Source organism: Ciconia boyciana, chromosome 4 (assembly GCF_034638445.1).
Source record: "Ciconia boyciana chromosome 4, ASM3463844v1, whole genome shotgun sequence".
NCBI lineage: Eukaryota > Metazoa > Chordata > Aves > Ciconiiformes > Ciconiidae > Ciconia > Ciconia boyciana.
The window spans coordinates 6,539,588-6,683,766 of NC_132937.1; the positions used below are offsets into that span (position 1 = coordinate 6,539,588).

Consider the following 144,179-nt stretch of genomic DNA (forward strand, 5'->3'; position numbering starts at 1 on the left):
TCATAAGAACTTCTTGCTGCACTTTTAGATAAAGGCAAGGCCACGCAGGTAGCGTAATCACCGTTACCAAGTGGGAGCTGCCTGCAGGCTCCTCTGTTACAATGAGCTGGCTGAGTTTATCCTGTGGCCAAGGGACTTGTGCAGCACAACACACACCTGAAGGCCAAGCTGTATGTGTAGCACAGCACAGCATAGCATAGGCCTGCACCTACTCAGGTTAATTGTTATGTGGATCACTAACTCCTCGATGTACAGTGGTCTTCCCGTCAGGATCATTACATGTCACAACTGATATCTAGTATTTTGCATATTAGTAACATAGAATAATCCAATTATGCTATTATTCCTGTCCAATGTGACTAATTATATACGTAAAAATAGCTTCTCTTATCTCTAGAATACATTTTGATTCTTACAATACCTCCTTTATTTAAGATTTTTTAATTTTGATTACTGAATATGTAAGGCAGAGTTTGGCAGCTAAGAGGATCACTTGTCAGTAAAGACTGGATAATTTTTGCAGCGCTGTAGGTATGAGACATAAGATATTTTGCAACTTGTGTGTCTGTGTATGGTGCCTTGGGGAATGGGCCTTCCTGGTGTAAAGTTTGTTACTGCTACCAAAATACAAATATGAAGTCATTAAGCTGCATGTACCCTTCAGGACAAATAACTTTAGGGTCCCCAGTGCACAAGAACATTGTACAAACAGGCAGATACACACTGTCATTCAAAAAAAATATGAATTTGGTGGTTAATAGTTAACAATTGGAGCAATCTCTTTTGTGTGTCTCTGCTTCAGAGTCTCACATGCAGGCCAGAAAAACCCGATCTGCTTTAATTTGCAGAATGCGCCAATAGGGTTTTTGGATGTGTTAAATGAGAGGGTCAGTTTTAAAAGAAAGACTCAGCAAGCGTAAATTAAAATAGCTCCACTGATTTCAACAGAACTGTGTCAGTTTGTATCAGTAGATTGACTCTCTTATTGTCTCATCTAATTGAGCCTTGCATGGCTGATGTTGTTAAAAGTCTTTTTGAAATGTCTGATAACAGACAGAAAAATAGTGTGCATATTTTTAATATGTGTATATTTCAGTGTCTAGAAAGTGATGTCAGGAAAAAAAAAGAAAAAGAAAAAGAAAAACAAACCTAACAAAAACTCTCAGGCTTCAAATTCCCTTGCCTTTTTCACTGCCTTTTACTGACAGTCATTTTCTGATGTCTTTTTTTTTTTTAAGTGACAGTAAATTTATTATGGCTGTCACCACAAGTAATTGGTATGCTGTATGCTCTAGGGAATGGGAAAGTAATGAGTGACAAAATTACACTACTATGAATAGCTGTGGACTGGAACAGAGAACATTCCCAGAGAGCTGCTCTGCAGTAGGTCTGAAAAGGCCCTGCGCCTTGCCCTCTTATTCAGCTTTCTTTCAGTCCTCCTGTTATTTTGTCCTGGTTTTGGCTGGGATAGAGTTAATTTTCTTCCTAGTAGCTGGTATAGTGCTGTGTTTTGGATTTTAGTATGAGAATAATATTGATAACATGCTGATGTTTTGGCTGTTGCTAAGTGGTGTTTACACTGGTCAAGGACTTTTCAGCTTCCCCTGCTCTGCCAAGTGCACAAGAAGCTGGGAGGGGGCACAGCCAGGATAGTTGATCCAAACTGGCCAAAGGGCTATTCCATACCATATGACATCATGCTCAGTATATAAACTGTGGGGAGTTGACCAGGGGGGCAGCGATCGCTGCTCGGGGACTGGCTGGGCGTCGGATGGCGGGTGGTGAGCAGTTGTATCAGTGTGGGGGGGTTTCCCCTGGGTTTTGTTCCTCTCTTGCCCAAAGGTGAAGGGTGTCTGCTTGGGCTGGGGTCTCTAGCTCAAGGGGTGTGACTTTTAGTATTATAATGAGGATAGTTCGCATGAGGGTGCTTCTTATCACACTTCTGCTAGCAGCTTCAGATTGTTCCCAAAACATTTTAATTAGCTTACATATTTCTCCAGGATATGTTTCACTCCCAAGGACAATAATTTTAATTAGAGGTTCCACATTCCAGTCTGAATCCCCCTTATCAATTTTACGTAAGTCCTGGCCTTCCACCAGCTCCTGATTGACTACAATTCCCCATTTGAGACTCTCTAAGAATAGTCCTTAGATAAGTCTCACTTTATCCTCAGATTGCTTAGCTAATGCTAAGCAACACTTGCAGGTGCATTGTAGTAACATATATAGACATACAAAGATGCTTTTACAAAGATATGTTAACAATATTATTGTTCCAAATAATACTCGGAAATACAGAAGTAATTCCCTTTGAACACAATCTATATGGGCTATGCATTCTATCTGAGTCCAAGTACAGTTCATTTATTTCCAAGTCAGCTTCAATTTCAACAGTGCTGTTTCCCTCAATGTCCACTCTTCCGGAAGGGAGGTTTTCACTTGCGTGTAGTGAATCCAAGAAGCTATTCCTTTTACTTTAATTGCTGTGGGGGTGATTAGTAACACCAAATACGGTCCCTTCCAGCGTTCCCTCAAAGGTTCGTCTTTCCAGGTTCGGACGTAGACTTGGTCTCCTGGTTGAAAGGTATGTACTGGAACGTCTAGTGGAACAGGTGTTCTCTCATGCAGGTACCTGTGAAGGGAAGACAAAGTACGCCCCAACGACAGCAGATATTCAGTCAGTATTTGGTCTCCACTGACATGCATTTGATCACTCCTTCCTGTTAATTTATTCACAGGATACGGTTTACCATACAGAATCTCAAAAGGACTAACCCCTTCCCTAACTCTAGGAGTGATCCTGATTCTTAGCAATGCTATAGGTAGAACTTCTATCCATTTCATTTGAGTTTCCTGGCATAATTTTGAAATTTGTCTCTTTAAAGTTTGGTTCATCCGCTCTACTTTCCCGCTGGATTGCGGTCTCCAAGGGGTATGTAGATTCCAATCAAATTGTAGAAACTTGGCAACCTCTTGTACGATTGTAGCAATAAAATTGGGCCCATTATCTGAGGCTATTCCTTCAGGGATACCGAATCTAGGGATTATTTCTTTTAACAGTACTCTAACTACCTCTCTAGCTTTGTTGGTTCGGCATGGGAAAGCTTCTGGCCATCCAGAAAAGGTATCTACCAATACCAATAAGTATTTAAAGTGATTACACCTCTGTAACTCAGAGAAATCTATTTGCCAGTACTCCCCTGGAGTTTGTCCCCTTTTAACCTGTCCCGGAGGAGGTCTTTTCTGTATCTTTGGATTGCTCTTGGAGCATATCGAGCACTGCTTTACAATAGCATTAGCCAGTTTTTGCATTCTTGGTGCTATGGCATATCATCTGATGTCTGCTAGTCCTGCATCTGCTCCCATAGGGGTTTCTTGATGAGTCCTTTTTATTAATTCCCTCATTAGTGGGGCAGTGACTATTATTTGTCCAGTATCAGTCGTCCACCATCCATCCTGGGTTTTGGCACAGTTTAAAAGTTTTGCTAATTGATTGTCTTTTCCGGATATATTGGAGTATCCAGTAAAATTCTTCCAGTCGGAATTAAAGCCCCCACCTTAGAGTCTGTCAAAGCTGCCCTTTATGCTGTCTTGTCAGCTTTTTGATTTCCACTAATGATATCTGTTTGTCCCTTCTGATGGGCTTTACAGTGTATTACTGACACCTCCTTTGGCTTGAGAACAGCCTACAGTAATTTTAGGATTGCCTCTCCATGTTTGATTGGAATTCCTTGGGAGGATAGCAGTCCTCTTTCCTTCCATACAGCTCCATGGGCGTGTATCACTCCAAAGGTGTATTTTGAGTCCGTATATATGTTTACTCTCATGTTTTCAGACAATTCCAGCGCTCTGGTTAGTGCAACGATCTCAGCCTTCTGTGCTGATGTATTGGCAGGTAGCGGTTTTGCTTCTATTTCCCTATGCAACGTTACCACAGCATATCCAGCTTTTCATTTCCCATCATCCACAAAGCTGCTGCCATCAGTGAATAACTCCCAATCCGGGTCTTCCAGGGGTACGTCCTTCAAATCTGGTTGGCTGGAATACACTTGTTCTATGACTTGTAGACAGTCGTGCTCTAGTTCATGATTTTCATTGACAGGGAGTAAAGTAGCAGGATTCAAGGTTGAAGTCACCTTTAAAGTGACATCACCTTGTTCAACCAAAGATGCTTGGTATTGGATTAATCTGCTCGGAGACAACCAACGATGGCCGTGTTGTTCTAACACTGTTTGAACGGCATGAGGTACAAAGACGGTAACAGGTTGTCCCAAGGTTAGTTTTCGGGCTTCGGCAATCAATAGGACCGTTGCCGCCACTGCTCTAAGGCACGCTGGCCATCCTTACTTCATCTAATTGTTTAGAGAAGTAAGCTACAGGTCTTTTCCAGTCTCCCAGTGTCTGGGTCAACACTCCCAGAGCTACATGCTGTCTCTCATGGACATATAAGATGAAAGGTTTGCTTAGATTCGGCAGCCTTAACGCTGGGGCTCGCATCAGTTCAGTTTTTATGGTATCAAAGCTTTTCTGGCATTCGGGGGTCCATTCTAATATTTCTTCAGGACCCCTGATAGCAGCATACAGTGGTTTAGCAATTAAACTAAAATTTGGTATCCAAAGGCAACACCACCCAGCCATTCCTAGGAATCCTTTCTTTGATCGAGGAGGAGCTATTTGGCATATAGCTTCCTTCCGCTCCAGTCCCAATTTTCTTTCGCCCTGTGAAACTTCAGAACCCAGGTATTCCACAGTTGTTTGTACAATTTGGGCTTTCTTTCGTGATACCCTGTATCCAGCCAGTCCCAGGAAATTTAGCAGATCAATAGTGGCCCCTTTGCATTCTTGTTCTGAGGGGGTCCCTATTAATATATCATCTACATACTGTAGCAAAGTAACAGAAGGATGCTCACCTTGCCATTCTTCCAGTTCTTTAGCTAGTACATTACCGAGCAGGGTAGGGCTGTTCTTAAATCCCTGGGGTAGCACGGTTCAGCAGAGTTGGGCTTTCCTTCCGGTGGTTGGACTTTCCCATTCAAACGCAAACAATATCTGGCTTTCTTCTTCCAGAGGTATACAAAAGAAAGCATCCTTCAAATCCAGTACTGTAAAATAAACATTATTCTCAGGTATTGATGATAACAGAGTGTACGGATTTGGAACTACCAGATGCACATCCACTGTAATCCAGTTAATTTCTCTTAGATCCTGTACCCACCGATACTCCTGTGTTCGGGGCTTCCTAACCGGCAAAATTGGAGTATTATATTCAGATTGGCATCCTCTTAATAATCCATACTGAATAAAGTCGTTTATCAATGGTTCCAAACCTGTTCTGGATTCTAACTTAATAGGATATTGTCTTTTTCTTACCGGTCGTGCTCTGGACTTCAATTCGATTTTTACCAGTACAGCATTTTTTGCCCTTCCCGGTTTCTTGGTTGCCCATACTGTAGGTAGCATGGCATCTAGGATTTCCTCTGGGATGTCGACATTTTCCTGTTGCTTTGCAGTCAATAAACAAAACTGTGCTTTCCAGGCGGTTTCTTTTGGTAACTGTATTGATTTATCGAAAAGGTTATTTGTGCTCTTAATTTGCAAAGTAAATCTCGCCCTAGGAGAGGAATGGGGCACTCTGGCATATAAAATAATGAGATACCACTTTACTTCCAATCTTACATTCCATTGGTTTCAGAAATGGTTTCAAAGTTTGCTTTCCCGTTACCCCAACAATAGGCATATATACATTACTTAACGGTCCCTTACAACTAGTCACTACAGAATGGGTGGCCCCCGTATCTATCAAAAAATCTATAACTTCATTCCCCAGCTTAACTGGAACCAGGGCATTGGCTGGGGAAACTTCAATGTTCTCCCCCGGTCCCTGTCAATCTGAGTCTGAAGTTCCCAACATAATTAGATCAGCCCCCCATGTAGATCCCCCCCCTTGGATAATCGGTTTCCTCTTCGGGCAGTCATTTGTCCAATGTCCATCTTCCCTACAGTATGCACACTGATTTGGTCCTAACTGATGACTTGCAACAGGGATAGACCCAGGGTTTCTACCCTGGCTCCTACCTCTGCCTCTATCACTTTTTTGATAGTATCCTCGACCCCTTCCTCTGCCTTTTGTCGAATTCCCTGCAATTGCTGCAGCTAGTAATGTAGCCTGCAGCTTCCTGTCCTTTAGTTTTTCTTTTTGTCTCTCCCTTTTCTCTGCTTCATCTCGATTATTATACACCTTATAAGCTATTTCTGTCAGTTGGGATATAGACATTCCTCCTGCCCCATCCACCTTTTGTAGCTTTTTCCTTATGTCCAGGGCAGATTGTCCAATAAACAGCATATTAAACATTTTCTGATTACTCTCTTCCTCTGGATTCAAGTCAGTCCACTTCCTGGCTGTTTCACATAATCTTTCATAAAATGGTGAGGGGGTCTCATTGTATCATACAATTTTGCTAAGTTTTTAGCTTTCGGGACCCCATTTCGTATCCCATATAAAATTAATTGTTGATATTGTTTAATCATAGCCCTTCCGACACTGGTATTGGGATCCCATTCAGGATCACTTTTAGGCATGAACCTAGCAGGATCATCATTGGCATTCCACCTCTGATTTTTCTGTTTGGCTTTTTCCATTACCAATCGCCTTTCTTCTGGAGTAAAAAGAGTGCTTAACAGTGTCTGCATGTCTCCTCACGTAGGGTTATGATTGCTTATAATTGCATCCCCTAATTGATACATTTTGTCCGGGTTTTCCCGATAGGATCCAACTGATTGCTTCCAATTCAAAAGGTCTAAAGTAGTGAATGGTACATGCACAAACACCGGTAAGCCTTCCACTCCAATTGCTTGTCGGAGTGGTGCTTGTATTACAGGTGCACGAGCCCGAGTCCTTCTGGAGATTGGTGAAGAGTCCCTCTGAGTGGACTGTTCCCCTATTCCATCAGACTCAATTTCATTATTTAACTCCTCCTGCTTAGTTCTTGGCACTAATAATTGAACATCCTCTGGCTCCTCATTACCCTGGATACATCCTTTTCCGATATCACATGCAGAACAACATCTCTGTCTCTTTTCTAACCCGTTTTCCGCCAAAACATATATACCATCAGGATCACTATTCAACAGTTTACATTTCTTTCTGATTTCATGATTATTCCGTAATGCAAAGAACAAATCAACATACGGTACTTCATCCCATTTATCCATCCTTCTACAGAAAAGCATCAATTGCAACACAGTATTATAGTTTAGAGTTCCATTTTCAGGCCATTTTCCATCATCACCTAATTTGTACATTGGCCACCACTGCTTACAATATTTACAGAATTTTTCTTTAGTTAGGGATCCCCTCCAAATTTCTGCCAATTCTTCAGGATGCATCCTAAAGGAGTGCAGGAAGGTATCTCGGTAGAGGGATTTAAACCCATATTATTTCCTAGGAAAAACTTTGTTAACCAGGACTTCATGTACTCAGCAACCGAAGGATATTCCGATATTCCTTTCAAGCGTCTACATACAGAAGTCTAAATAAGCTCCTGCTGCGGTCCTTTATGGGCGTCTTACGCAGAGCAATTTCAAAACAGAAACTGATACTGAAACAGAAACCAGAACGAGGGACGTCTCCCTTCGTTAAACAGATCAGTACCAAAAAAACATAAACCAGATGCTACTGCCGCGTATCTTTCCTGATGCGTCTTATGCAGAGCCCAGAACAAAAACAGAACCAGATTTCCCACTCACCGAGATTTCCTTCTCTGCAGTCCCCTGAAGATATCTCGTTAAATTCGTGTTGCACCGTTGTGTCGCTTACGGCCTGACCGCAGAAGGGAGGCCGAAAGGAGTCCCCGAACAACAGGTCGGTGCACGCCGGAATCCGTTCGGACCGCCACTTCCCATCAGGACAGCAAGACGATCCAGGCAAGGCCTTATGGCAGTCCCATCTGGGTCGCCAAAATGTTGCCTCACAAATGGAGTTTGTTACCCGGTGTGCAACACCCAATACGCACACAGAGCCAAGATATCAGTTTATTTCAAGTTTTGCGCAAGACCGGGTGCTAGGTGGTAGCTCCACAAAGCTAGCACACCGCTCATTCATACAGGTGCAGTATTTATACGGTCTATTTATACATATGCATAAGTAATTATGCAAAGCAGTTTTCTATTGGTCTACATTTTCTTGTCTTACTCTTAAAGCTACAGTGCTACTTTAATATTCTGCGCACGCTCAAAGGTGAGGGGTCTCTGCTTGGGCCGGGGTCTCCAGCTCGAGGGGTGTGACTTTAAGTATTATAATGAGGATAGTTCACGTGAGGGTGCTTCTTATCACACTTCTGCTAGTTGTTTCAGATTGTTCCCAAAACATCTTACTTGGCTTGCATACTTCTTCAGGATGTGTTTCACTCCCAAGGACAATAATGTTGATTAGACGTTTCACATTCCAGTCTGAATCCCCCTTATTAATTTTACATAAGTCCTGGCCTTCCACCAGCTCCTGATTGACTACAGGTGGGCCCATGAAACATCGGGACATCTAGGGAGAGATGCAACATGCAGATGGTGTCGTGGTCGAAGGGTGGACCTGACCATGGAGGCCATCACACAGGTCACTCATGAATGTGAAACGTGCCACAATCAAGTGAGCCACACAAGTAAAGTCTCCATGGAGTAGAGTGCGGTGGCTGGGTTTTCAGTATGGTGAGGTCTGGCAAATTGACTATATTGGACCACCGCCATGAACACGCCAAGGCAAGTGCTACATACTCACCTGCCGGTGAGTTGGAAGCAACTACCGGTTGGCTAGAAGCATACCGTATAAACCATGCCACTGCCCAAAACACCATCTTGGGACTTGAAAGGCAAGTTTTATGGTGACATGGTACCCCAGAAAGAATTGAATCAGACAATAGGACTCATTTCTGAAATAACATCATAAACTCCTCGGCCAAGAAGCATGGCATTGATTGAATGTATCACATCCCCTATCACCCACAAGCCTCTGGAAAGATTGAGAGATATAATGGACTGTTAAAGACTATGTTGAGAGCATTGGGCAATGGGGCATGGAAGCACTGGGATAAATTCAGCAGAAGCCACTTGGCTGGTTAACACCAGAGGATCTGCTAACCGTCTTGGTCCTGCTCAAACAAAACCCCTACATACTGTGGGAGGAGATAAGGTCCCTGTCGTGCACATAGGGAAGTGGCTGGGGAAGGCATTGTGGATTGCTCCTCCCTTGGGAAAAGGCAAACCCATTCGTGGGACTGTCTTCGCTCAAGGATGTGGGTGTACTTGGTGGGTAATGTGGAAGGATGGGGAGATCCAGTGTGTGCCTCAAGGAGATTTAACCTTGGGGGAAAAATAATCTGTGATGAGAGTTGTATGTTGTAGGAAGTAACGTAGCAGGAACTACCTGAACTGACAAAGCGTGAGCTTCGCAAAGAACCAGGCGAGTGCAGCAATGACCCAAACCAAGCTGGTGTTGGTGCCCAGCAATCAAACATGCTGCTTCTCCTGTCCTGAGCGATCACCTTGAAAGATGGCGCTCAAGTCATAGCCTGTTCTTATGGACATTTTGGGGAGTGGCAGAGGCCCACAGAATGGGGAAATAAGATCTACCTATTTGTTAAGGGACAGGGGATAGTAGTTAATGAGAATGTATAAATGTATATGTTGGGTATAAAGATGGTTTAAGTATGTAGTATAAGTTGTAAGTATTGGTAAGAGGGGATTTCAGGAATGACAAATAGATACAATGGGATGGTTAGAAGATATATAAATGTATCACATTATGTGGGACCTGAGCATGACACAAATGGTATGGAATAAGGGGTGGAGATTGTATTGGGTCTGGCTGGGATGGAGTTAACTTTCCCCATAGGAGCCCTCACAGTGCTATGCTTTGTATTGGTAGCTAGAATGGTGTTGATATCACACCAGTGTTTTGGCTATTGCTGAGCAGTGCTCCCACAGCATCAAGGCTGTCTCTCCAATACCACACACACACACCCCACCCCCAAAGGCAAGTAGGATGGGGGCGGGCAAGAGGTTGGGAGGGGACATAGCCGGGACAGCTGACCCGAACTGACCAAAGGGATATTCCATACCATATGATGTTGTGCTCAGCAATAAAAGCTAAGAGAAAGGAGGAGGAGGGGAGGCATTCGTGGTTAAGGCATTTGTGTTCCAAAGCAGCTGCTACACATACTGAGGCCCTACTTCCCAGGAACATTTTCAGAACATTGCCTGCTGATGGCAAGTAGAGAATAAATCTCCTTTTTCTTGCTTTGCTTCTGTGTGTGGCCTTTGCTTCTTTTTCATTAAACTGCCTTTATCTCGACCACAAGTTTTTCATCTTATTTTCTCCCCCATCCTGCTGAGGAGGGGGAGTGAGAGAGCGGCTTGGTGGGCACCTGGTGGTCAGCCAAGGTCAACCCACCACAGCAGCATTTCAAGCACACAAAGTAAGGCACTACTACTAAATTACTAAATAAGCAGAGAATGTTCATCATCTCTCTCTGAGTAAACCACTACCAACTTATCTTAAAGCCCAATGTTTCATTCTTTACACAGAAGCATTAAGAAACTCAGAATTATTTCACACTAAAAGAGAAAAACATCCAAAAAAATCAAAGTACAGTTGTATAATTTTAATGTATTGCAAAGGGTTGACTTCAGAAACAGGTTCTAATGCTTCTTTCACACACAGCTATTCTGTGCTGAATATCTCTTAATGCTATACATCAATACACTGCACCCTCATTAATATCCCATGAAGAGAATATTTCAGTCCAAAACACTGTGTCTGGCTAATGATTCACTGCATCTGTGTAGAAGCTACTCAGTAGAATTATGAAATCCATTTAGTAAGGCCACACAACTTTAAAAGTCTAGTATATTGAATAAAATAATTTTATTTGTATCCACTTTAAAAAAACAAACAAAGTTTATGGAATCTGAAAGTAGATGATAAAAGGTAACTTTTAACTGAGACTTCATATGGAAGATTCTTTACCCAAAAATATGCCAAACATTAAGGTCATAAAGAACTTCAAGGTTCTGTGCTATACTGTATGATATGTAAACAGATTTTGAAAATACTTTCCCATCATATATTTTGACATGGTATGCACAAATTTTAAAAATAAAAAATAAAAAATAAATTAAATTGCCTTAAGGTATTTCTTAGAAGTAAAGCCATTTGAAGATCTATTTACCATCTGTGGTGACAAACTTCTATATATCCAAAATATTTCCTTTTCCCCCAGTGCAGAATAACTGTCTGGAGGCAATTACCTATCAAAATGATGCCAGCAACACAGATCTGATTGTATGACTTCAACACTTAAAAGAGCACACTGGTTATACATGGCTTTTAACCTTGAGCTACAATTATGCTATCAGAACTAAAATCAAGTCTAAATCATTCATGTAGAGATGTGTGTGTCATCTGAACACTGTTTAGAGTCCTTGTTTTCCAGATCTGATGGAGGTGGTGAAGGTGCTCCGAGGTTCTTGTGCTTATATTCAGGGCAGGATGAACTTTGCAAATACCAGTTTCTCCAATTAACGACAAGCCACAAATCCCAAAGTAGGCATGTAAAGCATCTGAAAGCAGGATGGAAAATGAAAAAGAAAATTATGTTTCTGTCAGGCTGTAACAGCCAACTGTTCCTGGATTCCAAAACCCCCGAATAATTACAACCAAGGAAAACAAACAGATGTTACATTTTAGACTTAGTATTTGAAACAAGAAAAGAATTTCTGCCCAAACCCTCCAGCATGAAATGATGGTGTGCAATCTCTAAGACTAGAGTCTTCTTTATTTTATAACAGTTCCTGCCCACTACTTAATATCTTCTGAATTCTCATGCTGAACAGCAAAATCATTTGAGGAGCTGTAAATACATTTCCCTCAGCAGAGTAAATCTTCCCCCCAGCAATGTGAAGGAATTTTTTTTGCAAATGAAAGGTCAGGTGGATAGCTGGCTACTTAGTGGACAGCTGACTATTGAAACACCAAAATTAGCACCAGTAGCCAAACAGCAAGATTTAGAAGTATGAAAAAAATCATTACTTTCCCTAATCTCCCCCCTTCCAGAGAAAATACCCTAAGGATATGAATTCATGAAGTAGCTTGATCAGCAGAGATGAGATGCTCTTATTTCCCCATCCCACAGCTCTCCTGCTGCCTATCTTATACCAGCACTAGAGCTTGCTCAACACCCTCCATGACTTAAAGTAATTCAGAAAACATGGAAGAAAACTAATCCAAGCAGGAAAAATTGGACAGCTTTCTGACATTTTAGCGAATTAAACTGGTTTGCAGAAATGTTCAATATACACCAATTCTAGTGCAAAAAGGGGAAAGGACATGCAGCTGTACTTAAGGAAGCTGGGAGGAAGAGGAGTGAGCCTGCCCCCTCTGGGCAACAATAATCCATTAGGTTGGATTATCCGCCCAAGAAATCACAGTCTAAAGATGGAAAGAGGATGTGACCTTAATGTGTCCCTTCCAAATTCTCAACAATTGGTAATCTTTTGGAGGTATCACTAATTTCATGTCTGACTAAAATGATATTATAAGAAGTTATATGGCTAGAGTCTCGCTAGCCAGATACTTTCTCTGAAAGATGGCTTCTGCTTATCAGCATTAACATGCAGACAAAAGCACATTCAGTAGATATAGTCCCTATTGATCTTGCAGAAAGTATGTCAGGCAAGGAAAGCTCAACTTCAGGAAATACAGTATATTAACTCCTGTGGAAAGCTTCATTGATACTCACTAAAATCCATATACAAACCTAATTACCTATATAGGGATATTTGGTGAGTTTAACCACGAAGTTCTACACTTGTGCAAATCCATATCAACTTAATATACAACTCCATTGTAGGCATAACATACCTATGCAGCCTGTGTACTCCTCTCTTTAAAGCTATAAAAAATACAAAGCTTTTCAAGGCTGAAAAACATAGGTCCAAATGTTTTGTTTCACGAGCAACTCACAAATACATGGCAGTACACAATCTCACAACTACTGAGCAGCTGTCTTAAAAACAAACAAAAATACAAGGTGGATTTATACTTCTACTAGTACAAATCTCACTTCAGTGTTTTACATTTAGTAAATGTGCACACTCATTTTCATCCTCTCCTTCTCTTTTTATCATGTTAGATCTTTTAATCTTTCTTTTGCATCACCTGTAATTCACACATTTCAAATTCTTTTGTATTGTATATCATTTAAAGATATCAAGTGAGATGCATCAGCACTACATCTAGTAGTTTAAAATAAATTTATTTAAATTTATTTAAATCTTATAATGATTTATGCTCAAATCTAGAAAAAAATGAATGACTTAGGTATGTGTTCTAACAAAATCCCCAGCTCTGTAGAACCCTAATGTTTGGGGTTTTAATATTTGTAATAAGTAGCATTAACATAAGATAGCAGATCTAACTGCTTTTTTTCAGGAAACTTCTGATAGCCTTTCCTGCATTTGAGAACCCTATGTAGATACTTACCTGTAGAGACTACTAAAAACTAAAGAATAGTCTTTTCGTGATTCACTTTGGTACGCTCATGATTTCAGAGGATTACTAGCATTTAAAAGACTTCTGACTTTTCAGATTGATTTTCAAAAGCAAGAAATAGTTTTGTAAGATCACTGCTCAACAAGCACACTGGTCCAAACACTTACTATTTTAAATCAATAAACACTGCTACCTCTAAAACCAACAAAGTATTAACATCTGTTAGCATGGGAACATCAGGACTACAAAATAATATTTTCCTGAATAATCAGCTGTGAAAAGTTACTTGCAATTTTGGTAGTCCATGTAATATTTAAACAGAGCTTTTTGCATAAAGTAGGAGATACAGAAGTTCAAATTCTGAATCTATTTTAGAAAGCACCTATGAAAAAATTGCATATGCTTATTTTGCAACCTTTCCCTGGCATATTCTGTCACATCTGAGTTTTGCAACAAAACCAAACTGAGACCACTATTCTCAGCTTTACAAAAGCTAAATGCTTCAAGGAGAACGAATCACTTCTGTCCTTATTCGACCTCAACAGAACTATTAACTCATTTGTGAGATGACCCATACCAGTCTCATCTTGACATTTTGACATGGAAGTCAAGAGGACTGTGTACATTTAGCCATCAGTAGGCTTCTGAAAACAATGGAGCTGCAGACACTTCACATTAATAAAGTGGGAAATCTTTACTGTGTTCAAAAAGACAGCTTGGCTTTCAGATAGTAGACTGATCTTGTAGGAAGCTCAGCTGTGTATATATGGCATTGAAACTACAGATCCATTAAAAAAAATGATGCTGCATTTACAGTCATTCTTCAGATTAGAACTGCATTAACTTTTTTACTATTTTTCTTCAAAACATGAACACAGACTTATGTCACCATCTGCCTGAGGAAAGAATGCTGCAATAAACCCACCTATCACAAAAGTATAAACTGATTTGTTTTTTCTGTAAAAATCCTACACCATTAAAATTCAACAGTACCAAAGGAAACATGAAACAAGTTTTTCCCAGAAGATATGCAATCTTATAAGACGTATTCTATAAATTGTCAGAGCTAGAAAAAATCTGGCATACCAGCAAAACTTCTGTACGTTCATAAAGCAACAATCTAGTTAATCCTTAGTACTCTAGTTCAATCTTCTTGTTCCATTTCTGTGGCCAGCTAGAGCATTCACGTTAAAAAGTAGCTTCCTCTCAAAAGAAAGTTTAAGAGACAGGAAAAGCTTGCTTTATAGGAAACAGTAGTGTACGGGCAGGAACACGATACAAATCAAAGCAAACAGCTTTATTAGTAGTCTTGCCTTCCTCAAATCTTATCTCAAACTATCTTAAAAGACAGGTTGAGGAACTTTTTACATGATTGGGGTTTTAAACATACTGTTTTTCTTCCTAACCTCCTAAGTAAACAGTTCATCAAGATAAACAGAGAAGTGATACTGATTGGTCTACATAATGTACACCAAATATAGCTAGTTGTCAGGAATCCTAAACTGTTTTTTTGGGGGGAAGCATGTCATGAGCACTATATTATCAGTGTGGGTCCACTCTGACAAACTGTCAACTGCTCTTCAAAATTAAATGATGCCATGCTGAAATATCTCTGTGCAGATTCTGAACAGTCTCCTCCTTTATTATAACTATGTTTTTATCTTGTTTGGTCAGTTTATGGACTGTTTATCTTCTCTGTACAAAATGTCACTGAACATTACTACTGACACAAAGTTTGTTTTCATATCTTTACAGTATCTCCTTTGAATTCTAGCGTCTTTTCAAATTATCAGTTTCCACTTCCAAAATGCAACTAATAATTATTTCAGATATACTATGTATAATTTCTATGTGTAATTACAATCTGTAAATCATAATATGTAACTATCTAAACTTTGAGTTGAGTATTTTTAAATACATCAAAGATTTCTGAATAAGCTCAAAGGATTCATTTCTTAAGGAAATAAACATTCTTAAATATTTTACTCAGACCCTTTACAAAGATACCCACTGCACAGTATGATTTTTAATTAGAATGGTTAAACACATATGGAAAAGCTTGTCCAGCTCTAAATAGACAGTGATACTGTTTTGGTGATAGTCTAAATGACAGCAGCTCACTTGCTCTGATGCTGAACAAGGAAAAACTATATACCTTTCCCTCTAAATCATGAAAATCTCATATTTTAAGGTTTATTTTTTTCCATTATTTGAAGGAGACTGGGGAAAAAAAACCTTTCTTACACCTCTCAAATGTTTGACTGCTGGAATATATTTGTAGCTTAAAAGACACCATAATTTTGAGAAGTAAATTTACCTGGATGGCTATCTGGCCACTTGGCAAATCCACCAACAAGACGATCTTGAGTTGACAGGATGTAATTTCGGTTTCTCTCAAAATTTGTATATTGGAATATGTTCAAGAGCTGAAAAGAAGTTAGAATGTTACAGTAATATACTAAACTTGAGTATATTTTAAATATTTACATAGTTAAGTAGTACAATATAGCACTAATCTGTTAAACCTTCTTATCCTGCATTTTTTCAAGATTAAAAACTTTTATAGTGATCTTTGCATATTCTTGTACTTGCACCAAATATGTAATTCTTCCAAGTAAAACAAGATGGTTAAAGAAATCAAGTCAATAACTATCCTGTAGGTTTTCTGTACACTACCTTCAAAGTTGCTCCCACCCAAAAGGAATAGCAGGTGTCTACAGGTTTGTTGGGTCGTCCATGGTAGCCATTCTGTTGTCTCATTATACACCACCTTCTTATCCTGTTCAGTTCTTTTTCTGAAAAAACTTCCTCCAGTTTACCCATCAAACACAGCGATGCAATACCACAAAATGTAGAGCCACCTATGAGGAAACAGTTGTTTATGCAATGTTTTAAGATACTCAGATTTTCACTGAAGCCTGTATGGTCTCGATTGGAATTTTAACTAGGGTAATATCAATTAAATCAATGGATTTCTAAAAAGAGTACAGCAGGAATGAGTAAATGGTAATGCAACAGAAGACATTTCTTGATATGTTACTTGCACAAGAAAGCTAATGGGAAACCAGCAATCAGACTATCAGACTGAAGCAGAGATGCCAAACAAGTCACAGACACGACTCCCCAGAGAAGAAAAATAAACTGAAGGCTAAGTGTCTGACAAGCAGTAAGCAAAAAAAAACCCAACAAAAACCCACAAAACACAAAAGACATGGTTAATGCTATTAAAAAACTGGAGGATTCCCATGGTTGTAGCAAACACACAAATTACGCTTCTAAGGATTTTTTTATTGTCAAGGAAACTGCAAGGTAAAATTTGAAATTAGAGGAGAAACTCATATTCTCTGTCTGTGTAACATTGCTATCACTTTTAAAAAACCATCAAAGCTCATTCTGAGTCTATTACCTGTAATTTATATAACTACAGCCTGGAAGTAAGCTGTTGATAGAAGACATGGGGACCAAGATCCATTGTTACACTATTATGGCACTAGACAACCCCATGAAATCTAGGACTATTTTTCATTCTGATGTGGAAATGCAGGAAGGATACTTAAGTAATGACATTTGTCATTGCTAGAATTCTACAGCAACTTATTTAACTACATTTTAAAATATGTAGGGGTATAATTTAAGTTTTTCAACTTTGCCAGGGGTCTAGGGGCCAGCTGCTGGATGGACTTGTCATCTTGAATGGTGTATATATGTGTATATATTGTAGAAAAAAATAGAAATAGTATAGGAGTTAGTAGTAGTTAAGAAGGGATCACAGTTAGAAATAGAAACTAGCATTCGAGACTGTGAGAATTGTAGAATATTCAAGGTAATAGATAATGCCTAAGCTAGATAAGAGGGTACGGGCACTGCATATTTTACTAACAAGACTATGTTTGTCCTAAAAGAATGCGAAGCTGTAACCCTTCAAAGACCAATAACGGGAACATCCTCTTACCGGGAGAGCCGTAAAGATAAAAGGACACCACAACAACCATGAAAACAACAGGAATAACAGTAACTAGGGGAAAGGTAAAGGCGGCAGGGGGAGATCGCGACCACCGACCCAATTGGGGGACGAAAGGACTACCCCCCCACTCCTTGTGAGCATGCGCAGTGAATTAAAATCATACTGTGACTTTAAATCGAAGCGGAGAAAATACGGACCAATGGAAGAAGAGGATGATTAGTTAGTCTGATGATTATGTATTAGATAGGCACGGTGTGTTAATTTTTATGCATAAACACTGAAAAATAATTGCAACAGGTGTGCTCGATTTGTGGAAATATTCCACCTTGCACCCTGCGCAGAATAAAGCAATGTCTCCTCTCTAAACATGCTCTGTGTGTTTCGGGAGTTATTTTACAGCGAGGCAACAGTTTTGGTGACCCAGATGGGACTCTGAAATTCGAGACCGGACTTCGATCGACACTTGCTACTGCCGGAGGATCGCGAACCAGACTCCAGCACGCACCAGAGGACTTTGTCCGGGGGCTCCTCTCGCGATTCCCTGGTGGGTGGTGAGTGGCCGATTGATACCGGGATAGAGACATTGTTACTTTGAAATTTTGCTGGTTACTGATACTGGTCTGAATTGGTTTTGGTTAATTGCAGCTGCTGCATTGGTATATTGGTCTCTCCTGCGCTACTACAGTGACGACCGGAGCAGGTAGAATTTTAGCTTGGTCTGGTTCATTTGTATTGGTAATCATTTATTGTTGGTGATTTTAAAGAATATTGTTGTACAATATTACAAATGGGAAACGTGACATCTTCCACAGAAGGGGAAATACTTAAAGCTTCCCCATTGGGTTGTATTTTAAAACATTGGAATAAGTTTGGAGGTCACCCGTTATCACGAAAAAGTTAATAGAATATTGTAATTAATGGAACTTTGAAATATAATACTATGTTACAGTTAATGCTGTTTTGTAGAAGAGAAGAAATATATGGGGAGGTAATGACCAGGGTGGAAATGGGGAAGCCAGAGAAGGTGATGCTAACAGTGATGCTGAAATTGAAGGGGAGAATTTCAGTCTGATAGCAGGAAGAGCTAGGAGAGGGGGGGCGGCAGTGCTGCAAGCACCCTTAAGGCAGGCAGTAGGTCCAGCAGGAGAGCCGGTGTGGGTTAAAACTCCTTTCTCGGTAGCGGACTTAAGGGCTTGGAAAGAGATATACAGGTGGTGTTAAAGACATTGTTGTCATATGAGGAACGGAGGACTGTTGTGGTTAAGGCTAGGGAAGAAGCAGAGAGGGTTCATGCCCAGGATGCACAGGCAGGGAGACTGGAGGATCATTTTCCCTCCAACAATCCGAACTGGGATCCAAACAATCAGGCACAAAGATTATTGTTAACTGAATATCAGAGGTTAATACTGTTTGGTGTAAGGAATGCGATTCCGAAACTGAAAAATTTGTCTAAATTATATCAGGTGGTACAAGGGAAAGATGAAACTCCATCAGCCTTCTTTGAATGATTATGTGAAGTGGCTAAGAAATGGACTGATTTGGATCCGGAGAGAGAGGCCGATGCACTAATATTTGTGACTTTGTTTGTGGGGCAGTCAAATCCTGATATTAGGAGAAAATTGCAAAAGACAGAAGGAGAGGATGCAAGATCTATGAATAGGTTATTAGAGGTGGCGTGGAAAGTGTATAATAACAGGGATGAGGAAGAAAAGAAGCGACAGAAAAAGGAGCAAGTTAAAAGAGAGAGTTGCAAGGCTCAACTGCTGGCTGCAGCAATAGCGGAAGGCAATCGAAATAGTAGAAGGCAAAATGATGGGTATAGGTTAAATCAAGGAAGTATGACCCCCTTCTTTAGACCTGGGGAGGGTAAACCCTTGAGTAAGGATCAGTGTGCTTTGTGCAGACAAAAAGGGCATTGGAAGAGGGATTGCCCTCAGAATCGATTTCAGAGGAATTTTCCAAGAAAACAAGAAGATCCCAGGGTGGAAGAGCTGCTTACCCTGTATTCAGATTGACAGGGACCAGGGGATGAATCGGAAGTTTCCCCAACAGAACCCCTAGTTACTTTGAAGTTGGGGAATGATAAGATAGATTTTCTAATAGATACAGGAGTGACATGTTCAGTGTTAAATACTTGTAAAGGTAAATTGAGTAAACAAAATTTAGCTGTCATTGGAGCCACAGGGAAAAGGGAGGTAAGGCCCTTCTTCCAACCAATTAAGTGTGGAATTGGAAATCGAGTTATCACTCACAAATTTTTATACATTCCCGATTGCCCGATGCCTTTGTTAGGAAGAGGTTTACTCAGTAAACTAAATGCACAAATTATTTTTGAAAACAGCAATATACAGGTACAGATATCGGAAGAAAAAAGCCCTAGAAGTGCAAGTGTTTATTTTGCAGGAAGAAGCACAAGAGACTCCAGACTCTGAGACAATCCCAGAAGAAATATTGAATGCAGTGACCCCACTGGTATGGGCCTCCGGGATCCCAGGACGATCGCGCGCTGCTGAACCGGTAAACATCCCATTGAAACCTGGAGCACAACCGGTAAGACGAAAACAATATCCTATTAAACTAGAAGAGAGAAAGGGTTTAGAACCCATAATAGAAAAGTTTATGGCTCATGGACTGCTACGAGAATGCCAATCGGAGTATAATACTCCAATTTTACCAGTAAAGAAACCTCATTCAAACGAATATAGGCTGGTTCAAGATTTGAGAGCAGTAAATCAAATTGTGCAGGATGTTCACCCAGTGGTAGCAAATCCATATACTTTATTGACTGCAATTAAAGAAACAGATCAGTGGTTCACAGTATTAGATTTGAAGGGTGCTTTCTTTTGCATCCCTTTGGAATTTGAAAGTCAAAAGATATTTGCCTTTGAGTGGGAAAATCCAAAAACTGGCCGAAAGGCTCAACTGTGCTGGACCATTCTTCCGCAAGGATTTAAGAATAGTCCAACAATCTTTGGAAATCAATTAGCAAAGGAATTGGGAGGATTGGCAAAAAGAAAACCCAGAAATAACTTTACTACAGTATGTGGATGATATCCTTTTGGGAACAAAAACATTAGAAGACTGTACAGTATACCATTGATCTCTTGAACTTTTTAGGAGCAGCGGGGTATAAAGTGTCAAAGAAAAAGGCACAAATTACACAACAGACAGTGACTTATTTGGGATTCACCATCACCAAAGGGCAGAGAAGCCTTGGCCCAGAGAGAAAAGAGGCAATTTGTCAAATACCAGAGCCTGGGTCTAAACAAGAGCTAAGAGCATTCCTAGGGATGGCCGGATGGTGTCGTCTTTGGATTATTAATTTTGGATTGATTGCAAAACCTCTTTATGAGGCTGTGAAAGGTACAGAGGAACTTCTAGAATGGACTCCAGAATGCCAAATAGCTTTTTTTAAATTGAAAGAAGCCTTGATGTCAGCACCCGCACTAGGGCTTCCTAATTTGGAAAAACCTTTCGAGTTTTTTGTGAATGAAAGACAGCATGTTGCGCTAGGGGTTCTGGTCCAAAAGACTGGATCCTGGAAAAGACCAGTCGGATATTTTTCTAAGCAACTAGATCAAGTAAGCAAAGGATGGCCCTCTTGTTTAAGAGCCGTCGCTGCGACTGTGCTGCTCATTCAGGAAGCTAGGAAATTAACTCTGGGACAAAGAATGATGGTACAGGTGCCACATGCTGTGACAACCATTCTAGAGCAAAAGGGGGGACATTGATTATCCCCTAGTCGAATGATGAAATATCAGGCTGTGTTACTAGAACAAGATGATGTGGAGCTGAAAGTAACAACCACCTTGAATCCAGCCACCCTGTTACCGTTGCCTGGGGAAACTGACTTGGAACATGACTGTTTGAAAACAATCGAACAGGTATATGCGAGTAGGACTGATCTGAAAGATATACCCCCTGGACTCAGCAGAGTTAAATTTATTTATAGATGGGAGCAGCCAAGTGATTAATGGCGTCCGAAGAGCCGGATATGCAGTTATTATTGGAGGAGAAGAATTAGATGAACTGGAAGCAAAAGCCCTCCCTGCCAATACATCTGCCCAGAAGGCGGAGTTGATAGCATTAATAAGAGCTTTAGAGCTAGCAGAAGGAAAGACTGTGAACATATGGACAGATTCTAAATATGTCTTTGGAGTAGTTCATGCACATGGAGCAATTTGGAAAGAAAGGGGTCTCCTTTCATCACAAGGAACACCAGTTAAGTATGGAGAACTAATAAGAAAATTAGTGCAGGTTATTAAACTGCCTGAACAAGTGGCAATCATGCACTGTAAGGCTCATCAATTTGGAAATACCCTTGAAGTGATTGGGAATCGACAGGCAGATTTAGCAGTTAAAAGAGCAGCAGAGCAACAAGTTTTGGGGATATGGCCTGAAAAGTATGAAGACTTAAAGGGACTGCTGATTTATAACAGAGAAGATGATCAATTAGCCAAATTGATCAATGCAAAGAAGAACAAAGATGGATGGTGGATCACAGAAGATAATCAAGTAGTAGTACCTCCAAACATTATGAGAGAATTTATGGAAAAAGAACATAGAGGAACACATTGGGGGGTAGAAGCTCTTATGGACAATGCCAAACTCCACATTTTAAGTGTAGGGATGGGAAATATAGCCAAGAGTATTAACAAGAAGTGTGAAATCTGCCAGCGAAACAATCCTCAAACTCAACCCAGACCTCCACATGGGAAAACTAAGAAAGGAAATACTCCTGGCGACTATTGGCAAATAGATTTCTCAGAACTTCCCAGGCAAAATGGGTATCGGTATTTGTTAGTATTAGTGGATACTTTCTCTGGACGGCCAGAAGCCTTTCCCTGTTGCACCAATCAGGCTAAAGAAGTAGTTAAAATATTACTGAAATAAATAATCCCTCATTTCAGGATTCCAATTGGAATGTCCTCGGATCGAGGACCCCATTTTGTGGCCAAAGCACTCCAGTCATTAGCAAGAATATTAGAAATAAAGTGGGATTTACGCACACCGTGGAGGCCGCAGTCTAGTGGAAAAGTAGAAAGAATGAATCAAACAATAGAGAGGCAATTGAATAAAATTTTTCAGGAAGCGCAGTTAAAATGGCCAGATGCTCTCCCGTTAGCATTGTTAAGAGCAAGGATTACACCAAGGTCCAGAGAAAAGGTTATCCCTTTTTAAATATTATATGGGAGACCTTATCAAAGTATTAATCATGAGCCAGGATCTATAGAATTAATAGGGAAACAATATCTTGAGGAATATGTAATTTCTCTAGGGAAGGTTTTGTCTTCTCTTAACAGGTATCTACAATTGAGAACCCCTTTGGGTCTGGATACTGCAGTTCACGAATTTCAGCCGCGAGACTGGGTCTATCTAAGAACTTGGAGCGACGAACCTCTGAAAGAACATTGGAAAGGACCCTTTCAAGTCCTCCTGACTACGTACACTGCAGTCAAGCCGGATGGAGTAGAGCCGTGGATCCATTACACCCGGATTAAGAAAGGACTTCCACCGGAAAAGTGGACCATGAAGAACCAGGACGAAAGCCCTTTACAACTTAGATTTAAAAGGGACAATCCATGAATTGTACTTGGGATCAGGGCATTGCTTATGTGGATTTAGATCGTACACAAGGCATAAATTTGATAAGGAGCATTGTTGTGTTCACATTCCTAATGTGACTGAAGACCTAAATAAACAGATTGACCAAATTAGACGAGTAGCAAAGGGAACCCAAGAGTTACAGGAGAGTGCGGAGAACAATCGGATAAACAAAATTCTGCAAAGTGTGAGTGGATAGTCTCTTACAGGATGGTTAGCCAATTTAGCCCAGGGTTTGATTCTTACAGTGATGGCAATAATAATCATCATAATAATCATTAACTGTATGAAACAGGCAATACTGAAGACTGTCTTTGTCGGAAACATGATGCTAACCAGAGATGTTGGAAGTCTCAAATGAAATATTTGAAACTTCCAAAGGGGGGAATTGTCATCTTGAACCGTGTATATATGTGTATATATTGTAGAATAAATAGAAATAGTATAAGAGTTATTAGTAGCTAAGAAGGGATCACAGTTAGAAATAGAAACTAGCATTCGAGACTGTGAGAATTGTAGAATATTCAAGGTAATAGATAATGCCTAAGCTAGATAAGAGGGTACGGGCACTGCATATTTTACTAACAAGACTATGTTTGTCCTAAAAGAATGCGAAGCTGTAACCCTTCAAAGACCAATAACGGGAACATCCTCTTACCGGGAGAGCCGTAAAGATAAAAGGACACCACAACAACCATGAAAACAACAGGAATAACAGTAACTAGGGGAAAGGTAAAGGCGGCAGGGGGAGATCGCGACCACCGACCCAATTGGGGGACGAAAGGACTACCCCCCCACTCCTTGTGAGCATGCGCAGTGAATTAAAATCATACTGTGACTTTAAATCGAAGCGGAGAAAATACGGACCAATGGAAGAAGAGGATGATTAGTTAGTCTGATGATTATGTATTAGATAGGCATGGTGTGTTAATTTTTATGCATAAACACTGAAAAATAATTGCAACAGGTGTGCTCAATTTGTGGAAATATTCCACCTTGCACCCTGCGCAGAATAAAGCAATGTCTCCTCTCTAAACATGCTCTGTGTGTTTCGGGAGTTATTTTACAGCGAGGCAACAGTCTGAGTATCTTGATCAACTGGAGATGAGGAACAGCATCAGGTTGTCTGTGCTGCTCATATCTGTGTGAGTGCTGGTATTGTAACAGTATATGGAAGGAAAGAGAGTCTGTTCCTTTAAGGGTATCTGGTCAAAGGCCTTTTCAATGCAAAAGGGGATATTTCAAAGAAAAAGGGGGAAGCCGTAAACAAGAAAATATAGAGAGACACAAACCTGACCAACAAACAATAAGGGAGGCAGTGACGAGAACCAAACCAGGTCAATCACACTAATTGGTAAGGATATATGGAGTGTGGGAATATTTATTTCATTAAGATTAACTGATCAAGGACCTTGTCAAATGAGGAAAAGGGGGAAGCCATAAATAAAACATAGAAGCACAAACCTGACAGGCAAACATAATGGAGACAAAGACAGGAAACAAACCTGGTCAGTCACACTAATGGATGGGCTATCAAGAAACCACAGGCAAACTTGGACTTTGCAACTGATAAGGATGCAAACCTGAGGGTCCAGAATGTTGGAGGGGAGGTCGGTGGAACTATGCAAACAGATGAGGGAATGTGCAGGAGAAGGGGGAGCAGGGAGGAACAAAATGGGAGTAGCCAGAAAAGGGTATAAAAAGGACTGGTCAAGTCTAAAAGGGCACCGGTCAATATACTTGTCTGACTGAGCCCTGTGCCTGATCACTGCAGTCTGTCCTATCTTCTTATTAAATCCTTTCTTAACTATCTCTCTGCATAAACTCTCTCTGTATCCCATGTGTATGTGTGCTGCAAGGACTAAGTGGACCACTGGAGAGACCTGTGTGATTGGATTTGGTGCCAGCTACTGGAGGAGTCAAACCAGGGCTGTAGGTGCCCCTGGGCTATGGTGTCAGCTACTGGAGTGGGTGGGGGTCTTGGCTACCAGCCACTGGGGCAGGAATGAGGTGTATCCCAAAAAAGCAGCTACTGGGAGGGACCAGACTTAGTGAGGCGAGTGAGGGGCTCAGCGCCAGTGGCTGGAGCAGGACTGCAGGTCGCAGTCCACGTGTCTGATGCTGGCTGCTTGGGGGGGCTGAGTGTCTGTATTTCTCCAAATCTGGTGGTGCATGGGGTGTGCATGTGTATTTGCTAGCAAACTTCAAGCTGAACTAGCCAGCAAGTAGGAAGCCCTGGGTCTGGGCAGGGGTATCAGGCAGAGGGACTGTGCTGGTATTCAAGGGGAACGTGAGAATGTGGAGTGCCTGTGGGACAAGTGTGTGAGTGCGTGCATGTTTGCTAGCAAGCATCAAGTTGGACGAGCCGGTGAGTAGGGGACCCATGAAGCAAGTAAGAGGGCCTGGGGTCTGGGCAGTGCTACCAGGGTGTGACCAGTACCCCCTGCTCCTGACACCTGGTACAGCATTGTTGCCAGGATATGGTGACACCCATTATGGAACAGGGAAGCGTAACAGCACATGAGATATTCTGGATGGCAAAACCCAGTGGGCAGGGATGCTTCTTGCGACTGTTCACTCAACTCTTGCTCAGATTTTGGCTAAAACACAGCTCATGCTAAGGCCTGATGTATGCTGGGAGAAGCACCATTAGGTTAAAGGGAGAGCAACAGGTAGGCAGGACACAATGGACAGGAAGAGATAAAGATCATTATGCAGCCATTGCCACCTGCAGCTTTCTATCTCCTGCAGACAAAATTCTTGCATAGTGATTGTCTGGCAGCCTCTTCAGAATCCACTAACTTATGGAAATGGTAAAGACTAAACTCCCAGACTTAGAGGTATAAATGTATCGGCTTATCCAAAAGGCTTTTGAAGGAGATCCAACAGCAGCCAGTCTACTAAGGCCTTCATGCTTCCTGGTGTGATACAGGGGATGCCTGCACCGTGACAGAAGGGGAAAGGGGAGCACCCTCACTGTCGGCTAGAGTACCATGACACCGTCTCCATTGTTCTTCTTTCTCCGAGGAGTGAATGACTCGTGTACTTTTTAAAAGTCAGAGTCTAGATTATGATTATTGTATTGTGTGCTGATTATTAAGAATTTGACCTGATCTGCAGAGGGTCCAGGTGACTGAAAAGTCTAGGTAAATGAAATTTTAGGTAATAGGAAAGCTATGCTAATTGCTAGAAATTCTGAGTAATGATAAGCTATGCTGATTACTAAAACCATTATATAATAATAAAGCTCTAAATATAACTATAACCCTGTGGCCAATTCTCATTCTACCAAGGATCCTTAAGAAAAGAACCTGCCTGTCCCCATAGCATCGGGTGACACAGACGGACAGAGGGGCCGTGCTGGTGTAACCAAATGTACCCAAAGTGATTAGTTTGTTCTTTTGTAACTAAGCAACATAGAGATAGGAGCAGGGTAGACAATACTTTAATGTTGTGTTTGTACATCTATGGCTATGGATATGCTACTATGCCCAAAGACAATTGGACGAGGAGTAGTACGGACATGCTGCTATGTTCCCAGTACAGCCCCAGCCCATCTTGACAAAGAGTCGAGGGTGGTTAGAATAATTGGTTTGTGTTAGAATAGGAATAAGGGTGCCAAATCATTGTTAAGGACCATGCACCATGAAGAAGGGGAGCAAGTTACATAAGCAAGGTGATATTGCGCATGCCCAGAAGAAGGGGTCAACTAAAGGACACACCTGTACGACCACCAAGGACCACCAGAGACCCCCACGGAAGCCCCTCGGAGTTCAAGGACGCATGAGTAATGACCATGCAAATATGACAATTAGTTCCAGGAAATATAATGAATATGCATGATCATTCCGGGAAATTTGATGCATATGTATGTAATCGGACAATATAAGTTTTGGTTGATGTAACCTGCGGTATGCACGCTAGGTGGAACGATCCCCCGTGCATCCGGCGCCGTAATAAAGAATGCCTGCTTCTTAATGCTACATTGGTGTTAAGGAGTTTGATTCCCGATTTCGGTGACACTGGTACTTGGGGAATCTGCAAATGTGCATGTGCTTGTGAATTTATAGAACGCCGTGTGTGTGCCTTCACTACTGAACTATCTCTACCAGGTATACTGGTTGTATGTGGCAAGGTCTCGGTAGCAGGGGGGCTGCAGGGGTGGCCTCTGTGAGAAGACACCAGGGACTGCCCCTGTGCTGGACAGAATCGGTTCCAGCCAGTTCTGTAATGGACCCACCACTGGCCAAAGCTGAGCCAATCAGTGAAGCTGGTGGCACCTCTGTGATAACATATTTAAGAAAGGGTAAAAAAACACTGCACAGCAGTTTTGAGAGAGGAGAAAGGAAGGAGAAAAAAAGCATGAGAAACAACCCTGCAGACACTAAGGTCAGTGAAGAAGGAGGGGGAGGAGGTGCTCCAGGTGCTGGAGCAGAGATTCCCCTGCAGCCCATGGAAAAGACCATGGTGAAGCAGGTTGTCCCCCTGCAGCCAGTGGAAAGGACCATGCCAGAGCAGATGTGGATATGCTCTGAAGGAAGCTGCATCCTGTGGAGAGCCCATGCTGGAGCATGCTCCTGGCAGGAACTGCAGCCCGTGGAGGACCCACACTGGAGCAGTCTTATCCTCAAGGACTGCAGCCCATGGGAAGGACCAATGCTGGATCAGGGAAAAGGATTGAGGAGGAAGGAGCGGCAGAGACGAAGTGGTATGAACTGTCTGTAACCCTCCACTCCCCATTCCCCCGAGCCACTGTGGCAGGATGGAGGGGGGGGTGCAGTGAAGAGGAGTCTGGAATGAAGGAGGGAAGTTGTGCCTCAGAAGAAGGCGGGGGGGGTGAGGGAAAGCTGTTTTAGTTTTTCTTTGTTTCTCACCATCCAGATCTATTTTAATTGGTGCACTGGTTTTGGCTGGTATGGAGTTAATTTTCTTCATAGCAGCTTGTATGGTGCTGTGTTTTGGATTTGTGACCAAAACAGTATTGATAACACACCCATGTTTTAGCTATTGCTGAACAGTGCTTGGACAGCATCGAGGCCTTCTGTTTCTCACACTGCCCCCTCGAGTGAGGAGGCTGGAGGTGTACAAGAAGTTGGGAGGGGACACAGCTGGGACAGCTGACCCCAACTGACCAAAGGGATATTCCATACCATATGATGTCATGCTCAGCATATAAAGCTGGGGAAGAAGAAGGAAGGGGGGACATTCGGAGTGATGGCGTTTGTCTTCCCAAGTAACCGTTACACATGATGGAGCCCTGCTTTCCTGGAGATGGCTGAACACCTGCCTGCCCATGGGAAGTAGTGAATGAATTCCTTGCTTTGCTTTGCTTGCACACACAGCTTTTGCTTTCCCTATTAAACTGTCTTTATCTCAATCCACACGTTTTCTCACTTTTACCCTTCCGATTCTCTTCCCCATCCCACTGCTGAGGGGCAGCTGTGTGGGGCTTAGCTGCCTACTGGGGTTAAACCACAACAATTGGCAAGAAATTAAATGAATCTTCCCTAAGTCAACTCTGTTTTGCCCATGACAGTAACTGGTAAGTGGGGTGGGTTGACCTTGGCTGGCCGCCAGATGTCCACCAAGCTGCTCTATCATACCCCCCTCCATCAACAGGACAGGGGGAGAAAATAAGACGAAAAGCTCGAGGGTCGAGATAAGGACAGGGAGATCACTCACCAATTACCATCATGGGCAAAACAGACTTGACTTGGGGAAATTAATTTAATTTACTGCCAGTTAAACAGAGTAGGATAGTGAGAAACAAGAACAAATGTAAAAACACCTTCCCCCACCCCTCCCTTCTTCCCAGGCTCAACTTCACTCACAACTCTTTTACCTCCTCCCCCACCCTGAGCAGCGCAGGGGAATAGGGAATGGGGGTTACAGTCAGTTCATAATGCTTCGTCTCTCCCGCTCCATCCTCCTCACGCTCTTCCCCTGCTCCAGCGTGGGGTCCCTCCCACGGGAGACAGTCCTTCACAAACTTCTCCAACGTGGGTCCTTCCCATGGGCTGCAGTTCTTCATGAACTGCTCCAGCTTGGGTCCTTTCCATGGGGTGCAGTCCTTCAGGAATGGACTGCTCCAGCATGGGTCCCCCGCGGGGTCACAGGTCCTGCCAGAAAACCTGCTTTGGCGTGGGCTCCGCCCCACAGGTTGCAGTTCCTGCCAGGAGCATGCTCCTGCATGGGCACTCCACAGGATGCAGCTTCCTTCCTTGAGGGCACATCCACCTGCTCCGGCATGGTGTCCTCCATGGGCTGCAGGGGTACAACCTGCTTCACCATGGTCTTCTCCATGGGCTGCAGGGGAATCTCTGTTCCAGCACCTGGAGCACCTCCTCCCCCTCCTTCTCCACTGACCTTGGTGTCTGCAGGGTTGTCTTTCTCACATTTTCTCACTCCTCCTGTGGGATAATTGCTGGAGGTGACTTAGAAATTAAACTTATATTCACACTTTTAGGTAAGGCACAGCATTGAAGAAGCTTCCCGGGTGGAATGCAGCTGACATGCAAGGCCATTCCGTGGAAGTTCCCTAGGCCTGTAACCTTAGATGTCGGTGACGCCAGGGGAACTTGGTGTACTGACTCTAAGAGGTACTGCCCGGAGGGTGGAGCGGTGTGGAGATACCGCGGCCAGGCTCCACAATTAAATGGGAACTCAAAGGTATTGTGTGTGACCAGTAAGCTGCACATTTGCTATCCTGGGCCAACAGCCTGTCATGTTTCTGACAAAATGCTGTCCTTTGATGAACTTTGCTCATTATAACATCATTATAATACCAAAACACACCTCCATCCCAAAAGCTACCCACCTCCAAGGTGCGACCACCCCTCACTGAGCTTGCGCTTTGAATTTTCCTAGCTTATACCTTTAAAAGCGAAGTGAGAAAAATTTACACCAATCCTAAACAAAGATGTATGACTAGAGTCACTCAAGCTCCACCTGAAAGGTGAAAGATAGTATAAAATGGCTTAAGAGAAAGAGAACGTTAGGGAAGACACCATCGTGTACCACTCTGACCTCTGGGATCAGTCAACAGGCTGAGCCTCTCCTCCCCCACATTGGGACGCCTTTGGGTAAGAGTCAAACACTTGGTTATTCCAAGTGCCTCCCTGGGAAACTTAGAAATCTCTCTAGAGTTGCTTTATCATCTTTAACGCGTTTATAGCCAGCAGTGTCACTCATAGTCTTGGTATTTGCACGTGCTTTGCAGACAGTAAATTTATCACCGGTAATCCAAAGAACCTGTGTATCTGTTGCTCTAATAAACTGCACTCTTTATTAATCTAGCCGTGGTAGTTATTGAACACAACCAGACTCTTTAAGTGTGCCCGTGATAGTTCATGCAACACGACTAGACTGGGGGTGCAGCGTGTTTAAATTAACGCTGTCGCCTTTACTCTGATGAATGGCTGCATATACAGTCCTTAGAAAATAACCGTTGACCAAGTCTGAGACTAAGACTGGACTTAGCCGCACCTAGACTCTTCTCTGAGAAAGAGTTTAGAAAGCAAGGGGGTCCTGTCTGAACCTCGTGACTCAACGGGAGGGTTCCCCCCACCTCAGCCACTCCTCAGACTCCTACACGAAAGTAACTCTTAACGCAACAGAAAATTGGCGTACTCGGCAGGATTACCATGGATAAACTGCTGCAAAAATACAAATGTGCCCCTTCCCAGGCTGGGAAGGAGTGGGGTCAAAAATTCTGGAAGGATGAAGAGAAAGTGGTAGAACGCATTAAGCAGTGTCAGGCTGCGCAATGGCTAGTAGCAAAAAAAGGTAAAAGGGTAATTGGTGTGGTGTTAGGAGCCTGTTGGTCTTGCGCTCAGCAAGAAGCTAAGAGAACCCCTGCTCCCAAACTAATTTCCAATGTGGAATATTCAATTTTAGAATTGGAAAATGAGGTATTGACGTCATCATTGGCCTTTGAGAGGGAGACAGGAAAAACGCTAAGAACCCAAGTTGACAAACTTGTGAATGAAAACGATAAACTTGTGAGTGAGAACAATAAACGTGTGAGTGAGAATAACAGACTCGTGAGTGAGAATAATCATCTTAAACAATTGCTGGAAAGGGTTAATCGGCTGCTAGATAAAATGCAACCTTCTGCTCCAGTTAAGCAGATTCGTAGATTAATGCGTGGTGCAAACCCTGAGATTGGGGATGGTGATCTTTGGTTTGACAGTAATAACGATGAGGTCGAAGGGACCTCTGATTCCGAGCCTCAATTGATTTCCTTACAACCTTTGGTTAAAACTGAGACCGCTGTTGAAATCTGCACTACTGTGCGAACAATTCCATGGTCACCGTTGGTCCAATCTCTGGGTAAAAAGAATAACCCAGCTGGGGAGAATTGCCTAGCTGGAAAACCCAAAACCCACAAGGAAAGTGCACCTTCTGCACCAGGACTAATTGATGAGGTGGAATCTCAACAAAAAAATCTTCCACCCCCGGGGAGGGCAGTGTGCCACCCTGCTCGGCAGGTATTAGCAATTCAATGGCTCTCTGATGAATACTCTGACCCTATCATTGCCATTCCCATTGGACCCCGAAAAATACTGGTAAACTTCCTCATTGACACCAGGGTCCAAATGTCAGTAATTATCCACAAAACAGCACAAGCCCTGGGCATAAAACCTGGCCGACGCAGGGTTAAACTCACAGGAATTGAAAAGGAATGCGCCACCGAAAAAAATTCACCCTGGTTGCCAGAAGAACGAAGATTAACCAGGACAGAGGTATTAGCTGGTGCTGCATATACTAACATTCTAGGATTTGACATACTGCGTGGGCAAATGTGGAAACTCCCAGATGGAACTGTGTGGAGTTCTGCAAGAGGTAAAAAGGAATCAGGCATAGTGAAATTGAGTCTGTTACAAACACCTATACCCTTACCCCCCTCTAAAATCACTAATGTTTGGCAATATCCATCTCCAGCAGCAGCGCTTATGGGGATTGACGGGGTAGTAACGGAATTGGAAAAAGAGGCATCATTAAAAGGACTAATTCGCCCCATAATTCACCAGTGTGGCCAGTAAAGAAACCAACCGGGCAATGGCGTTTTACAGTGGATTACCGACAGTTAAACGCTAACAGACTGACCTTTGACTGCCGCAGTTCCAAACATGACAGAAATAGTGACACTGATACAGGGAGCTGCCCATCCCTGGATGGCTGCCTTGGCAGGAAAAGTACACCGGATTAGCACCCGGTGGATCTCACCCTCTTTTAACCCTGCCGGTTAAATACAACCGAGCACGTTTGTTTCCTTTTTGTGTTCACAGGAATCCTGAAAGAAGACGACTCCGATTGAAGTAGATGTCTGCAAAATGCGGCAAGGGGAGTTGTATTGGAATCAAAGTATACTTTAAATTCGGCAGCATTTTGCAGACAACTCCTTTGATGTGTAGCCAGAAAGACCCAGAATGGCCGTGGTCCCAAGCCCACATTAAATACAATAGAATTATGGGAACATGTGTCATCAAGGAAAGGCTAAATTTGGCTACTGTAGTCATGCATGGAGTCGAGGTGTCCTCAAGACACGAGTGGAGCTGGGATAATGGATGGCTTCCACTCCTGAAGGGAAAAGCAGAAGAAATCCAGGTAGGGCGTAGAACGATCAATGGATCAACCCATTAAAGGTCACATCCATGACAATATCCAGCATTTCCAGAAATCCAATAGCACCAAAGTCTTGTGTCACTGATGAGTGGGATTGTTGGTATACCTAACCTCACCCACTCCACTTGACACACTGCAATATGGAGTTAGGAATGTACCCATTTTCACCATGGTATCTCACAACGACCCTTGGGACCATGCATTGTCACGATATAGTGCAAGCATTGGAACACTACAAAACAGAAGGAACTTAAGTCTCTCTGTTCTAGTTATGCATGGAAATGAAGTATACTCAAAAGATGAATGGAGTTGGAATGACTTTCTTCAGATGGCCAGACTTCAAGCCATTCCAGGGCAGACAATACAGATTAGCTGCTGAGTAAATCAAAACAAACTGAACCAAATTCAGATTGCTGGTACAATCTTACCTTTACCAAACCTATAATTGTGTACTGTCTTTGGGGTTACAGAGGCACCGAATTAATTACTATTTGAATTTATGATTGATACAGCAACATCTGTGCCAGTTGCAAAGGATAAGGAACCTCTGCTCCCACAAATGTCTGAAAATGTACCGACTCGGCCTCCCATTAATCTAACTCCTTTCATCTTCAACACAGGCCCTTACATAATTAAAAATACAGGTCAGCAACAAGTGCTGTTTAATCCGTCATACTCCCTCAAACGGGTGGAATTAGCAATGCAGACTAATATCTCTGCAATTAAACCTACCTGTTCACCATTCCTGAGTACTTCTTACGCAGGGTGGTCAGCATGGTTACATAAATGGACTCTCATCGCTCCAAAACGATCAGAGAGAGATGTGACTGGTGTCTTAGGAACGGGACTGGGAGTCTTAAACAGCATAGATGCTGAAGTACTTGCTAATAAATTAGCCACAGTAACCAATGACTTAAGTGCCCTGAAACACCCTTTCCAATCTTCTCTTTCAGCTCTGGGAGCTAACCAATGGCTCTTATCGGATATGTTGCCTCAGTGGGGAAAGGTAAATGAGAAGGACCACCAGTTGATTGTGGATGCACTTGGTGTGACCCAAAACAATGTTTCTTTAGCTCTTAGTTGTATCCAAGCTCAACTGTGGATGCAATCTATAGTAGCTGCAATTATACAGGAAGGTGAGGAAGGCACCCTGCCCACTGAAATTCAAAAGGTAATTTGGGATAATGCAACTGAATTTGAGAAAGAATTCCAGTCCTGGTGGTATCCAGTTGATTTCACCTACGACCCTACTGACGGCAAAGCCACAGCTTTTGTCTTAACAATACGCAATGCTTCGGTATACACCATATACCCAATCATTGCGCTGGGGTTGAATCACAATGGAACTATAATCTATCCATTAGAACATAGAGTATGGGCCCAACAAAATGGGAACAAATGGCGAACTATTGATGTGAATGCGTGCGTTGTACGGGAACAACAAGGATTTATTTGCGAGAGTAACACCATCAAAGCCCAAGACATTTGTCTTGACACTGAACAAAAATGTTTGTCATTTTGAAATACGACCAGATGAAGCCCCTGAAACTGTACTTGTCTATATTGGAAAAGGATGCGTTGGCATGAGAACCTTTTGTGATTTTATATTTGTAGGTAACACTACTGTAGATATAGGTAATCACTCAAATGTTTGTGTTTGTAACTTTTCCAAAATTATGGGATGTGACTTCAACTATTCAGCTCCTGTCACAACCCACCAACTGCTGCAAGCTGACTATACACTGTATCAAGACTTATTACCAGCCCCTATTGGACTGAACCTCACATTGGTGAGAAAACTACTACAACACGATGACCTGAATCAACTGCTGGAACACGTCCAAAATAATGGACATAAGACATTAGTCACCGTCCACCATGACGCGGAAGAGATACATCACGTCTTAGAGCGAGTGAAGCAGGATGGAGGACACCGTTGGTGGGACACTTTGCTAGGATGGTCGCTGACCGCAACCAGAATTCTCAATAAGATGCTTCATCCAGTTGTTGTTCTGCTAGTGCTCACTGTGTTATGCTTCATTCTAACATCGCGCTGTATGTTAGACTCTGGACTATGGTGAAGCGTTTGTCTCATCAAATATCCCTACAAGATGTATACATACTCGATAATCCTCACCACGGGAATGTATGTGACACATCCGAGGCATTCCAAATATCATGAAGCTTGAGTGACTATAGTCACGGGGTGGATTATGTGGGATAATTGCTGAGGTGACTTAGAAATTAAACTTATATTCACACTTTTAGGTAAGGCACAGCATTGAAGAAGCTTCCCAGGCGGAAAGCGGCTGACATGTAAGGAATCCATTCCATGGAAGTTCCCTAGGCCTGCAAACTTAGATGTCGGTGACGCCGGGGGAACTTGGTGCACTGACTCTAAAAGGTACTGCTCGGAGGGTGGAGCGGTGTGGAGATACCGCGGCCAGGCTCCGCAATTAAATGGGAATTCAAAGGTATTGTGTGTGACCAGTAAGCTGCACATTTGCTATCCTGGGCCAACAGCCTGTCACATTTTTGACAAAATGCTGTCCTTTTGGTGAACTGTGCTCATTATAACATCATTATAATACCAAAACACACCTCCATCCCAAAAGCTACCCGCCTCCAAGGTGCGACCACCCCTCACTGAGCTTGTGCTTTGAATTTTTCCTAGCATATACCTTTAAAAGCGAAGCGAGAAAAATTTACACCAATCCTAAACAAAAATGTATGACTAGAGTCACTCAAGCTCCACCCGAAAGGTGAAAGATAGTATAAAATGGCTTAAGAGAAAGAGAACGTTAGGGAAGACACCATCGTGTACCACTCTGACCTCTGGGATCAGTCGACGGGCTGAGCCTCTCTTCCCCCACATCGGGACGCCTTTGGGTAAGAGTCAAACACTTGGTTATACCAAGTGCCTCCGCGGGAAACTTAGAAATCTCTCTAGAGTTGCTTTATCATCTTTAGCGCGTTTATAGCCAGCAGTGTCACTCATAGTCTTGGTATTTGCATGTGCTTTGCAGACAGTAAATTTATCACCGGTAATCCAAAGAATCTGTGTATCTGTTGCTCTAATAAACTGCACTCTTTATTAATCTAGCCGTGGTAGTTATTGAACACAACCAGACTCTTTAAGTGTGCCCGTGATAGTTCATGCAACACGACTAGACTGGGGGTGCAGCGCATTTAAATTAACGCTGTCGCCTTTACTCTGATGAATGGCTGCATATACGGTCCTTAGAAAATAACTGTTGACCAAGTCTGAGACTAGGACTGGACTTAGCCGCACCTAGACTCCTCTGAGAAGGAGTTTAGAAAGCAAGGGGGTCCTGTCTGAACCTCGTGACTCAACAGGAGGGTTCCCCCCCCCTCAGCCACTCCTCAGACTCCTACGCGCCAGTTACTCTTAATGCAACACCTCCCTCACAGCTGTTGCGCAGCATTTTTTTTACCCTTTCTTGTATATGTTATCACAGAGACGCTACCAACATTGCTGATTAGCTCAGCTTTGGGCAGCAGTGGGTCTGTCTTGGAGCCAGGTGGAAATGGCTCTGTCCAACATGGGGACAGCTCCTGATGTCTTCTCACAGAAGCCACCCCTGCAGCCCCCCTGCTACCAAAACCTTGCAACGTGAACCCAATACAGTAAGTGATCTCCCTGTCTTATCTTGACCCATGAGCTTTTCCATCTTATTTTCCTCCCCCTGTCCTGCTGAGAAGCAGAAGTGAGAGAGCAGTTGGGTGGGGGTCTGACAGCCAGCCAAGGTCAACCCACCACACCAGCCAAAGAGGAGGAAGGGGACTTGGCTGTCTACGCTTATGTTTATGTGTGTCTTGTATGTAGGTGCTATTGAAGGCAGCACCCTGTCTGTGGCAGTCTGTGTAGCTGGCCATGTCAGTGTCCTCTGTGTGTGTGTGTGAGTGTGTGTGTGTCTGGGATACGTGCTCAGCTTTGCTACTGGTTGAACTTGCAAACAGGAAAGCAGCAGCTGCATCCCTCAGCCTGGGCAGAGACCCCAGGTCCCTGGGCTGGGCTTCAGCAACCAGGCAGGCAGAAGTCCTGGGCCAGCGCTGCTGGAGGAGGTGACCGCTCCTAACATCCATTAACAATCAACACTGCATGTGTAGGGCATTCTAAACACTGAATATTGTTTAGAACTACACAATATATAAACTGACCATATCCTATAGTAACTTAGGCCTGAGAGTATGGCTATACCACAGGGCAGAATAGTAACATATTAGCTAACATTAAACAGGTTAGCTCAGGCATTAAAAGCAATCCAAGTGTGATAGTATAACATTTTGTTCATAGTCTTAATTCCAATATGCAGGCTTGTGTCATCAATGAACAGCATATGAATCAGACTGACTTTAAATCTATGAAAAAGAGCATTTGAAGAAAACTATGTTCCTAACCAGTATATAGTGGTCTGCCAGAAAGCTTCCTGTGATGTACATTAACTGGACTGAGAACACTTCTTCATCTTTTTTACAGAGAAGATGTGTGTGTGTGTGTGTCCTGTGTGTGTGTCTGTTGGATAGGTGCTCAACTTTGCTACTGGTTGAACCTGCAAACAGGAAAGCAGCAGCCCTGTCTCTCTGCCTGGGCAGAGACCCTGGGTCCCTGGGCACACCAGGCTGGGCTCCAGTGACTGGGCAGGAGGAAGTCCTGGGCCAGAGCTACTAGAGGAGGCAACTGCTCCTGAAATCCCTTACCACCTATTTACAAAAAATAACTGCAGCTTCAAGATTTGAGCCCCCAATGGATGCTGTAATCTAGCAGAGTAAATGTTTCTAGGCTTTACTGATATCTGCTGAAACTGGAAATTATCAAGTGCATTGCACAAGAACTCTTCAGATAAAACCACAGAATACCAATGTTACATGCGGAAATAGGTTGCTCTGTCAGCAAGAGATGAGAACTACAGCCAACACCTTTCAACAAAACATTCATGAGGTAAGAATAACAGAGTTGATATATTAAGAGCCCATCTGGTCTGATATTAAGCTTGAACTAAGAGAAGAAGACATCATATTCTGAGGCATGTTTTGGATTTGCTCCTCTTCTTCCCACTTCCTTAAAACCAGAAAAGAAGGAAAAGCATGACATACCCTACACTTCTTACAGCATTTCTCAATTCCAGTCTTAAAAATGGGTATAGAACATGTTAACATTCTTACCATGAGATTCCAGTCCAGCTCCTTGTGCCAGGCCGTTATCATAAGACTAAAGAAAAAAATCCACAAACCAGTTACTTTAGAGCGAAATCACTTTTACAGACATTACAATTTATCAGTCTATTAGCAAAATTATTATCAGACCATTCCACCATTTTAATCTAGTTAAATTCTGAACCTATGTCTCAAAAAGCTCTTGGCACAAATCAGTGTTGTTTAAATACAGGCAGTTTTAATGACTTTTTTCTTCAATCAAAGAGCATGAAGTTCATTTCAGTTGTGATATATGTTAAAAGTCTGGAATTAGGTAAACATTTCTTTGCCAAAAAGGGAAATCATGCAGTTGGCCTGGTTTTGGCTGGGATAGGGTTAATTTTCTTCCTAGTAGCTGGTATAGTACTGTGTTTTGGATTTAGGATGAGAATAATGTTGATAACACACTGATGTTTTAGTTGTTGCTGAGCAGTGCTTATACTAGTCAAGGACTTTTCAGCTTCTCATACTGCCCTGCCAGAAAGGAGGCTGGAGGTGCACAAGAAGCTGGGAGGGAACAAAACCAGGACAGCTGACCCAAACTGGCCAAAGGGATATTCCATACCATATGATGTCATGCTGAACAAAAAAACTGGGGGGAGTTGTCCGGGGAGGGGGGGGGGGGCGCGGCCACTGCTCAGGAACTGGCTGGGCATCAGTCAGCAGGTGGTGAGCAACTGCATTGTGCATCACTTGTTTTGTATATTCTTCTATCATTATTATTATTATTTTCCCTTCCTTTTATGTCCTATTAAATTGTCTTTATCTCAACCCATGAGTTTTACCTTTTTTCTGATTCTCTCCCCCATCCCACTCGGGGGAGAGTGAGCGAAGAGCTGTGTGGTGTTTAGCTGCCTGCTGGGTTAAACCATGACAGCAGCGTAGATAACCATTAAAAAAGCCCTGAAATTTTGGGGCCTTTCTAAAAAGGGAAAATGGATACACAATTCCAAACAAAATTGAAGTGCATAAATTAAATCTGTCTCTAACCCAAAAGATGATTAATGCACATGAAGGCATAATGTAGGGTACTACTGTATGTACAATGCTGAAGCACAAGAAATGCTTTAGTATGGAGCAAGACCATCAGCCTTTCAAAAACTGAAGACTGGCGGGGCGGGGGGGGCAGAAGCAACAGCATACTAAGCATACTATTTGGAATTGAACTTTACCTGCCCTATAAAATAACTGCTGTTAAAAATTATTTTTAAAATGCTGTAAAAAATGCTTTGTAAAGTCAAATTAAGAGGAGGAGCTTCACTGACAAACAAAGCATCAAAAATATTCTGAGAACTCTTCTTCATCTTTTTTACAGAGAAGATGTAATAAAGATGTAATTACAGAGAAGATGTACATCCTTACTGTACTGTAAGGGGATGTACTGGACTGGGAACATTTAATACACTTGACTTGATCTCAATAATTAGTTTTTCCATTGATTCTGTATATGATTTAAAAAAGCAGGACTAGAGCTGATTGAAATTTGAGGATTTTAGTGATGCAATGTTTTACTTATGCATTTTTTAAAGTTATAGGAACTTCAGGCCTCAAGTTTTAAAAACTTGCTTTCAATTTTAAATTGAATTTTAAAGAAAATAGATCAGAATTAATTTAACTTGCAGCAAACATACACAACCAATATGATTACTTTGCTAGTACAAACATTACAATGAAAATATAAATACAAAAAGGAATGTACTTTTCAACTCATTGAAGCAGGAATAGAAAAGAAACAAATTACTGTAATATTTCTATTTGGATGGATAGATTTTTAGTCATAGTAAAGAACTAAAGCTATTAACTTGAAAATGCATTGAGAAATAACACTTTGTGAATACGCACCATACTTCTTCTAATGTAGTCTACTGCTTTTTTTGTATCCATGCCTGACCAGTTATCGAGCATGTAGCAGATGCAGGAAGCACAGTACACAAACCTCATATCATTCTCACTTCCTTCCAGCACAGCACAGAAACTGAAAGAAAGGCTTCTTTCATTATACATTTTATAGCCCGTTACATTAGAAAATATGAAAAGCATTTTACGAATTGTATTATTTTTCCTTTTAAAATAAGTTAGTTACTTCTATTTATAGTATTCACATGAATGTAACCCAAACCTACATTAGATTTTCTTTTCAGAAGATGTGATTCTAACCAAGCTAAGCAAAATGAATAGAACTATTAACATTTAGGGGCTTGGATAACCTTATTTCCCGTAATGTCATGACACTGGTCTTTGTTTATCCAAATATGTTAATGTTTACATTCTTTCACGTATCACAGTATACACTGATGTATGAGTTACCATTGTAGAATCTACTATTCTTAGAATTCTTTTCCTCCCTAGAAATCTTCATAGCTCACATAGCTGTCCAACTTTAGGATCAGATTCCCATGTATGTATAAATGTAATTGTTATCATTACAATTTCTAATATAAATGGTGAAAATTACTTGCAATCCATTTTTTTGTTTCTAATGGTTAGATTCTTTCCATTTTTGTTTCTAATGGTTAGATTCTTTCTAATGGTTAGATTCTTTCTCTGGGTAAAGAACTGGCTGGATGGCCGGGCCCAAAGAGTGGTGGTGAATGGAGTTTACTCCAGTTGGCGGCCGGTCACAAGCGGTGTTCCCCAGGGCTCTGTGTTGGGGCCAGTTCTGTTTAATATCTTTATCAATGATCTGGATGAAGGGATCGAGTGCACCCTCAGTAAGTTTGCAGATGACACCAAGTTGGGCAGGAGTGTTGATCTGCTTGAGGGTAGGAAGGCTCTGCAGAGGGACCTGGACAGGCTGGATCGATGGGCTGGGGCCAATTGTATGAGGTTCAACAAGGCCAAGTGCTGGGTCCTGCACTTGGGCCACAACAACCCCATGCAACGCTACAGGCTTGGGGAAGAGTGGCTGGAAAGCTGCCTGGCAGAAAAGGACCTGGGGGTGTTGGTTGACAGACGCCTGAATATGAGCCAGCAGTGTGCCCAGGTGGCCAAGAAAGCCAACAGCATCCTGGCTTGTATCAAAAATAGTGTGGCCAGCAGGACTAGGGAAGTGATCGTGCCCCTGTACTCGGCACTAGTGAGGCTGCACCTCGAATATTGTGTTGAGTTTTGGGCCCCTCACTACAAGAGAGACATTGAGGTGCTGGAGCGTGTCCAGAGAAGGGCAATGAAGCTGGTGAAGGGTCTAGAGCAGAAGTCTTATGAGGAGCGGCTGAGGGAACTGGGGTTGTTTAGCCTGGAGAAAAAGGAGGCTCAGGGGAGACCTTATTGCTCTCTACAACTACCTGAAAGGAGGTTGTAGAGAGGTGGGGGTCGGTCTCTTCTCCCAGGTAACGAGTGATAGGAGGAGAGGAAATGGCCTCAAGTTGCACCAGGGGAGGTTTAGACTGGATATTAGGAAATTTTACTTCACCGAAAGGGTTATCAAGCAGTGGAACAGGCTGCCCAGGGAAGTGGTTGAGTCGCCATCCCTGGAGGTATTTAAAAGATGTTTGGATGAGGTGCTTAGGGACATGGTGTAGGGGTGGTCTTGGTAGTGTTAGGTTTACGGTTGGACTCGATGATCTTAAAGGTCTTTTCCAACCTATACGATTCTGTGATTCTGTGATTCTGTTTCCAAACTCTGAAAAGATTTTAAAGTTGTTATATCTAGGTTATCTAGATACAATCTGGTGTTCTCTCAGAGACCCTTAAAAAGATGACTGATGCTGTGATTTGCTTCCTGATAAGCCTCCATTTGGTTCAAAGAGCTAGTTAGAATATTTTTACATAGGACAGTCTTTCAAGCGCCACTGTGACACTCCCCCTTTGACCCTGGGATTCATGTATGTACTCCATCTTGTTGCATACAAAAGCCTCCAACACCTAGTGGGAGATAGCGTCATCTCTCTCCTAACCTCAAGGTTGCCAGCTCCTGCTCTCTGCAGCTCAAATGGGGATCCACTCCATTACTCTTTGGATATAGCAAAGGATATTCTTGGGAACCAGGACACTTAAGATGTGCCAGTGCTGTGGCTTACAACTTCATCCCATCCTTAGGTAACAAGTGCCTTGTATGTTATCTAGATACTTCAAATTACATTAAGCCAAGGTAAAGTAGAAATGCAAATACACACATTTATTCATGACATTTAAAAAGAGACAATGTAATTACATTTTTTTTAGTTAATAAAAGATATGGGTGAAGAAATAAAAACTAAGTCTAGCATACTTATACTAGGGTAACACCAGAAAAGTTTCTCTTTCCCTCATTCAGCTCGCTTGCTGTTTCCATCTGGACAAGATGCTAGGTCAGGTTCCGGCCTTTGTGCATCCTTCCCCTTTGGTGCAGTAAAAGTTGTTTTAATAGGTATGAAAATGTCTGTCGTACTAGAAGTTGACTTCCGCCCAAGTAGCAATTCTACCCCAGAGAGGTGCAAAGCACTTTCCTTTCCCTCTGGTGGCTAGTTGGCACTCTTCAGCAGGGAATACAAAATACAGGATCAAGTATAAGAGGTATCAGTCTGTATATTAAAACCATACATGATACAAACATGTAGAACAGGTTAACTGTGTGCAGTTTATTATTGTAATCAGGCATGATGACAAGCAACCACTTCAAGATGCTAGCGGGTTTGGAGCAACTCATCCCTAACTCCTTCCTCTTGAATAAACTTTAACAACAAAAATGGTACAACATATAATAGGAATGCATACAGCAGTGGTAGAAGCACCCCCACATGCTAGAAGATGCTGCAAATGGAAGTAGACCAACAAATCCATGTATACGTACATTAGAATTTGGCCCATTAAGGTCAGTCTGTTGCTATAAGTAACAGGAAATTGTAGATCATATAGTTCATATTCACTACTTACATTTAGAACATTCTAGAGGGGGGAGGTGTTTGTTTGGTTTGGGGTTTGTTTTTTTTTAAAAAAACCTACACAGGTAACACTGCATTTTAATAGTTATGCTCCATTTTTAAAAAAGTTTTAATTATAGGAGACTTCTAGGCAATACAAAGCCATTTGACCAAAACAAAGGCTTTCGTAGCTAGTAAATGGGGACAGCAATTTCATTATGAAGTGAAATATAATTTCTTCAGGAATAAGATTTCTATAGTTATGCATTTCTTAAAGTACTCTTTAAAAAATTATATTCAGTAAAATCTAAGTACACAGACAGATCATGCAACCTAGCAGAAGGTTTCATTAGCTACCAGCTCCAGCCTACATTAAAAACCAAACAGATGTAGTTCAAAGGGTATGCACCATCCTGTATATTAATGGATTGAATCTCTCAAAACCCTCCCAACAAAGCAGAGCAACATCATCTTAATAGTGCTTCACCAGGGCCTTGCAAAACCAGAGAATACGAATAGAGAAAACCTCACTTATCTGAGAGATATAAGAAAAAACCAAACAAACAAAACAACTATCCCCAAGACACAAGCCAAACCATTAACTTTCCAATAGTATGTTTCTACAGCTGTAAGCAAACATCATCATTCTCCAGTATGAAAGCAACTCTGGACATAAAATGCTCTTTGGTCCTGTAAACTAGCATGTTGTTCTATTGCTTATCCCCACCAAAATATTTTCTGATAGAAAGAAAATTTTATACAACTATTTTCATAAAAGTGTGTATTAATTATGTTTAATTCTATACCTGGGTTTTCTATTAACCTTCCAGAGAGTTGTAAGATATTTTATATCTTTTACCTTCCATCCTCCAGCTGGAGAGCTCTCAGTCCTGCCAGTAAGGCATCTTTATTTACTCGACTTAAATCATCTCCAAGAATAACCAGACACGAAAGACCTGTGTAAGTCATTGCTATGTGCCCGCTATCATAGGGATGAGACATACCAGGACCCTTAAGGGAAAAAGAAAAGGAAGAAAGAAAGAAAGAAAGAAAGAAAGAAAACCACATCATAAGAACTTATATTACAATCATGTATTCATTTTTTATTATTAAAGAGGTAAGCAAAGTTCATTTCCTTTCACTAATTATGGTTAGACTGAACGCATCCCACTTAACTTTTCTGGATGAAAGTAAATTACTGCACAGCTCTGCTACCCTTGTAAACAGCTCATCAGTAGGAAGCTTTGGAACAGGACTATGCCAACACTGATATTCATGCAAGAGTTAAGCGAAAAGAATCAAATGTGCTGAACCATATCTAAGTTTATCCTGACACACTGCTGGGCATTAGTTCCCTGGCAGTTGGGGGAACTTTCTGTTAAATAGCCATACCTCTACAGGTTCCTTCCGCAAAGATTTTAGAACCTAATGATCTACAAGTAGAAAGTAGTGTGAGGGATTATTGGTAATCTCTCTGTCAGTTGAAGGGAAAACAAATTAACCCCTCATCTACTTTCATCTATATTATAAAAAATTAATCAGAGTTTAAACAAACTATTTGCATAACAAAGTCAACTAGGAAGCTAAAATGAGAGTTAAATGTTGACTAGTTACATCGTACAAAACACAAAAAGGAGGGAGATTGATACAGCTGTCCTAAAATTATTATTTTTTGTTGTGATATTTTATAGGTACATCCTGGTGTGTACCGATGCATGACAACACAAACCACATGTAACAAGATGACTTTGGATACTTAGGATGGTACTTAAGATGGATCAATTTGGAGCAACTGGAAGATTACTTTTTTTTCTTTTAAAGAGGATAAAAGATCTATTTCTGCACTGAGCAGCAAAGACAGACAAGTTTTTAAAGCACATTTTACTAGGATTATGTCAATTGCCATTTCTATTTTGCAATTCATATTAAAAACACATGCAAAAAGCAGTACAAAAACAAGTTAAATGAGATTATGTTATGGGTACACAGCATTTTTCAGGACAAATCATGCTTGTTTCCCAAGCCAGAAAATGTCATTTGAAATAAGAAGCTAGGATAAAAATACCTATTGCCCACTGTTCTCACACTAGGGAATCACACTGCAGTAGGCAGGCACAAAACAAGGTGAAAGTGGCTGCAACAGCACTGAAAAAGCTCTAGCTATGCAACAGAGAAGGGGAACAGGGGAGTGCTGAGAGCTGCCCCTCCTCTCCCTCATTTCTGGCCCCAGGGTCTCTGTCAAGAAGTGGGGCAAAAATCTCAGCAGTCATAGCTGGCTCCCACTCCTGTCCCTGAGCCAGTGCTCCCATCACTCTCTCTTCCCCTGCACGCTCCCCAGTCCCAGACACACTTCCTCACGGGACACCCCATAGATGGAGGACAAATGCATACTCAAAAGGGTTGGAGAACTACTGCAGTCATGAAACAAGTTTTTCTTGGGTGGATGACGGGCTCTAATCTCTGAAGGAACAACTTGGCCTATCATACCATAATTTTATTATAAGCAGCTTAACCCTTGTGATGTATCAACACATTTGAAATATAGATTTTCACTCTAAAAATCTATATATAGAGAGTGACACAAACTTGCTCTGTCACAGAAAAGTATTCAGTTACATGTAATCAATTAATTTACTTTTAAACAAAGCGAGTCTCTCCTGAAAATCCAAATTTGAACCAATTCCGGCTCCAAAAGGATTCTCAGTGTCCCAGCTCAGTAGCTAAAATTTCTTCTCACATATTTTGTCAAATGAAATACACAACACACATTAGCAGATGAAAAAAAACTGGAAAGGTTCTTCGATATTTAGTACCAACTGCCTACAAAAAGACACAGTAGGTCAATCAGCAACTATGAAGAAAACAAAGTTTCAAAACACAGAATCATAGAAAGGTTTGGGACAGAAGGGACTTATAAAGATCATCTAGGTCTAACCTAGATGATCACTAGATCAGGTTGCTCAAAGGCCCATCCAACCTGACCTTGAACACTTCCAGGGATGGGGCATCCACAACTTCTCTGGGCAACCTGTTCCAGTGTCTCACTGCCCTCATCGTAACAAATGTCTTCCTTATGTCCAATCTAAATCTACCCTCTGTCAATTTAAAACCGTTACTCCTTGTCCTGTCACGGAAGTTCTGAAGTTCTTCCTTGCTCATAGCTCATTTCCTTCCTTAAATTTGTGCTATTGCAACTGTTTATAAGGCTACACAGTAAGCCAACCCCTTAGTTTGGGGGGTTTGTTTTTATAACTGGCTTATAGCATAGCCCCTCACACAGTTGTATCAGTTGCACTGAAAAAGCACCAAAACAGCAGCACTGGGGTAGGAAAACGTTCATGCAATGATACCTTGGAAGTTATGACTCGGATTAAAATTAGCTGAATGTACATTTTGCCACTTACAGTTGTATCTGCCTATCCTTCTCTAAATTCTTGCTCTGTTTGACCAACAGATAAACTGATTGTGAAACAGCTGTTGAATAGACAGAAACTACAGCTTAGCATGCTAAGGAAAACCAAAAGTCAATGACAGCTTTCCTTAGGAGGCTAAGTTATAATTTGCAGTTACCTCACAGGCCTCCTGACCCACCCTGGGTAACAGGAGTAGGAACCCCTGAAGAAGTTCAGAACAGATGTGGACAGAAGCCTCTATAGCCATCTAATTTCTGCCTGTGGTTCTACACCAGAGCCACAAACATTAAGGCCAAGAAAAAATGATTATGTGAGTCAGCCCAAAATACACCTTAAAATGATTCTGCTAATTAAAACACAGCAGCCAAAAAATGATGCAGCAGACACTTATCTCAAACACAACGGCACACCCTACAAAGTGTGACATCCCTATCAGCGGGTTGACCTGCTGTTACAATAATCGTATGGCCAGTCACAAGCAGTTTTTTAAGCCAACTTCTATTTCACAGCTGATATCACCTAGGATTACATACCACAAACAGTGATCACAACTAATTTGAAAAATGGTAACTTGTTACACTGAGGTTACTTGATTTCATGGTATCTTTTACTTCAACCCCAAGTTTTTGTATTGCTTCTTTGTACCATTCTTACAAAAAAAGACTTTAATCTATAATCTGCATGGATTCTGACACTAACATTCCCTCTTCAAAAAAACGCTCCATGCAACTCTAAGGTCCTTGTCAAAAATTTCAAACACAGAATAGCATGCATCTCCACTAATGCAGGTATTCATGGTCAAAAAAAAGTATAAACTTATTTTGTAATCACTTAATTCTAAAATCTCTCTTTATTATTATTATTAGAAATAAAGTTTTTGAGTACAGAAAGCCAAAAAAGTATGCTGTGCAGAAAACATTTCTACATGGAACAAAAATATCATTTAAGCCAAAAATATTATTTAAGCATGATCTGATGGCCGCAAAAATGTCTTTCTAAAGTGTAAGCTTAACACTTCAAGGCTTATATCAACTTTTGCCATAGATCAGATATGTGTAACCCAAAATCAGACTCTGGACAATAACCCACTATTTTGAGCAAAACCACTACTTTTTAAGAAACACAAGAAAAAAAAAAAAAAAGATAGTTCAGCTACAGTAAATTAATTTTTGAAACCTTGCATATGATATGTTCCAATTTTCACAAATACTAAGTTTGACAGTCTTTGACTGCAAATATTTAAAGGCATTTTCACACTGTTACCCAGCTAAGCTACTTCCAAAGAGGTGCAAACACCATGCCAATTTCAGCACTAGGAACTGCTGTAAACTAGGCCCAGAACCACAAGACTGTACATACAAAAGACAAAACTATGTACCTGACCTATACTGAGAAATACATACATCAGATAAATGAATGCAGAAAATGGTTTTATGTATAATTAGGTTTCAGTTTAATCAAAGCTGATTCTCTGTGTTAACTGTACCAGCAGCATTAAGAAACTGACTGTACACACAGTACTGGAATTCACATACGATGGGCAAAAACATCCGGGCATCACTGAACACAGTGCACTCCTCATACAACCATCTACATACTACATTTTACTTCATATGCTATCCTGCCTCACAGAGAATTAACAGGCGCGTGTTCTAAGACTAACAAAGACTGTTATCAGCACCTTATCAGACACATAGCATGAAATTGGTGGGACGAATCCCATGACTGGAGTGCGGCTATCGATGGCTACAGGCTGTTCAGAAGGGACAGGCAAGGAAGGAGGGGCGGAGGGGTTGTCCTCTATATCAAGAAATGGATAGAGTGTGAAGAGCTGTCTCTGAAGAATAGCCACGAACAGGTTGAAAGCTTATGGGTAAGAATTAGAGACCGAGGCAACAAAGGGAACCTTGTGGTTGGTGTCTCCTACAGGCCGCCTGATCAAGGGGAGCCTATTGACGAAGCCTTCTTACTCCAGCTACAGGAGGCATCTCACTCGCAGGCTCTCGTCCTGCTGGGGGACTTCAACCACCCCGACATCTGCTGGAAAAGTAGCACGGCGAGCTGTAGGCAATCCAGGAGACTCCTGCAATGCATTGAGGATAACTTCTTAAGCCAGGTAATAGACAGTCCTACCAGAGGGGATGCGATACCGGACCTGTTGGCCACCAACGCAAGTGAGCTAATTGGTGACGTCAAGATCGGAGGCAGCCTGGGCTGCAGTGATCGTGCACCGGTGGAGTTCGCGGTCCTGAGGGATATGGGTCAGGCAAAGAGTAAAGTCAGGACCTGGATTTTAGGAAAGCAAACTTCCAGCTGTTCAAGGAGTTAGTCAATAGGACCTCCTGGGAAACTGCCCTCAGGGACAAGGGAGCAGAACAGAGCTGGCAGATCTTTAAGGAAGCTTTCCATAGAGTGCAAGAGCTCTCAATCCCCAGGTGTAAGAAATCAGGAAAGGACGGCAAGAGACCGGCATGGATGAGTCAAGACCTGCTGGTCAAACTAAAGGGCAAGAAGGAAATGCACAGGCAGTGGAAGCAGGGACAGGTATCCTGGGAAGAGTATAGGGACGCTGCCCGGTTGTGTAGGGATGGGGTCAGGAAGGCCAAGGCGCAGCTGGAGCTGAACTTGGCAAGGGACGCAAAGAATAATAATAAGGGGTTCTATAGGTATGTCAGCCAGAAAAGGAAGGTCAAAGAAAGCGTACCCCCCCTGACGAGCAAGACTGGCAAACTGGTAACAACAGACAAGGAGAAGGCTGAGGTACTCAACAAATTTTTTGCCTCAGTCTTCAGTGGCAACCTCTCTTCCCACACCTCTCGAGTGGATAGACCGCAAGATGGGGACTGGGGGAGCAAAGTCTCCCCCACTGTAAGAGAAGATCAGGTTCGTGACCACCTGAGGAACCTGAACATACATAAGTCTATGCGACCCGATGAGATGCATCCCAGACTCCTGAGGGAATTGGCTGATGTAACTGCCAAGCCACTCTTGATGATATATGAAAAGTCACGGCAGTCAGGTGAAGTCCCTGGTGACTGGAAAAAGGGAAACATTGCACCCATTTTTAAAAATTTTTTGCTTCTGAGCTTCTTCACGAAAAAAACATATGCTTGAGCATTTTTTCTGAATTCTCTTTCTCCTTCAAGATTCCTTCTTTTTCTTGCTGCTCTGGGATGCTATGGGACAAGCTGGATGCATGTCGTGGTTTAGCTTCAGCTGGCAACTAAGCACCACACAGCCGCTCGCTCACCCTCCCCCCCCAGTGGGATGGGGGAAAGAATCGGAAGAGTAAAAATAAGAAAACTCATGGGCTAAGATAAAAACAGTTTAATAATTGAAATAAAATAAAATAAAATCATAATAATAAATAACAACAACAACAATAAATTGTAATGAAAAGGAAAACAACGGGGGGGGGAACAAAACCCAGGGACAAACAACAAAAAAACCCAAGTGATACAACCGCTCACCATCCGCTGACTGACGCCTAGCCAGTCCCCGAGCAGCAATTGCTACCCCCCCGGCCAACTCCCCCCTGTTTATATACTGAGCATGGCATCATATGGTATGGAATAGCCCTTTGGCCAGTTTGGATCAACTATCTTGGCTGTGCTCCTCCCAGCTCCTTGTGCACCTGGCAGAGCATGGGAAGCTGAAAAGTCCTTGACTAGTGTAAGCATTACTTAGCAACAACTAAAACATGAGTGTGATATCAACATTATTCTCATACTAAATCCAAAACACAGCACTATATTAGCTACTAGGAAGAAAATTAACCCTATCCCAGCCGAAACCAGGACAGTATCCACCCCTTATTCTATACCATCTACATCATGCCCAGGTCCTACCCTTTACAATACATTCCAGTTAATCACCACCACTTTCCCTGTCTTCCGATACATACACACAGATATCATTCCCTTAGTCTATGGGCCATCCCTCTAAAATGTCTGTTGAGTTCATTTAGTCCATGACTTTGGGTTCTGTTGATATGGCATATAGCAACCATAAAAGTGATGACATACAGTATTGTATAGCAATTAACATCACATCATACCATTTAGTTCATTGGCTATTTTCACCCAAAATCAAATCCCCTTGAGGCACACAGCGGACTTCCCCATCCTCCCGCATCACCCACCAAATGCACCCAGGTCCTTGCGCAAAAGCAATCCACAAATGGGCTTGCCTTTGCCCGAGGCAGGAATAACCCAGACTGTCTTCCCCAGCATATTCTTTATGTGCACTACAGGGACTTTATCCCCCTCCACAGTGCGTAAGAGTTTTGATTGGGCAGGGCCAGCTCGATTGGCAGATCCCCTAGTGTTGACTAACCAGGTGGCCTTTGCTAAATGTGTATCCCAGTGTTCGAATGTCCCACCACCCATTGCTCGCAGTGTAGTCTTTAACAGCCCATTGTATCGTTCGATTTTCCCAGAGGCTGGTGCATGACAGGGGATGTGATATACCCACTCAATGCCATGCTCTTTGGCCCACGTGTCTATGAGGTTGTTTCGGAAATGAGTCCCGTTGTCTGACTCAATTCTTTCTGGGGTGCCATGTCGCCATAAGACTTGCTTTTCAAGGCCCAGGAGAGTGTTCCGGGCAGTGGCATGGGGCACAGGACATGTTTCCAGCCATCCGGTGGTTGCTTCCACCATTGGAAGCACATAGCGCTTGCCTTGGCGGGTTTGTGGGAGTGTGATATAATCAGTCTGCCAGGCCTCCCCATACTGATATTTCAGCCATCGCCCTCCATACCACAGAGGCTTTAACCGCTTGGCTTGTTTAATTGCAGCACATGTTTCACATTCATGGCTACCCTGTGCAATAGTGTCCATGGTCAAGTCCACCCCTCGATCACAAGCCCATCTATATGTTGCATCTCTTCCTTGATGGCCTGAGGTGTTACCAGGGCCTGAGGCCCACCAAGCTATAAATAATTCACCCTTATGTTGCCAGTCCAGATCCACCTGGGCCACTTCAATCTTAGCAGCCTGATCCACCTGCTGCTTGCTTTGATGTTCCTCAGTGGCCTGACTCTTGGGTACATGAGCATCTACGTGATGTACTTCTACAACCAGGTTCTCTACCCGGGCAGCAATATCTTGCCACAATGCAGCAGCCCAGATGCGTTTGCCTCTGCGCTGCCAGTTGCTCTGATTCCTTTGCTGCAACCACCCCCACAGGGCATTTGCCACCATCCATGAGTCAGCATAGAGATAGAGCACTGGCCACTTTTCTCATTCAGCAATGTCTAAAGCCACCTGGATGGCCTTTACTTCTGCAAATTGGCTCGATTCACCATCGCCTTCAGCAGTTTCTGCGACTTGTCGTATAGGACTCCATACAGCAGCCTTCTACCTCCGATGCTTTCCTACAATACGACAGGACCCATCAGTGAACAGGGCATACTGCTTCTCATTTTCTGGTAGTTTATTGTACAGTGGGGCCTCCTCAGCACACGTCACCTCCTCCTCTGGCGATATTCTGAAATCTTTGCCTTCTGGCCAGTCCATGATCACTTCCAAGATTCCTGGGCGACTGGGGTTTCCTATCCGAGCCCGTTGTGTGATCAGTGCAACCCACTTACTCCACGTAGCATCAGTTGCATGATGCGTAGAGGGGACCCTCCCTTTGAACATCCAGCCCAGCACCGGCAGTCGGGGTGCCAGGAGGAGCTGTACTTCAGTACCAACCACTTCCAAAGCAGCTCGAACCCCTTCATATGCTGCCAATATCTCTTTTTCAGTTGGAGTATAGCGGGCCTCGGATCCTCTGTATCCCCGACTCCAAAACCCTAGGGGTCGACCTCGAGTCTCCCCTGGTGCTTTCTGCCAGAGGCTCCAGGTAGGGCCATTCTCCCCGCCTGCGGTGTCGAGCACATTCTTTACATCTGGCCCTGCCCGGACTGGCCCAAGGGCTACTGCATGAACTATCTCCCGTTTAATTTGCTCAAAGGCTTGTCGTTGCTCAGGGCCCCATTGGAAATCGTTCTTCTTCCGGGTCACTTGGTAGAGAGGGCTTACGATCAGACTGTAATTTGGAATGTGCATTCTCCAAAAACCCACAACGCCTAAGAAAGCTTGTGTTTCCTTTTTGCTAGTTGGTGGAGACATGGCTGTTATTTTGTTGATCACATCCATTGGGATCTCACGACATCCATCTTGCCATTTTATTCCTAAAAACTGGATCTCCTGTGCAGGTCCCTTGACCTTACTTTGTTTTATGGCAAAACTGGCTTTCAGGAGGATTTGGACTATTTTCTTCCCTTTCTCAAGTGCAGTCTGGATCAGTCCATGGCAAGGGTAGAAAGGAGAACCGTGGGAACAGCCTCACCTCTGTGCCTGGGAAGATCATGGAACAGATCCTCCTAGAGGCTATGCTAAGGCACATGGAGGACAGGGAGGTGATTCGAGACAGCCAGTATGGCTTAACCAAGGGCAAGTCCTGCCTGACCAACCTAGTGGCCTTCTATGATAGAGTGACTACATCAGTGGACAAGGGAAGAGCTACGGATGTCATCTATCTGGACTTCTGTAAGGCCTTTGACACAGTCCCCCACACCATTCTTCTCTCTAAATTGGAGAGAGAGGGATTTGATGGGTGGACTGTTCGGTGGATGAGGAATTGGTTGGATGGTCGCATCCAGAGGGTAGTGGTCAACAGCTCAATGTCCAGATGGAGATCAGTGACAAGTGGTATCCCTCAGGGGTCCGTATTGGGACCAGTACTATTTCATATCTTCATCAATGACATAGACAGCGGGATCGAGTGCACCCTCAGCAAATTTGCAGATGACACCAAGCTGAGTGGCGCGGTTGACGCGCCTGAGGGAAGGGATGCCATCCAGAGGGACCTGGACAAGCCCAAGAAGTGGGCCCATGTGAACCTCATGAGGTTCAACAAGGCCAAGTGCAAGGTCCTGCACCTGGGTTGAGGCAATTCCCAGTATCAATACAGGCTGGGGGATGAAGGGATTGAGAGCAGCCCTGCAGAGAAGGACTTGGGGATATACAGGTAGATGAAAAGCTGGACATGAGCCAGCAATGTGCACTTGCAGCCCAGAAAGCCAATCATATCCTGGGCTGCATCAAAAGAAGCGTGGCCAAGGGAGGTGATTCTGCCCCTCTACTCCGCTCTGGTGAGACCCCACCTGGAGTACTGCGTCCAGCTCTGGAGCCCTCAGTACAGGAAAGACATGGACCTGTTGGAGCGGGTCCAGAGGAAGGCCACAAAAATGGTCAGAGGGATGGAACACCTCTCCTATGAGGAAAGGCTGAGAGAGTTGGGGTTGTTCAGCCTGGAGAAGAGAAGGCTCCGGGGAGACCTTATTGCAACCTTTCAGTACTTAAAGGGGGCTTATAAGAAAGATGGAAAAAGACTTTTTACCAGGTCTGTAGCAAAAGGACAAGGGGTAATGGTTTTAAACTAAAAGAGGGTAGATTCAGACTAGATATAAGGAATAAATTTTTTACGATGAGGGTGGTGAGACACTGGAACAGGTTGCCCAGAGAGGTGGTGGATGCCCCATCCCTGGAAACATTCAAGGTCAGGTTGGACGGGGCTCAGATCAGGTTGCTCAAGTTGAAGATGTCCCTGCTCATTGCTGGGGGGTTGGACTAGATGACCTTTAATGGTCCCTTCCAACCCAAACTATTCTATGATTCTATGAAATTAAGAAACTTGATATAGAACAATTCAGAGGGAGCAGCCCTTTTTAATACAACCCCCAAGTCTGGCATCACTATTGCTGTACCTTTTCTTCGTGCCTTCTACAACAACTATAGTTACTGCATGTGTGTACTGGGTCTGGCTGGGAGGGAGTTAATTTTCTTCATAGCAGCCTGTATGGTGCTGTGCTTTGAATTTGGGACCAAAACCGTTGATAACACATGGATATTTCAGTTACTGCTGAACAGTGCTTACACAGAATCAAGGCCTTTTCTGCTCCTCACACTGCCCTGCCAGCGAGTAGGCTGGAGGTGCACAAGAAGTTGGGAGGGGACACAGCCGGGACAGCTGACCCCAACTGACCAAAGGGATATTCCATACCACATGACATCATGCTCAGCATATAAAGCTGGGGGAAGAAGGAGGAAGGGGGGGACGTTCGGAGTGACGGCATTTGTCTTCCCAAGTCACCGTTACGCGTGATGAAGCCCTGCTTTCCTGGAAATGGCAGAACATCTGCCTGCTGATGGGAAGTAGTGAATTAATTCCTTATTTTGCTTTGTTTGCGTGCACAGCTTTTGCTTTCCCTATTAAACTGTCTTTATCTCATCTCACGAGTTTTCGCACTTTTGCCTTTCTGATTCTCTTCCCCATCCCACTGAGGGGGGGAACGAGTGAGCAGCTGTGTGGGGCTTAGCTGCCTACCAGGGTTAACCCAAAACAACATGTATTAATTTAGGAAGTCAAGCATCAAAGTTTGACATCTGAAATTTATTTTTTAATTGACCTACTGAAAGCTTACATAACAGATATCCTGGGGCTTAAGGTCCCCTCCAAGATAAGCAAATAAAGACATTTCTGATGACAGATTCAGAGCTCTTGATCTTCAGCCAAGTACAAAGACTATAGTTTCTCAGAATTCAAAAACCTTTTCAAGTGACTGATTTGAGAAACTGAATAATCATGCTACAAAGAGCATCATGAAATATCACGATCTGAAAGACTTTAGAGACTAGGAGAGTTGAATTCTCCTGCCAAACCTCATAGTATGACTGATAGTGTATATGAGACTTTACAGACCAGATTACAAAAAATCTACTGTTGCTGATGTCACGTGCAGCAACTACAGATAAAAAATAATAATGAGGGCTTTGGACCAATAATTTCAGTAAAGATTCCATTGGGTCTGGCTGGGATGGACTTAACTTTCTTCATAGCAACCTGTATGGTGCTGCGGTTTTGGGTTTGTGGCTAAAACGGTGTTGACAACACACCAATGTTTTAGCTACTGCTGAACAGTACTTGCACAGCATCAAGGCTTTCTCTTTTTCCTCACTCTTTTTCCCTCCCCAGCAAGTAGTGTGAGTAAGAAGTTGTGAGGGAACACAGCCAGGACAGCTGCTGTTATAGTTGTACCAACTCCCTTAGTGTTTGACAAACTACAGTTAGAATGGACCAGCACTGTGCTGAAAAACAACTTCTTCCTCTGCCACCTTGTCTTGTTACAACAAACGCAGTTGTTTCTGCTGCAGTGCAGTGAGCCAAAACCAATCTCACTGACAAATTATTATTTTTATTATTATTATTACAAGTTTCTCTGTAATTTAGTTGAGTTCCCCAATCTGGGTCACCATGGAACCACAGAAATGGAGGAACACGGGAGATAATAAAAGGATGACAGCATTTCTTTCTGCAGCAATACCAGGTCAGGAGGTTTGCTGAACTCAGTGACCTTGAACTTGTCAAAAATGCCAACTTTGTACCCTTCAAGGTCAAACTAGGGGTGACACTTTTGCGGTGCAGTCACCTGCTTAGAATTTGTTAAGAGACATATGTATACCTGCAGAACATTGATCTAAAAATCAGTATATTAGAACTCAAGAATCGCTGGGTGAGTAAAAAGTGTCATGACTTAAACAAATGCATGAATTTAGATGACCATGATTTTTATTCTAATTGAAGATTTAAATTTGACTATGCCAATTAGCCAAAAATTAAGCTTCAAACTGATGGTTCCAATTTTCAGAAAACTTAGGGTTTTTCAGTGTTGCACAACCATTATATAAAATTCACTGAGCACTGATTATTTAATGTATCATGGCTACTATGACCACACATTAAATTTAAGCTCAAATAGGTCATTAATTTCAAAAGAGATATGAAAACAATTGGCATTATTATTAGCATTATTCAGTAAGATTAGGGAAGATGCCATGTAAAGTAGAGCCTCTGCTTTAGCTCAGTGGCAAACTGTGACAGCTTGGTAGTGTAAATCATGGAATAGAAATGTCTAGGCTGGCAGGGACCTCTGGAGATCACCTGGTCCCATCTTCTGTTGAAAGCAGGGCCTTAAATTAGGTTACCCAAGGCCCCATTCAGCTGAGCCTTTAAGGGGGACTCCACCATTTCTCTGGGCAACCTATTGCAGTGATTAACTGCTCTCATGGTGAAGAACTTGTAATCTGGTCAGGTATTTCAGTTCAGAGATCAGAAAGGTGTCCTGGTTTCAGCTGGGACAGAGTTAATTTTCTTCCTAGTAGCTAATATAGTGCTGTGTTTTGGATTTAGTATGAGAATAATGTTGATATCACACTCATGTTTTAGGTGGTACTAAGTAATGTTTACACTAGTCAAGGACTTTTCAGCTTCCCATGCTCTGCCAGGTGCACAGGAAGCTGGGAGGGGGCACAGCCAAGATAGTTGATCCAAACTGGCCAAAGGGCTATTCCATACCATATGATGTCAGAATTCTGATGCTCAGAATATAAACAGGGGGGAGTTGGCCGGGGGGGCAGCAATCGCTGCTCGGAGACTTGGCTGGGTGTCGGTCGGTGGGTGGTGAGCAGTTGCATCACTTGGGGTTTTTTTGTTTGTCCCTGGGTTCTGTTCCTCTCTCTCTCTATTGTTTTCCTTTTCATTACAATTTTCCCCCCACCACCACTTATTAAACTGTTCTTATCTCAACCCACAAGTTTTCTTACTTTTGCCCTTCCGATTCTCTTCCCCATCCCACCGGGGTGGGGAGGGTGAATGAGCAGCTGTGTGGTGCTTAGTTGCCGACTGAAGCTAAACCACGACAGTCCTTTTACAGGACACGACAGGATGTCCTGTGCAGGACCCTTGACCTTACTTTGTTTTATGGCAAAACCGGCTTTCAGGAAGATCTGGACTATTTTCTTCCCTTACTCAAAAACTTCTTCTGCTGTATTGCCCCACACGATGATGTCATCAATGTATTGCAGATGTTCTGGAGCTTCACCCTGTTCCAGTGCAGCCTGGATCAGGCCATGGCAAATGGTGGGGCTGTGTTTCCACCCCTGGGGCAGTCAATTCCAAGTGTACTGAACGCCCCTCCAAGTGAAAGCAAACTGTGGCCTGCACTCTGCTGCCAAAGGGATTGAGAAGAACGCATTAGCGATATCAGTTGTAGCATACCATTTGGCTGCCTTTGACTCCAGTTCGTATTGAAGTTCCAGCGTGTCCGGCACGGCAGCACTGAGCAGCGGCGTGACTTCATTCAGGCCACGATAGTCTACTCTCCATTAGATACTCTCCACGATAGTCTCCACTCTCCATTAGACTTTCGCACTGGCCATATGGGACTGTTAAAAGGTGAACGAGTCTTGCTGATCACTCCTTGGCTCTCCAGTCGACAAATCAGTTTATGGATGGGAATCAGGAGTCTCGGTTGGTGCGATATTGCCTCCGGTGCACCGTTGTGGTAGCAATCGGCACCTGCTGTTCTTCGACCCTCAGCAACCCCACAACAGAAGGGTCCTCCGAGAGACCGGGCAGGGTGGACAGCTGTTTAATTTTCTCCGTCTCCAAGGCAGCTCTACCAAAAGCCCACCGGTACCCTTTTGGGTCCTTGAAATACCCTCTCCTGAGGTAGTCTAGGCCAAGGATGCACGGAGCCTCTGGGCCAGTCACAATGGGGTGCTTTTGCCACTCATTCCCGGTAAGGCTCACTTCCGCCTCCAGTACAGTCAGCTGTTGGGATCCCCTGTCACTCCACAAATACAGATGGGTTCTGCCCCTGTATAGCTTGATGGCATTAGGGTAGTACACTGTGCACCGGTGTCCACTAGAGCTTTATACTCCTGTGGGTCTGATGTGCCAGGCCATCGGATCCACACAGTCCAGTAAACCCGGTTGTCCCTTTCCTCCACCTGGCTGGAGGCAGGGCCCCTCTAGTCCTGGTCATAGTATTCATTACCCACTTCTCGTATATACGAGTCAGGAGCTCCTTCATTAAAATCAGGAGTAAGATCAGCCCTTCTACTCTGTCTGGGGAACTGTCCGCTGGAAACCGGAGCAGCAATTTTCCTGGAAGAACCCCCTTGTGTGATTGTTTTTCCTTGCAACCCACGTACCCGCGCCTCTAGGGTTGAGGTAGGTTTTCCATCCCACCTCCTCATGTCCTCTCCGTGGTCACGCAGGTAAAACCATAGGGTGCCCCATGGTGTGTACCCTCTATATCCTCTCTCTTGAACAGAAGAGTGCCGACTCCTAATAGCGGAGATGCTGCTCCGTACAGGTGGGGAATAGGATCTATCCTCTTTGAGTTGCTGGACCAGTTTCTCCACAGTTGAGACAAGGGAGGAAGAGATACTTTCTTCGTATTCCCAGAGTTGGCTAGCCACTTCATCCACCGTTGGTCCCTCTTCATCTTTCCAGGTCAGTATTGCCAATGAGCTGGCACACAACAATGGTGCGCTCCGTACCAACTTCCGCCACATGGGTCGTGTGCACTGGACCTCATCTGGATCTTTGGATAACTGCTCGTTGTCCAGGTCACCATAAGTCACTTCCAGCATGGCTAATTCCCTCAGGTACTGGATACTTTTCTCCATGGTGGTCCATTTGCCTGGGTGATATATAACATCTTCCTTGAAGGGATATCTTTCCTTTGTAGCTGACAGGAGTCGCCTCCAGAGGCTGAGGGCTTGTGCCCCTTTTCCAATCGCTTTGTCAATGCCCCTTCCCTAGAAAGGGATCCTAGCTGTTTGGCTTCCTTACCCTCTAATTCCAGTCTACTGGCCCCGTTATCCCAGCATCGGAGCAGCCAGGTGACAATGTGCTCACCTGGACGACGGCTGAAATATTTCGCATATCTCGCAGCTCACTCGGGGATAGGGATCGGGTGGTTTCCGTCTCGTTTACTAGTTCTTCCTCTTCCTCCTCCTCTCCTTGTGATGCCCCTGCTCTTTCATCCTCCCTTTCTAAACGAGCTGACTTTCGCCTCCAAGATTTTTTCTTGTGTATAGGGGCGACTGATACCAGCACGGGTTGGTTCTCTTGTTCAGCCACAGTGCCTGTTGCGAGGGGTTGGAGTAACCGCGATATCTGTCATTGGGGCTGAAGTAGCCGTGGTGCCTGTCGCCAGGGGGGTTGGGAACTACAGGCCTGTCAGCCTGACCTCGGTACCGGGGAAGCTGATGGAGCAGATCATCCTGAGCGCCATCACACGGCATGTAGAAAATAACCAAGGGATCAAGCCCAGCCAGCATGGGTTCAGGAAAGGCAGGTCCTGCTTGACCAACCTGATCTCCTTCTATGACAAGGTGACCCGCCTAGTGGATGAGGGGAAGGCTGTGGATGTTGTCTATCTAGACTTCAGTAAAGCCTTTGACACAGTTTCCCACAGCATTCTCCTGGGGAAACTGGCTGCGCGTGGCTTGGACGGGCGTACTCTTCGCTGGGTAAAGAACTGGCTGGATGGCCGGGCCCAAAGAGTGGTGGTGAATGGAGTTTACTCCAGTTGGCAGCCGGTCACAAGTGGTGTCCCCCAGGGCTCTGTGTTGGGGCCAGTCCTGTTTAATATCTTTATCAATGATCTGGACAAAGGGATCGAGTGCACCCTCAGTAAGTTTGCAGATGACACCAAGTTGGGCGGGAGTGTTGATCTGCTTGAGGGTAGGAAGGCTCTACAGAGGGACCTGGACAGGCTGGATCGATGGGCTGGGGCCAATTGTATGAGGCTCAACAAGGATAATTGCCAGGTCCTGCAGCTGGGCCACAACAACCCCATGCAGCGCTACAGGCTTGGGGAAGAGTGGCTGGAAGGCTGCCCAGCAGAAAAGGACCTGGGGGTGTTGGTTGACAGACGCCTGAATATGAGCCAGCAGTGTGCCCAGGTGGCCAAGAAAGCCAATGGCATCCTGGCTTGTATCAAAAACAGCGTGGCCAGCAGGACTAGGGAAGTGATTGTGCCCCTGTACTCGGCGCTAGTGAGGCCGCACCTCGAATACTGTGTTCAGTTTTGGGCCCCTCACTACAAGAGAGACACTGAGGTGCTGGAGCGTGTCCAGAGAAGGGCAACAAAGCTGGTGAAGGGTCTAGAGCAGAAGTCTTATGAGGAGCGGCTGAGGGAACTGGGGTTGTTTAGCCTGGAGAAAAGGAGGCTCAGGGGAGACCTTATTGCTCTCTACAACTACCTGAAAGGAGGCTGTAGAGAGGTGGGGGTCGGTCTCTTCTCCCAGGTAACGAGTGATAGGAGGAGAGGAAATGGCCTCAAGTTGCACCAGGGGAGGTTTAGACTGGATATTAGGAAATTTTACTTCACCGAAAGGGTTATCAAGCAGTGGAATAGGCTGCCCAGGGAAGTGGTTGAGTCACCATCCCTGGAAGTATTTAAAAGACGTTTGGACGAGGTGCTTAGGGACATGGTGTAGTGGTGGTCTTGGTAGTGTTAGGTTTACGGTTGGACTCGATGATCTTCAAGGTCTTTTCCAACCTATACGATTCTGTGATTCTGTGAGTAGCCGCGGCGCCTTTCGCTTTGTCGTCAGATCCAGAGACCTTCTCTTCCCCTTGAGGATTCTGAATAGTGTTGAACAGGGCTCGGTAGGCATGGGCCAGGACCCAGCACGGTGCAGTGATTTGTGTCTCTCTGGAATTGCCAGGGTGACAGCATACTTTTTCCAAATATTTTACTAGTTTTTCAGGATTCTGCACTTGTTCAGGGGTGAAGTTCCAAAACACTGGAGGTGCCCGCTGTCCTAGGTACTTGCCCATACTATCCCACACACCCTGCCACTCATAACTATCCAGCCTCGGGGCAGATCTCTGGATGATATTCTTAAATTGCTTATTAACCTTAGACAAAACCAAAACAATATTCCCAAGCAATACCAATAGATGTATCCTAACCACCCAAGGATGTTCAAGATACTGAAAAGTTATTGCAATGAAGGAGGAAACATCATAGAAGAAGGTAGCAAAGGTGCCATTCTATATTTCTTCCATAAAAAAACCTCTCAGAGGAAGAAGTATAATTGCTAAATGTCTCCACGACGTGGTACCCGAAGTACAGTAATGGCTTCAGTACAAAACCCAAATACCAGATTAAGCTCAAGGAAGGCCACTGTTTTAATAACAAATCTCCCAGGCGAAACATCACTAATCACTGCAGAGCACAGCAAACTGCAAAAACCAACACCGATCTTTAACATGTAGAGCAAAAAAATGAGCACGGTGCAGATCAGATAAACTAATATCGAGAACAGATGAATCAATATTGTGACCCACAACTATTAACAGATCTAAATTCCTTAATATGCTCTGGTTAATCTGTTATTATCTCAAACCCTTCGAGCCCCGCGTTGGGCGCCAAAAAGGACTGTTGTGGTTTAGCCCCAGTCGGCGATTAAGTACCACACAGCCGCTCACTCACCCTCCCCCCCATGGTGGGATGGGGGAGAGAATCAGAAGAGCAAAAGTAAGAAAACTCGTGGGGGGAGATAAGAACAGTTTAATAATTGAAAAAAAAAAAAAAAATTGTAATTAAAAGGAAAACAGAGAGAGAGAGAGAGAGAGAGAGGAACAAAACCCAGGGGAAAAAAAAAAACAAGTGATGCAACCGGTCACTGACCGCCGACCGACGCCCAGCCAGTCCCCGAGCAGCAATCGCTGCCCCCCGGCCAACTCCCCCAGTTTATATACTAAGCACGACATCATACAGTATGGAATAGCCCTTTGGGCAGTTTGGCTGTGCCCCCTCCCAGCTTCTTGTGCACCTGGCAGAGCATGGGAAGCTGAAAAGTCCTTGACTAGTGTAAACATTACTTAGCAACAACTAAAACATCAGTGTGTTATCAACATTATTCTCATACTAAATCCAAAACACAGCACTATACCAGCTACTAGGAAGAAAAATTAACTCTATCCCAGCCAAAACCAGGACAAAAGGACCTCCGTTATTCACCACCTAAACAAACATAACTGTAGTGAAATAACAGAACCGGAAGAACCCTCCTAAAACTTTAACAAGGTATTGAAAAATTATGAAAGGACACTGAAAAAAAATGGTTATGGTCGGTCTTTATAGATATTTGTCAGGCACCTATATATATTTATTTAAAATGGAGGAGAAGAGAGTCTGCTGTAAGATTCCAAGAAGGATTTAGCCTTCTTATCATCTTATCTTGTTTTAGTTTGGATTATCCACACCAGAATTATGAACGTTTTCTCCACTTCATATTACGTGGCCATGTTTAGCCCTCCTGGCTATGATTTTAATAGATTTGTGTATCAAATTTATTATAACTTTAATGCCTAAATAAAGCTAGTGTATAGCATGCTAAGATGACTTCTTTATGCCATTTAAAAATAACAAAGTATACTGAAACAGACTAAGGCTTAATGAATGAATGCATTACTTAAGATCAAAATGTATAACTTTTTAAATATAAAGCTATGTGTTATTTCACACACTGCTTTAACACTATATCCATACTAATCTTCATAACTGAAGAAACACATGGTTTTTGCCAGGTGTCTGTACCCTCAACCTAAGGAAAGCTTCATTTAACAGGAGAACGTGATCAAAGTCATTGAGCATTCTTCACAGAATGTATGACTTCCAAGAAATTACAAAGTGAAAAAAATGTGATGATTTTATTGGTTGAATAAAATATTGAATCCTTTACACATCTCCAAGTTTTTATTAAACGCACAAGATGGTCAATAATTTAACTGTCAAGTTGCATTAGAAATAACTTATTAGCTTACATGAAGACATTAAGAATCTGAAATAAATGCATTCTGAATCTATTACATGGACAAGCGTCCCTCTACTTTAACGTAAGGGGCATATTTCACTATTACCAGTAACATGTTTTAACGCTTGTACTAGTTAATGAAGATATAAACGATTTCTGTTACATAACAGTATTCTGCATGCTGACTTTGAACTACAGACGACTTAAGTCATTTATTTTAAAATCGGCTTTCAGGGTGGATTAAAAGAATGAAGCACAGGACTAAAAATAGATTAGAAGAACTAACAAGTGGGGTTTTTTTCCTCATGCATATCAGGGAGTTTAACTGAGCACAGACTAAACTTCTACATAAACTTCCATTTTTGTGAACTATCTGCTGGTGGAGAGTTTTCTAGAAAAGGCGTTCATTTTGACCACCGCTGCGCCGGCTGTTAAGACTACCGACACAGTGAGATCCTAGATCCTGTATCCTGCCCACAGCTCCTTCGCCAGTGCTACCACCTCGAGGGAAGCCGGGGCGGGCAGGCGGACAGCTCTCCAGGAATGATTTCCCGTCAAACGCAACCGCCCCTGAGAGAGGAAAGATTCCCCCCAACTCTCTGAGGCTGGCGAAGGACGCCGGGAAAAAGGAAACAGGGTCTGTCCCGCCTTTCCACCGTGGGGCCCGAGGGCGACGGGAACGCGCCAAAGCTCCATCAGCCCGGCCCGCCGAGCATACCTGCTGGTCTCCAGGAACGAGTACCGCTCGGGCAGGAGCTGGAGACAACGCTGGAAAAAACACACATGCCGTTCTTTCAGGAAGTCCAACCGCTCCACCTCCCCCAAGTTCAGCGCCAGTCGCGCTACCGCCATCTTACCCCCTGCCTGTAGCCGGCGCGCACAACCTGCGTCATATGCGGCTGCCGCGAGACACAACCAGCCGCCGGTCCCGCCCGCTGGGCGTGAAGTTCTCTTGCCGACCGCCCCAGTATCGTCTGCCAGCTCTCCCCACAGACCTGGGCTGGGCAGCCGCACCTCCCTCAGTGGCTCAGCTCCCCCGCGGGGGCTCTCTGGGTCCACCTCATCCCGGAAGGATGGGGAGGGGGAGAGAGTAACTGCTTACTTCGTTAACGGCACGCTGTCAGCCTGCAAGAGCTGCCAGTCAGCTCAATACGTGCCCGAGATACTATTAGGTAAAATGACTACATATTGTTTTATTACAGCTGCTGATATCCTGCAGGTAAATCCAGTAACTTGAATTAATTATTCGTGTCTCAGGAAATAAGTTACTGTGTAGCAAATTGTATACAAGACTTCCATCGACGTTCATAAGGGTTAATAGGAGCAAATAAAATCAGGGTTACTGTTTCTCGTATACCAATCTGAAATTCAAGGAGGAGTATAAAAAAAAGCTGATCATAGTGGAGAACTTTTAATACAAAATACAAACATATGTCATGATGAAAACACTAATAATGTAACAAAAACCAATTCAAATACAACACTCAGAAAATACAAAGGTAATGTATGTCATTGGATCAAGCAAATTTTGTGAAAACTCCTGAAGACAGTTGGCCACTTCATATGCAAAGGAAATCATCATCCTGTAAAAATGATAGGCAGATGCCTATTTAAAAAAGTGCTTATAAATAACTATTTTTATAATGGTATGTGTCCATTGTTCTCCTCCTTAACTATAAGGAATATGTAAAAGTGGTTCTGAACGTGTTGGTCCAATCTCTTTTCTGCATTCCTCCCAGCTCTTGATAGGCCTGCAAAACCTGGACAGGTCTCTGGCTACGTGAATTTCAACCTTATAGTGAAACGGACAAAAGAAATCTGTTCTTTTTGATCAATCACAGAATGAATTATATATGCTCATTAGATCTTTATCATTTAGATAAGTGCAAAGTAAACAAAACAAATCTACCTAGTGAGAAGGAGACTTTTGCCCACGCTACCACAGGAAACAGCAGCAGCTTTTATTCCATGGAATTAAGAGGGGCAGCAACTGCTTGCTTTCATTACTTACATATCTGCATACAGCAATCAGGTCTCTTAACTTTTTCTTTAGCATGAACAATAATACATCCTAAGGTGTTTTTTCCAAACTGTTTTCACACTGAAGTAAACAAAATCACCTCTATATTTAGAAGGAAACATGGGCTTGAATAAACCCACAGAATTTAGATAAGGAGGAAAAGCAACATCTTTGTTTAGAATAAAGTTTCATACACTGTCTTGGACATAGACAGATATTGTTATTCATAGTGAATCCAAAATAGATTTAACTGAGTAAAACTAGGGTATTAAGGATTTAAAAAATAGTTATAAGATTATATTACAGGAGGAAGCAGGTAAATTTAACACAAATACATGCATGAATTGAGAGGTAATTATGCACTTGCTCTTGAAACTTAATACTTTCCTCCTTTTCAGCATCCTCTCTCTTCTCCTTTTCAAGCTTTTCAAGTTCCTCCTTTTCTTTCTTCTGCAAGGTATACCCTTCCAACACTAACTTCACATGGCATTGGTGCTGGCGTTTCTGTTGCTTTTTCTCCTTCTCTTCTTCTACTTTAGGTCATGACGCTTATCACATTGCAAATGCTATTGCTTTCCGTTTTCTCCATGCTTCAGTTCCTGCTTGTGGTCTTTTCCTTTCTTCTGCTTTTTGCTTCTGAGCTTCTTCATGACAAAGACATTTTCTTGAGCATTTTTTATGAATTCTCTTTCTCCTTCAAGATTTCTTCTTTTTCTTGATGCTCTGGGGACCCCCAGAGCTGGATGCAGTACTCAGGTGGGGTCTCACGAGAGCAGAGTAGATATAGTGAAACAGTTAAATTTGAATTTTGAAAATTCTATTTCCAGAGGAAGATTATATTTACTAAGCAAATGAGAATTACACTAAGGAAATTCAGGCTTGAGTTTTTAAAACCATGGTTACAGAAATTCTATCCAAAAGTCTTAACTACTACGAAGGTGCTTGGATATTCAATAAATTTTCTAAGGCATCTGTAAATCTCAAAAGAATATTCCCCTTTAAGTGGCAATTTTTCACACCGTGTCAACACAAAGTAACTGGAAATTCCTGCTTTCTCTAAATTGTACTTTTCTGTATACACACACATCCATATTGTCTGCAAAGCTTTGGTAGCCTACAAACATATTAAAATAACTGGGTCTTTATTTTTTGTGTGAATGCAGGCATTTCTTTTACACTATCATTCGCTGCAATAAAAACAGATTACAAAAGTGTTATAAGCACATATACTGTATGCTCATTATACAAAATAACAGCCCCCCAACAAACAGTATCAATCACTACAGTATCTAGACAATGTACAAATTTTCTCTCCTCTTCCTTTTCCATGCAAACATTTCAACATGTGTGGGTAGCATACTGTTTTTCCAAATACAGGATTTCAGCAACCCCAGAGGTGTATAAAACTTTGTGCTCTACCCTACTACCCTACTAGCAAACTACAAAATATTTCAATAAAATTAAATTAAACACAGAAGATTCAGAATCAAGTATGAGATCATATAAACAAATTATTACAAGGCATACTCACAAAGGCCGAGATGAAGTTTCACATGGGAGTTTTTGAGGGCCTAACAGATCTTTGTTCACCATACATGCTTTTTTTTTAAAATGTAAAACAAATATAATTTGTTCAAATTTTAAGTGGACTAGAATTCACTTTATCTCCTAGTCTGCTCTAGGCTCCATGGAATTATTTCAAGCTTGTCATGAAACAACTCATCACATATTATGTTTTACCTACACATAACGATATATACTTCACATGCTAATTCAACTAACACACCTGGGCCCGAATAACAGGGTTTCTTTGAGGGGACATCATTTAGAAGAACTAGACATTCCAGACAAAAAGAGAAAAAATTACTTTTTCTTGCATATAAAGAGGTAAAAAATTAAATGGGAAGTCATTAAATTTGTAGAAACTGGTCCTGTGACAATTTTATGCCACAAAGTAGAACTGAAATGTTTTTTCCGAAAGGAAAAGATTACAACAAGTTTTAAAGGTTTTGTAAGATAGCTGCTAATGCTTCCAAACTTTGTATGGATGGGAGAAAGTCTTTTGTGATTAAAGTAAGACTAATCAATGGCTCCATTACACGTATGTACACCCTTGTATTGAGCTAGATAACCTTGATCAGGGCTTAGGTTTTTGGAGGGTTTGGTTTTTTAATATTTAAAATATTTTTCAAAATTATCTAACAACATTCCTTTCCTTTACCAAACTATAGAAAAAATGATCATATGCACTTGAAGGATTTTTTTTTTTTTTTTCCTAAAGTAACTTTAAATTTCAAACTTACATAAGCAAAGATGAACCCTCCTCAGAAGCTCCCAACTGCTTTTTCTGGCATAGGCCTTTGAAAGAAAAGAAAAAACAAACAAAAAAACACCAAACAAAGAAAAAAAAACAACCAAAAAAAGAAAACAAAACCCAACCAAAAAATAAAAAGCCCTCTTCAAGAATATCTAGAAACATAGTACATTCCAACTGCAAAATTCTACTTTTGTACCCTTGAGGCTACAGAAGTGAATGTTTAAGGTAAAAATAATCTCATCTCCCCCCAATAAAATGTTTTCAAGTACAAAAGTGCACTTTTTTTTCTGAATGGAAATGAAATGCAAGAAAAATACCTGAACTACAAGACTGCTGACTTTTAAGTTTCTTGACTTATGTTGGATATCAAGGGCATTTAAACATTATGTGTATTTAATAGAAAAACCCATTGTTAAACTGCCTCTGCTACGTAGGACAAAGTAATTCAGACATCGTGTAAAAGTCTACTCTGAATTTATCAAAGACACCATAGTCAAAGCAACTGATTTTTAATGGGCACCTTCGCGCTTGGTTAAAATAAGCTGCTGCTTAAGTTCTGTACTATGAATAAAGCTACTTTTCGTTAAATTGATCTATTTCTGCTTCATAGACACTGCAGACCAAAGGAATACCAGCAGCAACTAATCAAACTGTCAGGCTAGTCATAAAAACACAAACCAAAAAAACCCAAAAACATTGCTGCTATCATCTCAAACCATGAGCTTCATGGGCCAAGCTTCATGGTTAACTTAACCAAAATTAAGTTATTTTAAGACAGACAGCAGTTACATCTCAAAAATGAGCAACAAGAAAGGTGTTAAACTGCCTATGGATTGTGAAACACTTAGACTAAACATCCACAGGAAATAAATGTGACCCACTAAGGTTATGTCTACATTAAGGAGTAATGCAGTGCAACAGGAATCCGTCTGGAGAGCAGAACAGTTAGTGCAGAAGTCCTGGTGCCCACACTATATGCATTTCAGAATTTGTGCTAGCTGTAGTCTGGCTTCATGGACTAAAGGCCCATTAATGGATGAGTGCACTCAGGGTGCACCTTCTGGTTTAGTTTCATTCAAAATTAATCCAGTTTGTTTCTCTCTCTCTCTCTGTGGAGCAAGCACATTAAAGTACGCTTATAAAGTGCTCTCCTGATCTGAACTAAAACACTGATGCAGACATACTCTGAGAACCCAACTATGGGGATATGGCCAGGTCCTGTTGCCTCCATACACTTCATCCTTTGTGATAATTACTGTTTTCAGGACACATAGGGACCAGATTAACTTGGCTTTCAGCAATGGAGTAAAACAGTCCTGCTCTATGAAAGCTACCATCATGGTCTTCACAACCCGAGTCTTCCTTAAAAGAATTAACACTAAGGATGCAAGGTGGGGGAAAGCTTTCAAACATTTACATCTGGTTCAGTGACCTGATAACGTTCCATAACACATTACCCAGAACAACTATTTAAACTTAATTCACAGCTATCAACAGTTTTTGCTGACCACTGCAGAGAAGGCTAAAAAGCTACCTATGCTGCAAAAATGTAGGCCAGATCTTTCCAAATACTAAAGAGTGCTACCAAACATACTGCTACACAGGCAGAGTCAGACTTTCAAAAAGCTTTTTTCTCACTTGGCATCAGTGTTATAAACATGGATTGTTTCAGCCTTGAGAGAATACAGCGTTGTATTGGGAACACAAAACAGATCTTTTTTTCCAAGTGAAAACATATGTTACCTCCCACACTCTTACAAAGAAGTCCTAGGCACTGGCTTTCAATCTAGCCCCTAAGACTGATTTGTAACACTTTATAAATAGATTGAAAAGACCTAGGCCTGTCTGAAACTGTAAGGAGACTGTTGACCCCTAATTTTGAAAGCTATTTTAAACTCAAGTAACACTAAACATGAGAGACCAAAGAATCTGGAGCCATTTCAGAAAATGATTGCTTTCTAATTTGAAACAATTCATGTTTAAATGCACTGATAAAAGTGGCACTCTTAGCCTTCATTTACAGTTAAGACTGTTAAGGTTTGTTAAGACTGTGCATGGGGAGTTGGTCAAGGTGATATGGTTGTGCTTCATTTTTGCTACCATCCCAAAGAGCTGCATAGACACTACAATCAAACACTAAAAGGATAATGGTAAAAAAAGTGAGAGAACAAATGAGCTATCCTGGTAACATTTAGCAAAGTTGGGAGGATCTAACATATCCCCTGCTTTTTTTCTATCATCTTAAAGTGTCTCTGTAGTCAATTAAATGTAGTCAATTAAAATTCAGTATTATACAGCTATGTATTCAGTATTATACAGCTATGCGGGAAGATTCAGATGTGAGAAGTACACTAGAGCTGGTGGAAGGCCGAGGCATACGTAAAGCTGATAAGGGGGATTCATACTGGAATGTGGAACGTCTAATCAAGAATTATTGTCCTTGGGAGTGAAACACATCCTGAAGAAGTATGTGAGCTGAGTAAGATATTATTACAACAATCTGACCTCATTAGTAGAAGTGTGACAAGAAGCACCCTTACGCAAACTATCCTCATTATAATACTAAAAATCACACCCCTTGAGCCGGAGACCCCGGCCCAAGTAGAGACCCCTCACCTCTGAGCATGCGTAGAACATTAAAGTAGTACTGTAGCTTTAAGAGTAAGCTGTAATCGCTTCTGCATATATATAACTAAACTGTATAAATATTGTACCTGTTCGAAGGATCGGTGTGCTAGCTTTGTGGAGCTACCGCCTAGCACCCAGTCTTGCGCAAAACTTGGAATAAACTGATATCTCGGCTCTGTGTGTGATATTGGGTGTTGCACACCGGGTAACGAACTCCGTTTGTGAGACAACATCTCTAGTGATAACAGATATTTGGCTAGCTCCAGTATTGCACCTTCTCAGAGTCCAAAAATGAAATCACTGTAGCAGCATGAAATAAATAACTGCCAACACAAATCCAAAAAGTTTACAGGTTTCTTTTATTTTGAAATACACAGATTTAATTGACCATTTTTTAATGACAAATAAAGAAAAACAAGAAGTCTACTAAACATAATTCAAAGTTATCACAGTGGATTTCCAAGTATTTCTCTCTTTGAGTCATTTCAGAACATTTTAGGGAAACAACTCTGGAAATACTTTAAACCTTTGTATGCCAATAAATCAAAGCAGATCTGATCCCTTTAATGCAGATGCAATAAAAAGTATTATGATGCCTGAATAAAAAGCACATCCCTCTGCAAACAGTTTTCCAGATATAACAACCTTGTAATTAATTTCCACAGGTTACACGATTCTACACTTTGTTCCTTCTACAGATTGACTAACAGGTTATGAGACACTGATGGGCTGCAACGCATTTCCTGAAAAGAGAATATTTATGCCTGAAGCATGTACTATTGGAAATTGAGTATTAAATTAAAACACCAGAAAGTGCTGGCAAGCTACAACGATGCTTTGCAGTTCTTTTGAACTTTTCATCTTCAAAGGGCTTTACAATATCTCAGAACTATATGCAAAACTCATTCTTCAAGCTTTATGCACTGGGGAAGATTTGAAAAAGTTTCCCAAAAGTATGTACTCCTTTTAATGTACTACATGGCACGGCATTGACCCAGACCCTTGGGAAAACATGACTGATACATTTTTATTATCTTGGTTTGAAAAATTATGTCTTTATTAATTTTATAACAGTTATACCACAATAATAGCCTTACAACCTCAACTTCTTTAGGTGACATCAAAAGGAAGATAACCAGCTTCCTTCGGATTAAAACTTTTTTTTTTTTTTAAACTACAACCATACTGAAATTATGGTCTGCTATTTTGCCTTTAAGCTTTATTTTTTAATAAAGTATCCCAATAAGTCACCAGTAGAGATCCCAAATTGTTTTAGGTTTTGTTTTAAGCAGAAGTTTTCCTTCTTTCCTTCAAGCTCAGTTGGAGGTACGATTGCCACTGAGGTGAATTCCAACTAAAACAGATTATGAATTCATCTTACTACTACAATTGAAGCTCACTGCAGACACCATCTCTAGTGTAAAAGGGGATAAATACCAAAGCAAACCAAGAGAGATTACCTTGTCTGTCACACAGTGCTGTAGCGCCTGATGTAGAGACATACAAAATTGTCTTTATAATTATTTTTTCCCTTGTTATAAAGCATAACTTCTAAATATTACTACTATGAATACTTGGCTGACAAGAAGAGGCATTAAGTGCTTATTACTCTAGTGCAGATTAACATTCCCACAAGCTACTCAGAAAAGTAAAGCTGTGCTGTTAGAGTAAATAAAAATGAGGTCAAAACAAGATGCTGTACTACCTTCATAATCAAGCTAGTTCAAGCATTTCTACACTCATCTATAGTCATAACCATATCAGATGTCCATCCACACTTTCAGTTTCGTATCCCAGTATTCATAAACTGATATCTAAAATTTTCTTGTTATCTGTCCTCTAGAAAAATCAAATACTTGGTCATAATTTAGGGCTCTTTCAGATGTTTTATCCACTCTTTAGTGAGGAGATCTGCCTTTTCATTCTCAAACACAGCACTGTATCTTTTTCTGTATACTGTACACAGCTTCTGTATCTTTTTCACAATCCTTCCTGCACACTGGCCCCTATTTCCATCTTCCAACCCTATCAGGTCTTCTGTATCATCTTTAGCAGCCTCTGTTCACCTCCTTTCTCCCCTGTATTAAGGACAATTTCTTTTCCTATACAGACTTAATTCTCTTGAACCTCAGTTCCATGGGCTTAAAAGCATCCTCTCTTATGGTCTTTCACCACAGACTGGGATGAGCAGAGCCTTGCCTATGTTTGAATGGATACCAGGTACAATCAAACACCCCATTTTTCATCAAAGGAAGCGGAACACTGAAGAACAGCATGTGCTGTACCACCTGATACAGAGCTGTTCTGCCCTTCACTTCCAGGTCCACAGACTGTTGTTGACCTGGAGAAGTTTCCCCTCCCCAGTTATAGATCAGAGAAGTGCACTGAGACAAGTCACAATTTGTATGTCACTGCCCCTGGAAACACAAGCAGTACTATTTTAAGAGTACTGCATGATTTTAAAATCTCTGCAATTGTTTCAGTATACTAACAGTGCAAAAAAACCCTGTTTCCCAGATTTTCCACAATTCTGTAGTTAATATTATAAAAAAGACACACGATCATTTACTGCCTAATTGAAAATCTTTTCCCCCCACACTTAACTAACCTTGGATGGATTGAATGGCATCCCTAAATATGAAGAGCCTCTGAATCCACAGCGATTCAAATTTGAGCCTGGAAAAGGAAGAAAAATAGAGTCAACTAATTTGCTTTGCTGAAACATTAATTATAAGCCATAATTCTCCAGTCAAGATCAAAACCTGTTGGTTCAACACCATTTGCAGTATTACTAGCATTTGTATGTGTCCTTTCAGTATATTCCCAACCTCAGCTTGTTATCATTATGAAAAGGAAAAAAAATTAAAATTAAAAAAACCCAAAGAAAACCACAAGCAAACTGGGTCCTGGTGTAATGACAAAGCAACCCATTTTTTATTTGGTGGAAATATGTTGTTCATACCAGCATACAATTGTCTTCCATGCTCTCAAAAATCTTTAAAAAATTACTCCCCTGGAAAAGTGCTCAGAGTTAACAGATTTTTTTTCTCCTCTCTAGATTCCTGCCTGGTAATACTATCTGTTCCTAAATAGAATTGTTTTAAAATACTTTGCAGCATGTACAAGGACAAACGATTTACAGTTTTAAGCTAGTACTGATTTAACTCGATACAGTCAGAATGAAATACTTAAAACAATATGAAAGACAAATTTTTAATGGAGCTATTCCTCTCCCATCTAGAATTCAGGTACAAAACCATTTTACCAATCAAACATTTCTTTCAGTGATTCAGATGTGACTTGTTTTAAATGTGTCGTGGTATCTGAGCATGTAGTACAGAGAAGTGTGTACTGCATACTGTCTAGAGCTAAGTACAGGTTTCCAGGGCTCAAATCTGCTTCTGCACTGCAAAAACTCAACTGCTTCACTCCTCAACATCCAAAGGTAAAAGCCTAATGAGTGCTCTAATTCATCAGCACCAGGGTGTTCTTAAATTCTCTCCCTCTCCCTGCAACTTCAGCCTCAAATCTAAAAATCCTCATGGAAATTAGGGAAATTTGCACCAGACTAAGTGAAGAAAAATAGTTAGAATGTTGAAAGCCCTAAAAAAAAGATCACTAAGCAATGTGGTACATCAATTGTAATGTAATTTATCAACACATTAACTTCTAACTTTAAATACATTCTGCATATATGCAACATCTAAATTTGAAGTATGTCGACTGATACAAGCTTCTATGTAATTACAGTGTGCAATTTTTCTATCAGACAAGTATTTGAATCCAACTTCCATGGAGTGAACTATCATTTAACAGAAGAAAACACCTGCAATTCTCCACTTCCTCCACCATCCACCTTTCAACCAAAAGGTTTTTTTTAATGACAAGTGTAATGAAGTCAGTTCATCATGCATTAAAAACTGCTATCTTATAGTCATACCAACAAAGCAAAAAAGGCTCAAAGAAGGGGACCTCAGCTGAATTCGTACCAGCGTAAACAGTCTCAGGTATGGTGGTGACTCGCCACAGGGCAGTTTTCCCCAGCACGTGTTGGAGCAGCTATCCCTGCTAGGGTAGAGGCTTCAATGCAGGTAGAGCTTCAGATGGCAGATGCAGCCCTCCAAGCCCTAGGCTGCAAAATTGAAGAGGAGCCAGATGTGCCTTCAAGCAAAGGATCTGGGCCACCTGACCCCAAACCATGCGAGACCACCAGGAAGAAGCAGCAAGTCATCCCTGATGAGGGGGACAGAGGCACCCATCTGTCAACCCAACCTGTCATCTAGAGAGGTTTGCTGCCTGCCAGGGACCCGGATCCGGGATGTTGTGGAGGGGCTGCTGAAGCTCGTCTGACCCTCTGACTACTACCCCCTGCTGTTCTTCATCTTCATCTTTGGGCACAAATTATACAGCCAGGGGCAACCTGGACAGTATCAAAAGTGACTACAGAGCTCTGGGAGTGATAGTCAGGGGCATGGGCCCCAGGTGGCGTTCTCCTCTATCCTGCTGGTGAGGGGAAAGGGTGTGAGGAGAAGGGCACTGATAATACAGGTAAATAGTTGGCTGCGGAGCTGGTGTTGGCAACAGGGTTTTGGGTTCTATGACCATGGGACCCTGTTTGCAGATCAATGTCTGCTTGGGAGAGAGGATCCACCTCACTAAGCACAACAAAGCTATTTTCGCCAACAGGAGGGCTGACCTCATAAGGAGGGCTTTAAACTAAGAATGATGGGGGAGGGAGAGAGTAACCAACAGCCCTGTGAGGGAGTGACAGACAGGGTCGACAAGCAAAGGGCCTGGGGTGATGTAACAGGAAGGGATCACAAAATCAACAAAACAGGGCTAAAGCAGGGTCACCTCCAGCATTTGCATGTAAGCAAGGAAGTGCCTACAAGGCACCATTATGGAGAAATCCCCAAAACCCTTTCTAGGAAGTCAACATGCTGGGGTCCCTCTCTGAAGTGCCTGTACACTAATGCACGCAGTATGGGGAATAAACATGAGGAGTGAGAGATCTGTGTGCAGCTGCAGGGATCTTGTTGGGATCACGGAGACGTGGTGGGATGGCTCCCATGACTGGAGTGCTGCAATGGAGGGATACAGGTTCTTTAGGAAGGACAGTCTGGGAAGATGAGGAGGGGGAGTTGCCCTTTATGTAAGAGAGCAGTTGGAGCGCATGGAGCTCTGCCTGGGGATGGATGAAGAGACACCTGAGAGCTTATGGGTAAGGATTAAAGAGCAGACCAATACAGGTGGCATTGTAGTGGGTGTCTGCTATAGGCCACCTGACCAGGAAGAACAAGTGGATGAGGCTCTCTGCAAACAGATAGGAGCAGCCTCACTTTCATAGGCCCTGGTCCTCATGGGGGACTTCAAACACCCCGATATCTGCTGGAGGAACAACACAGCAGGACATAAGAAATCCAGGAGGTTCCTGGAGGGCATCGACAACAACTTCCTGACCCAAGTGATAGAGGAGCCAATGAGGAGAGGTGCTCTGCTGGTCATCATATTCACCAACAAGGAGGGGCTCCTTGGGGATGTGAAGGTTGAGGGCAGCCTTGGCTGCAGTGACCATGTCACAACCAATAAAGTTACCCAGCCCGCGAGTGAGTAAGAATAACAACGGTGGGCTCATAGGATTCCGTAATACACAAGGACACAGAGGTTTTGTTTCATAATGTCTTTAATAGAAATTACTACAAATGACTACTACCAAAGCAAATTACTATTAAAAATTACCACTACTAAGGCAGGAAGTATATATATTTCAATATTACAAGTTACTACAAAAATTACCACTAGTAAAGCAGCAAGTATACTTATGATTAATTACTTATATGCTTGCCTATATATCTATATCTGTATCTACATCTATATATATCTCATTCGAAGTGTTACTGGTATAATGCTCATCAAACCGCTTCCACAAGTGGGGCCAATAGACGACAGGCAAAGTCTCACTTCAAAGATGATCCGCATCATGGAGTCTCTGAGAGAGTCTCCATTTTAGGTAGAAAGCAAGTCATTTTTTTATTACAGAGACATAAGGGGATGTAGGACACCACCACTTGGAGCAGCCAATAGGTGTTGCTAACTTCTATTTTTCACTTGGAATAGCCAATAGATTATGATGTTTTCTATTCTCAGACTAATTTTTACTTTTCCAGACTGTTATTCTGTTCTTCCAGATAGAACAGCCAATAGCAGTTGCCGATTCCTACTTTCGCAGGATGTTTTCCACCTTTTTCAGACTATTTTTCACCTTTCGAGGAAGTAAATTGTTGCAGTTTCTTGGTTTTTTTGCAGTTATTGAGGATATCTCTGGATGTCTCCAGTTTTTAGGTACCCAGCTGCACTTCAAGGATGCCAGCTGCCCTTCTCAAAGATGCTCCTGGTTCCCAGGCCCAGTTCTCAGGCTAGCAGTTCCCAGGCTGGCAGACATTTTCTCTGTCACTATTTCAGCAGACATCTTCTTCTTTTCAGTATTTTTCCTATTATAACCAGGTCACCTTTATGGCTGACTCCATCAGACCATGAGATGGTGGAGTTCAGGATCCTGAGGGGAGGGAGAAAGGAGCAAGCTCACAAGCCTGGACTTCAGGAGAGCATGCTTGGGCCTCTTCAGGGATCTGCTTGGAAGAGTCCCATGGGATAAGGCCTTGGAGGGAAGAGGGGCCCAAGAAAGCCACTTAGTATTCAAGGATCACCTCTTTCAAGCTCAAGAGGGATCCATCCACAATGAGCAGGAACTCGGGCAAAAATGCCAGGAGGCCTGTGTGGATGAACAAGGAGCTCCTAGCCAAACTCAAACACAAAAAGGAAGCATACAGAGGGTCGAAGCAAGGACGGGTAACCTGGGAGGAATACAGAAACATTGTCCAAGCATCCAGGGATGAGGTTAGGAAAGCCAAAGCCCACCTGGAGTTAAATCTGGCAAATGATGTCAAGGGCAACAAGAAGGGCTTCTAATAAGTTCATAGGAGACAAAAGGAAGACTAGGAAAAATGTGGGCCCACTGCTGAATGAGGTGGGGCACCTGGTGACACAGGACATGGAAAAGGCTGAGGCACTGAATGCCTTCTTTGCCTCAGTCTTTACTAGCAAGACTTCAGGAATCCCAGGTCCCAGAGACCAGGGGAAAAGGCTGGAGCAAGGAAGACGTACCCTTGGTGGAAGAGGCTCAGGTCAGGGAATACTTAAGCAAACTGGACATAATAAGCTGTGGTTTAGCCCCAGTTGGCAATTAAGTACCACACAGCCGCTTGCTCACCCTCCCCCCACGGTGGGATGGGGGAGAGAATCGGAAGAGCAAAAGAGAGAGAGGAGAGCAAAAACAGGAGAGCAAAAACAGCAAGAGAGAGAGAGAGGAACAAAACCCAGGGACAAACAAAAAAAACCCAAGCGATGCAACTGCTCACCACCCACTGACCGACGCCCAGCCAGTCTCCAAGCAGTGATCGCTACCCCCCTGGCCAACTCCCCCCAGTTTATAAACTGAGCATGACATCATATGGTATGGAATAACCCTTTGGTCAGTTTGGATCAACTATCCTGGCTGTGCCCCCTCCCAGCTTCTTGTGCACTTGGCAGAGCAGGGGAAGCTGAAAAGTCCTTGACTAGTGTAAACACCACTTAGCAACAGCCAAAACATCAGCATGTTATCAATATTATTCTCATACTAAAATCCAAAACACAGCACTATACCAGCTACTAGGAAGAAAATTAACTCTATCCCAGCCGAAACCAGGACATAAGTCCATGGGCCCTGACGGGATGCACCCACGAGTGCTGAGGGAGCTGGCTGATGTCATCACAAGGCCACTCTCGATAATCTTTGATCAATCATGGTGACTGGAAGAAGTGCCCAAAGACTGGAGGAAAGCAAATGTCCCTCCTATCTTCAAAAAGGGCAAGAAGGAGGACCCAGGGAACTACAGGTCGGTCAGCCTTACCTCGATCCCTGATGGAGTAGCTAATTCTGGAAACCATGGAAGTCTAGTTGGAGGCCAGTAACTAGTGGTATACCCCAGGGGTCAATACTGGGTCCAATCCTGTTCAATATCTTCATTAATGATCTGAATGATGGGGCAGAGTGTACCCTCAGCAAGTTTGCTGATGACACAAAACTGGGAGGAGTGGCCGATATGCCAGAGGGTCGTGCTGCCATCCAGAGGGACCTCAACAGTCTGGAGAAATAGGCTGACAGGAACCTCATGCAGTTCTACAAGGGGAAGTGCCAAGTCATGCACCTGGGGAGGAACAACCTGCGATGGATGCACTCCTCCTGTTTGAACTAACTGAACTTTGGTCCAGGCAGATGCTCAGCAAGTAGGCCGAACCGAAGTTAATCCTATTGTGTGAGGCTATCAGCAAGAACCCAGCACCAAACCCAAAAAAACCCACGGTTTGGCTGGAGACGGGGCTGATAAGCGGCCAAAACTGCATTAACACAGCAGAAAATCTGACTACAAATCAACTGCTTTATGCTATAAATATCTGCAGCCATGAGGGTCCATTGAGCTCTCCCTCCATAGCAGCTGGCTGCGTGGCAGCGATCTCCCCTTGAGTAGGGACGCCTCTCAAGGTTACCCCTCGAGGCTGAGAGATCCCTTACCTGACACCAGACATTGATGGGTTGGTAAGTGACATTTTTTGCATGCATGTAACATTTAAGATACGTATAGTAAGATTAAGTGATAATCTTTGTATCCCATACTAACTTTAAGTGTAGTAATTAGTAGAGTATTAACCACCAATCCATCTGTACTTATTAAATATTTTACATACCTAAATTTACTGATTAAAACCCAATAAACTAACTACTAGATCAGATCTGTCCGAGTGATCTCTGACTCTTCTCCCACGACACAACCCCAAGCACCAATGTATGTCTTATGTTCCTCTTTGTCTTTTTTCTCTGTATTTCTCCTCTTTTCTTTTGCCTCATCCTCTTTGCCCTCTGGCTTTTCTTGAAGATTTCTTTTCAGTCTTGGATCCTACTTACTAATTTCAGATATTTTTGTGCTTTCACATTCCTGGGTTTGTTGCCAGCTGGTCGAGGGAGGTGATCCTTCACTTCTACTCAGCACTGGTGAGGCCACACCTGGAGTACTGTGTCCAGTTCTGGGCTCCCCAGTACAAGAGAGACATGGACATAATGGAGAGAGACCAGCACAGGGCCAATAAGATGATTAAGGGACTGGAGCATCTCTCCTATGAGGGAAGGCTGAGATTGCTGGGACTGTTTAGCCTAGAGAAGAGAAAGCTCAGGGGGAATCTCATCAATGTGTGCAAATACCTGAAGGGAGGGTGCAAAGAAGACGGAGCCAGGCTCTTTTCAGTCGTGTCCAGTGACAGGACAAGAGGCAATGGGCACAATTTAATCTGTGTCAAATGTGCTTATGCAAACTACAAAATAAAATTTTAAAAAAGGCACAGATGTGGAAATCCTTCACCCATAAAACAGTTGTAAGTCTACTGGTACATAGCTGTTATGGCCTGCTGCAAATAAAAATGTGCTACAATGAGGACAGCTCTTCAGTTAAGCAGAACTCAGCTTCTCATTGCTAGATGGATGGATTCATCCTGGATGGATTCATTCCCAGCATCTGCCTTTTAGACTGCAGTTTACAATTCATTACCGAAGTAGAAATGGCAGTACGAGACCAAAGTACAGGTATGCTGTTAGTGGGTTACCTCAATTCCCTTCTTATATGACAGCTACCATTTAAAAGTCTGATTAAAAATAAAGTACTTGAATGGAATCAGAATCTATTATTCCCTTTAGCTGCTCAATTTTTGTGTAATGTTTTAAAACTTTTCCTGTACTACTGAACTGTTATCAACCAAATATCATTATCGGTAATTTTCAAATGCTGGATTTTTAACTGTATTGCTATAATTGATTTAAAACTTATTTTGTCTATTTATTTAAGTGACTTCTGGTCTTTAATCCCAGAGTTTACACACTGGCCCCTAGGAGAAACACAATCTCAGGTCCACAAAGAACAACATGACTCTTCAGTGTCCTCACTACTACATAATCTCCAAAGGGAAGCTTTATCTCCTTCTCCAAATAAAAGAACTTTGTTGTCAACGTGCATGCAATAAATGCTTCCTAGAGCTTCAGGATTAGAAGTGAATTACTAAAGTTATAGCTGCAATTCTTGAATTTAAAAATAGAATGCTCATCTGAAATCCTAAATGGGAAGTGAAAACAGCTCATTTCTAACCAGATGATTCTGATGTCATGTCTCTCTTTTTTTTTTTTTTTTTAAAGCTTCCTGCATACATACAAGTTCAAATTTGAGGTGCTTAGGGACATGGTGTAGTGGTGGTCTTGGTAGTGTTAGGTTTACGGTTGGACTCGATGATCTTAAAGGTCTTTTCCAACCTATACGATTCTGTGATTCTGTGAAATCTAAAGGGGAAACATTTATGTAATGAAAAAGACCCATCATCTTTCATCTTTCAGTTTATGCACATCATCTCACTCTCAGTGAAGTTGGTTTTACTCTTTTATTGCAGGCTACTTGTACTTCTTATCTCATGTAATAGCTTAGTAGTGCTAATCAACTCTTCCCTACTTTCTTGAATTGCACCTGTTCAGCACCTGCATAGTCAGTTGAAGCATCACATATAAATGCAGTTATGAAATGGTACCACCTAGCATTCACTTTCAGAGTTAAGCATATTTAACCACTTTCTGAAAGAGCTTAACATACAACAAAAAGTAATAAACATTTTATCAATCACTGTACGACTGTTGAAAGCAGAACAAAAAATACTGGGAAAACTTGTCTTATTTGACAACAGAACTAAATAAATGTGGCCCTTTTCCCAAGTCAAAAGACTCCACATTTACATCAAGAGTCGAAATTTTACCTTCAAGAAAGTCACATTACTTAAGTGTAGATCAGAAAGTTCTTATGATGTGTAACAGAGCTGCAAGTGTTGACCACAGAAGGTTTATCCTAGGATCTCTTACGTTAGAGAAAGGACATTTCTGTTATGTGACTTTTATGATTAACCTTTGATGGGAAGAGTGGTAACTTCTACCACTACTTCTTCCCCTTCAGGGTATGTATGCATTCCTCTGGTTCCTAGGCTTTTTTAATTTTGCTACGTACAGGAGTAATTTTAAATACACCATCAATAGATTAAAATACATGAAGAAGTCATAGCTTTAACATAGGCTGACATAGTATACCCAGATAAAAGTAAACATGAGCAATTCTTACTGAACTAGGGCTAAAAAATAGGTTCTTACAAATCAAAGCACTAGAATGTATCATAAAATGTCAAGTTACATTCTCTAAACCAGCAATCTGCTACACATCCAGATAAATACTTCAAATCCAGCCAGTAAAAAAGGTTAAGTTAGAGGAGAATTCATATTTCTGCTCAAGAAATTGATGATCAGAAAGCTCAAATGTAACTAGGATCTCAAAAACAATCAATGACATTTTCCCCATTTTTTTTAGTGCACAAGCAAAGGAGGAAAAAAAAAGCAGCATTATTACAAATCTAAACTCAATCTTTGCAAAAAAGCCAAACCAAAACAAAAAAATCCAACCCACAAACGTTTTAGGTCCCTGGTCTAGAGCAATGGTTTTCAGCCTGCTAATGCATGGATCCTGGGAGTTCAGACCAAAAAATGAAAGATGTCTCAGCTTTACTTAGGGCGCAGTTTCTTGGTATAGCAAAGCCAGTGAAACATCCAGCTGTCAAAGTATGTAATCTTGTTCCCTCTTCCCCACTGGGCTGGCACTAGCATTCCCAGCCAATTCAGTTCACAAAGGCAACACAAAGCTAACCTTTCTGAAAGATAAATAAATACATGCTTTTCTGCCACTTCAGCAAGCTAAACCAGCTCCCAGCAGGGTCAAACAAGTGCCAGTGTTGCTATAGGGGAGGATGGCAGATGAATATGGCCAAGGAATGTACGTCCACTGTAGGTCTGTAAATTACATTACTTCAGCCCAGAGCTCTGGATTCACAATCTTTTAAAAGTGCTGAAGTGGTTTTACATGCAACCTGCAAGTAACAACTGGGATACCTCTTTCTCACATTGCTAAGAGTTGCACTTTAAGATACTTATAATAGATATGAAATTCTGTCTAGGAGCTGCTTTATGAGAGGGAAAACAGTAAAGTTATAACATGACAAGAATCAAAAGAACAAGGAGTTGAAACAGGGTCTTTTGTCAATCCTTTTCTAATTTTGTCACCTTGAACCATGTATATATGTGTATATATTGTAGAATAAATAGAAATAGTATAAGAGTTATTAGTAGCTAAGAAGGGATCACAGTTAGAAATAGAAACTAGCATATGAGACTGTGAGAATTGTAGAATCTTCAAGGTAATAGATAATGCCTAAGCTAGATAAGAGCATATTTTACTAACAAGCATATGTTTGTCCTAAAAGAATGCGAAGCTGTAACCCTTCAAAGACCAATAACGGGAACATCCTCTTACCGAAATATTCCACCTTGCACCCTGAGCAGAATAAAGCAATGTCTCCTCTCTAAACATACTCTGTGTGTTTCAGGAGTTATTTTACAGCAAGGCAACAATTTCACTAACACTAAGAAATATGTCTTATTCCAAAGATATAATTTCTAATAAGGCTTGTAAAAGAGCACAGCCCCCCTCCTAATGAAAAAAAAAGGAGGCTTTTTCAAAATTTCAGTGCCCTTCTAAAAGGAAACACAGTTGGTCTTAATACAATGAACACTGTTGGGTAATTTTTCTGGTACTCCTCGAGGCGAATTAAATATAAAAGAAAAAAATAATGAACAATGCATTGAGCAGAGTCCTACCACCATAAGCGGTTCTACAAGGAGTCTGCAAAGATGCCATATATACACTCGCACCAGCACCAATCCTGTGAGCAGTTGCATGGGGCACCTCAGCCCGGGTCCATCCCCCAGCCCAGCTCTGCTGCCCAAAGGTGGCCCCTGAGCGCTGGCATTCCAGGATGGCTACAAGACAATGCTGAGGCTGTTTCTTATCTCATCACCCAGGGAAACTTCACTCCCTTGCAAGGAGTCATTCTGTCTCTGACATTCCTGCTTCCAGCCAGTTTAACCCCTTCTTGTAGTTGGGCCTTCTTGCCAGATGATTCCTTGGTCACAAATTACCACTGCTGAGCATTTACAATTTTAATTTCCCCTTCAAAAAATAAACAAAACAATCACATGCTATTAGCCATGTAATGAGGCAGAGCTTTTACTAAATGTGAAGGAAAGGTAGCAATGGCCAAAAGCTATGGAAGTAAAAACCAAACTATTTTGCAAAAGTTATAGAAGACAGAGTCCTTTCAAATAAGTAGAAGACACCAAGGAAACCAAACATCCAGCTAAGACTGTTAGGTTTATGTGAGAGTCAGCTGATGTGTGACATGCCATTCTCTCCAAATTACAACAGGTATTGAGTCAGGCTCTAAAACACTTGAGCTAAAATTAATTATGGTATTACTTTTTTTAATCTCCTATATTTCATTTACAGTAAACCCACAGAAGAATATAGTCTATCCTGATGTACCTTAAGCTTTAGCTTCCCTTAGTGCATTTCAATTAGGTTCACAAAGTGTGTATGTGCACGCTTTCTTACTGAGCTAGACTGAGATCTTCCCATATTAGTATATACAAACATATTACTTAATACTATCACAGTATATTTTGAGATTATAACAAATAAGTATTCTAAAAATTCAAATTCTGAATTTTCTACCAGGTTCTATAATACCCTACTATAATAGTGGCAAAAGTAAACTGAAATTAAGTTTGTAGAGTATTGACTGTTCTGTCTCCGATCCATTGGAAGCCCATTGTAAAGTAGCAGTAGTTCTCAAAATAATTTTAATTTGCCACCTTTAAAAGTGCCTAAGAATCAAGTGAAGTACTACTGATATGGAAACTTTGGAGAGAGTAACATGAACAGCAGAGAAAATTTTCCAATAAGAATTACAGGAATTCTCTTTTTGTTCTTTTTAGGAATTCATCCAGTGATGCAATCAAAACCAAAGAACCAAGTTGAGCTTAAAACATATTCCAATTTAAAATATAAGTCCATTGGTTTTCAATGACAGAACCAAAAGTAATGAAGACTTACATCAAGTGCAATGCAGTTACTTAAGGCAAGATTATTGGAATTTCCTTATTCTAGAAACTACACAATACATCAGTGTTAGAATTTAGATGCTTAAAAATCAATTTTCCCCAGAAAGAGGGATATATCAGCATGCATGTCAAAGAAGTTTCAATAATATATTTCTTTAAAAGTAGAGTCAGATTTTTTTCCAGGAAAGATTCTGATGCATCAAGCTAGCAAGTATTCCCTTTAACTAGATATGTACAAACATGTTGAAACCAAAAGCCTCAAGTGCTGCAGCCTACCACAGTTTAGCTACTTCTTCAAACAGGCCAAAAGAGAGTCAGAGCTCTACTGGTGGGAGGCTGCCATATAGCAAATATTGCACACATCCAGAATTAAAAAACAGAAAGTCAGTGCATTTTATTGAAAGTAGACATTAAAGGAGGTTGTGCACTCCATTCTGAACATTTAATCATCCAGCATCCAATTTGTTGAGGTTAGTATCATTTACATTTTAATTAATCTATTGTCCATCAGATGAAGTAAAATTGGAATAAAATAATGCTGAAATTTTAGGGGTCAAGGGACCAGATAAAGAGTAGTGTTAATAGCAAAAGGAAGATAGCTTAACAAAAACAGAGTTCTTATGATGTGATATCAAGATACAGGACTGGAGTGAAGGTTGGTCTGCTGGAGAAATGAGAGATTTATTATTTATAAGCACAGAATGCAATGCCATAGGCATCCTCCCTAAAACTACTGTCCTGTAATTTTATGATAGGATGAGCGCCAAGAAAACAACAAAAAAAGATAGCATGTCCTAGCTGTGCCCTGGATCTTTAGCCTCTGCTGCGTGCTGAGATTTATACTGGTATCCCTAGAAGGCCCTTGATAATGATGTGACTATCCCAAATATTGGCTGGGAGGTGGGGTGACGGGATGCTTACTGAGAATTACAGCATACTATCAAAGACAAACAAACAAAAAAATGTCTATTCTAATCTCTCTTCTTGCAAAATTGACTGTTCTTTCAGAATACACTCCTGAAGACAGGGATAGAGATCAGAAAGTATGCAACTCCTGAAAAAAAAACATGTACACCCTGGAAAATTTTCTCAGTGCTAAGTGACAAGAACCTTCTCATAAATAAAAGACCTGTAGGAACAATTATGTGATCCAAACCCCTTAATTTTCTGTAATCACTCCTGAAATACAGCACAAGAAATCAAACTCTATTAGAGCTAATGTCTGCAAGAGATCTGATGGTTTGTAAGTTGCCAGAAAAATAAATGGGTTCTTTTTATTACTGTAAAAATCAAGCATCAGCAATCTTGACTTCCATACGTTCACTTCATAAAACTCTTTTTACTTCATAAAACTGCTTTAGGGAAGACACCTAATTTGTGGTATATGATTAGACTAGATATTATAAGGAAATACACAATTTTAATTCTACAACCATCCAACATACGAGGTACTTTACATGTTCATGATTTTATAGACAGGCACCTGGAATTACCTCTTCTCTAAAGACAAGCCTGGAGCAATCCCCACAACAGCACTTAACATGCCAGCACCTCACTTCTTAAAATGGCAGTGCCTCATCCACATCTCCCTCACTTCCACTCCTCCTACTGCTATTAACCACTCGCCTGAGCCACCACAGAAAAAACACCAATACCAACTAGCCCAAAGAAATAGCACCTCCCTCCACTTCTGTCAAGTTACCTGGAGAGGGCCACTTCTTGTATGCTCCCTCCCTAACCTGAATCTACTATGAACCTTCCAATCTGAGGACAGCTAGGACAGAGCAACAGTATTACTCCTAAAAATGTTAGGTAAATTTAACCTTCACAGATCTAAAGAATATTTTTTTCATTATAAAGTGGGAACTGTGTTTATCCCTTTTGCTTCTTAACCTTACACCTCCCTTTTTCCAAAAGTCACACCTGTGCTTATAGCTCCTGGCATAGCTACAATTAGCAGAAGTCAATATAATTATTAATAGACTTGTAATATCTGTATGGCATATGCATTTCTTTTAGAAACAGGTGAAAAATTCTCTGAGAAGATGCTCAAAGGTGGAACTTCTTCAGTATTTTATATTGTCTTGTCTTCAAATTCATTTCATAGCTTCACCTTGAACACATAAAAAAAGCTAAACTAATCACTTCTAGACTTATTTCTTTAGAGGGGTGAATTTCTAGACATACTGCTATCAGAAATTATCAGGACAACCACCTCAGGAAGCTCAAGCTTGTATTTTATAAAAACTAAGAGCAATACACTATTCCCCAAGTAGAAAGCAAAAGTAAAGATGTTAATATTAATTTTAAAAAGCAAAACAACAACACTAAAAACTCACTCACTGTCTTCTGTGGGAAGGACCTGCAGGGAATAAATCCATTCTATTATATCATCTTTGTTCACCACATCTAAGGAATCCAACATATCCAGACCAGAGAGTGCGAAAAATGCAATTGTCAACCTAAAAGAAAAAGATAAGACTTACACTTCCCACCATAAATATCATTGGGAGATTAACAAATGGTTGAAGAAACAGAAATATCTATGAATTCTCAGCCTTTGAGAGTGGTACATCATATTGAGCCTAGCTCAGAAAGCATGAAATTTATCTACTGGACAAAATTATGTTCTTTATACTTTAAGTATTTCTCCATCTCAACTAAGCTCTTAATATAAGCCATCCCTTCTTTTATATAGTAATGAGATGCCAATTCAGACATTAACCTAAGAGCCTGCTTACCTGAAAAAGCCAGTACAAGGCAAACCAGGTCATTAACATATGGAACACTAGTTCTGTAATGAATTCTTACATGAACAATCTTATCAATATGCAGTAAGTGCAAGGTAACCCTGAATTGAAGTAAGCTGCCTCTCACTGTGTCCTAAATCCAATTTAAGATGCTTAGAAGTTAGGTGTCAAATAGCAAGGCTTCCTTTATAACCAATCAATGTATCAATAGGCACACAGGATTAATTACCATCTAGAGGTACTTATTTCTTGTCATTGGATACAAAGGAGCCTAGATGAATAACTTAATTAAACATCTAAAATTAAGCAAGTCAAATCTAAGTATCCAACATGGGAAGTGAAGTCTGTAGTGGCTAGCATACTGTACTGGGTCTGGCTGGGATGAAGTTATGAAGTTAACTTTCTTCATAGCAGCACATATGGTGCTCTGTTTTGCATTTGTGGCTAAAACAGTGTTGATAAAACACCAGTGTTTTGGCTATTGCTGAACAGTGCGTACACAGTTAAGGCCTTCTCTCCCCCCACCCCCAAAGGCTAGTAGGCTGGGGGTGGACAAGAGGTTGGGAGGGGACACAGCTGGGACAGCTGACCCCAACTGACCAAAGAGGTATTCCATACCATATGATGTTGTGCTCAGCAATAAAAGCTCAGGGAAAGGAAGAGGATGCAGGGACATTTGTGGTTATGGCATTTGTCTTCCCAAGAAACCCTTACATGTGCTGAGGCCCTACTTCCCAGGAAGTGGCTGGACATCTGCCTGCTGATGGGAAGTAGGGAATTAATTCCTCTTTTTGCTTTGCTTGCACACAGCTTTTGTTTTTCTTATTAAACTGTCAATATCTTGATCCACAAGTCTTTTCGCCTTCCATTTTTCTCCCTATCCCCCAGGAGAGGGGAATGAGCAAAAGGCAGGGTAGGTGTTTGGCTGCTGGCCGGGGTCAACCTACCATACATGCTGAAGTTCTTCCTTGCTCATAGCTCATTTCCTTCCTTAAATTTGTGCTATTGCAACTGTTTATAAGGCTACACAGTAAGCCAACCCCTTAGTTTGGGGGGTTTGTTTTTATAACTGGCTTATAGCATAGCCCCTCACACAGTTGTATCAGTTGCACTGAAAAAGCACCAAAACAGCAGCACTGGGGTAGGAAAACGTTCATGCAATGATACCTTGGAAGTTATGACTCGGATTAAAATTAGCTGAATGTACATTTTGCCACTTACAGTTGTATCTGCCTATCCTTCTCTAAATTCTTGCTCTGTTTGACCAACAGATAAACTGATTGTGAAACAGCTGTTGAATAGACAGAAACTACAGCTTAGCATGCTAAGGAAAACCAAAAGTCAATGACAGCTTTCCTTAGGAGGCTAAGTTATAATTTGCAGTTACCTCACAGGCCTCCTGACCCACCCTGGGTAACAGGAGTAGGAACCCCTGAAGAAGTTCAGAACAGATGTGGACAGAAGCCTCTATAGCCATCTAATTTCTGCCTGTGGTTCTACACCAGAGCCACAAACATTAAGGCCAAGAAAAAATGATTATGTGAGTCAGCCCAAAATACACCTTAAAATGATTCTGCTAATTAAAACACAGCAGCCAAAAAATGATGCAGCAGACACTTATCTCAAACACAACGGCACACCCTACAAAGTGTGACATCCCTATCAGCGGGTTGACCTGCTGTTACAATAATCGTATGGCCAGTCACAAGCAGTTTTTTAAGCCAACTTCTATTTCACAGCTGATATCACCTAGGATTACATACCACAAACAGTGATCACAACTAATTTGAAAAATGGTAACTTGTTACACTGAGGTTACTTGATTTCATGGTATCTTTTACTTCAACCCCAAGTTTTTGTATTGCTTCTTTGTACCATTCTTACAAAAAAAGACTTTAATCTATAATCTGCATGGATTCTGACACTAACATTCCCTCTTCAAAAAACGCTCCATGCAACTCTAAGGTCCTTGTCAAAAATTTCAAACACAGAATAGCATGCATCTCCACTAATGCAGGTATTCATGGTCAAAAAAAGTATAAACTTATTTTGTAATCACTTAATTCTAAAATCTCTCTTTATTATTATTATTAGAAATAAAGTTTTTGAGTACAGAAAGCCAAAAAAGTATGCTGTGCAGAAAACATTTCTACATGGAACAAAAATATCATTTAAGCCAAAAATATTATTTAAGCATGATCTGATGGCCGCAAAAATGTCTTTCTAAAGTGTAAGCTTAACACTTCAAGGCTTATATCAACTTTTGCCATAGATCAGATATGTGTAACCCAAAATCAGACTCTGGACAATAACCCACTATTTTGAGCAAAACCACTACTTTTTAAGAAACACAAGAAAAAAAAAAAAAAGATAGTTCAGCTACAGTAAATTAATTTTTGAAACCTTGCATATGATATGTTCCAATTTTCACAAATACTAAGTTTGACAGTCTTTGACTGCAAATATTTAAAGGCATTTTCACACTGTTACCCAGCTAAGCTACTTCCAAAGAGGTGCAAACACCATGCCAATTTCAGCACTAGGAACTGCTGTAAACTAGGCCCAGAACCACAAGACTGTACATACAAAAGACAAAACTATGTACCTGACCTATACTGAGAAATACATACATCAGATAAATGAATGCAGAAAATGGTTTTATGTATAATTAGGTTTCAGTTTAATCAAAGCTGATTCTCTGTGTTAACTGTACCAGCAGCATTAAGAAACTGACTGTACACACAGTACTGGAATTCACATACGATGGGCAAAAACATCCGGGCATCACTGAACACAGTGCACTCCTCATACAACCATCTACATACTACATTTTACTTCATATGCTATCCTGCCTCACAGAGAATTAACAGGCGCGTGTTCTAAGACTAACAAAGACTGTTATCAGCACCTTATCAGACACATAGCATGAAATTGGTGGGACGAATCCCATGACTGGAGTGCGGCTATCGATGGCTACAGGCTGTTCAGAAGGGACAGGCAAGGAAGGAGGGGCGGAGGGGTTGTCCTCTATATCAAGAAATGGATAGAGTGTGAAGAGCTGTCTCTGAAGAATAGCCACGAACAGGTTGAAAGCTTATGGGTAAGAATTAGAGACCGAGGCAACAAAGGGAACCTTGTGGTTGGTGTCTCCTACAGGCCGCCTGATCAAGGGGAGCCTATTGACGAAGCCTTCTTACTCCAGCTACAGGAGGCATCTCACTCGCAGGCTCTCGTCCTGCTGGGGGACTTCAACCACCCCGACATCTGCTGGAAAAGTAGCACGGCGAGCTGTAGGCAATCCAGGAGACTCCTGCAATGCATTGAGGATAACTTCTTAAGCCAGGTAATAGACAGTCCTACCAGAGGGGATGCGATACCGGACCTGTTGGCCACCAACGCAAGTGAGCTAATTGGTGACGTCAAGATCGGAGGCAGCCTGGGCTGCAGTGATCGTGCACCGGTGGAGTTCGCGGTCCTGAGGGATATGGGTCAGGCAAGGAGTAAAGTCAGGACCTGGATTTTAGGAAAGCAAACTTCCAGCTGTTCAAGGAGTTAGTCAATAGGACCTCCTGGGAAACTGCCCTCAGGGACAAGGGAGCAGAACAGAGCTGGCAGATCTTTAAGGAAGCTTTCCATAGAGTGCAAGAGCTCTCAATCCCCAGGTGTAAGAAATCAGGAAAGGACGGCAAGAGACCGGCATGGATGAGTCAAGACCTGCTGGTCAAACTAAAGGGCAAGAAGGAAATGCACAGGCAGTGGAAGCAGGGACAGGTATCCTGGGAAGAGTATAGGGACGCTGCCCGGTTGTGTAGGGATGGGGTCAGGAAGGCCAAGGCGCAGCTGGAGCTGAACTTGGCAAGGGACGCAAAGAATAATAATAAGGGGTTCTATAGGTATGTCAGCCAGAAAAGGAAGGTCAAAGAAAGCGTACCCCCCCTGACGAGCAAGACTGGCAAACTGGTAACAACAGACAAGGAGAAGGCTGAGGTACTCAACAAATTTTTTGCCTCAGTCTTCAGTGGCAACCTCTCTTCCCACACCTCTCGAGTGGATAGACCGCAAGATGGGGACTGGGGGAGCAAAGTCTCCCCCACTGTAAGAGAAGATCAGGTTCGTGACCACCTGAGGAACCTGAACATACATAAGTCTATGCGACCCGATGAGATGCATCCCAGACTCCTGAGGGAATTGGCTGATGTAACTGCCAAGCCACTCTTGATGATATATGAAAAGTCACGGCAGTCAGGTGAAGTCCCTGGTGACTGGAAAAAGGGAAACATTGCACCCATTTTTAAAAATTTTTTGCTTCTGAGCTTCTTCACGCAAAAAACATATGCTTGAGCATTTTTTCTGAATTCTCTTTCTCCTTCAAGATTCCTTCTTTTTCTTGCTGCTCTGGGATGCTATGGGACAAGCTGGATGCATGTCGTGGTTTAGCTTCAGCTGGCAACTAAGCACCACACAGCCGCTCGCTCACCCTCCCCCCCCAGTGGGATGGGGGAAAGAATCGGAAGAGTAAAAATAAGAAAACTCATGGGCTAAGATAAAAACAGTTTAATAATTGAAATAAAATAAAATAAAATCATAATAATAAATAACAACAACAACAATAAATTGTAATGAAAAGGAAAACAACGGGGGGGGGAACAAAACCCAGGGACAAACAACAAAAAAACCCAAGTGATACAACCGCTCACCATCCGCTGACTGACGCCTAGCCAGTCCCCGAGCAGCAATTGCTACCCCCCCGGCCAACTCCCCCCTGTTTATATACTGAGCATGGCATCATATGGTATGGAATAGCCCTTTGGCCAGTTTGGATCAACTATCTTGGCTGTGCTCCCTCCCAGCTCCTTGTGCACCTGGCAGAGCATGGGAAGCTGAAAAGTCCTTGACTAGTGTAAGCATTACTTAGCAACAACTAAAACATGAGTGTGATATCAACATTATTCTCATACTAAATCCAAAACACAGCACTATATTAGCTACTAGGAAGAAAATTAACCCTATCCCAGCCGAAACCAGGACAGTATCCACCCCTTATTCTATACCATCTACATCATGCCCAGGTCCTACCCTTTACAATACATTCCAGTTAATCACCACCACTTTCCCTGTCTTCCGATACATACACACAGATATCATTCCCTTAGTCTATGGGCCATCCCTCTAAAATGTCTGTTGAGTTCATTTAGTCCATGACTTTGGGTTCTGTTGATATGGCATATAGCAACCATAAAAGTGATGACATACAGTATTGTATAGCAATTAACATCACATCATACCATTTAGTTCATTGGCTATTTTCACCCAAAATCAAATCCCCTTGAGGTACACATCGGACTTCCCCATCCTCCCGCATCACCCACCAAATGCACCCAGGTCCTTGCGCAAAAGCAATCCACAAATGGGCTTGCCTTTGCCCGAGGCAGGAATAACCCAGACTGTCTTCCCCAGCATATTCTTTATGTGCACTACAGGGACTTTATCCCCCTCCACAGTGCGTAAGAGTTTTGATTGGGCAGGGCCAGCTCGATTGGCAGATCCCCTAGTGTTGACTAACCAGGTGGCCTTTGCTAAATGTGTATCCCAGTGTTCGAATGTCCCACCACCCATTGCTCGCAGTGTAGTCTTTAACAGCCCATTGTATCGTTCGATTTTCCCAGAGGCTGGTGCATGACAGGGGATGTGATATACCCACTCAATGCCATGCTCTTTGGCCCACGTGTCTATGAGGTTGTTTCGGAAATGAGTCCCGTTGTCTGACTCAATTCTTTCTGGGGTGCCATGTCGCCATAAGACTTGCTTTTCAAGGCCCAGGAGAGTGTTCCGGGCAGTGGCATGGGGCACAGGACATGTTTCCAGCCATCCGGTGGTTGCTTCCACCATTGGAAGCACATAGCGCTTGCCTTGGCGGGTTTGTGGGAGTGTGATATAATCAGTCTGCCAGGCCTCCCCATACTGATATTTCAGCCATCGCCCTCCATACCACAGAGGCTTTAACCGCTTGGCTTGTTTAATTGCAGCACATGTTTCACATTCATGGCTACCCTGTGCAATAGTGTCCATGGTCAAGTCCACCCCTCGATCACAAGCCCATCTATATGTTGCATCTCTTCCTTGATGGCCTGAGGTGTTACCAGGGCCTGAGGCCCACCAAGCTATAAATAATTCACCCTTATGTTGCCAGTCCAGATCCACCTGGGCCACTTCAATCTTAGCAGCCTGATCCACCTGCTGCTTGCTTTGATGTTCCTCAGTGGCCTGACTCTTGGGTACATGAGCATCTACGTGATGTACTTCTACAACCAGGTTCTCTACCCGGGCAGCAATATCTTGCCACAATGCAGCAGCCCAGATGCGTTTGCCTCTGCGCTGCCAGTTGCTCTGATTCCTTTGCTGCAACCACCCCCACAGGGCATTTGCCACCATCCATGAGTCAGCATAGAGATAGAGCACTGGCCACTTTTCTCATTCAGCAATGTCTAAAGCCACCTGGATGGCCTTTACTTCTGCAAATTGGCTCGATTCACCATCGCCTTCAGCAGTTTCTGCGACTTGTCGTATAGGACTCCATACAGCAGCCTTCTACCTCCGATGCTTTCCTACAATACGACAGGACCCATCAGTGAACAGGGCATACTGCTTCTCATTTTCTGGTAGTTTATTGTACAGTGGGGCCTCCTCAGCACACGTCACCTCCTCCTCTGGCGATATTCTGAAATCTTTGCCTTCTGGCCAGTCCATGATCACTTCCAAGATTCCTGGGCGACTGGGGTTTCCTATCCGAGCCCGTTGTGTGATCAGTGCAACCCACTTACTCCACGTAGCATCAGTTGCATGATGCGTAGAGGGGACCCTCCCTTTGAACATCCAGCCCAGCACCGGCAGTCGGGGTGCCAGGAGGAGCTGTACTTCAGTACCAACCACTTCCAAAGCAGCTCGAACCCCTTCATATGCTGCCAATATCTCTTTTTCAGTTGGAGTATAGCGGGCCTCGGATCCTCTGTATCCCCGACTCCAAAACCCTAGGGGTCGACCTCGAGTCTCCCCTGGTGCTTTCTGCCAGAGGCTCCAGGTAGGGCCATTCTCCCCGCCTGCGGTGTCGAGCACATTCTTTACATCTGGCCCTGCCCGGACTGGCCCAAGGGCTACTGCATGAACTATCTCCCGTTTAATTTGCTCAAAGGCTTGTCGTTGCTCAGGGCCCCATTGGAAATCGTTCTTCTTCCGGGTCACTTGGTAGAGAGGGCTTACGATCAGACTGTAATTTGGAATGTGCATTCTCCAAAAACCCACAACGCCTAAGAAAGCTTGTGTTTCCTTTTTGCTAGTTGGTGGAGACATGGCTGTTATTTTGTTGATCACATCCATTGGGATCTCATGACATCCATCTTGCCATTTTATTCCTAAAAACTGGATCTCCTGTGCAGGTCCCTTGACCTTACTTTGTTTTATGGCAAAACTGGCTTTCAGGAGGATTTGGACTATTTTCTTCCCTTTCTCAAGTGCAGTCTGGATCAGTCCATGGCAAGGGTAGAAAGGAGAACCGTGGGAACAGCCTCACCTCTGTGCCTGGGAAGATCATGGAACAGATCCTCCTAGAGGCTATGCTAAGGCACATGGAGGACAGGGAGGTGATTCGAGACAGCCAGTATGGCTTAGCCAAGGAGCAAGTCCTGCCTGACCAACCTAGTGGCCTTCTATGATAGAGTGACTACATCAGTGGACAAGGGAAGAGCTACGGATGTCATCTATCTGGACTTCTGTAAGGCCTTTGACACAGTCCCCCACACCATTCTTCTCTCTAAATTGGAGAGAGAGGGATTTGATGGGTGGACTGTTCGGTGGATGAGGAATTGGTTGGATGGTCGCATCCAGAGGGTAGTGGTCAACAGCTCAATGTCCAGATGGAGATCAGTGACAAGTGGTATCCCTCAGGGGTCCGTATTGGGACCAGTACTATTTCATATCTTCATCAATGACATAGACAGCGGGATCGAGTGCACCCTCAGCAAATTTGCAGATGACACCAAGCTGAGTGGCGCGGTTGACGCGCCTGAGGGAAGGGATGCCATCCAGAGGGACCTGGACAAGCCCAAGAAGTGGGCCCATGTGAACCTCATGAGGTTCAACAAGGCCAAGTGCAAGGTCCTGCACCTGGGTTGAGGCAATTCCCAGTATCAATACAGGCTGGGGATGAAGGGATTGAGAGCAGCCCTGCAGAGAAGGACTTGGGGATATACAGGTAGATGAAAAGCTGGACATGAGCCAGCAATGTGCACTTGCAGCCCAGAAAGCCAATCATATCCTGGGCTGCATCAAAAGAAGCGTGGCCAAGGGAGGTGATTCTGCCCCTCTACTCCGCTCTGGTGAGACCCCACCTGGAGTACTGCGTCCAGCTCTGGAGCCCTCAGTACAGGAAAGACATGGACCTGTTGGAGCGGGTCCAGAGGAAGGCCACAAAAATGGTCAGAGGGATGGAACACCTCTCCTATGAGGAAAGGCTGAGAGAGTTGGGGTTGTTCAGCCTGGAGAAGAGAAGGCTCCGGGGAGACCTTATTGCAACCTTTCAGTACTTAAAGGGGGCTTATAAGAAAGATGGAAAAAGACTTTTTACCAGGTCTGTAGCAAAAGGACAAGGGGTAATGGTTTTAAACTAAAAGAGGGTAGATTCAGACTAGATATAAGGAATAAATTTTTTACGATGAGGGTGGTGAGACACTGGAACAGGTTGCCCAGAGAGGTGGTGGATGCCCCATCCCTGGAAACATTCAAGGTCAGGTTGGACGGGGCTCAGATCAGGTTGCTCAAGTTGAAGATGTCCCTGCTCATTGCTGGGGGGTTGGACTAGATGACCTTTAATGGTCCCTTCCAACCCAAACTATTCTATGATTCTATGAAATTAAGAAACTTGATATAGAACAATTCAGAGGGAGCAGCCCTTTTTAATACAACCCCCAAGTCTGGCATCACTATTGCTGTACCTTTTCTTCGTGCCTTCTACAACAACTATAGTTACTGCATGTGTGTACTGGGTCTGGCTGGGAGGGAGTTAATTTTCTTCATAGCAGCCTGTATGGTGCTGTGCTTTGAATTTGGGACCAAAACCGTTGATAACACATGGATATTTCAGTTACTGCTGAACAGTGCTTACACAGAATCAAGGCCTTTTCTGCTCCTCACACTGCCCTGCCAGCGAGTAGGCTGGAGGTGCACAAGAAGTTGGGAGGGGACACAGCCGGGACAGCTGACCCCAACTGACCAAAGGGATATTCCATACCACATGACATCATGCTCAGCATATAAAGCTGGGGGAAGAAGGAGGAAGGGGGGGACGTTCGGAGTGACGGCATTTGTCTTCCCAAGTCACCGTTACGCGTGATGAAGCCCTGCTTTCCTGGAAATGGCAGAACATCTGCCTGCTGATGGGAAGTAGTGAATTAATTCCTTATTTTGCTTTGTTTGCGTGCACAGCTTTTGCTTTCCCTATTAAACTGTCTTTATCTCATCTCACGAGTTTTCGCACTTTTGCCTTTCTGATTCTCTTCCCCATCCCACTGAGGGGGGGAACGAGTGAGCAGCTGTGTGGGGCTTAGCTGCCTACCAGGGTTAACCCAAAACAACATGTATTAATTTAGGAAGTCAAGCATCAAAGTTTGACATCTGAAATTTATTTTTTAATTGACCTACTGAAAGCTTACATAACAGATATCCTGGGGCTTAAGGTCCCCTCCAAGATAAGCAAATAAAGACATTTCTGATGACAGATTCAGAGCTCTTGATCTTCAGCCAAGTACAAAGACTATAGTTTCTCAGAATTCAAAAACCTTTTCAAGTGACTGATTTGAGAAACTGAATAATCATGCTACAAAGAGCATCATGAAATATCACGATCTGAAAGACTTTAGAGACTAGGAGAGTTGAATTCTCCTGCCAAACCTCATAGTATGACTGATAGTGTATATGAGACTTTACAGACCAGATTACAAAAAATCTACTGTTGCTGATGTCACGTGCAGCAACTACAGATAAAAAATAATAATGAGGGCTTTGGACCAATAATTTCAGTAAAGATTCCATTGGGTCTGGCTGGGATGGACTTAACTTTCTTCATAGCAACCTGTATGGTGCTGCGGTTTTGGGTTTGTGGCTAAAACGGTGTTGACAACACACCAATGTTTTAGCTACTGCTGAACAGTACTTGCACAGCATCAAGGCTTTCTCTTTTTCCTCACTCTTTTTCCCTCCCCAGCAAGTAGTGTGAGTAAGAAGTTGTGAGGGAACACAGCCAGGACAGCTGCTGTTATAGTTGTACCAACTCCCTTAGTGTTTGACAAACTACAGTTAGAATGGACCAGCACTGTGCTGAAAAACAACTTCTTCCTCTGCCACCTTGTCTTGTTACAACAAACGCAGTTGTTTCTGCTGCAGTGCAGTGAGCCAAAACCAATCTCACTGACAAATTATTATTTTTTATTATTATTATTACAAGTTTCTCTGTAATTTAGTTGAGTTCCCCAATCTGGGTCACCATGGAACCACAGAAATGGAGGAACACGGGAGATAATAAAAGGATGACAGCATTTCTTTCTGCAGCAATACCAGGTCAGGAGGTTTGCTGAACTCAGTGACCTTGAACTTGTCAAAAATGCCAACTTTGTACCCTTCAAGGTCAAACTAGGGGTGACACTTTTGCGGTGCAGTCACCTGCTTAGAATTTGTTAAGAGACATATGTATACCTGCAGAACATTGATCTAAAAATCAGTATATTAGAACTCAAGAATCGCTGGGTGAGTAAAAAGTGTCATGACTTAAACAAATGCATGAATTTAGATGACCATGATTTTTATTCTAATTGAAGATTTAAATTTGACTATGCCAATTAGCCAAAAATTAAGCTTCAAACTGATGGTTCCAATTTTCAGAAAACTTAGGGTTTTTTCAGTGTTGCACAACCATTATATAAAATTCACTGAGCACTGATTATTTAATGTATCATGGCTACTATGACCACACATTAAATTTAAGCTCAAATAGGTCATTAATTTCAAAAGAGATATGAAAACAATTGGCATTATTATTAGCATTATTCAGTAAGATTAGGGAAGATGCCATGTAAAGTAGAGCCTCTGCTTTAGCTCAGTGGCAAACTGTGACAGCTTGGTAGTGTAAATCATGGAATAGAAATGTCTAGGCTGGCAGGGACCTCTGGAGATCACCTGGTCCCATCTTCTGTTGAAAGCAGGGCCTTAAATTAGGTTACCCAAGGCCCCATTCAGCTGAGCCTTTAAGGGGGACTCCACCATTTCTCTGGGCAACCTATTGCAGTGATTAACTGCTCTCATGGTGAAGAACTTGTAATCTGGTCAGGTATTTCAGTTCAGAGATCAGAAAGGTGTCCTGGTTTCAGCTGGGACAGAGTTAATTTTCTTCCTAGTAGCTAATATAGTGCTGTGTTTTGGATTTAGTATGAGAATAATGTTGATATCACACTCATGTTTTAGGTGGTACTAAGTAATGTTTACACTAGTCAAGGACTTTTCAGCTTCCCATGCTCTGCCAGGTGCACAGGAAGCTGGGAGGGGGCACAGCCAAGATAGTTGATCCAAACTGGCCAAAGGGCTATTCCATACCATATGATGTCAGAATTCTGATGCTCAGAATATAAACAGGGGGGAGTTGGCCGGGGGGGTAGCAATCACTGCTCGGAGACTGGCTGGGTGTCGGTCGGTGGGTGGTGAGCAGTTGCATCACTTGGGGTTTTTTTGTTTGTCCCTGGGTTCTGTTCCTCTCTCTCTCTCTATTGTTTTCCTTTTCATTACAATTTTCCCCCCACCACCACTTATTAAACTGTTCTTATCTCAACCCACAAGTTTTCTTACTTTTGCCCTTCCGATTCTCTTCCCCATCCCACCGGGGTGGGGAGGGTGAATGAGCAGCTGTGTGGTGCTTAGTTGCCGACTGAAGCTAAACCACGACAGTCCTTTTACAGGACACGACAGGATGTCCTGTGCAGGACCCTTGACCTTACTTTGTTTTATGGCAAAACCGGCTTTCAGGAAGATCTGGACTATTTTCTTCCCTTACTCAAAAACTTCTTCTGCTGTATTGCCCCACACGATGATGTCATCAATGTATTGCAGATGTTCTGGAGCTTCACCCTGTTCCAGTGCAGCCTGGATCAGGCCATGGCAAATGGTGGGGCTGTGTTTCCACCCCTGGGGCAGTCAATTCCAAGTGTACTGAACGCCCCTCCAAGTGAAAGCAAACTGTGGCCTGCACTCTGCTGCCAAAGGGATTGAGAAGAACGCATTAGCGATATCAGTTGTAGCATACCATTTGGCTGCCTTTGACTCCAGTTCGTATTGAAGTTCCAGCGTGTCCGGCACGGCAGCACTGAGCAGCGGCGTGACTTCATTCAGGCCACGATAGTCTACTCTCCATTAGATACTCTCCACGATAGTCTCCACTCTCCATTAGACTTTCGCACTGGCCATATGGGACTGTTAAAAGGTGAACGAGTCTTGCTGATCACTCCTTGGCTCTCCAGTCGACAAATCAGTTTATGGATGGGAATCAGGGAGTCTCGGTTGGTGCGATATTGCCTCCGGTGCACCGTTGTGGTAGCAATCGGCACCTGCTGTTCTTCGACCCTCAGCAACCCCACAACAGAAGGGTCCTCCGAGAGACCGGGCAGGGTGGACAGCTGTTTAATTTTCTCCGTCTCCAAGGCAGCTCTACCAAAAGCCCACCGGTACCCTTTTGGGTCCTTGAAATACCCTCTCCTGAGGTAGTCTAGGCCAAGGATGCACGGAGCCTCTGGGCCAGTCACAATGGGGTGCTTTTGCCACTCATTCCCGGTAAGGCTCACTTCCGCCTCCAGTACAGTCAGCTGTTGGGATCCCCCTGTCACTCCACAAATACAGATGGGTTCTGCCCCTGTATAGCTTGATGGCATTAGGGTAGTACACTGTGCACCGGTGTCCACTAGAGCTTTATACTCCTGTGGGTCTGATGTGCCAGGCCATCGGATCCACACAGTCCAGTAAACCCGGTTGTCCCTTTCCTCCACCTGGCTGGAGGCAGGGCCCCTCTAGTCCTGGTCATAGTATTCATTACCCACTTCTCGTATATACGAGTCAGGAGCTCCTTCATTAAAATCAGGAGTAAGATCAGCCCTTCTACTCTGTCTGGGGAACTGTCCGCTGGAAACCGGAGCAGCAATTTTCCTGGAAGAACCCCCTTGTGTGATTGTTTTTCCTTGCAACCCACGTACCCGCGCCTCTAGGGTTGAGGTAGGTTTTCCATCCCACCTCCTCATGTCCTCTCCGTGGTCACGCAGGTAAAACCATAGGGTGCCCCATGGTGTGTACCCTCTATATCCTCTCTCTTGAACAGAAGAGTGCCGACTCCTAATAGCGGAGATGCTGCTCCGTACAGGTGGGGAATAGGATCTATCCTCTTTGAGTTGCTGGACCAGTTTCTCCACAGTTGAGACAAGGGAGGAAGAGATACTTTCTTCGTATTCCCAGAGTTGGCTAGCCACTTCATCCACCGTTGGTCCCTCTTCATCTTTCCAGGTCAGTATTGCCAATGAGCTGGCACACAACAATGGTGCGCTCCGTACCAACTTCCGCCACATGGGTCGTGTGCACTGGACCTCATCTGGATCTTTGGATAACTGCTCGTTGTCCAGGTCACCATAAGTCACTTCCAGCATGGCTAATTCCCTCAGGTACTGGATACTTTTCTCCATGGTGGTCCATTTGCCTGGGTGATATATAACATCTTCCTTGAAGGGATATCTTTCCTTTGTAGCTGACAGGAGTCGCCTCCAGAGGCTGAGGGCTTGTGCCCCTTTTCCAATCGCTTTGTCAATGCCCCCTTCCCTAGAAAGGGATCCTAGCTGTTTGGCTTCCTTACCCTCTAATTCCAGTCTACTGGCCCCGTTATCCCAGCATCGGAGCAGCCAGGTGACAATGTGCTCACCTGGACGACGGCTGAAATATTTCGCATATCTCGCAGCTCACTCGGGGATAGGGATCGGGTGGTTTCCGTCTCGTTTACTAGTTCTTCCTCTTCCTCCTCCTCTCCTTGTGATGCCCCTGCTCTTTCATCCTCCCTTTCTAAACGAGCTGACTTTCGCCTCCAAGATTTTTTCTTGTGTATAGGGGCGACTGATACCAGCACGGGTTGGTTCTCTTGTTCAGCCACAGTGCCTGTTGCGAGGGGTTGGAGTAACCGCGATATCTGTCATTGGGGCTGAAGTAGCCGTGGTGCCTGTCGCCAGGGGGGTTGGGAACTACAGGCCTGTCAGCCTGACCTCGGTACCGGGGAAGCTGATGGAGCAGATCATCCTGAGCGCCATCACACGGCATGTAGAAAATAACCAAGGGATCAAGCCCAGCCAGCATGGGTTCAGGAAAGGCAGGTCCTGCTTGACCAACCTGATCTCCTTCTATGACAAGGTGACCCGCCTAGTGGATGAGGGGAAGGCTGTGGATGTTGTCTATCTAGACTTCAGTAAAGCCTTTGACACAGTTTCCCACAGCATTCTCCTGGGGAAACTGGCTGCGCGTGGCTTGGACGGGCGTACTCTTCGCTGGGTAAAGAACTGGCTGGATGGCCGGGCCCAAAGAGTGGTGGTGAATGGAGTTTACTCCAGTTGGCAGCCGGTCACAAGTGGTGTCCCCCAGGGCTCTGTGTTGGGGCCAGTCCTGTTTAATATCTTTATCAATGATCTGGACAAAGGGATCGAGTGCACCCTCAGTAAGTTTGCAGATGACACCAAGTTGGGCGGGAGTGTTGATCTGCTTGAGGGTAGGAAGGCTCTACAGAGGGACCTGGACAGGCTGGATCGATGGGCTGGGGCCAATTGTATGAGGCTCAACAAGGATAATTGCCAGGTCCTGCAGCTGGGCCACAACAACCCCATGCAGCGCTACAGGCTTGGGGAAGAGTGGCTGGAAGGCTGCCCAGCAGAAAAGGACCTGGGGGTGTTGGTTGACAGACGCCTGAATATGAGCCAGCAGTGTGCCCAGGTGGCCAAGAAAGCCAATGGCATCCTGGCTTGTATCAAAAACAGCGTGGCCAGCAGGACTAGGGAAGTGATTGTGCCCCTGTACTCGGCGCTAGTGAGGCCGCACCTCGAATACTGTGTTCAGTTTTGGGCCCCTCACTACAAGAGAGACACTGAGGTGCTGGAGCGTGTCCAGAGAAGGGCAACAAAGCTGGTGAAGGGTCTAGAGCAGAAGTCTTATGAGGAGCGGCTGAGGGAACTGGGGTTGTTTAGCCTGGAGAAAAGGAGGCTCAGGGGAGACCTTATTGCTCTCTACAACTACCTGAAAGGAGGTTGTAGAGAGGTGGGGGTCGGTCTCTTCTCCCAGGTAACGAGTGATAGGAGGAGAGGAAATGGCCTCAAGTTGCACCAGGGGAGGTTTAGACTGGATATTAGGAAATTTTACTTCACCGAAAGGGTTATCAAGCAGTGGAATAGGCTGCCCAGGGAAGTGGTTGAGTCACCATCCCTGGAAGTATTTAAAAGACGTTTGGACGAGGTGCTTAGGGACATGGTGTAGTGGTGGTCTTGGTAGTGTTAGGTTTACGGTTGGACTCGATGATCTTCAAGGTCTTTTCCAACCTATACGATTCTGTGATTCTGTGAGTAGCCGCGGCGCCTTTCGCTTTGTCGTCAGATCCAGAGACCTTCTCTTCCCCTTGAGGATTCTGAATAGTGTTGAACAGGGCTCGGTAGGCATGGGCCAGGACCCAGCACGGTGCAGTGATTTGTGTCTCTCTGGAATTGCCAGGGTGACAGCATACTTTTTCCAAATATTTTACTAGTTTTTCAGGATTCTGCACTTGTTCAGGGGTGAAGTTCCAAAACACTGGAGGTGCCCGCTGTCCTAGGTACTTGCCCATACTATCCCACACACCCTGCCACTCATAACTATCCAGCCTCGGGGCAGATCTCTGGATGATATTCTTAAATTGCTTATTAACCTTAGACAAAACCAAAACAATATTCCCAAGCAATACCAATAGATGTATCCTAACCACCCAAGGATGTTCAAGATACTGAAAAGTTATTGCAATGAAGGAGGAAACATCATAGAAGAAGGTAGCAAAGGTGCCATTCTATATTTCTTCCATAAAAAAACCTCTCAGAGGAAGAAGTATAATTGCTAAATGTCTCCACGACGTGGTACCCGAAGTACAGTAATGGCTTCAGTACAAAACCCAAATACCAGATTAAGCTCAAGGAAGGCCACTGTTTTAATAACAAATCTCCCAGGCGAAACATCACTAATCACTGCAGAGCACAGCAAACTGCAAAAACCAACACCGATCTTTAACATGTAGAGCAAAAAAATGAGCACGGTGCAGATCAGATAAACTAATATCGAGAACAGATGAATCAATATTGTGACCCGCAACTATTAACAGATCTAAATTCCTTAATATGCTCTGGTTAATCTGTTATTATCTCAAACCCTTCGAGCCCCGCGTTGGGCGCCAAAAAGGACTGTTGTGGTTTAGCCCCAGTCGGCGATTAAGTACCACACAGCCGCTCACTCACCCTCCCCCCCATGGTGGGATGGGGGAGAGAATCAGAAGAGCAAAAGTAAGAAAACTCGTGGGGGGAGATAAGAACAGTTTAATAATTGAAAAAAAAAAAAAAAATTGTAATTAAAAGGAAAACAGAGAGAGAGAGAGAGAGAGAGAGAGGAACAAAACCCAGGGGAAAAAAAAAAACAAGTGATGCAACCGGTCACTGACCGCCGACCGACGCCCAGCCAGTCCCCAAGCAGCAATCGCTGCCCCCCCGGCCAACTCCCCCCAGTTTATATACTGAGCATGACATCATATGGTATGGAATAGCCCTTTGGTCAGTTTGGGTCAGCTGTCCTGGCTGTGCCCCCTCCCAGCTTCTTGTGCACCTGGCAGAGTATGGGAAGCTGAAAAGTCCTTGACTAGTGTAAACATTACTTAGCAACAACTAAAACATCAGTGTGTTATCAACATTATTCTCATACTAAATCCAAAACACAGCACTATACCAGCTACTAGGAAGAAAAATTAACTCTATCCCAGCCAAAACCAGGACAAAAGGACCTCCGTTATTCACCACCTAAACAAACATAACTGTAGTGAAATAACAGAACCGGAAGAACCCTCCTAAAACTTTAACAAGGTATTGAAAAATTATGAAAGGACACTGAAAAAAAATGGTTATGGTCGGTCTTTATAGATATTTGTCAGGCACCTATATATATTTATTTAAAATGGAGGAGAAGAGAGTCTGCTGTAAGATTCCAAGAAGGATTTAGCCTTCTTATCATCTTATCTTGTTTTAGTTTGGATTATCCACACCAGAATTATGAACGTTTTCTCCACTTCATATTACGTGGCCATGTTTAGCCCTCCTGGCTATGATTTTAATAGATTTGTGTATCAAATTTATTATAACTTTAATGCCTAAATAAAGCTAGTGTATAGCATGCTAAGATGACTTCTTTATGCCATTTAAAAATAACAAAGTATACTGAAACAGACTAAGGCTTAATGAATGAATGCATTACTTAAGATCAAAATGTATAACTTTTTAAATATAAAGCTATGTGTTATTTCACACACTGCTTTAACACTATATCCATACTAATCTTCATAACTGAAGAAACACATGGTTTTTGCCAGGTGTCTGTACCCTCAACCTAAGGAAAGCTTCATTTAACAGGAGAACGTGATCAAAGTCATTGAGCATTCTTCACAGAATGTATGACTTCCAAGAAATTACAAAGTGAAAAAAATGTGATGATTTTATTGGTTGAATAAAATATTGAATCCTTTACACATCTCCAAGTTTTTATTAAACGCACAAGATGGTCAATAATTTAACTGTCAAGTTGCATTAGAAATAACTTATTAGCTTACATGAAGACATTAAGAATCTGAAATAAATGCATTCTGAATCTATTACATGGACAAGCGTCCCTCTACTTTAACGTAAGGGGCATATTTCACTATTACCAGTAACATGTTTTAACGCTTGTACTAGTTAATGAAGATATAAACGATTTCTGTTACATAACAGTATTCTGCATGCTGACTTTGAACTACAGACGACTTAAGTCATTTATTTTAAAATCGGCTTTCAGGGTGGATTAAAAGAATGAAGCACAGGACTAAAAATAGATTAGAAGAACTAACAAGTGGGGTTTTTTTCCTCATGCATATCAGGGAGTTTAACTGAGCACAGACTAAACTTCTACATAAACTTCCATTTTTGTGAACTATCTGCTGGTGGAGAGTTTTCTAGAAAAGGCGTTCATTTTGACCACCGCTGCGCCGGCTGTTAAGACTACCGACACAGTGAGATCCTAGATCCTGTATCCTGCCCACAGCTCCTTCGCCAGTGCTACCACCTCGAGGGAAGCCGGGGCGGGCAGGCGGACAGCTCTCCAGGAATGATTTCCCGTCAAACGCAACCGCCCCTGAGAGAGGAAAGATTCCCCCCAACTCTCTGAGGCTGGCGAAGGACGCCGGGAAAAAGGAAACAGGGTCTGTCCCGCCTTTCCACCGTGGGGCCCGAGGGCGACGGGAACGCGCCAAAGCTCCATCAGCCCGGCCCGCCGAGCATACCTGCTGGTCTCCAGGAACGAGTACCGCTCGGGCAGGAGCTGGAGACAACGCTGGAAAAAACACACATGCCGTTCTTTCAGGAAGTCCAACCGCTCCACCTCCCCAAGTTCAGCGCCAGTCGCGCTACCGCCATCTTACCCCTGCCTGTAGCCGGCGCGCACAACCTGCGTCATATGCGGCTGCCGCGAGACACAACCAGCCGCCGGTCCCGCCCGCTGGGCGTGAAGTTCTCTTGCCGACCGCCCCAGTATCGTCTGCCAGCTCTCCCCACAGACCTGGGCTGGGCAGCCGCACCTCCCTCAGTGGCTCAGCTCCCCCGCGGGGGCTCTCTGGGTCCACCTCATCCCGGAAGGATGGGGAGGGGGAGAGAGTAACTGCTTACTTCGTTAACGGCACGCTGTCAGCCTGCAAGAGCTGCCAGTCAGCTCAATACGTGCCCGAGATACTATTAGGTAAAATGACTACATATTGTTTTATTACAGCTGCTGATATCCTGCAGGTAAATCCAGTAACTTGAATTAATTATTCGTGTCTCAGGAAATAAGTTACTGTGTAGCAAATTGTATACAAGACTTCCATCGACGTTCATAAGGGTTAATAGGAGCAAATAAAATCAGGGTTACTGTTTCTCGTATACCAATCTGAAATTCAAGGAGGAGTATAAAAAAAAGCTGATCATAGTGGAGAACTTTTAATACAAAATACAAACATATGTCATGATGAAAACACTAATAATGTAACAAAAACCAATTCAAATACAACACTCAGAAAATACAAAGGTAATGTATGTCATTGGATCAAGCAAATTTTGTGAAAACTCCTGAAGACAGTTGGCCACTTCATATGCAAAGGAAATCATCATCCTGTAAAAATGATAGGCAGATGCCTATTTAAAAAAGTGCTTATAAATAACTATTTTTATAATGGTATGTGTCCATTGTTCTCCTCCTTAACTATAAGGAATATGTAAAAGTGGTTCTGAACGTGTTGGTCCAATCTCTTTTCTGCATTCCTCCCAGCTCTTGATAGGCCTGCAAAACCTGGACAGGTCTCTGGCTACGTGAATTTCAACCTTATAGTGAAACGGACAAAAGAAATCTGTTCTTTTTGATCAATCACAGAATGAATTATATATGCTCATTAGATCTTTATCATTTAGATAAGTGCAAAGTAAACAAAACAAATCTACCTAGTGAGAAGGAGACTTTTGCCCACGCTACCACAGGAAACAGCAGCAGCTTTTATTCCATGGAATTAAGAGGGGCAGCAACTGCTTGCTTTCATTACTTACATATCTGCATACAGCAATCAGGTCTCTTAACTTTTTCTTTAGCATGAACAATAATACATCCTAAGGTGTTTTTTCCAAACTGTTTTCACACTGAAGTAAACAAAATCACCTCTATATTTAGAAGGAAACATGGGCTTGAATAAACCCACAGAATTTAGATAAGGAGGAAAAGCAACATCTTTGTTTAGAATAAAGTTTCATACACTGTCTTGGACATAGACAGATATTGTTATTCATAGTGAATCCAAAATAGATTTAACTGAGTAAAACTAGGGTATTAAGGATTTAAAAAATAGTTATAAGATTATATTACAGGAGGAAGCAGGTAAATTTAACACAAATACATGCATGAATTGAGAGGTAATTATGCACTTGCTCTTGAAACTTAATACTTTCCTCCTTTTCAGCATCCTCTCTCTTCTCCTTTTCAAGCTTTTCAAGTTCCTCCTTTTCTTTCTTCTGCAAGGTATACCCTTCCAACACTAACTTCACATGGCATTGGTGCTGGCGTTTCTGTTGCTTTTTCTCCTTCTCTTCTTCTACTTTAGGTCATGACGCTTATCACATTGCAAATGCTATTGCTTTCCGTTTTCTCCATGCTTCAGTTCCTGCTTGTGGTCTTTTCCTTTCTTCTGCTTTTTGCTTCTGAGCTTCTTCATGACAAAGACATTTTCTTGAGCATTTTTTATGAATTCTCTTTCTCCTTCAAGATTTCTTCTTTTTCTTGATGCTCTGGGGACCCCCAGAGCTGGATGCAGTACTCCAGGTGGGGTCTCACGAGAGCAGAGTAGATATAGTGAAACAGTTAAATTTGAATTTTGAAAATTCTATTTCCAGAGGAAGATTATATTTACTAAGCAAATGAGAATTACACTAAGGAAATTCAGGCTTGAGTTTTTAAAACCATGGTTACAGAAATTCTATCCAAAAGTCTTAACTACTACGAAGGTGCTTGGATATTCAATAAATTTTCTAAGGCATCTGTAAATCTCAAAAGAATATTCCCCTTTAAGTGGCAATTTTTCACACTGTGTCAACACAAAGTAACTGGAAATTCCTGCTTTCTCTAAATTGTACTTTTCTGTATACACACACATCCATATTGTCTGCAAAGCTTTGGTAGCCTACAAACATATTAAAATAACTGGGTCTTTATTTTTTGTGTGAATGCAGGCATTTCTTTTACACTATCATTCGCTGCAATAAAAACAGATTACAAAAGTGTTATAAGCACATATACTGTATGCTCATTATACAAAATAACAGCCCCCCAACAAACAGTATCAATCACTACAGTATCTAGACAATGTACAAATTTTCTCTCCTCTTCCTTTTCCATGCAAACATTTCAACATGTGTGGGTAGCATACTGTTTTTCCAAATACAGGATTTCAGCAACCCCAGAGGTGTATAAAACTTTGTGCTCTACCCTACTACCCTACTAGCAAACTACAAAATATTTCAATAAAATTAAATTAAACACAGAAGATTCAGAATCAAGTATGAGATCATATAAACAAATTATTACAAGGCATACTCACAAAGGCCGAGATGAAGTTTCACATGGGAGTTTTTGAGGGCCTAACAGATCTTTGTTCACCATACATGCTTTTTTTTTAAAATGTAAAACAAATATAATTTGTTCAAATTTTAAGTGGACTAGAATTCACTTTATCTCCTAGTCTGCTCTAGGCTCCATGGAATTATTTCAAGCTTGTCATGAAACAACTCATCACATATTATGTTTTACCTACACATAACGATATATACTTCACATGCTAATTCAACTAACACACCTGGGCCCGAATAACAGGGTTTCTTTGAGGGGACATCATTTAGAAGAACTAGACATTCCAGACAAAAAGAGAAAAAATTACTTTTTCTTGCATATAAAGAGGTAAAAAATTAAATGGGAAGTCATTAAATTTGTAGAAACTGGTCCTGTGACAATTTTATGCCACAAAGTAGAACTGAAATGTTTTTTCCGAAAGGAAAAGATTACAACAAGTTTTAAAGGTTTTGTAAGATAGCTGCTAATGCTTCCAAACTTTGTATGGATGGGAGAAAGTCTTTTGTGATTAAAGTAAGACTAATCAATGGCTCCATTACACGTATGTACACCCTTGTATTGAGCTAGATAACCTTGATCAGGGCTTAGGTTTTTGGAGGGTTTGGTTTTTTAATATTTAAAATATTTTTCAAAATTATCTAACAACATTCCTTTCCTTTACCAAACTATAGAAAAAATGATCATATGCACTTGAAGGATTTTTTTTTTTTTTTTCCTAAAGTAACTTTAAATTTCAAACTTACATAAGCAAAGATGAACCCTCCTCAGAAGCTCCCAACTGCTTTTTCTGGCATAGGCCTTTGAAAGAAAAGAAAAAACAAACAAAAAAACACCAAACAAAGAAAAAAAACAACCAAAAAAGAAAACAAAACCCAACCAAAAAATAAAAAGCCCTCTTCAAGAATATCTAGAAACATAGTACATTCCAACTGCAAAATTCTACTTTTGTACCCTTGAGGCTACAGAAGTGAATGTTTAAGGTAAAAATAATCTCATCTCCCCGCAATAAAATGTTTTCAAGTACAAAAGTGCACTTTTTTTCTGAATGGAAATGAAATGCAAGAAAAATACCTGAACTACAAGACTGCTGACTTTTAAGTTTCTTGACTTATGTTGGATATCAAGGGCATTTAAACATTATGTGTATTTAATAGAAAAACCCATTGTTAAACTGCCTCTGCTACGTAGGACAAAGTAATTCAGACATCGTGTAAAAGTCTACTCTGAATTTATCAAAGACACCATAGTCAAAGCAACTGATTTTTAATGGGCACCTTCGCGCTTGGTTAAAATAAGCTGCTGCTTAAGTTCTGTACTATGAATAAAGCTACTTTTCGTTAAATTGATCTATTTCTGCTTCATAGACACTGCAGACCAAAGGAATACCAGCAGCAACTAATCAAACTGTCAGGCTAGTCATAAAAACACAAACCAAAAAAACCCAAAAACATTGCTGCTATCATCTCAAACCATGAGCTTCATGGGCCAAGCTTCATGGTTAACTTAACCAAAATTAAGTTATTTTAAGACAGACAGCAGTTACATCTCAAAAATGAGCAACAAGAAAGGTGTTAAACTGCCTATGGATTGTGAAACACTTAGACTAAACATCCACAGGAAATAAATGTGACCCACTAAGGTTATGTCTACATTAAGGAGTAATGCAGTGCAACAGGAATCCGTCTGGAGAGCAGAACAGTTAGTGCAGAAGTCCTGGTGCCCACACTATATGCATTTCAGAATTTGTGCTAGCTGTAGTCTGGCTTCATGGACTAAAGGCCCATTAATGGATGAGTGCACTCAGGGTGCACCTTCTGGTTTAGTTTCATTCAAAATTAATCCAGTTTGTTTCTCTCTCTCTCTCTGTGGAGCAAGCACATTAAAGTACGCTTATAAAGTGCTCTCCTGATCTGAACTAAAACACTGATGCAGACATACTCTGAGAACCCAACTATGGGGATATGGCCAGGTCCTGTTGCCTCCATACACTTCATCCTTTGTGATAATTACTGTTTTCAGGACACATAGGGACCAGATTAACTTGGCTTTCAGCAATGGAGTAAAACAGTCCTGCTCTATGAAAGCTACCATCATGGTCTTCACAACCCGAGTCTTCCTTAAAAGAATTAACACTAAGGATGCAAGGTGGGGGAAAGCTTTCAAACATTTACATCTGGTTCAGTGACCTGATAACGTTCCATAACACATTACCCAGAACAACTATTTAAACTTAATTCACAGCTATCAACAGTTTTTGCTGACCACTGCAGAGAAGGATAAAAAGCTACCTATGCTGCAAAAATGTAGGCCAGATCTTTCCAAATACTAAAGAGTGCTACCAAACATACTGCTACACAGGCAGAGTCAGACTTTCAAAAAGCTTTTTTCTCACTTGGCATCAGTGTTATAAACATGGATTGTTTCAGCCTTGAGAGAATACAGCGTTGTATTGGGAACACAAAACAGATCTTTTTTTTTCCAAGTGAAAACATATGTTACCTCCCACACTCTTACAAAGAAGTCCTAGGCACTGGCTTTCAATCTAGCCCCTAAGACTGATTTGTAACACTTTATAAATAGATTGAAAAGACCTAGGCCTGTCTGAAACTGTAAGGAGACTGTTGACCCCTAATTTTGAAAGCTATTTTAAACTCAAGTAACACTAAACATGAGAGACCAAAGAATCTGGAGCCATTTCAGAAAATGATTGCTTTCTAATTTGAAACAATTCATGTTTAAATGCACTGATAAAAGTGGCACTCTTAGCCTTCATTTACAGTTAAGACTGTTAAGGTTTGTTAAGACTGTGCATGGGGAGTTGGTCAAGGTGATATGGTTGTGCTTCATTTTTGCTACCATCCCAAAGAGCTGCATAGACACTACAATCAAACACTAAAAGGATAATGGTAAAAAAAGTGAGAGAACAAATGAGCTATCCTGGTAACATTTAGCAAAGTTGGGAGGATCTAACATATCCCCTGCTTTTTTTCTATCATCTTAAAGTGTCTCTGTAGTCAATTAAATGTAGTCAATTAAAATTCAGTATTATACAGCTATGTATTCAGTATTATACAGCTATGCGGGAAGATTCAGATGTGAGAAGTACACTAGAGCTGGTGGAAGGCCGAGGCATACGTAAAGCTGATAAGGGGGATTCATACTGGAATGTGGAACGTCTAATCAAGAATTATTGTCCTTGGGAGTGAAACACATCCTGAAGAAGTATGTGAGCTGAGTAAGATATTATTACAACAATCTGACCTCATTAGTAGAAGTGTGACAAGAAGCACCCTTACGCAAACTATCCTCATTATAATACTAAAAATCACACCCCTTGAGCCGGAGACCCCGGCCCAAGTAGAGACCCCTCACCTCTGAGCATGCGTAGAACATTAAAGTAGTACTGTAGCTTTAAGAGTAAGCTGTAATCGCTTCTGCATATATATAACTAAACTGTATAAATATTGTACCTGTTCGAAGGATCGGTGTGCTAGCTTTGTGGAGCTACCGCCTAGCACCCAGTCTTGCGCAAAACTTGGAATAAACTGATATCTCGGCTCTGTGTGTGATATTGGGTGTTGCACACCGGGTAACAAACTCCATTTGTGAGGCAACATTTTGGCGACCCAGATGGGACTGCCATAAGGCCTTGCCTGGATCGTCTTGCTGTCCTGATGGGAAGTGGCGGTCCGAACGGATTCCGGCGTGCACCGACCTGTTGTTCGGGGACTCCTTTCGGCCTCCCTTCTGCGGTCAGGCCGTAAGCGACACAACGGTGCAACACGAATTTAACGAGATATCTTCAGGGGACTGCAGAGAAGGAAATCTCGGTGAGTGGGAAATCTGGTTCTGTTTTTGTTCTGGGCTCTGCATAAGACGCATCAGGAAAGATACGCGGCAGTAGCATCTGGTTTATGTTTTTTTGGTACTGATCTGTTTAACGAAGGGAGACGTCCCTCGTTCTGGTTTCTGTTTCAGTATCAGTTTCTGTTTTGAAATTGCTCTGCGTAAGACGCCCATAAAGGACCGCAGCAGGAGCTTATTTAGACTTCTGTATGTAGACGCTTGAAAGGAATATCGGAATATCCTTCGGTTGCTGAGTACATGAAGTCCTGGTTAACAAAGTTTTTCCTAGGAAATAATATGGGTTTAAATCCCTCTACCGAGATACCTTCCTGCACTCCTTTAGGATGCATCCTGAAGAATTGGCAGAAATTTGGAGGGGATCCCCTAACTAAAGAAAAATTCTGTAAATATTGTAAGCAGTGGTGGCCAATGTACAAATTAGGTGATGATGGAAAATGGCCTGAAAATGGAACTCTAAACTATAATACTGTGTTGCAATTGATGCTTTTCTGTAGAAGGATGGATAAATGGGATGAAGTACCGTATGTTGATTTGTTCTTTGCATTACGGAATAATCATGAAATCAGAAAGAAATGTAAACTGTTGAATAGTGATCCTGATGGTATATATGTTTTGGCGGAAAACGGGTTAGAAAAGAGACAGAGATGTTGTTCTGCATGTGATATCGGAAAAGGATGTATCCAGGGTAATGAGGAGCCAGAGGATGTTCAATTATTAGTGCCAAGAACTAAGCAGGAGGAGTTAAATAATGAAATTGAGTCTGATGGAATAGGGGAACAGTCCACTCAGAGGGACTCTTCACCAATCTCCAGAAGGACTCGGGCTCGTGCACCTGTAATACAAGCACCACTCCGACAAGCAATTGGAGTGGAAGGCTTACCGGTGTTTGTGCATGTACCATTCACTACTTTAGACCTTTTGAATTGGAAGCAATCAGTTGGATCCTATCGGGAAAACCCGGACAAAATGTATCAATTAGGGGATGCAATTATAAGCAATCATAACCCTACGTGAGGAGACATGCAGACACTGTTAAGCACTCTTTTTACTCCAGAAGAAAGGCGATTGGTAATGGAAAAAGCCAAACAGAAAAATCAGAGGTGGAATGCCAATGATGATCCTGCTAGGTTCATGCCTAAAAGTGATCCTGAATGGGATCCCAATACCAGTGTCGGAAGGGCTATGATTAAACAATATCAACAATTAATTTTATATGGGATACGAAACGGGGTCCCGAAAGCTAAAAACTTAGCAAAATTGTATGATACAATGAGACCCCCTCACCATTTTATGAAAGATTATGTGAAACAGCCAGGAAGTGGACTGACTTGAATCCAGAGGAAGAGAGTAATCAGAAAATGTTTAATATGCTGTTTATTGGACAATCTGCCCTGGACATAAGGAAAAAGCTACAAAAGGTGGATGGGGCAGGAGGAATGTCTATATCCCAACTGACAGAAATAGCTTATAAGGTGTATAATAATCGAGATGAAGCAGAGAAAAGGGAGAGACAAAAAGAAAAACTAAAGGACAGGAAGCTGCAGGCTACATTACTAGCTGCAGCAATTGCAGGGAATTCGACAAAAGGCAGAGGAAGGGGTCGAGGATACTATCAAAAAAGTGATAGAGGCAGAGGTAGGAGCCAGGGTAGAAACCCTGGGTCTATCCCTGTTGCAAGTCATCAGTTAGGACCAAATCAGTGTGCATACTGTAGGGAAGATGGACATTGGACAAATGACTGCCCGAAGAGGAAACCGATTATCCAAGGGGGGGGATCTACATGGGGGGCTGATCTAATTATGTTGGGAACTTCAGACTCAGATTGACAGGGACCGGGGGAGAACATTGAAGTTTCCCCAGCCAATGCCCTGGTTCCAGTTAAGCTGGGGAATGAAGTTATAGATTTTTTGATAGATACGGGGGCCACCCATTCTGTAGTGACTAGTTGTAAGGGACCGTTAAGTAATGTATATATGCCTATTGTTGGGGTAACGGGAAAGCAAACTTTGAAACCATTTCTGAAACCAATGGAATGTAAGATTGGAAGTAAAGTGGTATCTCATTATTTTATATGCCAGAGTGCCCCATTCCTCTCCTAGGGCGAGATTTACTTTGCAAATTAAGAGCACAAATAACCTTTTCGATAAATCAATACAGTTACCAAAAGAAACCGCCTGGAAAGCACAGTTTTGTTTATTGACTGCAAAGCAACAGGAAAATGTCGACATCCCAGAGGAAATCCTAGATGCCATGCTACCTACAGTATGGGCAACCAAGAAACCGGGAAGGGCAAAAAATGCTGTACTGGTAAAAATCGAATTGAAGTCCAGAGCACGACCGGTAAGAAAAAGACAATATCCTATTAAGTTAGAATCCAGAACAGGTTTGGAACCATTGATAAACGACTTTATTCAGTATGGATTATTAAGAGGATGCCAATCTGAATATAATACTCCAATTTTGCCGGTTAGGAAGCCCCGAACACAGGAGTATCGGTGGGTACAGGATCTAAGAGAAATTAACTGGATTACAGTGGATGTGCATCTGGTAGTTCCAAATCCGTACACTCTGTTATCATCAATACCTGAGAATAATGTTTATTTTACAGTACTGGATTTGAAGGATGCTTTCTTTTGTATACCTCTGGAAAAGGAAAGTCAGAAATTGTTTGCGTTTGAATGGGAAAGTCCAACCACCAGAAGGAAAGCCCAACTCTGCTGGACTGTGCTGCCCCAAGGATTTAAGAACAGCCCTACCCTGTTCACTAATGTACTAGCCAAAGAACTGGAAGAATGGCAAGGTGAGCATCCTTCTGTTTACCTTACTACAGTATGTAGATAATATACTAATAGGGACCCCCTCAGAACAAGAATGCAGAGGAGCCACTATTGATCTGTTAAATTTCCTGGGACTGGCTGGATACAGGGTATCACGAAAGAAAGCCCAAATTGTACAAACAACTGTGGATTCTAAGGTGGGGGCTTTAATTCCAACTGGAAGAATTTTACTGGATCCTCCAATATATTCGGAAAAAGACAATCAATTAGCAAAACTTTTAAACTGTGCCAAAACCCAGGATGGATGGTGGACGACTGATACTGGACAAATAATAGTCACTGCCCCACTAATGAGGGAATTAATAAAAAGGACTCATCAAGAAACCCCTATGGGAGCAGATGCAGGACTAGCAGACATCAGATGATATGCCATAGCACCAAGAATGCAAAAACTGGCTAATGCTATTGTAAAGCAGTGCTCGATATGCTCCAAGAGCAATCCAAAGATACAGAAAAGACCTCCTCCGGGACAGGTTAAAAGGGGACAAACCCCAGGGGAGTACTGGCAAATAGATTTCTCTGAGTTACCGAGGTGTAATCAATTTAAATACTTATTGGTATCGGTAGATACCTTTTCTGGATGGCCAGAAGCTTTCCCATGCCGAACCAACAAAGCTAGAGAGGTAGTCAGAGTACTGTTGAAAGAAATAATCCCTAGATTCGGTATCCCTGAAGGAATGGCCTCAGATAATGGGCCCCATTTTATTGCTACAATCGTACAAGAGGTTGCCAAGTTTCTACAATTTGATTGGAATCTACATACCCCTTGGAGACTGCAATCCAGCGGGAAAGTAGAGCAGATGAACCAAACTTTAAAGAGACAAATTTCGAAATTATGCCAGGAAACTCAAATGAAATGGATAGAAGTCCTACCTATAGCATTGCCAAGAATCAGGATTACTCCTAGAGTTAGGGAGGGGGTTAGTCCTTTTGAAATTCTGTATGGTAAACCGTATCCTTTAAATAAGTTAACAGGCAGGAGTAATCAAATGCATGTCAGTGGAGACCAAATACTGACTGAATATCTGCTGTTGTTGGGGCGTACTTTGTCTTCCCTTCACAGGTACCTGAATGAGAGAACACCTGTTCCATTAGACACTCCTTTCAACCTTTCATACCTTTCAACCAGGAGACCAAGTCTACGTCCGAACCTAGAAAGACGAACCTTTGAGGGAACGCTGGAAGGGACCGTATTTGGTGTTACTAATCACCCCCACAGCAATTAAAGTAAAAGGAATAGCTTCTTGGATTCATTACACGCGAGTAAAAACCTCCCTTCCGGAAGAGTGGACATCGAGAGAAACAGCACTGTTGAAATACTGTTGTTTACTCCAGTTTTTTAACAACTCCACTGTTGTTAAAAACAACTCCACTGTTGTTTACTCCAGTTGGCGACCGGTCACAAGTGGTGTCCCCCAGGGCTCTGTGTTGGGGCCAGTCCTGTTTAATATCTTTATCAATGATCTGGACAAAGGGATCGAGTGCACCCTCAGTAAGTTTGCAGATGACACCAAGTTGGGCGGGAGTGTTGATCTGCTTGAGGGTAGGAAGGCTCTACAGAGGGACCTGGACAGGCTGGATCGATGGGCTGGGGCCAATTGTATGAGGCTCAACAAGGCCAAGTGCAAGGTCCTGCACTTGGGCCACAACAACCCCATGCAACGCTACAGGCTTGGGGAAGAGTGGCTGGAAAGCTGCCAGGCAGAGAAGGACCTGGGAGTGTTGGTTGACAGCTGGCTGAATATGAGCCAGCAGTGTGCCCAGGTGGCCAAGAAAGCCAATGGCATCCTGGCTTGTATCAAAAACAGTGTGGCCAGCAGGACTAGGGAAGTGATTGTGCCCCTGTACTTGGCACTAGTGAGGCCGCACCTTGAATACTGTGTTCAGTTTTGGGCCCCTCACTACAAGAGAGACATTGAGGTGCTGGAGCATGTGCAGAGAAGGGCAATGAAGCTGGTGAAGGGTCTAGAGCAGAAGTCTTATGAGGAGCGGCTGAGGGAACTGGGGTTGTTTAGCCTGGAGAAAAGGAGGCTCAGGGGAGACCTTATTGCTCTCTACAACTACCTGAAAGGAGGTTGTAGAGAGGTGGGGGTCAGTCTCTTCTCCCAGGTAACAAGTGATAGGACAAGAGGAAATGGCCTCAAGTTGCACCAGGGGAGGTTTAGACTGAATATTAGGAAATTTTACTTCACCGAAAGGGTTATCAAGCAGTGGAACAGGCTGCCCAGGGAAGTGGTTGAGTCGCCATCCCTGGAGGTATTTAAAAGACGTTTGGATGAGGTGCTTAGGGACATGGTATAGTGGTGGTCTTGGTAGTGTTAGGCTTACAGTTGGACTCGATGATCTTAAAGGTCTTTTCCAACCTGTGCGATTCTGTGATTCTGTGATTTAAAATGCTATTTTTTAGAGCTAAGACTATAAGAAGAGAATAGCACAGATAATCTTACGTCTCTTTAGATGCTGGGAACCCTGAGTGGTGTTGCATCGAACAAGACTCTGACCCACATGCAGCATGCCATGCAGAGACAGTCCATAGCAGAGATTCTCTCCTTTCGATCATTCAACCTATTATAGGATTTTCTTACAAAGAAACAACTCTATTCATCATTTCTACAGTCAAAACAGAAGGATGTTCTCGTGAGAACTTCTTGCTGCACTTTTAGATACCGGTACCAAGTGGGAGCTGCCTGCAGGCTCCTCTGTTACAATGAGCTGGCTGAGTTTATCTTGCGGCCAAGGGATTTGTGCAGCACAACACACACCTGAAGGCTACGATATACGTGAGAGCAAGGCCTGGGCCTACTCAGGTTAACTGTTATGTGGATCATTCATTAACTCCTCGATGTACAATGGTCTTCCAGTCAGGATCACTACAGTCTAAAACAAATGCTGAATATGTTAGACATTCAACCACCTTGGTTCTTGGATGGGAAAGTTGTAATCCTGAGTGCCCATAATGTTGAAAGTCTTTGCAGATGTTGCCGTGAAAAGCCGAAATCAGGACTCAGTACTCGGGATGACTATTAAGCAGGTATTCTGTATTGCAGCGCTGGGCAGCACTGGGGATCGCTCCGCCACAAGTGCTCTGCCAGGTTAGCACAACACATCAGTTCATATACAGAAAAATCATACATATTCATCAGATTTCCTGAAAAGGGCAGTTTTATGGTGATGAGTTCCCGGAATTCATTTACATAGTCCAAGCATGCGCAGTAAAATTAGGGTCAGGGTCTTTTCACCCTCCCGGTGGTCTTCCATAGTCTTCCTCACGTTGTCCGCTAGTTGAACTTTGGGCTTCCTTTGTCCATATATAGTCATTGAATTAGCTCATCAGTCCTTTGGCCTCGGAATGTTACAAGGGGGTCGATTTAAGCTAGTTCTTTGGTGCTTATCTTCGGCACAATCGTCCTGAGTTCCTGTTATCAGTGATTTAATTAGGAAGCCTAACGAGCTCGCTCAAGGCCTGTTTAGTCCTATCAGGTAAGAAGTTAACAGGAAATGTCCCATCATCAACCCTCTCAGCAGATAACTAAAACTATCTTTGCAGGGGAAGAAAACAAAAGAGAACAAGGATGCAAGTGAAACTAAAAAAAAATGCAAGTCTATGTATCACAGTAAGGTCTTAGTCAGGGATTGTCAGGGATTTAACCCTTTCACAGACATGTACCAAGGTGATAAAAATCTGGAGAAGATAAGTCTCAACAGGCCCCAAACTGTTTTCTGGTATAGATGCTATTTAATTCCCCAGAGGTTGCTTGAAGACCCAAAACCATAGACTGAGTGTCACAAGCAGGTGTCTCATCAGAGCAACTTGCTAAACATCCAGTGGACAGAGCTGGTTTGAGCTATGGGTTATTTAGAAATCTTTTATATGATGATCCATAAAATGTTTAACAGCAAGTGGTGCATGTAGGGTACCACTATATCCAACTTTTCCCTCAGTAGCTGGTTTTAATTGGGAAGAGCTGCATATAGTTGTAATTTGACTATGACTGATTAGCTGTCTTGAATATATGACTAAACATTCTTTCTCTCTCTCTCCCAACTCATGGAGCACATGTGTTATTGGCTCAGGTTCTATTTATGTCTATGTGCTGAGTTGACTCTGGCTGGCAGGTAAGCCCCCACCCAGTCACTTGCTCACTCCCCTGCAGTGGGATTGTTACCTTAAACCATATATATATGTATATATTACTGAATAAAATAGAAATAGTATAGGAGTTATTAGTAGCTAAGAAGGGATCACAGTTAGGACTGGAAACTAGCATATGAGAATTGTAGAATCTTCAAGGTAATAGATAATGCTCAGGCCGGATAAGAGGGTATGGACACTGCATACTTCACTAACAAGCATCTCCTCGAAGAATGCAAAGTTGTAACACTTCAAGGACCGATAACAGGAACATCCTCCTACAGGGAAGGTCGTAAAGATAAAGGGACACCACAACAACCATGAAAACAACGGGAATAACAGTAACTAGGGGAAAGGTAAAGACGGCAGGGGAAGATTGCGACCACCGACCCAATTGGGGGACGAAAGGACTACCCCCCCCTTGTGAGCATGCGCAGTGAATTAAAATCACACTGTAGCTTTAAATCAAAGCAGAGAAAATACGGACCAATGGAGGAAGAGGATGATTAGTTAGTCTGATGATTATGTATTAGATAGGCGTGGTGTGTTAGCTTTCATGTATAAATGTTGAAGAGAATTACAGTAGGTGTGCTTGATTTGTGGAAATATTCCACCTTGCACCCTGCGCAGAATAAAACAATGTCTCCCCTCTAAACATACTTCATGTGTTTCGGGAGTTATTTTATAAAACAGGTAACAGGATGGGGGAGAGAATAAGAAGGGCAAAAGCAAGAAAAAAAACCCCAACACTTGTGGGTCGAGATAAAGGCAGTTTAATAAGTGAAGGAGAAAAAAAGAAAAAAAACCCCACCAAGTGATGCAAAAGCAATCACCACCAGCAGAATGAAGCCCAGCCAGTCCCCAAGCAATGGTTACTTTGGATAAACTCCCCCTCCCCCCCCCAGTTTTATTGCTGAGCATGATGTCATATGGTATGGAATATCCCTTTGGTCAATTCAGGTCAGCTGTCCCAGCTGTGTCCCCTCCCAACCTCTTGCCCACCCCCAACCTTCTCACTGGGGGAACATAGTGAGAAACAGAGAAGGCCTTGATGTTGTGCAAGCACTGGTCAGCAATAGCTAAAACATGGATGTGTTATCAACACTGTTTTGGTCACCAATCTAAAACACAGCACCATACAGGCTACTATGAAGAAAATTAACTCCATCCCAGCCAAACCCAGTACAGTCTAGATTTAAGGTTTTCTATTGATTACTTCCTTCAGGAAGACTAGGGCATATGCTCATTATTCTGACATAATATAGTTTCACATTTTTAATTACATTTTTGGAACTCTCAGGATCCTGTTTTTCACTGACATATACCAAACTTTTAATGAGTCAACAAATAACATTTCTGCAGAATAGAAATAATCTATTTATGCAGTGGCTTTGCTAGCTACAGAGATTTAATGAACTGGTGTTTTCACAGCTGCAAAACACAAAAGCATTCACAGATGATAACCAAATGGCATATGCTTAAGACATATTATTGCCTAATTGATGTTTTTAAGAGCACTTTCCTGCTATATTTTTACTTTTTATTTTTTATGACTGAGCTTACATTTGATTTCTTTGTATTTGCTGAATAGAAATTAACAAGTAAAGGAGAACATTTCAAAACCTGAAAACAGTCCTCAGCATAAATTAAGGACAATTGTCCTCACAGATCTACCTGCAATGACTTGAAAAAGTATTATTTCCACAGCAATGCTTCCTAATCTTTTTTTGTCTTTGTCCTGCAACATCAGATGTAAGAGAAAAGAAGCATCCTCTTTAATTTGCTTGTATTTGCTTTTCTTTGATGACTGTCAACCCTTTCAAGGTTTCTGTTACTAGGATTAGCAAACTGATAACTGTTCAGGGATTGTGCTACATTAAGCATCAGTTTTCAGCAAGCAGTTTTATCAAGATGGCTCCACTCATAATATACATAAGATACTGTTTGTTCAGTAGTTCATCAATTTCTGGATGGTAAATCTGTTCATTATTGTTTGCCACACATATTACTCATGAGTTACTCAGAATCCTGAGGACTTTGTAGGAGATGCCCTAGAAATCACGTTCAGAGGTATTTCAGGTGTCTGAGCAGAGCTAGGCTTGGTTAGTTCTGGCTCTAAGCACTGGAGGGGCCAGGCATCAAGCTGTGAATCTGGCATAAAGGTGAACCCTGGCTTTCAAATGAGTTGGGACCTCAATTCATTTCCTCTATGGGACAGGATCTAAGCCAGAATATGCCATAACTCTTGGGCGGCCTCTGTGTACTCTTTGTAAACTGATAATCTAGATCCAGGAGAAACCAGCTAGGTAATTGCATGGGGCTAAATCCTGACCTCTTCCTCATTCCTTATTTCTCAGCTCTATTTGGGATTGGAAGTGCTATAGCAAGTCCCTGACTTCTGTGATAGTTTTGCCTGAGCAAAGTTTTTAAGATTTTGCCTTCAGTGGCACAAAAATAAAGCTCCATTTGCTGAGGAGAAAATTAGTTTCATTTACTGCCCTTCAGTTTATTTAGCAGGAATAATACATGGAATGAATGGTACAAATTCATATTCACTCTTAATGGTGAGTGGGATGATGGATCTACAGTGATCCATCATTTTCTTCCACCAAGCAAAAAAAGAAAATTTGCTTGGTGGAAGATATTTAGTCCAAAATATTTGGATGTGGGGTACTTCAGTGTTTTGCTTCTAGCATGAAATGCTTTGCCTGCATTTCCAGAGTGGTAAAGTATTTGTTTCTCTTGCTTAAATCTGGAAAAGCTGTACATGCTCAGCACTTCTGAAGAACTTTTGGCTGGCTTTACACATGACAGAGGGATCAGCTCTGGGCATGGTGATAGCCAGGTTCAAGGAATCCAAAGCAAGCTGTGCAGTGTCTCTGTCTCCTCTAAACATTGACTGTGCAGTTCAAATAGATAGTAAGATCTGGTCAAGGGGTCTTAAGAAAAATCAGGAACTGGTCACGTGGGACAGGTAGCTGGATGAAGTAAAAATATAGTAAAAATTAATAGAAAATAAAATAACTTTAAAGTTGGACAATCTTTCTAGTAAATACATAGTAGTTAAACAATACTGAAAACCATAGCTTCCTATCAGCATATAATGCATTACATTCAACCTAGAAAGACTCATGAAATTACAAGCCTCTTTGGTTAGTCTGTCCAGTCTAGAGTTTCTGTCACTGATGTAATTACAGTAGAAATTGAAGCACAAGTGTAAACAGGGCTTTTACAGCTGCCAGTGTTTTAACACTGTTATTTGAATCTTCTGTATACACTGGAATGGAAAAACAGCTCCCTTCCCTTAGTGTACACAGTATTATAGTACTTCACATCTCAGCAAAATAGGCCACATCCTGAGATTTTTTACAGTCCTTCTTGTGGCAAAATGCTATTGAAAACTGGATAAGTATTTCAGATTTTGGCCATACAACGTCCTGTTTACAGAAAATGTTTACATCGCTTTGACCACTGTAACACAGAGCTCCAAGCTTGCGCCTGAGCAATCCACTGACTCACAGCCATGCTGGCTGAAGAAGGTGGTCAGATCTGAAGCTGCAAAGGTTAAATAGTAAGGTTTGCCCAGCCATGCCTAAGGGTGAGTTGGGCAGGAGCTGTTAGTAATAAAGAAGAATAGATGGGCTTGATTCAAAGTGTGCTGGTTTTCGCTGGGATAGAGTTAATTTTCTACATAGTAGCTAGTATGGGGCTATGTTTTGGATTTGTGCTGAAAACAGTGTTGATAACACAGGGATGTTTTAGTTACTGCTGAACAGTGCTTACACAGGGTCAAGGCCTTTTCTGCTTCTCACACCACCCCACCAGTGAGTAGGCTGGGGGTGCACAAGAAGCTGGAAGGGGACACAGCTGGGACAGCTGACCTGAACTGATCAAAGGGCTATTCCATACCATATGATGTCATGTTCAGCATATAAAGCTGGGGAAGAAGAAGGAAGGGGGGGATGTTTGGAGTGATGGTGTTTGCCTTCCCAAGTAACCGTTACACGTGATGGAGCCCTGCTTTCCTGGAGATGGCTGAACACCTGCCTGCCCATGGGAAGTAGCGAATGAATTCCTTTTTTTGCTTTGTTTGTGTGCACAGCTTTTGCTTTCCCTGTTAAACTGTCTTTATCTCAACCCACGAGTTTTCTTACTTTTACTCTTCCGATTCTCTCCCCCATCCCACCGGGGGGGAGTGAGTGAGCGGCTGTGTGGTGCTTAGTTGCCTTCTGGGGTTAAACCAAGACACGCAGTGAATCTCAAATGCTTCTGAATCAATTGGACACTCTCCCCTGACAGCTCAGGGATCACAATAACTATGATGGACATGGGATCGGATTGCATGTTCATGCAATTCTCCTGCCAGGCATGATAATACAGTCTCCTTCTGTGGACAACTCCCAGCACCTACAGAAAACTAGGAAGAGCTGTTAGCTCTTGATGATCCTGCTCAAGATAGGTGGGTGGGTTATCCAAGGTAATCTCTGGAACCTCTCTTTTGTTCCCCAGAGAAGCCATCTACCACTCCCCTGACTCAGCCGAGGATTAACAGCAATCTTTTATTCTCTGCCCGTAGTGCCCCAAACAGAGCTTTTAAGTTAAGACCCCCTTTTTGTTAACACATGTAAAGCTAAAAAGACTCCATAAGAATCAATGTAAGTTTTTCATATAAGTATGGGGTCTGCACACAGCAAAAGTAGAGAGAGAGAGAAGTAGAAGAAAAGATGAAAAGAGAGAAAGCAAGCAGGTCCAAACTCAACACCAGGGACCTTGACCCTGCTCACCACAAAACTTAAGGACAGATATAATTCTCCTCACTTTACTCATATGAGAAAATGAAGCTCTTTCTCTCTCACACACACACTCACACTCTTTTTTTCTCTTTTCCTGATGCTCTCAAAGACTTTTATCTTTAGTCAGCCATCCTTGCTGTAAGTTTCTTTACATTGTAATTGGCTAATCTTCCAGATTCTGGGAGACCCCTTTGTCAGAAGAATTCTTCCCCTGGTAACAACTTTGGTATCACTAACTACATGGGCTCTTCAACTATCTGAGTGTTGTGGTTTAGCCCCAGTCGGCAATTAAGTACCACACAGCCGCTCGCTCACCCTCCCCCCACGGTGGGATGGGGGAGAGAATCGGAAGAGCAAAAGTAAGAAAACTCGTGGGTTGAGATAAGGACAGTTTAATAATTGGGAAAAAGAAATAATAATAATAATAATAATAATAATAATAATAATAATAATAATAATAAATTGTAATGAGAAGGAAAACAACAAAAGAGAGAGAGAGGAACAAAACCCAGGGGAAAAAACAAGTGATACAACCGCTCACCACCCACCGACCAATGCCCAGCCAGTCCCCAAGCAGCGATCGCTGCCCCCCGGCCAACTCCCCCCAGTTTATATACTGAGCATGATGTCATATGGTATGGAATAGCCCTTTGGTCAGTTTGGATCAACTATCTTGGCTGTGCCCCCTCCCAGTTTCTTGTGCGCCTTGGCCTTCCACCAGCTCCTGTTAGACTACACTGTTAGACTACAGAATGATACCCCCAAAGCTTTGAACCAGTTCTGGAGGCTCCTCCATCACATTACCAAGGCTGCATGCACACTGTAGCAGGGATTGTAGCGTGCTTTTGGCAGAAGAACCAGTTGTATGCTGCTTTTTGTATAGAAAACTGCAAACTTGCCCACTCTATAACATTAGGGAAGAAACAAAGTGCTTCTAAAACTAATGACATAATATGTCCAGCAGATTGAAAATAAGCAAGGACCATGGTCAGCAACTGAAAGAGAAAAGTGAAGTAGATTTTTGTCTTACTCTCAGTTTGCTTGTTATGCTGACCCTGGCAGCCCCTGAGTGCTCAGCAAGAGGATCTTTAATCAGGACCATGAGTCTGACAACAAAAAAAGGTGTTTGTTACTCAGAGTTCCTGAAAATTAGCAAGCAGGTTTCTTACGCTGATTTTAAATGTACTAGTTCCACACAACTGATCCTATCCCAAAAGACATTTTGCAGAAATTAAGACTGTTGGTCCCTTCCTCAAAGAGTGGAATCATGACATAATAGCACTTTGATATCCACCACAGACCAGCCTGTACCCAGCCCTTCAGCTCTCTCTATCCCTCTTTACAGGATGATCTGATCTGGCCTCATACCAGTACCATCATCTCCCCTTCATTCAACGGGGGCAGACAGCACTCACCACTTCTCCCTGTGAGATCTGCCCTGGAGTATGAGCAAATCTGATGGCCCAGATGCACAAAGGCTTGTTGCTCTGTAGCTTCAGCTCAATGTCACTGTCCTCCAGTGTGTTGTCTTGCCATTGCCTAACTCACCCCAGAAGCCGATGAGCTGTAGACTAGGCAGCGGCTATACAAAAGATCCCTTTTTTGATCCTGAGACCAGTACCTCATTCCACTGACCTTAACTCTTTTTCACATAAAGGTACTGTTGCTATATATGCTTTAGGTAGAAGGGACTTTGCATGGTGGTTGGTATGATGGCAAGCAACGGTAGCTTGGCTTTTCATGTTTCATTCTGTGCATCCCGATATCCTCAGGGCCATGAGATAAGGAGGATGATACCCTGCCCTCTTGGAACCAGTAATCAAGACTGAACAATAGAGCACACCTGCCAGAGCACAAAACCCACCTCCCTCCACAACAACTACAAGAGAGTTTACTGCCTTAGAATTAAGAGAGTTGGAGGGGAGATACCATGCTAACCCAGGGGCAACACCTGTGGACTGGCTAGCACAAATCTGGACAGCTGGAGCCAACCAGTGCCATCTTGCCCCAGCTAAAGCTCTATCGTTAGCATTAGGTCCAGGAATATTGTTAGATACTGTGGGGCCAAATATTACCAGTCCTGTATGGACTTGTGCTTTGCGCTGGGGCTGCACTATGCATTCTACTGACTGCAACGGAAAAAGCACATGGCCCTGGAACTTGGCAGCCAGCCTGCAAACCGCCCTGCTGAAAACTGCTATTTTATCTTGCAACCAGATGTAACCAAAATGATTAGTTTGTTCTTTTGTAACTAAGCAACATAGAGATAGGAGCAGGGTAGACAATACTTTAATGTTGTGTTTGTACACCTATGGCTATGGATATGCTATTGTGCCCAAAGACAATTGAACGAGGAGTAGTACGGACATGCTGCTATGTTCCCAGTACAGCTCCAGCTCATCTTGACATCGAGTCGAGGGTAGTTAGAATAATCGGTTTGTGTTAAGGGTGCCAAATCATTGTTAGGGACCATGCACCATGAAGAAGGGGAGCAAGTTACATACATAAGCAAGGTGGGATTGCACATGTCCAGAAGAAGGGGTCAACTAAAGGACACACCTGTACGACCACCAAGGACCCCCACAGAAGCCCCTCGGAGCTCAAGGACGCATGTGTAATGACCACGCAAATATGATAATTAGTTCCAGGAAACAGAATGAATATGTATGGTCATTCCGGGAAATTTGATGCATATGTATGTAACTGGACAATATAAGTTTCGGCTGATATAACCTGCGGTATGCACACTAGGTGGAATGATCCCCCGTGCATCCGGTGCCGTAATAAAGAATGCCTGCTTCTTAATACTACATTGGTGTTAAGGAGTTTGATTCCCGATTTCGGTGACAGTTTTGGCGACCCAGATGGGACCCTGCTTCTGAATTTCGATGGATCCAAGGGATCGCAGGACCTCCAGCCGGCACTGAGGGATTCTCGGGGAGAACCTCTGATCCCCGGACCGAAGAATTCTGAGCAAGATCCCCTGGAACAAGGTAATAAGGCATTCTTCTAATGGGTAACAGAGCTCTAGGTAGGACGTAGGTTAGAGTCCCAATAAAGCCTGCTCGTAAGGCGCAGCAAAAGCTACGCAGGGTTGGGCTAAAGAGGTACCTCGGTTGGTAAGTCTCTGCTAGGCGAAAGCCTGTGGAGCGGGGCCCAAGGGGGAGTCTTCAATGGGGGGTTGAAGTCTCCAAGGTTGGGATTTCTGGCAGGGGGCTGGCATCCCAGAGGGAGCTCCAACAAGGGTTGGGGTCCCTCTGACTAGTGCCTGTGATAGTGCACAATCACAAGCACCAGTCTTTTGGGAGATGGGTACATTTCCGAATAAAAAAAAAAAAAACAAAAACCCATCCCGCAAAGAACACCTTTGGGATGTATTTTAAAACATTGGAAAGATCTGGGGGGTGATCCTTTGACTCGGAAACAATTAATTGAATATTGTAATCAGTGGTGGCCATTGTATACCTTGGAAGGTGGGGAGAGATGGCCAAACGATAGTCCATCGCAATATAATACCATCTTGCAATTAATGTTATTTTGCAAAAGGGAAGGTAAATGGGATGAAATACCTTATGAGGTATTTATTTTTCACTTTGAGAAATCATCTGGAGTGGCAAAAATAGTGTGGGATTATCCCGCAAGATTCTATGGTATTGACTTTGGAAAAAAACAGGGAAGGAATAAGAGTTTAAGATGATGTTGCTCTGCCTGTAGCATTGGAAAAGGGAATGTCCCAAAGTGAGACAATTGGATCCTTCGCTACAGGCAATTAAGTTGATGACTTTGAATGATGAGGACTGAAGGAGACCGGGGGAGTCAACCCCAGCTGAATGCCTGGTTACATTAAATCTGGGGAATGATGAAGTAGAATTTTTAGTTTATATAGGGGCAACACATTCGGTATTAAATATATGCAAAGGGGGGTTTAGTCATAGAACTCTAAGTGTTGTTGGGGCAACAGGGCGGAAGGAAAATCGGCCGTTTTTACAACCTTTGAAATTCAAATTGGGAAAGCAATGAGTAACTCATCAATTTTTGTATATGCCAGAATGTCCATCATCTTTGTTAGGAAGAGATATACTGAGTAAATTGAATGCACAAAATAATTTTTTAAAAATGGGGAGACTCACCTGTTAATACCTGAATCAAAAGCTGTGGAAGCGAGAATTTTTATGTTACAGAACACACCAAGACCGAAGGAAGAAATTCCTGCAGAAGTAGAGCATGCTGTAACACCCTTGGTGTGGGCTAGTGAAATTCCAGGTCGGTCTAAATTGGCGGAACCAGTAAAAGTTGTTCTAAAACCTTAAACCGGTAAGACAAAACCGGTACGACAAAACCGGTAAACCGGTAAGACAAAACCAGTATCCTATTAAGTGGGAAGCTAGAAAGGGGTTGGAAGAATTAATAACGAAATTTTTGAATTATGGATTATTGATAGAGTGTGAATCAGAATATAACACCCCGATATTGCCAGTGAAAAAGCAGAATGGCAAGGAATATAGGTTAGGGTATGCAGTGGTCACCACCACCCAAGGGATGAAAGCTGAAGCTCTCTCTGTGAATACATCAGCACAGAAAGCAGATTCACACACATGGAGCTATCTGGAAGGAAAGAGGACTGTTGTCAGCTCAAGGATCTCCCACTAAATATAAGGAAGAAATTCTCCAACTCCTCCAGGACATCCAGCAGCCCAAGGAAGTAGTGATAATGCACTGTAAAGCACATCAATTTGGACAAACCGTGGTAAATGTGGGCAACCGATTGGCTGATAAAACTGCTAGAGAGGCAGTGGAGCAAAGCATCCTTGCCCTGGTACCAGTTGTGAGAGTCTGAAAGAGTTAATGTCTCAAACATTGTGGCGAGGCGAGGCGCTATTTGCATGGCGACAGCAGGTCGACGAGCGAGCACGGCGTGGGGGAGAGCGAGAGTGGGACGTGGAGAGCGCGTCGGAGGATGCGCGGTTCCGGGTTCTGCCAGACCTTACCGTGTATGGCCAGAGGTCACACAGAGTTGATCTGAGGAAGGGGCTTGCAACCGCCTGAGAGACCCCTCGCGCCCATCCCCCTTCCCCAGTGCCTGCGCAGAAGATTGAGAACTTTCTAGAACAAGAACTGTTTAAGTCCTGAAGGGGCGTACCTGGAGGCGGGGATTAGCCTATAAAAGACATGCCCCCCCCCCCCCCCCCCCCCGGGAAGCGCACGCCCACCACTGGAGGATTGCCACGTCTGTCATCGTCATCGCGGGATCCAAGGGTGGTGATACGTTTTCTTTCTCTTTCCTCCTCTCTCTTCCTTTCCTTTTCTCGCTTCTCTCTTCCTCTGGTCGTCCAATATATACGCAAGTCTGGGATAAATTGTGATGGGTTCCCCGGAAAATAGCTCCATTGCCAAATCGCTTTTGTTCGTTCGTTAAGTTCGCCAGTTCGTTAAGTTTGTCCGTTTGTGGAAATTCGCCAGTTAATAAAGTTGCTGGCCAGACTGTTCCTCTGGGTCATTGTCGTGACTCTACCGGCCACGCGGCTCTGCCGAGCAGAGATCGGCTTTTGTCGGTACACAAACAGTCGGGGAATCGAAAAGATTCACCCCTCTCGCAACCCACCGAGTGGGACGAGACATTAATTTGGTGTCAGAAGTGGGATTCCCTGACTTGATCAGTGAGAGGAACAGGGAGGGGATATCAACTGAGTCGAGAAGGGAGGACGTGAATCGGCTGAGTCCGAGTCCTCCGGCAGATAGATGATCATGGCTTCCTGGGTTCAGCCTGATCTGGACTGCTCCCCTTTGTTGTTAGAGTTGTTAAAAGCTGTTGGTTTTGGTGTTTTAGTAGCTGCACTGATGGCAGCGCAGAAGTATAAGTGCACGGTGAAATGGGCTGAGCGAGAGGCGAGCGAATCTTTACAAGATTTGGTTAAAAGCTTGCAAGCGGAGCTGGAAGCTGAGCAAAAAAGGTGGGATTTGGTTGAAAGCTTGCAAGTGGAGCTGGAAGCTGAGCAGAAAAAACGGGTGCGAGTGGAAGCAGCAGCGAATAGGTTGCAGAATCAGTTGCGCGACGCTTTTGTCAGGGAGCGCGAGTTGCAGTCGGAGCTAGCGGAGGCGCGGAGGGAGGATCTGGAGAGCGAGTGTGGGCACTCCAGTCTGTCTAAGGAACGCGAGCTGGCTGACAGAGGGGTAGCTGGCTACTACCCCTGGGAGGAAATGGAACGGGCAAAGTGCCAACATGACGAGAGAACGGCTCCCCAACTTCCCTCACTTATTAAAACGGAATTTCAATATGAAGGGGGTGCCGATACCGCACCGGAAATCATAACAAAAGAAATACCCTATAGTGCAACTGAATTGGCAAAATTACACGATAGATATAGTAGGCTCCCTAGAGAAACGGAGACAGAATATGTGTGGAGGGTCTCCCTCACGAGGGGGGCCAGAATTGAACTTTTTGAGGAGGAGATGCAGGGATACTGGGGTCCAGGTGTGTTTCTAACCGTCCCCGACACTCGAGCCCCCTGGTCCCTCACTCAAAGGGCGGCATACTGGGCTGGAGGGCTAGATCCCTTGGAACGGGGAGATCCGGTGACCATCCCCACTCCGCGACTGGATCAGATTACTGAGAGCGTGCAGAAAGCTGCCTGCCTCCAGCTCATGCATGACAGGCGCTTAACACCCCATCAGCCCTCCCCAATGTTGCTAGAAGCCAACCCCAATCCAATGAAACCCCTGATAAAGGGCCTCCCTGACCCCCTGAAGCTACATGCCCTACAAATCCAGGACCGTCTAAGGGTCGCGCTCCCAATTCAGGAGTGTTTAACAGAAATGCTAATGCCAGGGAGAAGACAAACGCGGCCCACTCCGGCGGAATTCCCCCTCACCTGGGGAGGGGTTGTGCAGGAGCTGATCAATTATAGCTGCAATGTGGTAATCTCCGGAGGGGAACAAAGGGGTAAAGCTGTGGTTAGGAGAACCGGATTAGACAATCGGCTTTTAAAAGGCCTACCCGTCGGAAGACCTCCTGATAATCCCTTGCTTTTAAAACCGGTCCGAAAGGGGACCGAGCTTTCATTTTCTTTTGCAGGGGGAGAACCAGACCGTCACCTGCTAAAACATAGCGATCTCGTTGGAGGAGCATCGGACCTCAATGAATACTGCCAATGTTGTAATAATAGTCCTAATATGTATTTACGATTTTTCACGTGGACGGTGGTCCTCCTCTCCCCCGGGAAAAGAGGACATGGGGGAAGTGGAAACCATATTCCTTAGAAGCTTGGAATGGTGGGAACCAATTCATGTGTTTACTACAATCTGGAATAGAACCGACCAAGGGATATGTGTTGCCCTTCCCCAGTCAACCGAACAAGGATTGAGATTTGTTGTTGTTGGTGGTGGTGGTGGTTTTTGTTGCATTACCCAATATTATGTATAACTTGGAAAAGCTCTTAACTATAACACTGGTCCTGGGCCCCCCCCCAAAAAACCTGGCTCTTGGAAAGGTTAAGGGTTCTGATAAGGGACATGTGTATTTGTTGGGGTTATCCTTCCCGCAGATCTAGAAACCGGGATGTTCGGTGCAACAAGACTTATGGTAGAGTCAAGTATTGTGGCATACCCTGTACACACTACCCTTTGCAGAGCCTGCCACTCACTGCAAAACCTGACATACCTGTAAAATTAGCATATCCCCGGCCCCCTTGGGACTAGTTTGGGGATGTTCTAACAGGAAATTTTATTCCTGCTTAACACTGAAATATCACGCTGGTCTGAAATGTGGATTAGTCGTCCCATCCTTATGCCCATCTCGTGTTTTCAGTTTCACCGCCCTTCCCTGGTGAGTGCGCTGGGAAGTGGCAGAAGCCCCAAAAAACTCGATGCTGAATTTAAGTGATGGAGAATGTTGTATAACATTGTCCATCTCACAACTCCAGTACTACTGCACTCTACTACTGCACTCTACTACTACTACACTCACAACGTCAGTACTACTATAGAGGCAGCATGGACCAAAATGAAAGAAATTGCCGACCAAGCTGCCGAACTATTTTGATCACTCCAGCCGAAAGACTGTTTTGATGGGCATGTACCCGGATCTTGGTTCGCTTCCCTCCTACAATCCTGGGGACTCACGGGGTGAGGGAAATGGTTAATTCAAATTGGAATAACCCTGATTTCTGTTCCTTATGACTGGCATAGCTATTGTTTATCTGCTTGCTTCTGCTTTCATTCTCTTTTCTCCTGCTGTTCACTATGTTCATATCACCACCCTGGAAGACTAAATCAAGGAAGCTCCGCCAACGTGGAGAGCGCGTCGGAGGATGCGCGGTTCCGGGTTCTGCCAGACCTTACCGTGTATGGCCAGAGGTCACACAGTTGATCTGAGGAAGGGGCTTGCAACCGCCTGAGAGACCCCTCGCGACCACCCCCCTCCCCCAGTGCCTGCGCAGAAGATTGAGAACTTTCTAGAACAAGAACCATGTAAGTCCTGAAGGGGCGGGGATTAGCCTATAAAAGACGTGCCCCCCCCCCCCCCGGGAAGCGCACGCCCACCACTGGAGGATTGCCACGTCTGTCATCGTCATCGCGGGATCCAAGGGTGGTGATACGTTTTCTTTCTCTTTCCTCCTCTCTCTTCCTTTCCTTTTCTCGCTTCTCTCTTCCTCTGCTCTTCCAATATATATGCAAGTTTGGGAAAAATTGTGACGGGTTGCCTGGAAAATAGCTCCATTGCCACGTTGCCTTTGTTCGTTCGTTGAGCTCGCCAGTTGGTTAAGTTTGTCCATTTGTGGAAATTCGCCAGTTAATAAAGTTGCTGGCCAGACTGTTCCTCTGGGTCATTGTCGTGACTCTACCGACCACGCTGCTCTGCCGAGCAGAGATCTGCTTTTGTCGGTACACAAACAGTCGGGGAATCGAAAAGATTCACCTCTCTTGCAACCCACCGAGTGGGATGAGACATTTACAACATTCGTCATTGAGGCAGGAGCCCAAATATCGATGGTAGATAAGGACACTTTCAAAGGACAGCTTCCACTTAGGAAGCAGTTAGTTTCTATTTTAGGCGTTAATGGACAAGTCACTACCCACCCACTGGTCAGGGCTGAACTAATGCTGTCTAATGGACAGACAGTCCGCCTGACCTTACTTCTAGTTCCCTGTAATATATTAGGTATGGATGTATTGAAGGATCAGTTGTGTGTGGACTCCTGGGGAAAATGGGAAACAGGGACACCACCCCTTTGGCCCCACAGTTTACCTCATACAGATGCATCTTTAACATCAGGATTTTGGAGGGCACATATTCCGGGATTTAGTATAATATCATGACCACTCTATAACTTACTAAAGAAAATTACAGTCTGGGAATGGACTCCACAACATGAAGAGGCCATGGAGCTTTTAAAGGAAAATGTGAATGTATTTCAATCATTGGGACCCATGCACCCTATGTGGCCCCTCTCACTACATATCCAGGTGGGAGAGAAGGGATATTGGTGGGGACTATGGCAACAAGGGCCTACCGGTGTCACCAAAATCGGAAATAAACCTCTTAGCACCAATGTAGCATTAAGAAGCAGGAATTCTTTTTATTGCAGCGCTTGATGCACGGGGGATCCTTCCGTCTAACGTGCATACCAATTTACACAGATCTAGGTTCATTTACACAGTATATCATTCCATATGCATAGGTTTTCACACTACTAGGATGCTTTGCTCCGCTGCCTCTAGCAGTTTTATCAGCCAATCGGTTGCCCACATTTACCACGGTTTGTCCAAATTGATGTGCTTTACAATGCATTACCACTACTTCCTTGGGCTGCTGGATGTCCTGGAGGAGTTGAAGAATTTCTTCCTTATATTTAATGGGAGATCCTTGAGCTGACAACAGTCCTCTTTCCTTCCAGATAGCTCCATGTGTGTGAATCTGCTTTCTGTGCTGATGTATTCACAGGGAGAGCTTCAGCTTTCATCACTTGGGTGGTGGTGACCACTGCATACCCCGCCATTCATTTTCCATCTCGGACAAAACTGCTTCCATCCGTAAAGAGCTCCAAATCAGGATTAGGCAGTGGTTCGTACTTCAGGTCCTGTCTGCTAGAATATACCTGTTCAATAGTGTGCAAACACTCATGGTGCAAAGACTCACCCATTTCCGAGCTCAAAAACATTGCTGGGTTCACTGCTGTTGTAGTTTTAAGTTCCACATCATCCTGTTCCAAGGGAGTGACCTGGTATTTGAGCATGCGGCTCGGGGACAGCCAATGCCCCCCTTTTTGCTCCAAGACAGAAATTACCATATGTGGGACATAAACATTAATTTTCTGCCCCATGGTTAATTTCCTTGCTTCTTGGATTAAGAGTACAGTTGCTGCCACCGCTCGCAAACATCCAGGCCATCCCTTGCTGACATTATCCAATTGCTTAGAAAAATACCCAATGGCCCGTTTCCAAGTTCCTAATTTTTGAGTCAACACACCCAAAGCAAGATGTTATCGCTCATGTACAAACAATTCAAAAGGCTTTGCTAAATCTGAGAGTCCTAACGCAGGTGCGGACATCAAAGCCTTCTTCAGAGTTTTAAAAGTTGTCCAACACTCAGGTGTCCACAACAGGTGATTCTCCTGGGATCCTTTCAAAGCTGCATAATTGAGGATCCACAATCGACACCACCCAACCATACCCAAAAATGTCTGCAATTCCCGTGTCATTCTGGGTTCTGGAACTTGACAAATTGCTTCCTTTCTGCCTGCTCCCAATCTTCTTTGTCCTTGCGAAATTTCAAAGCCTAAATATATCACAGTCTCTTTCCCAATCTGGGCCTTGCTTTTTGATACTCGGTATCCTGCTTGTCCCAAAAAATTCAACAAGCTGATGGTCACTTGTAAACATTCCTCTCGAGTCTCTGCTGCTATCAAGATGTCATCTACATACTGCAATATTATTCCTTCTGAATTTTCTTTTTTCCACACTTCCAATTCCTTTGCCAACTGATTACCAAATATTGTAGGACTATTTTTGAACCCTTGAGGTAGCACCGTCCAGGTGAGTTGTGTCTTGCATCCAGTGGTGGGGCTTTCCCATTCAAAGGCAAATATTGCCTGGCTATCTTTGTCTAGAGGTATGCAGAAGAAAGCATCCTTGAGATCAAGTACAGTAAACCACTTATGTTTTTCTTTTAAGGATGTCAGCAAGGTATATGGGTTAGCTACTACTGGGTGAATGTCTTGAACAATCTGATTTATGGCTCTTAAATCTTGAACTAACCTATATTCCTTGCCATTTTGCTTTTTCACTGGCAATATCGGGGTGTTATATTCTGATTCACACTCTATCAATAATCCATAATTCAAAAATTTCGTTATTAATTCTTCCAGCCCCTTTCTAGCTTCCCACTTAATAGGATACTGGTTTTGTCTTACCGGTTTAGTTCCAGATTTTAGAACAACTTTTACTGGTTCCGCCAATTTAGACCGACCTGGGATTCCACTAGCCCATACCAAGGGTGTTACTGCATCCTCCACTTCTGCAGGAATTTCTTCCTTCGGTCTTGGTGTGTTCTGTAACATAAGAATTCTCGCTTCCACAGCTTTTGATTCAGGTATTAACAGCTGAGTCTCCCCATTTTTTAAAAATTATTTTGTGCATTCAATTTACTCAATATATCTCTTCCTAACAAAGATGATGGACATTCTGGCATATACAAAAATTGATGAATTACCCATTGCTTTCCCAATTTGAATTTCAAAGGTTGTAAAAATGGCCGATTTTCCTTCCACCCTGCTCCCCCAACAACACTTATAGTTTTAGGACTAACCTCCTTTCGCATATATTTAATACCGAATGTGTTGCCCCTATATAAACAAAAAATTCTACTTCATCATTCCCCAGATTTAATGTAACCAGGCATTCAGCTGGGGTTGACTCCCCCGGTCTCCTTCAGTCCTCATCATTCAAAGTCATCAACTTAATTGCCTGTAGCGAAGGATCCAATTCTCTCACTTTGGGACATTCCCTTTTCCAATGCTACAGTGTCCTGGTTTCGGCTGGGATAGAGTTAATTTTCTTCCTAGTACTGGTATAGTGCTGTGCTTTGGATTTTAGTATGAGAATAATATTGATAACAATCTGATGTTTTGGCTGTAGCTAAGCGGTGTTTACATTGGTCAAGGACTTTTTTTTTTTTCCTTCAGCTCCCCATGCTCTGCCAGGTGCCCAAGAAATGGGAGGGGGCACATCCAGGATAGTTGATCCAAACTGACCAAAGGGCTATTCCATATATGGTGTCATGACATATGATGTCATGCCCAGTATATAAACTGGGGGAGTTGGCCGGGGGATAGCGATCGCTGCTCGGGGACTGCCTGGACGTCAGTCGGTGGGTGGTGAGCAGTTGTATCATTTTTTAAAAATTATTATTATTATCATTTTTTTCCCCCTTTTTTCCCTCCCTTGGGTTTTGTTCTTCTCTCTCTCTCTCGTTGTTTTCCTTCTCATTATAATTAATTATTATTATTACTATTATTTTGTTCCAATTATTAAACTGTTCTTATCTCAACCCATGAGTTTTCTTACTTTTGCTCTTCCGATTCTCTCCCCCATCCCACCGAGCGGCTGCGTGGTGCTTAGCTGCCGGCTGGGGCTAAACCACGACATACAGGCAGAGCAACATCATCTTAAACTCTTATTCCTTCCCTGTTTTTTCCAAAGTCAATACCATAGAATCTTGCAGGATAATCCCACACTGTTTTTGCCACTCCAGATGATTTCTCAAAGCAAAAAAAAATAAATACCTCATAAGGTATTTCATCCCATTTACCTTCCCTTTTGCAAAATAACATTAATTGCAAGATGGTATTATATTGCGATGGACTATCGTTTGGCCATCTCTCCCCACCTTCCAAGGTATGCATTGGCCACCAATGATTGCAATATTCAATTAATTGTTTCCGAGTCAAAGGATCACCTCCCCAGATCTTTCCAATGTTTTAAAATACATCCCAAAGGTATTCTTTGTGGGATGGGTTTCTTACTCGGAAATGTACCCATCTCCCAAAAGACTGGTGCTTGTGATTGTGCACTATCACAGGCACTAGTCAGAGGGACCCCAACCCTTGTTGGAGCTCCCTCTGGGATGCCAGCCCCCTGCCAGAAATCCCAACCTTGGAGACTTCAACCCCCCATTGAAGACTCCCCCTTGGGCCCCGCTCCACAGGCTTTTGCCTAGCAGAGACTTACCAACCGAGGTACCTCTTAGCCCAACCCTGCGTAGCTTTCGCCACGCCTTACGAGCAGGCTTGGTGGGACTCTAACCCACGTCCTACCTTTGGTGGGACCTGAACCCACATCCTACCTAAAGTGGGACTCTAACCCCACGTACTGCCCAGAGAGGGACTCTAACCCACATCCTACCTAAAGTTCTGTTACCCGTTAGAAGAATGCCTTATTACCTTGTTCCAGGGGATCTTGCTCAGAATTCTTCGGTCCAGGGATCAGAGGTTCTCCCCGAGAATCCCTCGGTGCCGGCTGGAGGTCCTGCGATCCCTCAGATCTGTCGAAATTCAGAAGCAGGGTCCCATCTGGGTCGCCAAAACTGTCACTGAAATCGGGAATGAAACTCCTTAACACCAATGTAGTATTAAGAAGCAGGCATTCTTTATTACAGCGCCGGATGCACGGGGGATCGTTCCACCTAGCGTGCATACCGCAGGTTACATCAACCAAAGCTTATATTGTCCAGTTACATACATATGCATCAAATTTCCCGGAACGATCATGCATATTCATTGTATTTCCTGGAACTAATTATCATATTTGCATGGTCATTACGCGTGCGTCCTTGAGCTCCGAGGGGCTTCTGTGGGGGTCTCTGGTGGTCCTTGGTGGTCGTACAGGTGTGTCCTTTAGTTGACCCCTTCTTCTGGACATGCGCAATCCCACCTTGCTTATGTAACCCGTTTTCCTTCTTCATGGTGCATGGTCCCTAACAATGATTTGGCACCCTTAACACAAACCAATTATTCTAACCACCCTCAACTCTTTGTCAAGATGGGCTGGGGCTGTACTGGGAACATAGCAGCATGACCGTACTACTCCTCGTCCAATTGTCTTTGGGCATAGTAGCATATCCATAGCCATAGGTGTACAAACACAATATTAAAGCATTGTCTAACCTGCTCCTATCTCTATGTTGCTTAGTTACAAAGAACGAACTAATCATTTTGGTTACATCTGGTTACACATAAACACAGATCCTTTAGCATTACAACAACCTTTTAAACCTTCACCCATTCTAGATGCACTGCCCCTCACTGAGGGTACACCAACAGAAAACATTTGGTTTACAGATGCTTCAGCAAAAAGGGTAAACGGTAAATGGCAATATAAGGCCGTTGCATTAGATATTACCACCGGCAAACAAGTAGTAGAAGAAGGTGAAGGCAGTGCACAAGTAGGAGAAATAAGAGCAGTTGTTTTGGCAGCACAGAATGGAGCAAAAATCATATATGTAGACTCTTATGCTGTGTGGGCCGGTGCCACACAGTGGCTCTGTCAATGGGAAACCTTGAATTGGGAAGTGAATAGATCCCCAGTTTGGAGAAACAAAGACTGGCAATTATTACTAGATATAGCCAGGAAAACACCTTTCAAGATGGGATGGGTAAAAGCTCATGCTAAAGATAATCAACCAGCCACAAAGTGGAATCAAAAGGTAGATGAGCTAACTACAATTAGGAAAATCACCTTAAATCCTGAGTGGTATCGATTGGGAGAATGGTTACATCAAAACCTCGGCCACACAGGTAAAGAAGCACTTTACTTTGCTGCACAGAGTAAAGGCTGGCCTATAAATAGAAAAACTTGTGAAACTATTCTTACAGAATGTCCCCAGTGTAGATTGAAACTACAAGCAGATCATCCTGCTAAAGCACCACCTTTACATATCAATGAAGGGAAAGCTTTATGGTCTACTGTCGTGGTTTAGCCCCAGCTGGCAACTAAGCACCACACAGCCGCTCTCTCACTCCCCCCCGGTGGGATGGGGGAGAGAATCGGAAGAGCAAAAGTAAGAAAACTCGTGGGTTGAGACAAGAACAGTTTAATAATTGGAACAAAATAATAATAATAATAATAATAATAATAATAATAATAATAATAATAATAATGAATTATAATGAGAAGGAATACAATGAGAGAGAAAGAGGAACAAAACCCAAGGGAGGGAAAGAAAAGGGAAAGGGAAAAAAAAATAATAAAATAAAATAATACAACCGCTCACCACCCGCCGACCGACGCCCAGCCAGTCCCCGAGCGGCGATCGCAACCCCCCGGCCAACTCCCCCAGTTTATATACTGGGCATGACATCATATGTCATGACACCATATATGGAATAGCCCTTTGGTCAGTTTGGATCAACTATCCTGGATGTGCCCCCTCCCATTTCTTGGGCGCCTGGCAGAGCATGAGAAGCTGGGGAAAAAAAAAAAAAAAGGTCCTTGACCAATGTAAATACCGCTTAGCGACAGCCAAAACATCAGCGTGTTATCAATATCATTCTCATACTAAAATCCAAAGCACTGCACTATACCAGCTACTAGGAAGAAAATTAACTCTATCCCAGCCGAAACCAGGACAGTATCCACCCCTTATTCTATACCATTTACGTCATGCCCAGGTTCTACCCTTTCTAATACAATTAATCACCACCATTTTTTTTCCTGTCTCTTGATATATATATATATATATATATATGTACACACAATTATCATTCCCTTGGTCTATGAGTCATACTTCTAAAATGTTTATTAAGGTCATTTAGTTCATGACTTTGGGCTTCATCTGTCATAATAGTCCTTCAGGGCAGAAGAGATGCTGCATGGTGCTGGATTGTTCTGAATCTGAATTGTTCTGGATTGTTCTGGATGCTGAAGCCAGTTCTGGTTCCATCACTTCTGCACTTTGCTTGCTTTCATCGAAGTTCATTTTTCACTAATCTGGGTGATCCTTATTGAAATACCATTGATATGGTGTATAATAACCATAAAAGTGATGACACACAGTATTATATAGCAATTAACATCATACCATTTAGTTCATTGGCTATTCTCACCCAAAATCAAATCCCCTTGAGGTACACAGCGGACTTCCCCATCCTTTCGCATTACCCACCAAGTACACCCGGGTCCTTGAGCAAAAGCAATCCCACGAATGGGCTTGCCTTTGCCTGAGGCAGGAGTAACCCAAACTGTCTTCCCCAGTATGTTTTTTATGTGTACTACAGGGACCTTATCCCCTTCTACAGTGTGTAAAAGTTTTGATTGGGCAGGGCCAGCTCGATTGACAGATCCTCTAATGTTGACTAACCAGGTGGCCTTTGCTAAATGTGTATCCCAATGTTTAAATGTCCCACCACCCAGTGCTCTCAGTGTAGTCTTTAACAGTCCATTATATCGTTCAATTTTCCCAGAGGCTGGTGCATGATAGGGGATGTGATATACCCACTCAATGCCATGCTCTTTAGCCCAGGTGTCTATGAGGCTGTTTTGAAAATGAGTCCTGTTGTCTGACTCAATTCTTTCTGGGGTGCCATGTCGCCACAGGACTTGCTTTTCAAGGCCCAGGATAGTGTTCCGGGCGGTGGCATGGGGCACAGGATATGTTTCCAGCCATCCGGTGGTTGCTTCCACCATTGTAAGCACATAGCGCTTGCCTTGGCGGGTTTGTGGGAGTGTGATATAATCGATCTGCCAGGCCTCCCCATATTTATATTTTAGCCATCGCCCTCCATACCACAGAGGCTTTAACCGCTTGGCTTGTTTAATTGCAGCGCATGTTTCACATTCATGGATAACCTGTGCAATAGTGTCCATGGTCAAGTCCACCCCTCGATCACAAGCCCATCTATATGTTGCATCTCTTCCTTGATGGCCTGAGGTGTCATGGGCCCACCAAGCTATAAATAATTCACCCTTATGTTGCCAGTCCAGATCCACCTGAGCCACTTCAATCTTAGCAGCCTGATCCACCTGCTGGTTGTTTTGATGTTCCTCAGTGGCCTGACTCTTGGGTACATGAGCATCTATGTGACGTACTTTTACAATCAGGTTCTCTACCCGGGCAGCAATATCTTGCCACAATGCTGCAGCCCAGATGGGTTTGCCTCTGCGCTGCCAATTGTTCTGCTTCCATTGCTGTAACCACCCCCACAGGGCATTTGCCACCATCCATGAGTCAGTATAGAGACAGAGCACTGGCCACTTTTCTCGTTCAGCAATGTCTAAAGCCAGCTGAATGGCTTTTAGTTCTGCAAATTGGCTCGATTCACCATCTCCTTCAGCAGTTTCTACCACTTGTCATATAGGACTCCATACAGCAGCCTTCCACCTCCGATGCTTTCCTACAATACGACAGGACCCATCAGTGAACAGGGCATACTGCTTCTCATTTTCTGGCAATTTATTGTACAGTGGGGCCTCTTCAGCACGCGTCACCTCCTCCTCTGGCGATATTCCGAAACCTTTGCTTTCTGGCCAGTCCATAATTACTTCCAAGATTCCTGGGCGATTGGGGTTTCCTATCCGAGCCCGTTGTGTGATCAGTGCAACCCACTTACTCCACGTAGCATCAGTTGCATGATGTGTAGAGGGGACACTCCCTTTGAACATCCAGCCCAGCACCGGCAGTCGAGGTGCCAAGAGGAGTTGTGCTTCAGTACCAACCACTTCTGAAGCAGCTCGAACCCCTTCATATGCTGCTAATATCTCTTTCTCTGTTGGAGTATAGCGGGCCTCAGATCCTCTGTATCCCCGACTCCAAAACCCTAGGGGTCGACCTTGCATCTCCCCTGGTGCTTTCTGCCAGAGGCTCCAGGTAGGGCCATTCTCTCCAGCTGCAGTGTAGAGCACATTTTTTACGTCTTGCCCTGCCCGAACTGGCCCAAGGGCTACTGCATGAACTATCTCCCGTTTAATTTGTTCAAAGGCTTGTCGTTGCTCAGGGCCCCATTTGAAATCATTCTTCTTCCGGGTCACTTGGTAGAGAGGGCTTACGATCAGACTGTAATTTGGAATATGCATTCTCCAAAAACCCACAACGCCTAAGAAAGCTTGTGTTTCCTTTTTGCTAGTTGGTGGAGACATGGCTGTTATTTTGTTAATCACATCCATTGGGATCTGACGACGTCCATCTTGCCATTTTATTCCTAAAAACTGGATCTCCTGTGCAGGTCCCTTGACCTTACTTTGTTTTATGGCAAAACCGGCTTTCAGGAGGATCTGGACTATTTTCTTCCCTTTCTCAAAAACTTCCTCTGCTGTATTGCCCCACACGATAATGTCATCAATGTATTGCAGATGTTCTGGAGCTTCGCCCTGTTCCAGTGCAGTCTGGATCAGTCCATGGCAAATGGTAGGGCTGTGTTTCCACCCCTGGGGCAGTCGATTCCAGGTGTACTGAACACCCCTCCAGGTGAAAGCAAACTGTGGCCTGCACTCTGCTGCCAAAGGGATTGAGAAAAACGCATTAGCAATATCAATTGTAGCATACCATTTGGCTGCTTTTGACTCCAGTTCGTATTGAAGTTCCAGCATGTCCGGCACAGCAGCACTCAGGGGCGGCGTGACTTCATTCAAGCCACGATAGTCTACTGTTAGTCTCCACTCTCCATTAGACTTTCTCACTGGCCATATAGGACTGTTAAAAGGTGAGCGAGTCTTACTGATCACTCCTTGGCTCTCCAGTCGACGAATCAGTTTATGGATGGGAATCAGGGAGTCTCGGTTGGTACGATATTGCCTCCGGTGCACCGTTGTGGTAGCAATTGGCACCCGTTGTTCTTCAACCCTCAGCAACCCCACAACAGAAGGGTCCTCTGAGAGACCAGGCAAGGTAGATAGCTGCTTAATTTCCTCCGTCTCCAAGGCAGCTATACCAAAAGCCCACCGGTACCCTTTTGGGTCCTTGAAATACCCTCTCCTGAGGTAGTCTATGCCAAGGATGCACGGAGCCTCAGGGCCAGTCACAATGGGGTGCTTTTGCCACTCATTCCCAGTTAGGCTCACTTCAGCCTCCAAGACAGTCAGCTGTTGGGATCCTCCTGTCACTCCACAAATACAGATGGGTTCTGCCCCGATATAGCTTGATGGCATTAGGGTACACTGTGCACCGGTGTCTACTAGAGCCTTATACTCCTGTGGGTCTGATGTGCCAGGCCATCGAATCCACACAGTCCAGTAAACCCGGTTGTCCCTTTCCTCCACATGGCTGGAGGCAGGGCCCCCCTAATTCTGGTCATAATATTCATTACCCATTTCTTGTATATACGAGTCAGGAGTTTCTTCATTAAAATCAAGAGTAAGATCAGCCCTTTTACTCTGCCTGGGGAACTGCCCACTGGAAACCGGAGCAGCAATTTTCCTGGAAGAACCCCCTTTGGTGATTGTTTTTCCTTGCAACTCACGTACCCGTGCCTCTAGGGTTGAGGTAGGTTTTCCATCCCACTTCCTCATGTCCTCTCCGTGGTCACGCAGGTAAAACCATAGGGTGCCCCGTGGTGTGTACCCTCTATATCCTCTCTCTTGAGCAGAGGAACGCTGACTCCTAATAGCTGAGACACTGGTCCGTATAGGTGGGGAGTAGGACATATCTTCTTTGAACCGTTGGAACTCCTGGGACAGTTTCTCCACAGCTGAGACAAGGGAGGAAGAGATACTTTCTTCATATTCCCGGAGGTTACTAGCAGCTTCATTCACTGTTGGACCGTCTCCGTCTTTCCAGGTCAGTATTGCCAATGAGTTGGCACACGACGGTGGTGCGTTTCGTACCAACTTCCGCCACATAGGTCTTGTGCACTGGACCTCATCTGGATCTGTGGGTGACCGCACGTCGTTCAGGTCACTATAAATCACTTCCAGCACAGCTAATTCCCTCAGGTACTGGATGCCTTTTTCCATGGTGGTCCATTTCCCAGGGCGATATACAACATCTTCCTTGAAGGGATATCTTTCTTTTATAGCTGACAGGAGTCGCCTCCAGAGGCTGCGGGCTGGTTCCCCTTTTCCAATTGCTTTGTCAATGCCCCCTTCCCTAGAAATAGATCCCAGCTGCTTGGCTTCCTTACCCTCCAATTCCAGGCTACTGGCCCCACTATCCCAGCATCGGAGCAGCCAGGTGACAATGTGCTCCCTGGACGACGGCTGAAATCTTTTCGCATATCTCGCAGCTCACTTAGGGATAGGGATCGGGTGGTTTCTGTCTCATTTACGAGTTCTTCCTCTTCCTCTCCCTGTGATAGCCCTGCTCTTTCATCTTCCCTTTCTAAACGAGCTGACTTTCG

At 43.1% G+C, this 144,179-nt stretch overlaps 2 protein-coding genes across 2 annotated transcripts; one reads left to right on the top strand and one right to left on the bottom strand.

Moving 5' to 3' along the window:
• Positions 1-10,680: 10,680 nt before the first annotated feature.
• LOC140650460 (geranylgeranyl transferase type-1 subunit beta-like) lies at positions 10,681-105,502 on the bottom strand. The gene is given in 10 exon segments (XM_072858710.1): positions 10,681-11,476; positions 11,479-11,610; positions 15,858-15,966; positions 16,217-16,401; positions 37,923-37,968; positions 39,795-39,927; positions 43,653-43,804; positions 72,456-72,523; positions 86,316-86,434; positions 105,369-105,502. Coding segments are annotated over 9 exon segments (954 nt in total). The 5' UTR covers positions 86,398-86,434; positions 105,369-105,502; the 3' UTR covers positions 10,681-11,429.
• On the top strand, positions 33,235-34,816 carry LOC140650708 (uncharacterized). Its single transcript, XM_072859413.1, is given in 2 exon segments — positions 33,235-34,233; positions 34,235-34,816. Coding segments are annotated over 2 exon segments (1,581 nt in total).
• Positions 105,503-144,179: the final 38,677 nt, after the last annotated feature.